The sequence below is a fragment of the Pezoporus flaviventris genome, unplaced genomic scaffold (genome assembly GCF_033815535.1).
Source record: "Pezoporus flaviventris isolate CSIRO_AGI_PZ_B2104156 unplaced genomic scaffold, CSIRO_AGI_Pfla_v1 ptg000025l, whole genome shotgun sequence".
Classification (NCBI taxonomy): Eukaryota; Metazoa; Chordata; class Aves; order Psittaciformes; family Psittacidae; genus Pezoporus; species Pezoporus flaviventris.
In genome coordinates this window covers 25,216,994-25,338,889 of record NW_026892573.1, presented here as the reverse complement: position 1 = coordinate 25,338,889, position 121,896 = coordinate 25,216,994, and the positions used below count along the sequence as shown (strand labels likewise).

Below are 121,896 nucleotides of genomic sequence, written 5' to 3'. Positions count from 1 at the left end.
CCAATGGATCAGAAGTTTTCCATCTTCCAAGTGGGACAAATGCTTCTCCTTTTTTTGAAGGGCAGGGAGGTGAATGGGATGAGAATTGTCTCTATTAAATTGTTAATTAAAATTGAATTAATTTGACATGAGTACCTTACCTGTTCCAATATTTTGTTTCAGTTTAGATTTCTTTTATATGAGCTTTGTCACTAAATGGTGAACACTATTAAAGTTAAACATTTCTTATTTGAAGAATACTGAAAGAGGAAAATTTTCACTATTTCTTAATAGAAATTGATGGCTTTGCATAAACCTCCACTTCTATAGAAATAGGGATTTCCAAAGAAAATTATTTAGATTAAATATTGTGACTGATCTAGATAATCACTGGCTTAAAGGTGAACACTGGTGGTTTGGAATGAGTAACTTTTGTGACCCGCTGAAATCAATGGGAATCTTCTTTCTGAAGATTGGATAAATCATTTTTGCTAAGTGTTATGTGTCAGATCATTTAAAAAAATCCCCAGAACAACTGGAAATAGGCTTCACTTCATCTTAGAGACCTACTGAAGGTTGCTGTATCCTGACATTGCCCAGCAGTGTAATGGGAACTGACGTAAATGATTGAACAACCCTCAGTGCATCCAAGGAGCATGTAGCTGCCTGATTCTTCTCTAGTTGTAGTTAAAGGAAGTTACTCCATTGCACTACAGCTGTGTGGTTGCATATGATTTGATCCTATAAAATTGTGGATTACCCTGGAGTGCTGCACTGAGCACAGTTTGAAGTCACTCATAGGGCACCAGAATACAATTGTGATTGACACTGGAGAAGCAGGTGGTAAGGATGCTCCTTTACCACAGCAGTTCACCTCTGAGTCTTGTTAGGACCAAATCTAAGTCTGCGTCATTGGGCATTGCCTGCCTAACAGTCATCTGAAATTTTCAATCACATACTTCATAAATTAAGACTCATTTCTCCCTGGAGAACAGACAAGAACCCCCATCCCCTCTCCAGGTGCCTACCTTAAGACACAAGCCATATTCTCTCAGCTCCCTGTGGATATTAATTATTCTGTGCAGAATAGAACAATGTCAGCAAAGGTGGTCAAGAGAGACATTCAGAGTGCTCTGTAACTTGGACATTATGGCACTTTCAGTAGAAAACAAGCTCAAACCCTTAAGGCAAAAGAAGCAACTGGGGCACTTGTGTCTTGGGCTGCATTCAATCTCAGATCCTTATCAGTGAGCTGTTAGATAAGACACTTATCAGAAGCATCCAGCAGGCCCAGCAGAGCTTAGCCATGAACATAAGCTAAGCAGCCTCCTAGCAGAACGCTAGGCACAGGACCACTGCTGACATTAACATGCTTTACTTTGGTGTTAATCATTATTTAGAAGTGATCACTGCAGTATCCTTTCTTTCCACGCAGAAGGAATGAGGGTGAAGCATCCTTAATACATGCTGTGCTTCAAGGGAAATGTGAAGGAGTAGCTCTTAGGCAAGCGTGCTGCTGGAAGTCTACATTGGCTCAATCACTGCAGCTCACAACTGTGAAATGGCCTGTTTTGTCGAGCTTGTCAGCAATGTGCATCCTTCAGTTGACAACACAGAAAGCTGTGGTTGGCTCACGCACAGCAATTTCCAGTTGGTGAGTTGGTTCAATGGATATGTTCACTTGGGGAAATGAAGTAGGAATATTCCCAGTATGAGCACGGCTACACTGCATGACTATCTCCCTCATCTGAAAGAGAGATGATGATTCCGTACAAGATGAGGTATGATTAGCAGGAGGGAAAAGAAAGAGAAACAATGTATGTTTTGGAGAGAATTCTTTCATTCATTTTTCCTTTATCTTTTTGTAGGAGATTTTATTTCCCTTATTGGTCACGTATCCCATTTGGAGCCAGTGGGAATCTGTACTTCCACCCTTTCCCACATACACTCCACAGCTATGGGTGCAACTTCACAGTCATGCATGGACTGTATTTCTTCTCCCAAGAGAAGAATTCACTGCTTTGTAAATATGGAATTAAAGGCTCAGGAATTAATGACTCTCTTTGACAGTGAAGGAATTGCAGCTGGCTGCAGTAAGGATGTAGGGTACGGAGGGCAAATGTAATCTCTAAAAGAGATTCAAAGGATCAGGAGTTATGGATCAGATAACCAGCAGTAAGCTTCACTCCATTGTATGGATTCTGGTACCTTCTGGAGCAAAGAGGGTTGTTTTTGAAGTTGGCTGATACAGCATTAATAAGAGCAATTCATGGTTCAGCACTGCTCTCCTAGGCAGTACTTCATCATGTTTTTGGTGCAGGGAAAGAAGGAGCTCTTGGCTTTGTGTAAAAATGTGTGGCTCACACAGGAGGAATTCCTCATGTTTTATGTAGTCATTTGCTGCTAGCTTTTTAGGGCACTGGCATTCAGTCTCCTTCATTACTGCTACGCTTGCCACAGGTCTAAGCACATAATAACAAGGCAGTACATGTTAGCAAAAGGATCAGAGTAGCCTCTTGCTATATAACTTGCTGCTAGAGCTGCTGCAAGAACCATTTTCTATTCCTGTTTCTGCTCAGAGCAGAATCTTTCCTGAAAACATTGAAATAAATGTTCCCAGTGCACACCATTTAGTGTTAAACTTTCCCATTTTAAGATGTTTTTTCTCTTTCCACTTTGTACAGAGTGTGTGTCATCGGTAGCCTTACAATCCTGCAATATTAATCAAACCATCCAAACCGTGGGCTTATTTTGTTTCGAGGATGGATACCAATCCTTAATTACTCCGGGCCTGTTTTAACTACCTCAGCACATCCTTATCTGTTTTGCTGCACTTCATTTCATATTACACATTTCCAGTTGGAGACTTGACAGGAGGCAGAAGCAATCAAACCATATTGTCTGGCATAACAGTGGGGAAACTGCCATGTCTCTCATGCAAAAGATTAATAATAGACTGTGTGCTGTCTTTGTAAAACAAAAACATGTCTCGCTTAAGCGGCTTAAAAGTTACATCCTGTGTGATGCTGTCAGTGTGGGGGCCCGATGTCAGACATCTAAAGGAGTTTTAATCTTTGAAGAAGCAGCTTTTTTTCCCCCTCTTGTAAATCATACCGTACGTTGCTGATGATGATCTCGGGCAAGATGCTTACATTAAACTGTTGCTGCAGACAGGAAGCAACAAACTGTTGCTGGGCAGACGAGCGTGGAAAGCCACAAATACCTTAGTGGAGAGGGAACAGCCTGCTATTGCCAGGCGAGGGAGCTGTTTAGGTGCAAGCTTGGATTTTAGATCCAGACATCATCTCTGGAATCTAAGGAGCCTGATAGCATTACTGCTGCCTTAAAATACGTGTGAGAGCCAGGCACTTAATTGCTAGGTCTGAAAACAGCCTGTAGAAACCTACACAGGTGCTCTCTCCCTCTTTGCTGTGTTTGATCTGAGGAGGCGGGGATAAGTCCGGAATTATTAACAGGAAAAAAACAGGAGGAGTAGCAAGATTTTAGATTGGGGTTTAAAATCCCTGTTGTCACAATTTCTGTGGAAGTCCAAGGGTACGTGGATGGTGGAAACCCCTTGCAACCTGCGGGACTGGACTAAATGATCTGTAAAGGTCCCTTCCAACCCAAACCATTCTGTGACTGGGCGTGTGTGATTTAAGAGGAGGCAACAGAAGTTTCGTAGTGAGTCTTCCTCACAGAGCTGTTAAGAAAGGTTTCAGAAATGCATGAAGTCATTCTAGGGATTGATTTTCAATCCAGGATTGTAACTACTCCATATTGCTGTTTCTGTGATCCATCTTGTCCTGAATACCTGAATTAAAGGTAATGCAGCACAGAAACACAGGATTTTATTAATGTCACCAGAGTACAGAGAGATGGCTGAACATAAAGAAACCTGCAGGTGGTGGGGAGGAGGTAAATGCAAAGTCCTGGTGATATGCTTGCAGGGAATGCATAATCTGCACTAGAAAATTCAGAGCCTGTCTGCTTGGCGTGGATCCTAGCTGTGTAGCAGTTTGTTTAGTGATGATGGAAAGCTCACTCTACATTAATTCCTAATGGATTATTGCAAAATGTCCCGTAATGATGACGTGCTTGAGCTGTTAATTGATTATGAAATGCCTTAAGAGCTTTATGAAAAGCATAAGATACAATTATTATTGGATCATGCCGCTCATTAACTTTAAAGAAAATAAATGTGCTGTAACTCCAACTGGCCCATAAATCTCTTTTGTTTGGAAATAGATTCATGTCACCCCCCTTTTTGCTGGTAATATCAATGTCTGCTGCTTGTTCGAATGGAAACACATTTAGGGAGATTAAGGGCCTGAACCAATGTGACTGAAGTCAACTGGAGCTGTTCCCATTGACTACAGGAGTGGGAGCACTTTTTTGGTCTGTCCACATGCAAAGGAAAGGAAGGTCTGTGGAAGAGCACAGCAGCCACAAGACTCTCTGAAGAGAGGGGACATGTGAGGATTCTTGTTTCTGAAGTGGGAGCATTACTTTATCCTGGAAGTGTTTCAGGCTCCTGGCCATCTTTTGTTGTCAATATAATTTTGGTTTTGAATTGTGAGGTATAGGAGATTTGGGCCATATTTGTGGAGGTAAAGCTGTGCACATTTCATTTAGATGCTACTACAATACTTGCACAAACTACTCTTACAGCACTTCACATTCTGTTTTGTAAGGATCTCATAAAGTAAATCCTGGGTGTAAGCTCAGCTTGACAGCATGCATTTTCCTCTGTTCCTGGAGTGTGCTTTTGAGAGCTGCAAATGCAAATAAGAGAGTGCAATTCTGAAGGAACCAGAAGTTTGTATCTCGGTTGAGGATGGGCCTGATCCTGCCATATCCCAGATTGACTTGTCACTTTATATTATGACAAGCCTCTGTTTGGAAGCAAGCTCAACAGGAGGCTGAGTGCTTTAAATGTGGGTGAATGTAACCCCCAGGTTAAGTTACTCATGCTGTGGATCTGGTGATACACCAACCCTGAATAGGAACACTGTCACCCTGTGACTCTGTGACCAGTGTCAGGGAGAAGGCAGAGAAGGACAGAAGATCCATATGTAAGTTATAGATTTTCCCTAAAGAGAACGTATTTCATTCTCAGTATCTCTGCTTTTAGCATCTATCCCCCTTTGTGTTTTACTAGTGCAGATAATTAAAAATAAAGGTGAATACACCTTAAATAATGAAACATCAGCCAGTGAAACAATTTACCTTCAGGGCTGTTTTGTAATACAGTCCAAGAACCAGGAAATCCATAGGTTTTCTAATTTATTGTACAGAAAGCTTGTTTTTACTGTTCACAAAGGCAAAGTTTCCCACACAAAAGCTGTTATACTTGCCAACATCTTTCACGCATTCAAGTGCTGCCATATGAGACAGAGAAAAATCCCACCTGATGATAAACTGTATTAGGGAGGCATCTCTGAGGCATCTCCATAGTTTCTAAAATGCTGCCTTTGATTTGGGGGATTAGTAGGGCTTTCTCAACCTCTCATTCTTATCTCTGCACATTTTTGGAAATGGACTACAATCTCCGGAGATCTGCTAACATCTGAATGGATTTAATTTTCTGGCTCAAAATAGGTCTTGCATAACTGGTTTTCTTATACAGTCAGCTTTGGAAGGTGTTGCATGTGAGTAACAATTTGGGAAGAAGTAAATGTTTTATTTCCTATTTAGATTTTCAGATTTTAAACATTCAAGTATTTTATATCTTCAGAAGCCTGTTAAATCCTATTGGAATATTAGTTCTAATTTCAGCAGACCAGATGCTGTATGAACTTCCATCTGTGTAGTGTCAGTGATATCACTGAACTGGCTTGTAAGTTTTGGTCTCTGACCCAGAAAGCAGTTTTTCAGTCAGCAGATCTGATATTATTTCATCTGGAATACTCAAGATTTAGTTACAGTTACCTTCTCACCTGATTTCAAGGAGTTTGAATTCTTAGGGTACTGTTCAGCCATGGGAAGGGAACTCTGGCTGGTGCATAAGGGCCACTCGGAGCAAGGAGTTACTGAGTGGGACTTCAACCTTGTTTTCAGTGGGGCTTATACAGAAAGCTTCATACTGATCCTCTGTGTAAGGCCAAATTTCATCACTAGTTCCCAGACTTGCAGTGAGTATATTATAACTGACAGTTAAGCATTTTTATAATGGATTCAACCCATGATAGTTGTATTTGTGTTTTCAAGTCATCCTGCTTCAGGAATAATGCTGTTACCACCACTTACCTGGGAATGAACATATACCTTGCAAAAGATTTTCTGGTTTTGCAGCAATAGTGTACACCCCCAATTTCTGCAGAGCACTCTGCCTTGAGAAGTCAGCAGAATCCTGCTCTGCTCCAGACCTCAAATGCTGACAGGGACCACCAGGACTTTGGAATAACTGTAAGTGGAAATTGAATTCTGGGTATTCATATGTAAATGGAAATAACTGATGTCCCATTGTGCTTTTGCTTTCAAAAAAAATGAGGAAAAAAAGAGAAGAAAACCCCCAAACATAATGAAGCATTTGCATATAAAAGGGCTTTTAACTCACATTCTTTGCTCATTGGTGATCTCTGGAAGCCCATTATTCTTTTCTGCTATAAAATTTTACACAGAAAAACATTCACATTTCTGGACAAGTTGGAGTTCATAAAAATAATTTATTCTCATTCATTTATTTCCATCGGATGCAGACCTTTCTAGACAGGGCAATTATTTCTAGACACCGGTGGGAGAACAATGTAAGCTTCTGTGGTGGTGTGGGGACTTCTTTACATTACCCTAACTAAAGGTTTAGAGATGCTATTTCAGTAGACAGTCTTATTGTAACAGCAAAGGAAATGAGGATGTCTTCAGTTTCTAATCCTGAGGGTGCAGCTTTGTGACTGGATAAGCAGGAGCAAACGGCTTATTCTTTTGAAGACTAATATTAGTCTTATTTTGTCTGCTGTAAATCTGGAGTAACTCCACAGATGCCAGTGGAGTTTCAATGCTAATCCGATGTTGTTTCCTCATCTGTAAAAGAAGTTAATGAGCTGCTTCTTTCTCGGGGGATCTGGCAAGGATATTTAGTTAATGTTTGACTTCACTCTGTAGAATGCTAATGTATTGTTATTGTTATTCTAAACTTCGTTCTGTGCGGGTGAAAGAAACAGTTAACACACAAGGTACTCATGCTTAACACACTCCGCCAAAGACACATCACGATATATTGGCTTTCATTATAACATCTCAAACAATTTTCCCATGACTGCTTTCATTAGGTAAGGAAGCCTGGTCTGTTCTATGAGGAAAGCAACCAGATGCACGTAAATAAATTAACACCAAAAGATTACAAAGTGTAAAATGCACATACGTCCTCCACTGTGCTGCTTGTTTATGGACAAGTCAAAAGGGAGCATTACAAATATAAAATGAATGGCTTCGATTCTGCCAAGTAATTTGTTGTTATATGTACCCTAAGAGAAAATAAAATACACACAGACAAAATGGTGGACAGATAAATAACTATTGGCAGAAGTGATGTGTGGCTTTCAAGCAATCCTTTTAACATTTTTCTGTCTCATTATTTCTGTATATAAATGAGAAACGTCTCTGTAAGAAGCAGCAAGGATAGCAGGGCAGGAAAACCTTAGTACATGTCTAAGCAAACAGGAATGTAACTGTTTAATCCTTAGTAACTCAGAACTAGCAATTTATGAAGTGATCATGGCATGGGACACTGTCACAAAGCAAGTAGAGACCAATAAAACTGCAATAACAATATTTCCACTCCTGTTCTGGGGCATATGGTGATAGTTCTCAGTGCATTTTTCCAAAATGGGTTCATTATTCCCATTTTGCAGCTGTTAAAATGATCCCACTAGGAAAAGTGCCTTCCCTAAACACATCAGCAGGTGACAAGGTAGAAGGAAGCCAGGCAGCTGAAAACAGGGGAGAAGAGGGTGACAGTGGGGCTGCTCCTTGCTCTTGCAATTGGAAAGAGAACCTTGGCCTACCAGCTCCCATCAGCCATCCACTGGCATTAGATGAAAGATAGAAAACCAAAGGATACCACATAAAATAGCTTCAGCGTATTAGAGAACCCTTCCTTGTGAAAGACTGCCTCATGTTTGGATCTTCCTTCTTTTCCCCAAATACCACTCTTCTCAACTGTGTGTCAACACATTTTGCACTGTGCCTCCAACTGACAACTTACCAGTTTGCTTTGTTATCCCTTCTGCTAGTGCTGCAGTGATGAGGAGGCCAAATGAAATCTTTCCTCTGTGTTGTTCTCCTTGCTGTAATCTTTCCAGGGGGTCAGCTATGTTCTCTTGGATTACATCTGTAGAGCACAGCTTTCCATTGTGGACCAGTTCGGGTTTGTGTAGCTTGCAAGGTCTAGTACATGGTTAAAGCTTCCTTCTGTCCTAGCCAGCATGACGGTGTTCCAGAGAAAAACATGTTAAACCAGCTCTGTATTAATCAAGAATGTTTTTACACTGAACTCTTGAGCTGGCAGTGTTGCTGGAGTAGCTTAGGCACCAGCTGCCAAGTATTTATATGGGATTTCCAGCTGGCTTGTTCAATTCATGCTATGATAGCTACATTGCTACTGGCTCCTCAGTCATCATGCTACTTACCTTGGTTTTATTAACATGATATAAGAATATGCTAGACTTATCTTTGTTGCCAAAACATTTGCAAGAAAAAACAAAGATATTACAACAATCATTGGAAATTACACACTGGGGAAACATTTTCATTCCAAAATAAGGCTTTTGTATATTCATGCGCTAAAAAGAAAAGAAGCAACAATACTTCCTAGGAAGTTTTGATTTAGGAAGGAAATCAATAAAGTAACTTTTTCTGTAGCCTCTGTAAATCAGCAGTAGCACTGGGTTGGCCAATTTGTCCTGAAACTGAGCTCATTAAATCTAATTGGACACGCTGTACAGCAAAGAATCATATGATAAACCTATGAATTTTATGTCCAATTAGAAAGACACACTGATTCCAGTGGTGGATGTCTGCCAAGATACATTTAACTGAAGTGTGCATGTGGGTTAGATTAATAGATTTTGAGACAGAATCAGCCCTGACAACAAGGAAGTCATCTATTATAGGCAACAACTCAAGATCACAGCAAAATTGCTTTTTAAAAGGAATCATAAACTCTGGAAAATGTTCATTAACACTTACTAGCTCTGATTTAAATACATGGCTTAGTAGAAGAGATGAGGATTTTCTTAATATTTTGTAACTTTACTGTAGTGAATCAAAATGAATGAGCACATGCCTTGCAAGTAGGAAATAAGGCTCATGGTGAAAAGCAAAGGGAAAATGCACACTTAAATGCTGAAAGGATGAGATCCAGAGTGCCTGTTTGTGCTCTTGCAGGCATCACAAAGCCTGGTCTCAACAAGGTGAATCAAAGAACTGAAACTACGTATGTAAGGTCCATGTTCTCAAAGGAAAGAATCAGACGCTTCCCAGGGTAGCCAAGAATGCCACACAAGGGCTTGGTGGCTGGGCAGTATGAAATCCTGAAGATAACATGTCTGAGCACTTCTCTTTTCCGGGACTTTAGAGCATCTGCCCACCCAGGATACATAGCACAGAGCCTTATCCCATCTGTAATGGCCTAATCGAACAGGGCTCATTCTTTCTAGAGGAATGTAATGGCTGAAGGACAAGCCTAACTTGGTGTCTCAACTCTCTCATTAGCTTTGAATGTTCATCTCATGATTACCTAATGTAAAATGTATTGATATTTCAGAGTACAGGCAAGAAGAATTCAATCTTTGCCTGACTTCCAGGTCCCTCCACCTTTCCTCCAGAGCCTGGCACTGCCCTGTCTGCTTTCCTTCCAGTCTCATTCCTGGGTGCACAGCAGCCCAGACAGCACAGGACGTGCCTCAGAGAGGCTTTCCTAGCCTTAGAGAGGACATATGCAGGCTAAGGATCAACCCCAAACTTCCACTGCTCTGGGTAACTGCTTTGACCACTAAGCAACAGCACTAAAGAAGCAACAGTAATAGCACTTTCAAATAGGGTAACTTGGCTGCCATGCTTTACACTGAAAAAAACACAGTCCTTGTATGATACAAGTTTATAGCTTACTTAGTCATTCCTGGTTGCATCATCCCAACTTCCTGTCTTTAGGCACTGAAGGAATGTCCCTAGAACTCCTTCTGGCTGCAAGGTACGGAATGCCTTAACAGCCCAGGATGTGTTTGCACACTCAGTGTTGGCTAAAAAGAAATAGTTTCTTGAGACCTTGGCACAGGGTAATGCTTGCATGGAGAATTAGATCTCCCAAACAGGATGGTCGATTGTTGAGATGGCAATGGAGTGACCATTGCAAGGAACAGCACCATAACTGGATCATGGAATCCAGCTTCTTAAACCACTGTTTTGCTCAATTCTCAGATAATTTAACTGGCCAGTGGTGCTCCAGCACATACATGATCCATTCCTATAGGGGATCTTAAACTCCATACAAAACATCTCCTAACTGTCGTAAGTATCACAAAGAACCTATGTGACTTGTTTTGTATATGTAAGAACAGTTTCTACTACCTGTGTACAAATGCCTATGTAAAGTTTGGTCAGTTCTGCAGCAAGAACCATGTAAGGGAGCCTCCTGACCACACTCTCCACTCAGAATGTCAGTCAACACATGTAGGCACATAAACTGATTTAGGGACAGCAGGAGCTGTCTGGGGAAATCTCTAGAAATGTCCAAAATACCTACTGGAGAGCTTCTGTGGAAGCCAGATTTTAACTGTGAAGGTTGCTAGAAGTCCAGTCAATCACCTTGGCTCAGGTGATTGTTTCAGTCCGTTGTTTCAGATCTGTCTAAATCATAGAGGCAGATGACTGGCTGGGGAGCTCCCAGGGATTTCACGATTGAAGAGCTCTAGGTGTGCATACAGGAACAGCCCTGATACCCAGCTATAGCGCAGTTGCAACTGAAGGTCACACCTGCATTTCATACTTGAAACTTCAGCTCCGTAGCTCTTGCCTCATTTCACTAGCCCAGTACCCAGGCTGTAAGGTCAGAAACACTTCAATATGCTGCTTCAAATGCCTCCCTTCTCTGGATCAGGATTTCTCAGAACAAAACCTCATATTAAGTGTTTAGTAAGGGAACCAGGGTATTAGAATAGAGATTAAAATACCGCATCTAATATGAAAGCTAGCAAACAAACAAGAAACATACGTTTTCAGTAAACCTAGAGACCTGTACAATTCCATCACTACAATATCCGAATGAGTCATTGCCTTTATACATGATTAGTATTATCATCAATTTATATTTGGGTAACTGAGGCTCAGGGTTTTTGAGGGTCTTCCACTAGCTCAGGCATTCTGCTCTTACTTGAGAATTTTTTCTACTACTGTTGCTTTTACAGATAAGAAAAGAATTTCAAACACACCAACCTTGTCTAATTCTCTCTCCTTTATTCTTCAACTACTTTTCATTCACACAGAATAAAATGTCACACTTAGCAGAGGACTGAGCAATAGACCTGAGCACTCTGGCAAGCACTGACTGGCCTTGCGTGCATAGAATTCAACCTTGGTCAGTCTTTTTCATCCCAACAATACCACTGTCTGGCAGTGATTCGTGCCTAGCTGTTCTCTGCCACCTGCAGTGGAATGAGATGCCTGACCAGCCATCCCAGCCTGCGCGAGAGGAAGCTAACAGATAATGTGCAGTAGAGCTTTATTTTGTCCCCAGTATGTGTTTACTCTGCATCACAGCAAAACCATTTGTCAAATATTAATTGAATTCTCCAACATTTGGCGTATTTGCATAACTATTATGAAATGGAGCATTATCTCCCTTGGTATTATACCCACTTCCCTTAGCTGGTGTCTGTTTGATCCATTAATCATGTTTCCTGTATCCTCCCACAGAAGCTTAATTGCTCACATCCTGTAGAACCCACTCACAAAGAAAGAAATTAGCTCTATGTAAATCTGAGGCTATTACCTTGCCTCTATAAATGTGAAACAATGAAATTATCCTCAACAAAGGACAGTGATAAAATTCCAGATGAGCACTGATCACCCAAGGAAGCAGATGGAGGCAATTTTATTAAGCCAGTGGGGAAAAAATATTTTTGCACTACCAAGGACGTTACTGGGGAAATGATGTCCATGTCTTCCTTCACAATGGCTGATGTCCCTTCTACTGACTTCAGTATTACTTTAATATCTGAAGCAAAGGGTCAGCTTTAACCCCCAGGTGTAAGTCCTTCTAGGAAGATGGGATCATCTGCCTCTTCCTCTGAAGTCATGCCTCACTATTCATTTCACCATAGAGAGAGTGAGCAGATGACTGTCAGGCTGGTCTCCAAGTGTCTGTTCTCTCTCATCACAAAAGAAAGTAGTAGTGTGTTTCGGGCATTCCCCTGTGCAGTTGATGTATTGGATGTACTTTGCGTACATTGGATGTTGACTTGTATTAAAAAAAAATGTAATTCCTGAATCTTATTCAGGTTTAGATTCTGAACCATTCAGTCCTGTCAACAATAGAACTCGAGCATGGGAAGCCATCAAGTCTAGAGGCTCAGGGATCCGCAGGATTAAAAAACGCTAACTAACTTCCTCTAGACTTTAGCAGCTTAGCAAGGCTTTTCAGGATCAGACTCTGGGACTTAGTTCCATTTATCAGATCAGTCACAAAGAGACTAAGCCAAGATCTCACACACAAAAATCTATGACCTTGCAAAAACCTGAAACTCAGACTGCAGTTTATCAAACTAGCACCAAGTCATTGATCACCTTCCCTTCCATTCTCTTCTCTCAGGCTTGACTCCAGTTTACCTCTTTCCTCATCACTGAAGACCCTTTGGTTTTTTCACCCCTTCTTGGTTTCTATAATATTTAGTAAAATTCTATCAGAACATGTCTCCATGTCTATATACAGACTGATTTCTGTTAAAAACGGTAAATTGGGAGCAGTAAGAACCAGTGTATCACTGCTCCATGTTCACTGCTTTCTTCTAAACACAGTTGTTCACTCTGGAGCTTTTCCAAGTTCCTCCTCTTGGTGCAAATTCATTCTCATTCCTTGTAAATTTTTCTTCACTATCCGTTCCTTTTGTAAGGGTCTCTTGGAAACATATTTCCTCCATAAAGCTTTTTAATGACTCCATCTATCTAATCGGTTTCTTTCTCCTAAAGAAAGCATCAAAGCTAATTTGTGGTAGAAGTGTAACGGGGTGTATCACAGGTCTGATCATACAGTCTGTTTGATTTACACTGTGGAGGTCTTGATCAAACCAGGATCCACTCTTTTTCCACTGGGGACATTTTGCTGGTATTTCATAAACAATATTCAGATATTATAACAGATATCCAAGGATAGTAACATGTGCTTTCCTGAAGGGAGACCTGCATTCTGGATCCTACCTTCTATGTCACCCACTGTCAAAGTCATCAGAGAGACAGCAGAAGCAGTAAGGAAGTACCTAGCACACATTTTTAGTTGCTTTATTTCAAGGCCAAGTTCAATGGGGCTTTGAGCAGCCTGGTCTTTTGGAGGGCTAGAATGAGATGATCTTTAAGGTCCCTTCCAACCCTAACCATTCTATGATTCTATGTATAAATAACTATTATGACATCAAAGGGATTCTGAGATTCTGTGATTGAATCGGTCATTCAGTTGGCAGGACCTGACTATTTACTTCTTTATGATTTCATCCAGAACCTTTAACCTCTTCTGTGGCAATTTGTAGACTTAAAGCCCTAAGCTATTCTTCAGGATGTTCCTACATTGATTTTATTGCTTAAAACACAACATTTGAATGTACATCTGAGGAAAACTGAAGCTTGTGAAAACCCCAGCACCTCCTGTATACAAAGTGATAAACACGAGCAATCAAGAGGAGGCAAACAATACAAAACAGGACAATTCAGAGGGGTGTAAAGGTAATGATTTTAAAACGGGGGAAAACCAATTGTTTTCTCACAGTTTCATTTGTACCTCATGCTGAAAATACGATGCTTACTACTAATGTAGGACTAAACTAAAAAGGCATTTTTAATCACATAAGGAGGTCTTTTTCTACACGGTGAAATATTAAGCCATTTGAGAGATCTTGCTGGAGAAGAATCTGTTATTGAAATACCAGAAAATCCACCAGAAAAGTCTGTTTTCTGCTTGAAACTACTTGCAATAAATCAAGTAATGTTCAGTATAGTTTCTGAAGTTGAATAAAAGTAGATATTAAAAGAAGAAATGAAGCAAGGTTAGCCAAAGGAGATATGGCACAGTAGCTCAGAGAAGCTGGCAAAGGTCAGCTGTAAATTCACTGGACTGAGCATAATTGGCCTATCTGTGCACAGAGTTACTGTGCATATTATAACAACTGGAGAAAGTTCTATGTATGGCTCCGAGGCTGAACAAGAATTCTAGTAAATGAATGTACACCCTTCAAGTTTGTGTTGTAAAATTGTGCATATGCTGGCATCAGTGGGAAAATAGGCAGAGTGGTTCAGAGGACATGCAGCACTACAGCTACACAGGGCTCCATTTGCTTGTAAAAGCCCAAACCCAGCTCAGTTCTGTTAGTTTTAAGCATTGGGAGTTCATTTGTTTGAGAGTTTGAGAGCCCATTTTAAAATCACCTTATGCAGCACCATGGTCTATGCATGAATAAGAAGTTGTTAAGCACTTGGTGCTGCTCAGTCCCAAGGCTGGTTGTTTTCCAGAGATCCAGGCCATTAAGCTGGGTTAAGGATGCTGAGTGGAGTCCCAGGGGCCTTCCTGACAGAAAACGGGCATTGCTTGAGGTTGCTTTTGGCTCCCTAATATCTTCTGGACCAATGCAATAAGAAAGCATGCGATTTTTTTCTGTAGGACACCACCATTTATATCTTAGACCAGATCTGAGTTTACAGCTATTTCTTTGTCTTTTCATGACAGTGATTTTCTATTTAATTTAACTACATGTAATTATCCTTTTACCAGCTCCTTACCTTTCATGCCTTCTATTTTATTTCATTTTTCTTGTTTAACTATAACATCTTTTTTTTCAAATAGAATCTGTACATTGAGAATTTTTTGTCCAGGCACAGCTGTGGATACAGTCGCTTTGGTACTGGAAGGCATAGATTTCTATTAAATGACACAGAGTATAATAACAAAGCTACCCTTCCACATCCGTCAAGAAAATTTATCTCCAAATCAGTCTCAGGCAGAGACTATTATAGGTTCTGCTCGCATGGGCTGACCATAGTAGATTAGTCAGTCTCAAAAATAAAGCTTAGCCCTTTTTCCTTGTTAGGAAACTCCATCCATGTTTGCAAAGCTTACACATAAAAACCGTGCTTAATGCAAACTATTTAACAAAAGCACTTTGCAGCTTTGAGACTGTATGAGCTGGAGGATTACAAACGTTTGTCAAACCACATCTTGTTAGTTCCCAGTGGTCATAATAATTAGATATCCGATGTCAGGTGCTGAAAGAGATAAAACAGCATGGGAGAAGTAATCACAGATCAAACCAAAATGAACCATAGGGAAAGATGTGATAATGTGGTGTGTGGCATAGAGCAATATACAAAATGCAGAGAAAGACCTGTTCAAACCGACAGCTAAGTTCTCATTTCATTCCAATACGTCAATGATCAGCAAGGAGACAAGAAACTGAAAACTGCATTACTGTCTGATGAGGTGTTAGAAGACTTGGGGCAGGAGTTTAGCATCTGAACATGACACTTTCTTTAAAGCTCTCCTTTCAGAGGTTTTCAAGGAGAATACTTAATTCACACAGGGTGCCAAGTCCTGCACAAGGGTGAGCTGTCAGGTGGTTGCACTGTTCCATTACTGGATCTCAGGAAACCTATAAAACCAATGCTTCCCTGCTGAAGATGCAGAAAAGCCTGCAAGGTCGTCCTTCCTTTGTGAGAGTGAGAGACATGAGTGAATTTCTAATGAAGAAAGAAGCAAGTGCTCCTGTGTGGCACGAAGAGGTACAGGTTGTATATGCTGGTCTACTCGACCTGCCTGTGAGACAAGGAGTCTTTTCTCTCAGGGCACACAAAGGCAACTCCAGTCTTGCTGATCTTACATTCAGACTAAACATTCCCACAAAGCACACCAAGGCAACCTGCCTGTGCCAACACTTCCTGCTAGTAGTTCATCAGGTGATGGAATAAACATCCTCTGTGGTAGCAGAGTATGGACAGTCCTACTCTGAAAAGCCATTTCCTGGGACAGCAGAAGGCTGGTACTGTGATTTTTGCACTGCAGTCCACCTCAGCAGCAGGTTTCACAGTTATGCAAGCCCTTAGCGACTTCAAACCCATGAAATGAAAATGTTTTCTTTTAAATCTAGGTTTTCACATAGATTCACACCGCAAGACATTTTTTTTATGTATGGCAAGTGTTCTGTTCCTGAAAAGAAATTCAGATTTCCTCCAGCTATCTTGGGAATTTGTAGATAACTCCTCCATGTATCATTCTGGTCCCCCAGGAGAAATGTGACTGGGAACTGAAGCACAGGGGAGCCATTATCTCCAGTTTTATATATTCTGGCTAGATGCACCGATACTGCAGCATTGCTATTCACCTTTTATCAAAGGAACACCATCTACTTCACAAGGGGAAAGAATTAATGTAGGCCTGTGGCACTGTAATTCAAACAGGTGTAGTAAAAAGTAAAAACATTCCAGTATTAAAATGACTGTTTACTAAACCCCCTTTTTCTTTCAGTATATGTAATTTAAGTGATAGCAGAAGTAATTCTGCAATACATTGACCAGTGAACACCCTTAAACAAAATTCTTACTCAGCAAATGTAGGTTTCATAACATCCCTTTTTTCAGTAGTATAATTGAGGAGCATATATTTGACCTCTTTCACATTTTATAAGTAGAGGATTCTAAAAATCTGTAATCTCAGTTACTCTCTTAATAGACTGTTAAGGTTTGTTTTTACCTGTTGACCTGCAGGATAAAGCTTTTTAGAAGAGATGTTTTTGTGGAGAGCACTGCCATAATGAAAATGCTGAAGGACAAAAAAATCCAATAAAGGGACTGGAAAACCTATTTGGAAGTGCAGTGCTCAAGTGTAATTTATGCAGTATGCATACCGTGAAACATCTGGGTGTCTTTAACGTACAATCCGGTATTAGCTTGGTACCAGCAAGTTGCAAGCACTTGACAGACAGGAGAAGTCTGTGAATAAGGCAGCAGTTTAGCATGAAAATGTGGAAGGCAGGGAAGAAGGCCCACTCAGCTGCTGTTGCCTCTTCTTCCTGCACTTACATCTTTTATTTGCAGTTCTGTGTTTTTTCAGCATATTTCATTATCATTTGGTTCATCCACATATACCCTATCACCAAGTCTTACCAAGTGATCACAGCTTTCCTGGTTTCCATCCCTTGGGGCACAACATAGTGGGTTATTACAGCAGTTAGCTCCTAGTATAAAGTTATTTTTTCCCTTTTCTAGAAGAAACTGCCTTAGAAAGTAGCTACACTTCGCCCTCTCATTTCTGCTTGAGACGACCGCTCATCTCTTTTGTACTTGACCCATTCTTGTTTCTTCCATTTTGCAGCAGCAAATGGGAACGTACTCAATGCAGAGAAACCATCTAGCAAGGCCTCTGTTGCTTCATCCATAAGTGCAGAATTGTTTCTCCCCACATGAACATAGCAAGTTTTTTTGCTCAGCATTATGTTCCTCGTGAATCCAAGATATACCATGACCCCACTTTCAAACCCCAGCTGCTGCAGGTCTGGCACGTGTAATAAGCAGTACTGTTAGAAAGAAAACTAAAACACAAGGGTAAAGCAAAGCAGCAGACTAGTATTGCTGCAGACATTAGTTAAAAAAAAAAAGAGGTTTATAGAAGAAAGATCAGCACTGGTTACAAGGTTGAGCCAGTAGCACAGACAACGCTCATTTACCTAAATTTACTCCTACTCACGGAGCGCATATAGAAGAGGTTAAATACGGAAGTTGCATTGAAGTACAACTCAGTGTTGGGCTTTATTCTGCTCCCTCACCACGTGCAGGTTAGCCCAGAGCCCTCCTACAGAAGCTTTGGCACTTAGAAACCCTGACTGAGGGCTGCGGATACGGTAGTGAGAAACTGACACCGATTTTCCCTTTTAAGCACATGTAGCAATTGCCTGATTAAGTGTGCAAAACATTAACCCCATTTAAGTTAGCCCTTCGAAAGGGGCTAAGACTGCGGATCACGCGAAGAGCGAGCTGCGTCCTTCCACGTCCACCCAGAGCCCCTTTTATACCCGCAGGCTTCCGCCCGCGGCGGCTTTCCCCAGTTCCCATTGGTCACTTACGGCATCTTTTCCCTGTTCCCATTGGTCACCAGAGGGCAGGGGTGGGGTTCGGCCCCCGTGGGAGGAGGAAGGTCGGCTCTTCCGCATGCGCGCTGGGGTTGGTGGTGGTGAGCGTCGAGGCTAACACTGCGCATGTGCAGAGGCTGATCCCGCCGTAGCTCTCGGTTTCCCGCTGCGCCCGCAGCCATTGGCTGCTGGCGGTGAGGTAGCGACAGGGGGCGGTGGTTGGTGGCGCCGTGAGGAGCGCGGGTAGGTGCGGGCTCCCCGCGGTGGGGTTGCTCTCTTGCTGTCCCTTCCCCCGGACCCGGGGCTGGGTGAGGCTGTACCTTCCCTTCCGTTCTCTCCGCATAGTCCCTCCTCAGCTCGGTTTGGTCCAGCGGCCGAGGCCCCGCGGCGGTTCCCAGAGATCGGGCCTCCAGGGCAGAGCTGCTGGGCGTGGGGACTCCGTTCCGGTCACTGCCCCTGAGGAGGGCGCCTCAGGGCGGGGCCTCGGCGAGGGGCTGCTTTTCATGGCTCTAGGAGCTGCTCTGGGTAGGAATGTGAGAGGCGTTAATGGTGCTCTCGGAACTTCTCTAGGTCCCAGGAAAGGCTGACTTAGTCTTACCCGTTGTGCTTTTACTGATGGCTTTGTGCTGCAACTGAATCTGGGCAAATGTTGGCTGCTTTACTGTGGCGTTTGCGTTATCTGCTTTTGGTTTATTTCTTTTTTAAGTGTTAGATCTAGACTTCGTATTGTTCATCCTCTAAATTTTTCCTTTCTTTATGGGAGGGGAGGAGGGAGGTAGTCATTTCCTCCTTAACTATGTGTATTGATAAACTTCTGGTTTTTACCTGATGAGTATGGGAAAGCCAGCAGGAAATATGATCTTCTATCCCTGTTTATCCTGTAATGAACTTGGGATTCATTGGTTTAATAACCCTCTACTAAAAGTATCTTGTGGATAATTAGAAGATGCTCCGAAGGCTGGAGCACTTCTGTGGAGACATGCTGAGAGCGTTGGGCTTGTTCAGCCTGGGGAAGAGAAGGCTCTGGGGAGACCTTAGAGCAGCTTCTAATACCTAAAGGGGCCACAAGATATCTGGAGAGGGGCTTTTTACAAGGACATGTAGTGACAGGACAAGGGCTTTAAACTGAAAGAGGGGAGATTTACATTAGGAAGAAACTCTTCCCTGTGCGCGTGGTGAGGCTCTGGCACGGGATGCCCAGAGAAGCTGTGGCTGCCCCATCCCTGGCAGTGTTCAAGGCCAGGTTGGACAGAGCTTGGAGGAACCTGCTCTAGTGGAAGGTGTCCTTGCACACGGCAGGGGGTTGGGACTGGATGAGCTTTAAAGTCTCTTCCAACCCAAACCAGTCGGTGATAATTATTTTGGTTTTACAGCTGACCTGATTTCTTTAGAATGTTTGTGAGATTTGTTTGTTTTAATTTATATACTGAAGAGAACTCTTTCAAAGTGTAACATGTGGTTAAATTCTTAGGGCTATGTGGATTTTTCATTTTTGTTCATAAGATTTTCATAACTGAACAGTGGCTTTTGAAAGTTTTGCTGCTTTGTTTTGGGAGAGTATTTTCAGGGATATGCATATTTAAACATCAAATAAATGCTTGAGGGAAGGGAGAAAATTTGGACTAGGCTGCTTATCAGGCTGAAAAAGTATTTTTTCTTTCTCCTTGAACCAGTACATCCTGGTTCCACAGCAAAATTTGCAGGGGAACAATGTTTGAAACGGCTGCTTAAGAAACCTTCAGTTATGGTTTTTAGTGTTCTAGTGAAATGCTTGGCATGCAGGCTGTTGGTGGAGTTTCACACCTTCAAGGTAGAAAACCTTGGACTGCAGTCAGAAACGTCAACAAACACAGTATCTTACAACTGCTATGAGAACATTTCACTATGAATCACCTATGTGCCCGCCTTGCTTTCATGTGCAGTAGCTTTTTGTTGGTTTTTTTTTTCTTGTTTTGTTTAATCTTCCCACGTGTTGGATGGTGTTCACTATTCACTTTGCAGTTTTACCTGTCAGGTCCACAGTGTAGAATGAGAATGTAAAGCTGTTGCAGTTTACTATATAGCATAATAATCAAAAGCAGTGAGTTTGTGACTGTGACAAAGATGGTGCCAATGTCATTGAGTACATTTGAAATAGACTTGAACAATTGTAGCTCATGCTCCTAAAGACTGTGATAGATTTGTAAGATGATGGCAATATTTGTTTGGATTTTTTTTTTACCTGGTTTACTTATCTAATTCATGTACAATTTCTGGTTTTTATGTTGTTCTCTCAGAAATTGATTATTCACGTTTCCAGAAATGAAGAGGAAAGTTGCAAAAGTTGGGCAATTGAGGCTTAGTCCTAATGAGGAAACCATGCTGCTGAAAGAAGAATATGAAAGGAGAAGAAAGCTGAGGCTGCAGCAGGTGTGTCTGTGGTTTTGCATGTTATTTTATTTAGTGATGTTACAAATAATTTAGGAAAATGAACTGAAAATTTTATTTCATGTAAGCTAAATCTCATGGTTGTAATATAGAATCATAGAATATGATTCTAGAATCATAGAATCATTTAGGTTGGAAAAAACCTTTAAGATCATGCAGTCCAACCGTTAACCCAGCACTGCCAAGTCCACCACTAAAGCATTTTCCTAAGTGCTACATCTATATGTCTTTTAAGTACCTCCAGGGATGGTAACACCACTGCTTCTCTGGGCAGCCTGTTCCAATGCTTGATAACCGTTTCAGTGAAGAAACTTTTCCTTACCTCCAATCTAAACCTCCTGTGGCACTGCCTGAGTCCATTGCTTCTTGTCCTATCACTTCTTACTTGGGCTAAGAGGCCAGCACCCACCTCACTACAATGTCCTTTCAGATAGTTGTAAGAGATCAGTAAAAGCTCCCCTGAGCCTCCTTTTCTCCACGCTGAACAACCTATGTTTCCTCAGCTGCTCCTCATCACCCTTGTGCTCCAGATCCTTCACCAGCTTTGTTGCCCTTCTCTGAACACACTCCAGCACCTCAGTGTGAGGTGCCCAGAAGTGAACACAGGATTAAAGGTGCAGCCTCACCAGTGCCCTGTACAGGGGGACAATCATTGCCCTGGCCCTCCTGGCTGCACTAGTGCTGATACTGGCCAGGATGCCATTGGCCTTCTTAGCTTCCTGGGCACACACCTGGCCAACATCCTCAAGAACTTTTCCTCTGTGACAGCTTTCCAGGCACTCTTCCACTAGTCCCACCCCCAATATTGTATATTAGATTTCCATTTAGTTTGTGAGTAACTTCCGTCTTTCTCATGTTTATTTACTACTAAGTGCATATTTTGCTCATGAAATGTCTGTTTGTTAGATTCGCTGGAACAAATGTTCCAGAATTTCTTCTTCCCTACTAGCTTCCCAGTATCCACCATTTTTATTTGGCTGTGAACATGCAGTTGTTTCTCTTCTGCTGGTGTGTCACTTGTGTGTCACCGCCTACAGTGTTCGAGGAGTTTTCACAGTGATCACACAGAAGCAATAAGACAACAGCTGCTAATATGGAACTTCAGAGCTTTCCTCCAGATGAACTGAATTGCTACAGTATGTCATAGCTCAAAATGTTTTAGGTATAGCTCCTTTTAGGATGTCTGAGCAGAGTACTTCTATGTTCTGAAGAACATACCTGTTCTTCAGGTATAGCTCCTTTTAGGATGTCTGAGCAGAGTACATCTATGTTCTGAAGAACATACCTGTTCTTCAGGTATAGCTCCTTTTAGGATGTCTGAGCAGAGTACTTCTATGTTCTGAAGAACATACCTGTTCTTCAGGTATAGCTCCTTTTAGGATGTCTGAGCAGAGTACTTCTATATTCTGAAGAACATACCTGTTCATCTCATCTTTCTACTGTTTCTGTGCTGCTGTTACACCACATGGCTATTTCTCCATTTCTCTTACTCTTTTCTTAGCCTTTGTCTGCTTTGTCCCACACAAGCTGTTCTGGTCTTTAATGTCCTCAAAAGATACATCTTAAAGATGTTTACTGTGTACTAGTCTTTCACCCCTCTTGGGCTTTTTTATATGTTGCATTGTAATAGAAGTCTTTAATAAATTATTGCATTGTGGCTTTGGGGAGAAGGATATTTCAAGCAGTTTTTGCATTTTATTTGCCAGTTGTATGTTGCCTTTGGACTTTGACAGAAACATTTAACTATGATTAAGTTTATTATTTAACATACAAAGTTTGGGAAAAGGTAACAGCAACTTTAAAGTATTTTCTGGACAGATGTCAATGGTATAGTAGATGAGATGGAAAGCTGAAAAGAGGGTAGAGTATGTTGTGGAAAGACTTGCAGTAAAAAGTAAGTTGCTGACAAAACATAAATGCTGTTTCTGCAGGTTAGAGAGCAACAGAAGTATATCGCCTTGCAGATAAGACAGAAGGTAAAGCAGAGGAGAGAAGAACAACTCCATCAATTAGAGGAGGCACTGAGAGCCGAGTGGCAGAAAGCGCAGGATGAAAAGATGAAAGCCTTAGAAGAATTTTATTTATCAAGCCTAAGGGCAATTGGTGAAGGTCACCGACAAGCCAAGGAAAATGTAAGTGAAACAGCTTAATAGTATTGTCAGAGAAATTCTGGATGCTCTAGAAATACCAGGTTTTTATATTCTTTATCTTGCAGCCCTAATACTCAAACCAGCAGCTTTGAAGAATGGAAGCTTCTTGGAAATGTTCATGTTCTTTTTTGCAGGTATCATTCCGCAAGACCAAGATTTAAATGGTCTGGCAGGCGCATTTGCTGAGGCTTTGGCTATGCAAACTCTTAGAGTTATTTGTGTTAGATTGTACACATATATGATAGTGTATATTTGTACTTGACTACATTGCACATGGTGAATTGTTGTCTCAAGTATGTCAGCCATACAATAACTCTTTTTCTTTACCATGTAACGGTATCTTTTCTGTGCTTAGGAAAATGCACTTTTTTTTTCTTCACTGCTCAAGTGACTTGGAAAGTCTTGGTAAGGGCTTCCGAGGCCTTTGCCTGTCAACTGGTTCACTTCTTAATTTTGCACCTATAACAAATTTACACTTCTTTAAAATCCTGTAACTTGTATAGGCTGTCTTTGAGAGCTCACTGAGGTTGTTAGGTAGAAATTTTCCACAGATCTGACACTGAGCCCGGTTTACAGAAATCAGTGCTACAGATTTCTTGCATGGATTTTGCAGGCTAGCTTACTTATGAAATTAATCAAGCTTTTAACCCAGCATTATACCTTTCCGTACTTCAGTGTCCCTAAATCATCTTTTGAAAACTCCTTTCTGATGCTAGGAGGGGTGAGTTTGTGGAAAACTGTGGTACCAGTGCCACAGAGAACTAATCATAAATGTTTCTGGTGAGACACAGTTGTTGTAGTTTATGACTGAAAGGTAGTAACATGTTTTCTCTTGTACAGCATTTGCTAAAATGGGTAAGTGTATTACCCTCTTCACCAGAGATGTAGAGAAAAGTTGAGGTTTCCACATTAATATTTGGTTACATTGGCTGAGGAATGTGGTAAATTTGCTGCTGTTGGTGGTAGAAAAGAGAATAAAGAGAGAAGAGAAGGAAAAGCTATTATTTAGGGTATTTTTGCTGTAATACTGTAGAAAGTGATTTTGAGCTTGTGATTCTTACAGCAGAACTTAATTTGAAATATCACACTGATAGTTTGAGGAGTAAAACCCTGTATTAAGTGCTTGTGATATTTTATTGTTAAGGAACCTGACTTAGAAGCTCTGGCAAAACAAGCAGAGGAAAGGAGACAACGAGCAGAGAAGAGGCACAGGAAAGCCTTGAAAGAGCAGAAATACCAAAAAGAAAACTTACTTCGTGAGCAAGCCCGGTATGCAATAACTCCCTGGTTTCATTAAGCACAGAGCGCATTTTACAGTGTCCCGAGGTGAAAGGCAGAAGTGCTTCTTGCGTTGAGCTTTTTGAATCTTGAAATTGTATGGGTTAGAGAATTAATGCTGGTGGCTAAAGCTCGTGGATTTTGGTAAGAACTAGTTTTAAGAACAAACTGGCCTTGCAGGCTCTCAAGAAGCGGGGGCCTTTCATTTTTCTGTTGCTGTTTTCAGTCGGGGTTGTTGACTGACAGCTATTCAGTGACATACAAAATGCAATATTCTCAGGCCAGTGCCTGATGGAGAGTTACCTGCCTGCAAAAAGGACTTAGTGCATTTGTCGTGGTCTTCCTTCTTAGCATGTTTGGTGGTTTTGGGAGGGTTAGGGTCTTTTAGTTTGCTTGGGTTTAAACAGACTGCACCAAACTTGGGCTAGCATGGAAAATGAACTGTGTAGTCTTGGGGACAGTTGCGCTTGAGTAAGAGCTGAGACCTATTGATTAAACACTTAATTTTGTCCACACTTGAGTAATTAAAAGTATTTGAAGTGCTGCAGTGCTTACCAAAAACCACAGTGAAAGGCAGGGATTTATCTTTGTGCTTTAGAAGCTTGTGTGTATTAATATTTTTGCATTGCTGCAACAGATAGTTTTCCAGTGCTGCCTGTCAGCGCAAGTTCTGTTGACTTTCCAGTGTGCTTGCCCTTTCCTATCTCCCAAGCATTCAATTCAAGTACAGCTGAATCTGTTTATTTTTAGGTTTGCCTTTTATTTTGCACAGTCATTTTTTGCACAGTTATTTGCTGTCATTGTTTCTTGAATTATTTTCCTTCTTTCTTCTCGCTCTTTCTTTTTGGGTGGGGATGTGTGCTCTGATTTTTTCCTCCCCAAGACGAACAAATGCACGTAAACATGCTCTGGAAGTAGAAAGACAAAGAGCAGCCAAAATTGCAAGCTTGCCACCTCCTCCACGACATCCTCTTGAGGTATGTATCCATGATTCCATAGTGATCGCAATTTCAGGATACCATAGAATGTAATGATTATTTATTGCTTCGATATCCAGAATTGCTGTTTGCATACATATGAGAGTGGTTCAGCAAAACCCAAGAAAATTACTGGCTTATGTGTTAGTAGACCTCTTACTACCAAGCTTTGGTATTGGTTTAGTTCTGTTCTCTTGTTGTGTGTGGATTTTTATCTCTTGTCATCTGAGATCCTATTTTTGTGGTTAATACATCATTTAAACTTTATCATGATTTCATTTTTATTTAATAGCCACAGTAGTGCTAAACTCTACAGTGATCTTTCTCAGCATGGACACACCACCTCAACATTCTAGATGATGTAACAGATAAAAAGACACAGTACTATATCATACTTGTAATCTAATAACCTCAGTAATGCATCTCTCTTTCCATTTTAAAATGTAGAATTTCCCTCTCGGTCTATTTTTTGACCAGGGCAAGCAAGAAGACTTTGTTCAGGTTTCTACAGGTTCTGGTGCATTTGTGATTGTGTTAAGATGACAGGTCTGGGTCAATACCTGGCTAGTTTGGGTCAGGTGTCCTGTCTCTGCTTCCTCCCAGCTTCTTGTGCCTCTCCTTGCTGTCAGAGCATGAGACTGAAAAGTCCTTGATTGGGGTAAACATTACTTTGCAACAACTAAAAGTTTGGTGTGTTATCAGCGTTGTTGTCAGACTATAGTCAAAACCAGCACTGCACCAGCTACTAAGAAGGAGAAAAATGACTGTTGCAGCTGAACCCAGGACAAAGTATTGCACAATCATAACTTCCTTTCCTGAAACTCTACAATGTGATGCATTTCCACCCGTGAACACGTTGTTTACTCACCTTTTCAGTAAACATGATTTTAGCTGGTTTTAAGAGAGTTTGCAAACAGCTGAATTTTCTACAGTACCTGGGCTTGCTTTTAATGAATTCATGTTTCGATAATGGCAAATCGAATCAACAATTCTGCAGACATGTTGGATTTATGTTGAGGAAAGATTGCATTGTTTAAACGTAGCACAGCATGTTAATGTGATTCATGTAAAGACTAGCTGAATTGGAGCCTTTTTCCTAGTTTTTGTATCTATAAGGATTTTAATCCTTTTGTCAGAGGCATATGTTGCTGGAAGGGCACAGGGTGAAGAATAGTTATTTTCTTGGAAGTGTAACTGGGTGTCATGTACTGCATGGGGTAAATGGGAAGTAATAGATGATTAGAGCTGTGGCTTATTCCCAGTTCTGTATAGAGAGAGAAAACAAAAGATGTTAACTGTCAATTTTAAGGGGGAGGGTGGGAAATCTGGGGCTTTGTCTTGCAAATGTATGACTCAAAAGGCACTGAATTTGAATTGCTTAACTTTAAATCCTGTGAATTACAGCAAATTACAAGGTCATCTGCATAAGCATGCTTATTTTCTTGAATCAATTTACATAAAGAGGTTATTAAACATAGAGCATCAGATTATGATTATAACTGTTGCAATAACAATTGAATAAAATTTCATAAAATGGAGCTTAGACAGTGTGGTTACTTACGACACAAGGAACATTTTCTTAATATACTGCAATTACTGTTACTTTGCAAAAGAAGCTTTTTTCCTCTAGATATCTTGCCATAACTTTAATTCTCACAAGAACAGCTTTTAGGAATTGAGGCCTTATTTAGTTAGCCCAACTGTTAAGTTACTTAATTGAAGTTAAACTGTAAACACCAATTTCTTGACAAGTGTCACAGACTCTTTATGAACTTCTTTTTTTTTTTTTTTATGGAAGTATATGAAGTATGGATGACTTTTTAACTGCAGTGTTCCACCGTGAGGTGTCATTATGTTACAAGTATAATTTTTTCAGCCTCCAGTGTAATTCTTGCATCTTCCCATTCTTGAATAGAATTCTGGAGATGCGATTGTAGTTCTTAATTACTGATTTGTTAGTTTCAGGTTTTATTTAATAGTTCCGAAGGCTGAGGTTTAATTACGTGTTCAGAAAATAACACAGTATAGGTCAAGCAGCTGGTGATGTGGCTAATGAGGTTTAGCCAGGGGACTTGTCTGTTTTAAGAGCTGTAATCGGTATCTACAAGCATTTATGTTAATTTTGATCTGTTAAATTACTATGATATATTAATTAAGAAAGTTAGCAATTTTTAAAATAGCATTTTGTACAAATGAAAGCCTTGATGGTTTGCTTTTATTTGTACATATCTTTTTTCTTTCCTACTAGAATTGCATGCATTTGCTTAAGAACCATAAAATCAGCTACTGATGTTCTGTTGGTAAGGCTGAAACTTAGTTGCTTGTTAGAGAATTCTTTTAAAGACTTGACTCTACAGTCTTTCTAAAATAACAGGATAATGCTGAAATTTGGAATGCCTCATCTTGCATAGAAAGAAGTTTTAGATTCCTGAGACTTAATGCTGCTCTTTGTATGTGTACATTTGTTTACAGTCATGTTGGCTTCAAGCCCCTGAGGCTACGAAGCTTTCTGGTTTAGTTGATGCAATAATGCTTTTTAAGGAAAAAGTCTAGGGAAGAGGAAGCTGAGAGAAAATAAATCGAGGAGATGTTAGAAGCACAAAGGGAGCTCCTACAGAATACTGCTTCCTAACCTAGCTACCTTACCAGAGAACTTCAGACTGAGCCAAAGAAGAGGGAAGGTCTGGTTGCTCAGTATTCAAACTCTTTAGCACAAGAGTTGGAATGTGATAGTGTACACAAAACTTTAAAAAGCAAACAAACAAACCCAAAACAAATTAAACCTTGTATTGTCTGAATGGATACTTTTCAGTGAAATTATGGAAAATGCTCTTTTCTCTGGTTAAACAATAAATTGGACAGAATAGTTCTGAGTTTTGTAAAGAAAGTCAGTATTTGAGAAGTGTTATTTTGCTGTTAGATATAATCATATTGTGGGTCTGTGGTTGCCCTGCTTTGAGGTGAGTGTGACAGCTGTTGTAAGTGGGCTTTATATTAGTGCATCAAACGCAAGTGCTTTTAAAGTAAGGTAATGATTTTGAAACATTAAGGTAGAGCTCTTGAATGTCAGTTTTTGTGAAGGAGCTTGCATTAGGCAGTTAGATGCTCTCAGTTATTAAGCCCTCTGGATCTGTCTTGTGCTGATGTCTTTTATTAGTTATTAAATGTATGTAAGGATTTAAACAGATATTTTCAGAAGAGAATTCAGGAAAGAATTTGGAGGGGTGGCTTTCTTTTAATACTGATTTAAGGCTACAGATCATTTATGTTCTGTTCAGTTGCTTTGCTAGTGATACTGTTCTCTGATACAGCTGTACTTGTACTTTTGTTCCTAGAATTTTGAAGTGAAAAAAGCTCCTGCAGTGAAGCCCTACAGTGCTGACAACTTTTCTGTTACACGTTACCATATTTCTGAACCTTATGTGGACAGAGAAGTGGATGGAGAGCAGGTGATTAACTCCAAGTGTTTGTGATACATACTTCCATAGATCTTTCTTGATGTTGCACGCAGTGTCTGGATATCAGCAACTCAGTCTTCTAGATCAGGTTGAAAAATATGAACTTGTATAAAGCAACCATGTCAAAACTTACTGATCAGAATCTGAGATGGGGAAACCTTGTAAGACCTTTCGTGTGCTCAGTCACTTGTGGGATCACACGTGACAGTCCCACATGAACAGACCTCTAAGGAGGTGAGTTCACCAGACTGGCATGACATTGGACACCCAAATCTGCTTTGTGGCTTATGCTAAATTAATAGTTACAGTAGCCCTGCTTTTTCTCTCTTTTTAGCTATGTACTCCCAGTTTTACATTGTATTTGTGTTCATCTTGTTCATGCAGTCAATGGTTTTGACTTCCAAACTGGCAGAAGTCTAACTGGGGAAGAAGAACGATGCCAAATGGGAAAGTTTGCTGAAGCTTACAATAGACTCAAACAAAGGCCAAAGATCAGAAGAAGGGGAGGAGCTGGAAAAGCAAGAGATGGAGCAAGAGCTTAGCTTTTAGAAGTGATTTTTTAATTAAGGCAATATTATTCAGAAGTGAATGAAACAACAGTTTGGCTTATTGTTAGTGTGAGACCACAGTCTGAGTGCCTGTTCTGGATCAGCACTCTCAATAAATTTGGTTTTGTGAGTATTTTCTGAAGTGCATTCATACAGTTTTAGGTTTTCCTAATGTTTGAAGGACTAGACACAGTAAGAAGAGACACTGTAGTTTGCTCAGCTCTGTCATGGAAGAAATCTAAAATGTTAAATTTTGTGGTCGTATTTATGTGCAATGACTTTTTTTCTTTCTTAAGTAAATTGTCATGTGTTGGTAAGGTTTTTCTTATTTAAAACACTTCAGATGTTTCTGGTTTCTCAGAAGGGAATATAAATGCTTCTGGATTCCTGCTTCCTCCTCACCTTGTTTAAAACAAATCCATGAGGATAGAAGTAGTCAATCTGTATGAACCATTTTATTGATTTTTACCTTGTAATGTAGGAAAAATAGCTACTCTGTTATAACAGATCATACAGATGATTGTCCCTAGTACAGCTTGAAAATAGAGCACTTGACACTTACACTTGTGTAAATACACGCATTTTTTCCGAAGGCTAGAAGCTAGTTTGGTCCTGCTTGCAACCAAGAACTATAAATCTTCCAGGGTGTTCATACGGCACTCTGTGTCTCTTTTAAAAGTGCTTTTGCTGCAGGATTATTCCCTTATTTATTGTTACATATGCTTTAAAACTATTAGAAAGAACTTAATGCACTAAACTATTGATTGACTGCCAGCCAGATGCTCGGTCAGCTGCTGAAGAAGAAGGAAAGCGTTTAGAGGAACTGCATAGGGAGACAGAAAGGGAGAGAAGAGAGCAGCTCGAAAAGGCACATGTCCGAGGGAGTCACGCCTTGAAGAAGGTCCATTTGGCTCAGGTAGGTGAAGTAGTTGTGCATGTTTTTAATGTCAGAATGACCAGTGTTAAGTAAACTGTACGTAGGTGATAAGCAGAGGAGTTACAATTACAAGAGGCAAATTGATGGGCTAAATGGAGTTTTCAGAATGTGTTAAAAACACCATCAAACTCTGGCTATCTGGAAAGAGGCAGAATGAAAGAACATGCTTTAATTATTGTTAACTTCATGTCTGACAGCCCTTAGCCAGTTGGTAATAATCAAGTTAAACCTTTTTTAATAGGTGATGAGGTCTACTTTTCCACATAAGCTTTAGCTGGAGTTGGTTATTCTGTGCTTTTTGGGGAAAAAAATTAGTTTGTTATTAAGAAGGCAACAGTTTGGTTTTAGTTTTGGAAAGCTTTTCCAAGTTTTACTTAGATTGATGTTCTGTTAGTGTAGAAGTCTGGAATTACTGAAATTCTTTCCTGTAAGAAATAAAAACTGAACTGCTGAGAAAGGTCTTTGTACTCAGAGGTATGCTTTGAAATTTGTTGTTTTGTTGTGTTACCTTCACAAGTATTTTTGGAGGCTAGAGATAGCTAAAGCTTACTGCTTTTTACTTGATGTGTGTGTTTAAAGGTCAGATACAGCCTTCGTCTGAGGAAGTACCTTCTCCCTAGAATAAAGATAATTTTAAATTAAGGATTAAACTAACTTCATAGTAGCCAAGCAGAAGTGTTTTATCAGTCCTGGCATATGGTTGTCTGAATGTGAACACTAAAAGTTTGTTATCCTTTTTATTTGTAGGACAGGGAAAGGCTACTGAAAGAACTTGAGCAAATGCAGAACATGGATAGGATGCGCAGAAGACGGATTGTAGCGCAAATGCCACCTCAGCTTTTTGTGCCTCCATACAAACGTATGGAAATAAAAGAAGAATGGCAGAGAGAGTTGGAGTTTGCATTTGAAGATATGTGTAGTGAAGACAGGAGTAAGTAATCTGTTGGAGGCTGCTGAATCCAGTAGCCCAGTGAAGGAGAGGCTGCTGTGGCTGCCAGTTCCCAGGCTGGCTGGTTCCCAGCTGGTAGCAAGGCTGTGTGTGTATTCACAGTAGGCACACACACAAACAGGCTTTCAGTATGCATACACCAGCTGGCCACACAAGCCCTTATTTACCCATGTGCATGCATGCGTACAAAATAGAGGACTTCTCGCCCTGGAAAACAGCTAGAAATGGGTTTAATGAGAAGATGGTACAGACTTCCAGGCACAGTGCAGGGACATACACGTGTACTGACCAGGCCCTTTTATTCCCATATTCTGATATTTTTCCTCACACTTGTTCCTCCCCAAACTAACTTAATCCTTTCCCTGCCTTTGGTTCCTCCCCTAAATATTTATAATAAGCATATAAGCTCAAGATGATCTTCCCATGTGTCCCACACCCCTTATAGGCAGTAACCCCCTCAGGTCATGGGAGAGCTCCTGTTGACTAATCTTTTAGGATTTCACACCCAGACCATGCTGCAATAGCCCTGTGAGCAGCCAGGACAGAGTGTATCTTTACCCTGACACAGCTATTGGGGTCCTCCTGTGTGTAATTGTTCCTGTGTACTGCTTTCTGTGTAAAGATGATCCTTTTATCACAAACACCTTTAATTTGAAAGGCATAGCGTATTCTGGTGGACAAGCGTGTAGAGTTTGTGAATTAATGGATAACCAACGATCTAAACAGTCTTGAATTTTCTATTTTGGAAAAAAAAAAGGTAATTGAGTTAAATCTGTTGCAAAAGAAGCTAATTGTTATTTGAACTTCTAGGGATTTGCAGTGTTGCTGGCATTTTATTCCAGTTGGTTGTTTTATGTTGTGATCTTTTCATTAGAAATGAAAGAAGACCTCATTTTGCAGTTTGAACCACAACCTCTGCCAGCTCCTGATAGATCTCAAGATAATGACCTTGATATCTCTTTGGAGCAAGAATCAGCTTGTGGCATTCAACCAGAATCTGCCTGTAACACTCAGCCAGAAGAGGAGGTCCCCATCGAATCAGAAGGTAAACCCTTTAACTTCAGATTTAACTTAAACTTTTGGTTTTATAGTAGAAGAGAGGATACTTAGTTTTAATGTATCAAATAAATTAACGGTAGTATTAACTAAAATGTCTGTAGTATATTCCTTGAAGGTTGTGAAGTATTTTAGTATTCAGTGGTTTATGATGTTTATCACAGATGCTTTCATGATTATGAGTTTAAAAATTGACTTGTTTTTCTAATATTCTTCAGTTTATTGGTATACTGAGAATAACTTTTAATTGTAAGAACTGCATTGTTAGCCAGAATTATTCCTGTATAATTAGTGTAAATCATTGGATGATGCTGGTATGGGAACTTCAACAATTTTCATTTTGTTTTGAAATATTTCAAAGTTAAAGCTTGGCTTTGTATGCAAGTCAGCTTATTGTATGTCTTTTATGTCCAGGTTTGTGATTGAATTGATCCATGTTGTGAGTAGGCTGCAGCGGGTATATGTGTGCATGAACTCTTGTGGCATGTACAGGGTAACATGATACGAACACAAAATGCGTTGGTGAACTTTGCGTTTTGGCCAAGTGTTTCTACCACATACCTTTGGTGGCACAGGCCATTTCTTCGTGTTGCATTGTGCCAATACAAAGGAGAGGGCAGCAACATCTAGGTGGAGGGTGGCAGGGGAATGGTACTACTTATTTCTGCAACAGTATGTTTAGTAGTCTGTCTGTGGAGCACTATAACTAGCTTAGCCCTCCTTTTATGTTGTGCAGAGACAAAGTACTGCTTCTCTCTTGCAGGTAAGAGAAAATGCTGTTAAACTTTTGAACTTCATAATATGAAGCTATTTGTCCAACTGTGCAAGCAATTAAAAACAACAAAAGAGGATTTTTTTTTTGTTTTTATGATGTAAAGATACGTATTACCCAAAACTCTCAACAGCATATATTCTTTATAGATCATGAAGAAGCAAAAACTCGCCAACTTCAGTCAAAACTTGCCTTAAAGAAACTGCTGAAGAAGATTAGAAGCCAAAAAGAAGAGTGGACATCAAAAAGTGAAAAAGATACTCAGAGTGAAGTTGAGACTATTGAATCAGGCACAATTGCTAGTGAAGAGAGACCAGTGTGTGATTCAGAACTGAACTATGAGCAACAGAAAAACATAGTTTGTGAAGCCAGAGGTATGTAATACATACTTGCAGCAAAATTTGTATAGGAGCAAAAAGACTTGGAAGATTGCAATTACAGTTAAATAACATGTATTTTAGACTCTGTGAAAACGTTGGATAAGACAGTTGCAGCTGAAAATTCAGTTCTAATCCATCCTCAAGAGCAAGCAGCTAAAATCAGAATGCAAGAGAGACAAAAGTGGGTAAGTGCGTGTATACTCACTCCTATCTCAGTTATGGTGTAAAAATAGTGATTTCCAAAAGTCTAAAAATGCTTCAGGCTGTACAGCAGCTATGGACGCTTTTCACATGCTTGTGGCACTTAAAACTTGCTGTAACATTTTCTGTACTTATCTTCTGTGTATTAGCTATTTTTAAATGACAGCTGGAATTTGCAGAGGAAAGAAACAGTTTCTTACTATCTGACAAGTGCTATAGGCAAGGGATGCCACACTGATTAAATTTGAATCCCAATTTTTAGTTAATATCTTTGCTTTTGGGAGAATGTAGTCAATAGTACACAACTCCAAAAACTTTATGAACACTGTGTGATAGCATAAGAAGGTCTGTGGGATTCTGCATGGAGTGACAGGAGAAATTTACAAACCTTGAGTATTTTGTGTGGTTTACTGTTGGGGTTTTCAAGGTGTTTTTTGTTTCTGTGTTTTCCTAGTTAATTATAAGAAACCAGGAATCATGTGTCTGTGGGAATGCCTCATCTATCGAGAAAATAACTTTGTGTGTTATTTTATTATATATATATATATGTCATTTCAGTATGTCTTTCATGATACTTACAGGTTTTGCTGTCTCCTTAGAGACCTAAGGGCTCTGCTGTGGTGGTTTCTCAATTGACAAAAGAAAAGGAAAGTTGAATTCAGGTCTTGGTGCAGCCTCAAAGTGTAGAGTTTAAGTTCAGATATTCAGGAAATACAAATTTGACAAAGTAGTATTTTTTTAGGGGGGGGAAAGAAAGGCAGGTGATCCTCTGTGAAAGTGTGGTTATTTTCTTTCACATTTTTCCCACTTCGCACCTGCTCAGGGTTATGTATTGCTGTGCTCACATTAACTGTTCTCAGCTCTGGCTTTTTCTCTAGTTGCTCTTCCTGAGATCCCCATGCAGGCTGGCTCATTAAAGGCTGTTGTCCACTTCATCTTTGCCATACTTGGATATTTTTCCTTGTTTCCATTCTCAAAGTACATATGCTGTTGCAACACATGGGTCTAAGTGATTTGTAGCTGATAGGTACATGGGAAGAGAATAAAAATAAACAAACCACTTCAGAGGTTTATGGAGTGCTCTGAAAGTGGTTCTACATTAGCTATTTCAGGAGTTTTGGAAGGTTTGAATTAACATTTAAATGTGGTGAACTCTTGATGAAAAGCTCTATAAAATGCAAAGTAGGTTTCGAATTCACTGTAAGAAAAAGGCTTCTTTTGCAGTCTCTGGAAAATTATAATGTACCTTGAATAGTTAGATTCTGATCTTATCCATTCTGTTAATTTGAGAACAGATAATAGTGCGAAGGTAAATGGATTCAGGGACTATTAGAAATGTCTAGCCAGTAAAACAAAATTATTCTGGTAAACTTTGGAACTACTTTTAAAGGCCTCTGACAATTCTGAAATGCCTTTCGCAAGCAAGAGGGTTTCTGCTGTAATTGGAACAAAGTTTTGTGTATGGTGTTTGTATGTGAGCGGTCTTTTATTTCATTGTCATTCCATTCTGCAGATTGACCCTCATTTTTCTTCTCAATAGAATGAGCAAATAGAGAAACAGAAACAGGAACAGCTGGCCTTGCTTCAACAAATTGAAGAAGAGAGAGCACGTTTGGAGGCCGATCTCCTTAAGATCCAAATACAAAGCTGTTTGGAGACAGCTAAGAAAAAAAAAGACGAGGAAGAGCAAGGTCAGCTGGTACAAAGCCATAGTGTTCCTTCTCCAGAGCAGCAGAACAAAGTGGAACATGAGGTGAAGAATTGTAGAAAATTGTGTGTAGCTTTTTAATTATCCTTATTATAAAAATCAAGAGCCATTTGCTGGCTTTAAATCACAGCAATCAGGAAAAACAGTTTTTATTTCTTAGGCTATGAATCAGAAGTTCATACATAAAAAAAAGCTTCTACAGCAAACAAAAGGAAGCTATATTTCACATGGTATCACTGGACTTCCAATATTGGATTGTCTTTGCATAGTCCCAAAGGCAGCATGTCTGTTTAAAATACCTGTTAGTAAAATGTGTTTAGAGTCATATAATATTAATGCGTGTGCATGTATTCTTTTCCAAGAAGGAAAAAAACAATGGGGGCATGGGGAGAATGACAGAAAGACCTCACCTCTGTGGTTTTGTCTGTCTAAATCTCAAGCAGCTACTTAAAGGAGATGAATTTATGGAGGATGTTTAGGGAAAGTAATCATTTTTAAAAATCTTGAATCATATGCACAACCTCTACTCATCTGAGGATCTGACTGCCTTGAAAATGCAGCTCTGTTGGATCATTGCTCCGAGTTTACTACTGGGTACATTTACATCTTTGAGCTAAGCTGCTGTAAGCACCATTGACTTTGATGGTGCACGCTACACTTGCCAAGAGAGACTGTAGCTGAAGGCCATCTGTTCCAGAAACTGCTTTAGCCTCATTGCCTCAGGCTGAAAGCTCACAGACATCAAAGGGCTGTACAGTGACTTCTGTAAACTTAGGAGAAAGAACATACAGCTGAAGGTTGTTGCTTTAATAGTTTTCTGTGAGTTATTTGTATAAGTGCAATTAAAATTGTTTTATTTTGATTAGGCTGGAAACAGTACAATGTCAGAACCCAGGAGTCCTGGAGAAGACAGCCATTTACAGATGATCCATAATTACCAACAACGCCTTCTACAGCAGAATAGGTACATTTCTTTAGGAAATGGAAGTCTGAGTTGCCCGTTTCAAAATAATCTGAATTGCTTTGATTATTGAAATTGCTGTTTATCTTTACACCACTTTAGAAAGATTTGTGGTTTTGTTCTGTTCAGGCTGCACAGACAGACCATTGAAGAAGGTAGAAAGCATCTACAGGAGTATCAGAATAAACTAAAACAAAAACACTTGTCTGCTGCAGCACTTCCAAGCTCTGTGGACACAAAATCAATTCATTTAAAGCCTGTCCTAGAAGCACGTCTGCAGAGGCAAGGAGTACAACCCACACAGTGCCAGTCACCTGAACAGGTTCATGCACAAGAGCATGCACGGTTGCTACCTGCGTTTTCAGGACCATTGTGTATGTCAGAAAACTCATCTTCACAGCAACATGAAGAGCAAATGCATAACATTTGTCCTGGCAGACACATGCAGTTTTCAGAAGCATTGAAATTGAAGCATGGAGAGTTTCACTTGCCGTGTGGCCATCCTTCACAGGAAGGAGTGGGAATGCTGGAAACCTCCAGCTGTCATGTCAGAGAACCACCTTGGTTCCCGTCACCATCTGGGGTAGTCATGAAGGATGTTGCTGCAGTGAGAACACAACCGGAAGCACGAGTACAACATGTTAGATTCATGTTGCCTGCAGAAGACTCCTCTGAACCTTCAGAAGTGGTGCGCTCCAGAGAATCATCTCACCAGCAAACAGAGACAAAAGCTAGAGAAGAGTCTCATGTAATTCAGGCAGCCCCAGTTGATTCTTTGGCATATCAGCAGGGATATGCAGAGAGCACCATCAGAACAAGCCTTGAAGAACCCCTCAGTCTTTCTGAACCCGTGACTTTATCTCATGAGAAACCTAAAGCCCAGGGTGTTGGGGAATTCTTGGTATCAAAAACGGGAGATGAATCTTTGTTAAATTATTGTGGTATCCTGAATTTAAGGGACAGAGTCTTGGCCTCATCAGAAAGCATCCAAGCTCAGCAGAAGTATTTGAAAGAATTGCAAGAACAGCTAGATGCGCAAAGAGAAGCTCTTCTTTCTAGACAGAAAATACAAGAACAACTTCTTTTACAGAAGCAAGATAAACTGAAGGAACAGATGCAGAGACAGCAAGAGGCTTTGAAAGAATTACTGAACAAGCAGGTGAGCTTTATGAATGTTTTGCATGGTGAATCATCCAGTAGGTGATCAAACTTGTGAATGCTACCAATTAGCAAAGTACCCCATGGAGTGTTGACAGTTTTAGGTGATTTACCATAATGAAAATTTTAATTAGGACTTGCAGTTTGCAATCAGCAGTTCTCTTCTGCGAGCCCCAAGAGCGCCATTCTGTTCAGTCTAACAGAAAGAGTATGAACTATGCTTGGTCTCTGAATATAATGCCCCTTGAAATGGCTGTGTTGTCAGAAGTGTCTGCAGGTAGAGTTTTCTTCAGCTCTTGTATTAAAAATACTTAATAATAACTCAAAGGATACCAGAAATGTTTTGAATAGATCCTTTTTAAAGTTTCTCTTTTTATGTGTACCTGTTAGGAACATGGTTTGGCAGCTGCACTCCTGACTTTGTAATCTTGCTTGTTTCTGGGCAACAGAAATAAAATCCAAGTATATTTTTAGTTCTAGAGAAGCTTCTTTTGCTCCCTTCCTGTTTTAATTCTGGGCTGGGTTTGGTTTTTTTTTTGGGGGGGGGGAGGGGGTTTAAACAGAAGCCATCTTAGGAAAATAGCTGCTGCCCAGAGTCCCTGTCCGTTGCTTTTACAGCCTCCACGCAGCTAAAATTCCTGAATTCGGGAGCTGAAAAACTAAAAGCAAATTTTTCAGGAATATTTCTTCCTAAAAATGCAAAATATTCAACTCTAATCTAACAGAGACCTTGACAATGTACAGAATTATGTTTTAGCAGATGAGGTTTGTAGAGCTAAATAAAGTACCTGGATGTCCAAATGTTTGTGTAAGCTAAGCAAGTCCATCCAGTGTCTTACTTGAAGTACTTTCTCAAAGTGCTCAGTATTGTCCTTCATGGAATGCAGACACAAGAAAATGCTGGCTTCATAAATAAGTATAAATATGGTCTTATATACAGTTGCTTCCCATTCCTGCCTTTCTAAGGTGAGGCATAGCCATGCAAGTGAAGAAATGACAGAGGCACAAAAACCTGACTGGATTGATAGGACTGACTTTTTCCAAGTCTTGGAAAGCTACCAGCAAGAGAGTTGTGGCAGGAGTAAATTTCATGGAAGTGAAATGATTTCACAGTACATGGGTCCAGCTGAGCGGACTGGTAAGGCTGAATAGTATTTCTCATTATAATATTTCTCATTTTGCAGTTGAGATGGAGTTCTCTGCCATCTCCCCAAGTTAATTTGAGATCTGTGCATTATTGCAACTTACAAAACTTTGTTTTACAGAACAGACTGAGAAAGTTCTATTTAAAGAACAGAAATGGAGATCTTCCAAACCACCCGTGGCAAAAGTCAAGTTAGGTCTTGGTTTGGAACCACATGAACTTAGTATTATACCAGAAGTAGACACACCGAAGAGCTGCAGCATTTCTTTTGCAGGTAAAACATATATATGGATATAAAAATATATGATAAATGCTGCTGTTCCTGAGAAATAAAGCATGGAGGCTGTTTTCTGAGGAGTAATTGAGATGATCGATTATGAAATAATAGCTGGTACTGTTGCCTTGTTTTAAGGTACAAGTTTTATAGTAACAAAGTGAATTATAGCTGAGAAGAGCTCATCCTATTAATGTCTGGCTAGAGAAACATAAAACAAAATTTTGCCAAGAACAGGAAATTCAATGTAATTCCATGATTGAAGTTTCCTCTTTATTTCTCTGTTGTGCAAGGTGTGTTAATAGACAACTGTACAATAATTGGGCAGAGAACCATCAGAGTTGATGGCCCCCACCACAAGGTTTAGCTTTTGAGCATACTATGGAAAGTGAGTGTGAAATCTTTTGAAGGAGTTAGTATCAAGTTTCTACAGAAATTTTTAGACCAACTTTTTTAGTTTTTTTTTTTTTTCCATTCCAGACCATAAACCACTCTTTGTAAAAGTTTTGGGGAGGAACTACACAATGCAATTGTTGTTTTGTAAGTCCGTGTGCAACGCTTCCTAATTCTCTGTAAGGCACGTTAATTAAATAGCTACAATAAACTGATGCTTTCTAAATGTAAGCATTTGAATTTAAGTCTCTTCATAGCTAAAATTTAATGCATATTTTACAGAAGTTTTAATATTGTGCCAGTGTTTTGAAAAGGGCAAAGCAGAGCAATGCAAGTAATTATAGGCCTGTCAGGCTGCCATTCATCTGGAGTAAAATAATGGAACAGCTGATACGGGGGCTTTTTTAATTAAAGCAAAGTAATTAATGCTGGTCAGCATCACTTTCTACACATTAATTCTTGTTGGAGCAATTTGGTATCTTGATTAGACAAGTTTTGTTGGTGAACGTTTTGATTGAAGAATATTCTCAAAAGCACTTGGCTTAGTGTTACATTAATTAAAAAAAAGGATTAAAATCAAAATACATCCCCAAAAAGTTTTGTGACATACATCCAGTGGAGTTCTAGAAGGAATACTCATTTTCTGGATAATCCCGTGATGATCCACAGGTGATTTATTCTTATGGAAGGTATTAGAAGTTGAACTGGAGTTTTTTATTGGATTGAGTGGCAAAAAAGCCATTGTGTGGGGCAGGTTGGGGAGAAATCATGAAGCCAGAGCAGAGGAGTTCTATTGCCTCTGGATTTGGGAAAAACACTCAAAGTTTTGGTGGGTTTGCAATGTGGAAAAATCAGTTTGAATATTTTCTTAATGGAATATTGTAGTTGAGCTAGGAATTATTTTTGGGAAGTCTGTGACCTGTGTAATTTTTCAACCTGTATAATCCATAGGCTGTAATGCAGAGGTTTCTACTAACCTGGTACGGCTGTTAAAATGGAGCATGGTACAGATTCAGCAGGTTATTTCTGTAGGATAGGCTGTTCATCTTAATATTCCTCACGCAATGCAAATCACTGCATTTCTATACCTAAACTGATTACAAATGTTTTAAATTCAGATAAAACAGATTCTGTTGGTGGAGAATCTTCTCTCATTTCGACCACTGGGGAGTTTTCATATGTGAAACATTACAGTCACAAAGAAGGCAGGAAGTTACCTTCGAGCATAACAAACTCTGAGGAACAAATCTCCAGTGGAAGTCCAAGGCCCAGTAGATTATTACAAGAGGTGCTGCTGGTGACTGCTGAAAGTTCACACGATTCAGGTGAGGAAATCCTGTTTCTTCAAGGACTTTTGTGAATGCCATTCAGCACTGCTAATTTTATTGCGGTTTATTTGTAGCATATGACTTGTTAAAGAACATGTACTGCTATTTAAATACTATTCCAATTTTAAATACAAAAAAGGGTGGTTTAAGCATGGATGTAATAAGCACGTGTCTCAGAATGATTGAGTTCTTATCCTTTTTTTGTGACCCATTACTATTCTAGTAACAAAAGTCCATGCAGCAGTAAGCTTTATTGCTAGTCAGCAGTTTCTAATCCAAGGCATGTGCTTTGTAGAACTGTCAGTTAATAAACTTCTTTTGTATTACCTGGCTGCTCTGCCCTTAACCAGCAGAATCCCATGCATGCATGGGGAGCAAACTGCTGTGGAAAGCCACATGTGCGTCTTCCTCCCGAAGGTCATACTTTTTTGAGGACAGGCTGTGTCCATATGGGACAAAGTTAGTCTGATTCTGTAAATTAAGTTGTTTTGGTTATCGAAAGAAAAAAGATGGTTTTATTATTAAGTGGTTTGTGAATGTTTCAGGTTCTAGAAGAAGAAAACTAACCTTAACCCTCTCAAATTTAGAGGCAGGCATGTCTGAACATAAAATGGGCTGCTGCTGGTTAGGGAAGGATGAAGCCCTATGCTCAGCATTGAGTGGTTACCAGTGCTAAAGCGGTGCTGCAGCTCAGTGCCACCAGTGAGGCCACCATTCTGGCTGATCTCTCCCATGCCATGTCGCTGATGCGTGAAAAGATGAGATGGGAACTTTGGACACTTGGTATTTATTCCTTCCAATGCAGTTTGGTTAAAACGGGCTACTAGAGTGCAAACTGTTAATATGGAATTGCAGAATAACCCTACAGATGAGAGAGGCAGTTTGATGGCATAAACCTGATTCCCTTAGAAAGTCAGCCTGAAAACAGTGACAAGATTTGAGATATACATCTCTTCCACGCTTCTCCTTCATTACATACTAGCAGGCTTGTCTCTCTTTATTCATATTTAATGGTGCTGTTGAGCCATGTTCCAGATGTGATTATCTCCACGTATTGCTGCCCTATACAGATGTTATTCCAAGCCTCATTGTTTTTTGTGATCCAACCTAACCCAAGATTTCAGTTCATTTTTAGTAATCCCCAATATTTGTCCATAGTTCACTGTTTTGACAGACTGTTTTACCCATCACCAAATGTGCAAACTACATCTTTTTGTTTGCCTACACGGTTGGATTTGGACTAATCCCTGTTTTTGTTGTCTTCACTGAGTGGTTTGTTCAGTCTCTTCAAATTGCACCCTAAAATAATTGCTGCTATTTTATTGCAGTTCCTGTTGGGAAATGTGTTCTGGCTATTACAGGCTCAATTCTTAAATACAAATCCTTTGTCACAGTATGGTGGCCAGGAGGTTAAAACATGAAAGTCCCATGTGGATGTCAGGAAGCTGGGAGGAACAAGAGCCTTGCACTGTTATTTTGGAGGGAGAAGATTGACAAACCCTCCTTTATGAATCACTAAATACAGCTTTTAAGGATAGTAATGTAATAAAGTCATGAGATATGAGCATGTTGTGTTTTTAATTAAATAGTTTGGTTTAGAGCGTGCAGTTGCTACTGTTCATCCGTTATATTAACATCATGTGAACAATGCAGGTTATTACAGTATAGTAATGAAACATTCGTAGCGTGGCTCTCCATAGAATTTATATACAGGAGAGGTCTGAATCTCATCTCATATGTATCCTAAATTACAACCTGTCATGCTGATACCCTTTAGAAAAGAATATAATTTCTTTCAGAAATATATCTAGTCTTGATGGAAAGGTATCGGGAAATGGGGGATTCATTGGAAGCCTGTTCCAGCATTTAAATTTATTATCAAACTATAAAAGAAATGTCTGACAGCCATTTCTAGCTGCTGCTTCTTGTTATTACTTTGAGTTTAGAAATCTTTTGTACTGTGTGGCTTTTCTCCTATGGAGATATTTAAATACCAGGTGGGGATATGATTGCAATTTTCATGCTGATTCAAGGAATTTTCTTCAAGACCTTGCTCATTTTCAGGGTCCTCTGTCTCCTGTATCCTGTTCCAAAGAGGAGGAGCAGACCTGCCGTGTATAATAGGCTCAGTAACGACTGCTGCATCCAGTCGGGAGCTTGTTGCTACCTGGTTCTACTCAAAGCTTAAGAGTTCTTTCCTGTGCAACTGAAGATTATAGTCTTAGTCTTAGAAATCTAAGAGCACAGTCTAAGCATTGTGTGCTTTTAGATTTATAATTCTATCTATGCTGGCACAGTGTTCAACAGCTACAGCTTTGCAGAAGGTTGGGATGTTTTTTAATGCCGCAGTGCTACTGTGTTTCTTTACCATTCATCCACTCTCCGTATAATTTGCAAATTCTATTGCCAACAGCTCTGTTTGGTTGCTGCCCAGAAATTGTAAGGATCAAGCCTGCTAGAGCATTTTAGAACAGTTGGGGGGGGGAAGGAAGAAGCTGTTTGAGGATTTCTTCACCCTTAGTTTTCAGATCAGTCAGTAGCATTCAATGTTATAACATAGTAAATGAGTTAAGAATAAGTTAACTTCTCTTTTAATCCAAATATATTTTAGATATATTTCCTTTCATGTCTTGTACTTTCTCCTAGAAGTCTACTAGATGATAATGGCTATAGGAAACCTTAGATTTCCCCCTCTCACCTATCCCAAATGAGTTTCAAAATGTTTCATATTTACTGAGATATGTAAGTATCGCATCATGTAGATACTACTGGTGTTGTCTCAGAGGAAAATTCTCCCTCCTTTTTGTGTATAGTAGGAAAAATGGAACAACTAGATTTTTCAGCTATTGCATTTTTCTTGTGCTGATATGGTGCTTCCTTTGCACAAGAGATACTGATCTTGCACATAAAAGTAAGAGCATCATGGCAAATGCGATTCAGATCCGTGGTATTAGTCATAGGGTCATAGAATGGTTTGGGTTGGAAAGGACGTTAAAGCTCATCCAGTTCCAACCCTTGCCATGGGCAGCAACACCTTCCACTAGACCAGGTTGCTCCAAGCCCTGTCTGACCTGGCCTTGAACACTGGCCACCCTATAGTTCATTGTTTCTGATGTGCTTAGAATGTCTACTTTTCTTTGTAATCACTGTAATTGTAAAGGGCAGAAGATTCCCCCCCCAGCCCAGTTAAATAATTGCAGTAACACTAGCAAAGCTGTGTTTTATACTGCAAAGCTGAAGCAGGAGTTTCTGGCCCTTCCTGCGTGCTCTGCAGTGAGCATTCATGCTTGTTATAAATTTTAGGAAGCCTGCTCAAGGAGAACCACTGGTTGCCAGTTAAATTGGTGTTACAGTGGAGCAGGAAGTATGTTGTGAGAAGAAAGTGGTAAGGATGAGCAAAATCAGTGCTGATAGTGAGGACAGCGGCAGTAGAGTATTGCTGCCATCTGGTGCTCAAATGAAAATTGCCAACTATGAACTCTAAAGTTAATTTCTGTTCCTTATTGCTTCTATTACATTTGTGTTCAGATCAGTCCCAGGATTCTCAAGTGGCTCAAGATTCACCAGTTCTTGCTGCTGAAGTTGGAGAGGGAGCTACAGCACAATCTGGACCATCGTTCAGACTTGATAATATGGTCAGTCATATCAAAATAATCGTATAATATAACTTGCTCCCTACTTTGTGATAAAATCTATGTCTCATATTGGGGAGATAAGACTGGGTACAGTATTCTAGAGGCAGCCAGAATGACAAAACACCAAGTGGAAAGGTGTAATCACTGCATTGGATCTACCACCCACTGTATTCCTGTTCCTACAGCACAGGATGCTGTTACCCTCTTTGCTGCCAGGGCACACCAGGGGCTTATGCTCAGCTTGCTGTCTGCCAAGACTCCTGGGTCCTGTTTCAAGGGCTGGTCCCCAGGCAGGCCCAAGCTTGGCTTGGTGTGTGTGGTTCTTTCTTCCTAGATGCTGGACTTTGCATTGCTCTCACTGGGTTTCAAAACATTCTTGCAGCGCCAGGCTCATGAAGTCCTCCTAGATGTCATCCCTGCCAGTTAGCATGCCAGATGGTTCTCCCAGCTTAGTGTTATCTGCAAACCTGATAAAACCATGGTGTCCTTCTCTGGGTCATGCTGTCCTCTTGGTCATGTCCAAAGGTGTCAAAGAGGACAGGTCTTAGGACAGAGCCCTGTCGTACTGTTCCCCACCTCCAGGTGGAGTGTAATGCTTTAATCACCATCCTCTGAGCCTGACCCTCCATCCATCCAGGCTGTGACATCCAAACTGTGATAAAAGAATGTTGTGAGAGACAGTGTCAAAAGCCTTGCCAAAATCGATGCCAGTGATACCCCCTGCTCTTCCTTCACCAAAGATCCCACTGTTTTGTCAGGAGATAAAAATAGTATTAAAAAATGCTATGTATATATGAAATTACTTTTAAATGTACATGGTTTATATGTGTGTGGTAAACATATAAGGTGGTATATAATGAAATTGTAGGGGAAGGGTTTCTTAAATTTTTGTCTTGTGTTTTCTCAGTGCACATTTTAGTTAAGAGTTTCGAAGAATTATTCACATCTAACCCTCATTCTCTGTTCTGTGACTTTGTAGAGCTTACCTCAAAATTAAAGAAGAGAATGTTCTAGGATATTTTGTATATTTTAGTTTACTTTCTTAAATTATATTTTTAAGTCAATCTCCTGCATGTAGAAGGCTCAGTATTGCAAGTACATGTAAAGCTCTTGAGTTTTTCCATGTATTGCGTATGTGTCCCTCTGAGATCTACAATCCGACTGAAGTAGGTCTGTGATGAGAAATAGCCAAATCTGACCACCAGAAGATAAAAAAGTCTTCAGGTGTCATGATTTGTATGTAGCTCTGAGAGGCTTTATAACCTTGTGTGTGTGTGTGTGTGTGTGTGTGTGTGTGCAAATGAGTGTGTTGAAGGGAAGGGACTGTTGGGGAGTGATGTGTCTGTGACATGGGGTGTGAATGGTTTGTACTGAGCTATGATGAACCTGTATTTGCCTGACTGTGCAGAACATGAGGGCTTCTACACTTGAACTGAGCTCAGGATAAAATACCTGGTTTAAAAGCTTTAATTATGGACTTCTGAACTCATGGTAATAGGTGTGTTTATTCATCCTAGGAAGCACTTTCTAAAGTAGGATCCACAGACTTGGGTTCAGAGGCATTAATGCAAGAAATACCCTGTGACTTATCGTCAACTATTTCCACCGGAAGCTTTCTGACTAGTGAAGTGTTGGATGTAAACCCTGTTGACTCTGGTAAGCGTTTGGCTTTTGTTCTTCTAAAAGGAAATGTAAGTGTTGTCTTTATTTTACAGCAGAATGGCTCTAACTCACTGGGTAGAAGTTCTTCTGAAATAAACTGATACGGAGCTTCACTTAAGAATGATTAATACTTCTCACAGTTGAGTGTAACTAGAAGGCTCCATTATGTGCTCATGATTTTTTCACTTTTATAATAACCTTACTACATCTGCTCTGGCAAAGGATATTTGGGATTTCATGAAGCAACTGTAACACCAGCAGGTTTCAAGTGGCAAGGTATTAAAACAACCTGATCCCCAAATGATACACTGATGAAAGTTTTCTAATCAGTATGTCAGTGGTACAGAGCTGTGAGTGTTGTCTTGCTGTGAAGAGCATTGTTCCAATATCTGCTTGTCACAGTAGGAGTTCTTCATAACTTATCTGTGAAAATGTTATTTGAATGCCATATTAACTTGTAATAGTTTTCTGGGAAATATGTGTGCACATCCTCCTTGCAGTCTGCCTCTTCATCTTGTTAGTCATAACATTAAAAACAACTCCTTTATAATACATACATAGTTGCTCCTCTATTCCATGTTTATACATCAAAGACTACATTTTTTACAGCCTGAGATTTCAGCAGCTCATCTTAACCCTAATGTTCTAAACTGGCATTATTTTGAGTATTAAACTTCATAACTCAGGTAACAAATCTGGGCTTTATTGACATAAGGGTAAAGCAAATCCTGAGATCATTTGCTTGTAGACTTTTTTTCTGTTGTTGTTTAGTTTTGGAAGAAAAATACCAACAGTTTCATACTCAGTTGCGTGAATGAGTTTTTCAAGTCTGGCTATGTCTGCACCCTGCACTCAGTGCTTAGCAGTGACCTTTCCTAAGAGCTTTGAGCAATTCTTCTGTAAGCACAGAGGCAAAGAGGGGTGGGTGCACTAACCAGAAACACCATTTTGATTGCCTTGATTCCCTCCTGTTTCTTGTGTTGGTATTAGGCAGTTTCTGTTTAAGCATGTATAAAATGGCTACATGATGCCATAATGATGGTCAAGATCACATTATATATCATCATATCTATATGCAGTAGGAGGTAAGAATATGCTAGTTAGCATGAAACTTCTGTATTAATTCTTTTCTGATTTTTCTGTTTCAGTACTTCGTAAGTCTACATAGCCTAAAAGTGCTAAGCTGGGCTGACTACTACCTAACTAGATAGTGTCAACTTAAATTTCTGGAAATCTGTGGTAAGGTTTATGGCAGCATTGACAGGAGACAGTTAAACAAAACCCCAGAGCTCCTTAGGGAGCTTCTTTCAGTATTTCAGGATAGGAGTATTTCAGGATATTAAGCAATGCCATTTCAGATGACTTCATATAAGTGGTTTGTATGCAAACCATGAACATCTAGCTTACTGTTTCAGGATTGTCTTCTGATAGTACAGAAGATGGGGTTTTGAGAGAAACAGCAAGGTGCCCTTGGAAGCCCTCACTGCCTTTTACCTTGAGGCACAGGCAAGAGAATTTGTCTGGGGCATCTGAAACTCAGCTGCCTGAAGGAGAGATGTACCCTTACAGAGAAAATCAGATCTTGGAGAAATCTACTGGAGACTTGAGCTCCTACTTAGAGGACAATACACGTTTCCAAGGTATTCACCATTTTAAAACATCTTTGTGCTGTGCTCTCCTCATACAGTAGTTCACTCAATGTTATATGTTAGTCTGTAGCATTTATACTCAACATATTTTAAATTCAGCAAGGATTCTACATGCGACACCTTTGCTGCTTCCATGTTCTTTGTGCTTTGCTTTATGTCCACATAGTGTAATAGTGGAGCAAAAAAATAAAGGTAAAGGGTAGTCTGGTCAAGTGTCTGATCATAGTTTAGTTTTATGCAGCTTCCTGCTACCATGGCCAGGCTGTTTGTTATCTCTGTCAATCCTGTCACTTGTTTATGCACAACTTTTCCTCTCAGGAAGGTAGAGACAATAATATCTAACACTTTATTATTCATGTAGGGTCACAGAATTGATGAAACTGATTATCAGACAGGTGGGAGTTCTGTGCTCTCTAGAACAATGTGGTGTTTCATGAAAATAAGAACATCTTTCTTGGTTATCATGAAGTTAATGCTAGTATTTGAATGAACTGCTTCCTCCTGGAACATTTGAATACCTAGAATCATAAAATTATAGATTAATCTAGACCAGCAAGGACTTCTGGTTACATGGTCCAAGTTCTTCCGGCTCACAGCAGAGCAAGCTGAGACCAGGTTGCTTAAGGCCTTGCCCAGGTGAGTCTGGGTATCTCTGAGGGCAGAGATTCTGCACATCCTGGGCAATACTTTAACAACTTTCTTCTCTCCCTCCCCTCTCTTCCCTCTCCTCCAGCCAGAATTTCCTGTGTTCCATTTTACGTCCATTTTCTCTCTTTCTTTCACTGAGTATCTTCAAGAGCCTGACTGCATCTTCTCTATACTGTAGAAGACAACAGAAATTTCTCTGCCCTTTCCCCCACACCCCAGATCCTTTTCTTAAGATGGAACAAACTCAATCTTTCAGTTTCTCTTTGCACATTATTTGCTTCATCCTTCCTTTCTTGAATCGTCCTTGTGGCTCCTCACTGGACTTGCTCCTCTGTCACTGTGGGTTTTGTACTGGGAAGCCTATAGTGTTTCTGCAGTCTCACAAGTGCTTAACAGAAAGCTTACAGGCTTCAGCTTTTCATTTAAAAACAAATTGCATCAGTGTAGCACTTTTCTGCTGCTTTTATACCTGTGTTGTATCAGGGTGAAAGAATTGAGTGCTGTAAAGATTTATTTTTTCTGCAAGCTCATTTGTATACTTGCAGAACTGTATCTGCTTTACTTACTGCATATAGAAGCAAGGTGTGATGTGTCCATGGGCTTTTTATGAGAGGGGTGTTGGGGTACTGGGGTGTGTTTGTTTTTATAGCAATGTCTTTTTTTTACAGCTCTAACAGCTGAACTCGATTTTGCTGAAATGGAGAGACCTCTTCCAAACTTCCATCACCAGTTCTTTCAGCCTCTGGAACCAAGTCTTGACTTTGATACTTCATCATCCTGTTCTCAACACAGAATTTCACAAGACAGTAGAGAATTTAGCAAGGTACTACAGAAAATCTCTGGAGGAAATACTTGAGCTTAAGATTTCTGTAGGATTTTAAATCTATAATGCCTGTACTGTTTTCTCTTTAGAAGAAATGCAAAAATGATTTTTGGTACATGTAGAACTGAAAGCGTTTTTGATGGTTATAGCAGATAAGTGATCCAAAAAATCAACTACTGTTAGCTTTTCATCTTTCATATTTCTGAGAAACTGAATCTTTAATCAAGATCATTTTTGTCTTCCTGCCACTAGACTTCAAAATTTTCAACTCAAAGTAAAGATGCTTCTACATCTCTGGAAGTGGGAAACTCCAATTTGACTATACAAAGAAGCAGTCTGCCTTCTAGTCTGGCAACAAACAGGCCAAACAATGGTACACCAGAAGAGCAGTCTGTTGAAGGAAACCTTACTCCAGGTATGTGCAGCACAGTCGGATCAGTGCTTTCAGAACCAGCCTGTTGCCAGTATGTAGATACCAGGTTTGCTGTGTTGAAACTGGGAAGGAACTCTTCACTTGTCTGTCAGTCCTGCCTTGAAATGTCTTAACTGTGCTGCTGCTCTCACACACAGTCTTCTCCACTACCTTTAATGGGCAGAACTCCTAACTCTTGAGAAGTTTTGTTTCCTCAATAGTTGTGACTTTAATACAAAAGCAGACCTGCATATTCAAGTCACTGTAATGTGTATTGTGTTACTTATTACTTGTGCAGTAATTATGACGTTAGTGAAGAAATATCAACTCTGGCTGAAACTGTCAGTTCAGGTACTTTTCCAAATATTTATTCATGGATATCCATCACTGTTCAAGTTTGAGGAAATTAAGGAAGTTCCAAAAATTGATTAAAATTTTGAGGAATATGTGTTAAAATCTCTCACCTGACTCATTTGTCTTTGATCCATTGCATCCTTCAAGAAACCACTGCGTTTCCTTCTCCACTCTTAAATCACACAGGCAGTCATTATGTACTGCACACTGTGGTACGTGGTCTGATTATGCAGTGGCTTTATCTACAAAATAAAAGGGAAAAGAGAGGAAGGAAATAACTTTTAGATTACAGTGTAGTAATTAATTTAGTAGATTAAAAGTTTGTGATTCTACAGCAGCATTAAATTAACTGCAGCTCATAACAGCAAAAATACTTTTTCATGTTGAATTCAAGTTAAGTTTATGTATCCTAAAGAACCAATCTAAAATTCCAAATGCAGCTAGCAGTGATCTTAATATTTTTGAAGCTCTTTTCAGAACAAAACATTCAAAACTTCAAAACATTCTATTTCTAAATTGCTTATACGAACAATCTTTGTGCTTTAAATTTAACTGCACTATCTCCCCATCCCTTAAGTGGTTTTATAATCCCAAACCAATTATTGTTGTGCTTTAAAACCGGGTGGAAAATAACATAGGCAACAGGCTAAGCAAGTCAAAACTGTTTTGGGTTGTCAGTTCAAGGTAGGTTGATACCTAAGTCCATCATTGGGAGAATTGTCTCTTGATGGCTGATGTTACAGTGTAATTCCTCACTTGCTGTGAACAGCTGTTATCAGGGGACAATATTCTTTATGCAGTTAGAACTAGATATTTTGAAGGTGTCAAAGAACACACAAAAAAACATACTTAAAGGAAATTGTTAAAGATTCATGTGGTATATTCCTGTGTGTGTAAAAAGCCTGTTGCTAGGATGGTGCTGGAGTATGTGCAACCAATGTGATCAAACTTGGGTCAGAAATGAATACGTGTAAAGAAGTTCTTGATTGTGAGGGTGCTGAGGCACTGGCACAGGTTGCCCAGAGAAGCTGTGGCTGCCCCAGCCCTGGCAGTGTTCAAGGCCAGGTTGGATAGGGCTTGGAATAACCTGCTCTAGTGGAAGGTGTCCCTGCCTGTGGCAGGGAGTTGGAACTGGAGGAACTTACGGTCCTTTCCAACCCAAACCATTCTGTGATTCTATGAAACAGTCCTGTTGTTTGTTTGGCACATGTTGTACTGCTGAAATGCCTCCATGGTAACAAAAAATGCTGATACCTGGTCTTCCTCTTTTCAGGCCTCTGCTGGAAGAGAAATAGTATCTCAGTTTGTATGCACAGATCCTAAGGGAGAGGTAATTTAGGGTACAGTGTTGTAACTTGTAGGAACATCAGTCATTGTTACAATTTAGATGTTTTCTTCTACTCTGAAGAGTTTCTGCCCAATTAAAGGTGTTTTGGTTTGTTTTCCTCCTGTTTTAGACTCTGTTGGAGGCAGAAAAAGACTCAAAGGACTTCCATTTACAGACAGTAAATTGTAAAATCCATTGACTTTCAATGTAGTTATGTCAGCATCATCCCAAAGTCTGTTCCTAAAAACAGAATCGTAGATTCATGGAATGGTTTGGGTTGGAAGGGACCTTAAAGCTCCTCCAGTTCCAACCCCTGCCACGGGAAGGGACACCTTCCACTAGCCCAGGTTGCTCCAAGCCCCGTCCAACCTGGCCTTGAACACTGTCAGGGGATGTGGCAGCCAGAGCTTCTCTGGGCAACCTGTGCCAGCGCCTCAGCACTCCCATGAGGAAGAAATTCTTCCCTGTATCTTAAACATATTCTAAGAAGCAGCAGAAGGTGTTGTTTCTTGAAGTTGCTTTGTGTACAGTGAAGAAACCGTTTTATGTAATGTTAACAGTGTTAACAAGTTTGAGGAAACATAAGTAGACTGGTTTTAAACAAAATGTTTCTTCTTATTTGGCATACTTTTTATTATACATTACTGAAAAACCATACTAGGGAGGGACTTTTTGAAGTGGAAATTCTGTTGTGTTGGCCAGAATTTTGACTGTTGATAATTTTTGTAACAGGATCTGAGGAATCTTTTCACCCATTGCCATTAGAATCTACTCTGAGCGGTCACTGTCGGAACACCAATCAGCTAGGGGACGTTAGTGCTGTGTTACAGGGGTGTTCTGACCAAACCCCTGGAATGAGAAAGCAGGGCAATGAGAAGTGTATTTCACCTGCCAGAGAATACAAAGAGCTGGCAAGAAATATGGAATCTATTGATCTGCAGTGTTCAATGGAGGATCTGCAAAATGAAAGCCTGAATCCACTGGAAGAGCAAGAATTTTATCCTCTAAATACCACACCAGGTACAGTGGATGACACTTCCCCTCAGCACTTGCTAAAAGAGACCATGTCTTCTGAAAAATCACCTGTGGAGATACTGGAGAAGAAGTTTGTTAAGCTTCCTGAAAGATCAGTTCATTTACATGAAGCAAATAAAGCTGTGGAGCTGGATTCTCAGTGCAATAGACATACAAAAGAGCCAGATCAAAGCTTTCCAGATGAACAAAAATCTTTCAGGATTCCCAGAGAAACCAACTTGGAAGACTCAGACCTCCGTTTCCAGGCTGTTGTACAACAGAGTGGTTCTGTCCTAGAAAGACATGAGAAACACTCTCGTCCTGTGCCCAGAAGCTCATGCTCTATTCCAGTCTGGGTGAGTAGAACAGATTTCCAAAAGCAGTCATTTGTGCAGGCTTCATTGTTAGCTTTTTTTCCTCTGTGTGTTGTTGCACCAAGTTATTTTAGACCTTTAATATCTGAAAGCTTGGCAAATGTGGATTTGATGGTTCTAGTTTAAGACCCATGTGTTTCCTGGACTTCTGTCCTACTACTGCTTTCAGATCATGGCACTGAAATAATCAGTACCTAAAATGAGCTGCAGATCTCATGATTGTTGTGGAAGCTATATCTCCATTGCATCTCCCTCTCCCAGCACCAGTTGGTACCGCATATGTATCTGCATTGCATGGCACAGGTACCTCACTGAGCAGCCCCTACACCCATTTAGAAGCCTGAAGGAGGTAAATAATCAAAGCATAAGCAAACAGCTTTGATGTAGCTTTAAAAGAAGATAAAAAGTTTGCCCTAGAGCTGAGTAGTTTAAACTGAAAGTGAGTGGAGGAGAGGGGGAGATTTTCTTGTTCTTTGGGTTATTTGTTCAGGCTTTTTTAACACTGGTCTATAACATACTTTGCATTGGACTTAGTTTCCAGGGTTTGCACATGTCAAAACCTCAGGCAAACTGCTCTCTGCATTTCACTTCCTGCTTGGGGGCAGATTTTCTTCATTCTGTACATCGAATGAGCCTCCTCTTTCTGACAAGATAACAGCTGTTGCTGGGAATAGTGATTTTATGTCCTTTTTTGTTACACTGATGTCTTGTGTAATTTGTTTTCTAGGAGACAGAGTCAGGGTGTGGTATTATGGAAGAGCCTGAGCTCACTCTGATAAGCTCAAACGACATCAGTATTGCAGAATCAGACATTGAACACAGTAACCAAGGGAAGATTAAGGAGGATAAAATAAGCAGCCCAGCTGCTGTGGATCAGTCTGAATTTCATGCTTTTACTGAGGTGAGTCTTTATTATCTAACGTAATTATGATTTTAACTTAGGCTTAATCCTAATAAGGAGAGGCCCCACTGTAGCAGTTAATCCACTGTTGCAAAGCAATGTTAGGGTTATCTGTGCTTAGTAATTGCTTGGATCATCTTTGTTCGATGCTGTTTTCCACACAGATCTAATAGATCTTGAATTTGGGCTATTCCTTAAAATCACTACCTTGTCATATCGGTGCAGTTAGTTTGGGAAGACTTCTGCTGAGAAATAGAACTGTCTTGCTGGCAAGACTAACTTGTATCCCATTAGTTGAAGACTTGAATTGATAGGAGAGGGTGGGACAAAGCTACAAACTAAACAGGGAAAAAAAGGACAAATCCCTTCCCTTGTGGATGGAGCTAACCAGGCCCACACAGCAGTTTGAGGTCTATGGGGAAAGTATGGTCAGCTCATCGTCCTGCCATGCTTCATGTGCCTATGGCATGCTTGTGCTTATGTAAAGCAAAGGCAGTGAATTGTAGTGGTACTGGTTTGTAATGGCTTGGGTGGCACAGCAGTAACATAGACCCAAGTGATCTCTGTTAGATAAAACCATGATCCAGTTGTGTGAGGCATCTAGAACAGATCCTAAAAGTGCTCAAGGATGGGTCTGTAAAGTAACCAAAGTGTGGACAAAGTACACAAAAGGTGTAACAAAGTAACAAAGTGGAGGTGGGTGGCTGGAGGCTGTATTTGGGCAGTAGGTGTCACCTTCAGCTGCGAATGGGGTAAAGGGACAGAGCAGTGAGAGTAGTGGGGAGAACCAGAGGGAAGAAAACCACATCCATTGGGATGGAGTTACACAGCCCTGTGTTAAGAACCAGCGGGTGAGATCTGGTGGGCAAAGGATCTTTAATGGATTATTCTAAGTTTTAAAATGTTTTCTAGAAAGTAGCTTTTGAATGCTTACCACCAGGATCCCTTTCTGGTGTTCTTGTATCTGCTATCAAGGCAAAAGAGTACATCTTGTATCTGCATTGGGTCTATGTTACTGGTACAGCACTGCCACTTCACTCAAATTTGTTGCGTATTTTAAGCACTTCCATCACCGATTCCTTCTGAAACAGGAGAGAGAATTTCTGCCACTAGTTCCAGATGCAGATTATTCGGTGTTTGCAAGGCCTGACAGTTCTTCCAAAGCTCGGAGTCCCAATGACTGTCACCTCCCATCACCTCAGACTGCAGGTAAGTGTCAGTCGTAGAATCACAGACTGGTTTGAGTTGGAAGGGACCTTAAGATGATCCAGTTCCAGCCCCCCTGCCATGGGCAAGGACACCTCCCACAAGAGCAGGTTGCTCCAAGCTCCGTCCAACCTGGCCTTGAACACTGCCAGGGCTGGAGCAGCCACAGCTTCTCTGGGCACCCTGTGCCAGCGCCTCAGCACCCTCACAGGAGAGAATTTCTTCTTCATATCTAATCTCAATCTCCCCTCTTTCAGTTTAAAGCTATTTCCCCTTATCCTGTCACTACATGTCTTTGTAAAAAGTCCATCTCCAGATTTCTTGCAGTCTCCTTTAGGCACTGCTCAAAGTCTCCCCAGTGCCTTCTCTTCTCCAGGCTGAACAAGCCCAACTCTCTCAGCATGTCTCCACAGGAGAGGTGCTCCAGCCCTCAGAGCATTATCATAGTTTCCTCTGGACTCTTGAGCAGGTCCACATCCTTCTTGTGCTGGGGGCTCCAGAGCTGAACACAATATAGTGAAGTATATTCAGTGTACTGAATACATACTTCACTGTACTTCACTATACTGAAGTTGAGATAGAGAAGGTCTTTATAGTATTAAAATCATTAATTATATACACCTGTCCCTTAAAAAATGTAAAGCATCTTTTACTTAGGCATGTGCCTCTTGCTGCTCAGGCTTGAGCTGTAGTACATTTTCCCCAGGTTTAACATGTGTCTTATACCTACAATATGTCGGGGGGGGGTGTGTTACAACTACTTAATTTTGAAAAATTATGTTGTGTGTTATCATTACTATCATATTTTGTTACTTGGTTTTTATTTCCTTCTAGGCCCAAGCTCTGTAGCCAAAGAATGTGTTTTTAACTATTCTGACAGTGTGGGACATCAGTAAAACACTGAAGCATGTTTTGTCAAGGATGAGCAACAGTAACATGAAAGTCAGGAATTGGCAGAACTTAACTGTGTCAAGGACTTCTTAGGTCCTTGATTATGTTTTGAGGCATCAAGATGCTTTTATTTGTCACAGTTGTCTTGGCAGAACCACTTAGTTATTAGATTCCATAGGCCTGAACTGCTGCTCATCACTCGTAATGTCACTCTCAACAGTGTGATTTACCAAAATAGTCACGTTCAGCATTTTAGGAGAAATACATTGACTTGCACAAGTGGCTAGAGGTGATACTGACTTGCTAGAGGTGATGCTGCTCATGGCTACAAGTGAGGAATGTTCAGCCTGTTCACTTTCTCTCACAGTGATGGTGTTGGAGTTTGCGGCTGCACCCGGAAGCTTGCAAGAATCTTTCTTAAAACAGAAGCAGAACTTCATCCAGAAATCCCTGAAAAGAGTAGAAGGAATAAAAACTAAAGAGAGAGCAAATGAGAAACCAGAAGCCAGGCGGTCTCACAGAGGAAAGTCTGAGAAGTTAAGCAGGCAAAAAGAGTCTTCTCCTATCTCTGGTAGGTTTATCTGGGGCCAAACACATCATTGGATATCCTTTCAGGTGCTGTTTTGCGTCCAAGAGCAAAATTTCACACTTGTTGCATCTTTACTTACTACTGCAGACTAGGCTATTCTTTGTCTTCTCAGGGATGTGGGCAACTTTTTCCCCACTGCCTGGCCACTTCCTCAGTGTCACAGAGGCCCTTATGGGTCTTCATCCTGTTTTTACCTTCTGCCCACATGTTTGTACTCGTGTTTCTGCAAATCACAGTTGTTTATCAAAGAGCAACCATGTTAAGGGAACTGATGGGCAGCAAAGCTGGTGAAGGGGCTGGAGCACAGGTCTGCTGAAGAATGGCTGATGGAATTGGGAAGGTTTTGTCTGGAGAAAAGGAAGCTCAGGGGCGACCTTATCCTCCTCTACCTGAAAGGAGGATGGAGCAAGGTTTGGGTGCCAGTCTCTTCTCCCAGGTAACAAATGATGGGACAAGAGGTAATGCCTCAAGTTGCACCAGGGGAGGTTTAGATTGGAGATCAGGAAAAATTTCTTCACAAAAAGTGTTGTCAAGCATTAGAACAGGCTGCCCAGGGAAGTGGTGGGGTCACCATCCCTGGAAATGTTCAAAATCCATGTATGTGAGGTCCTTGGTGACATGTGGTGGTGATCCTGGAAGTCCTGGGGTAATGGCTGGTCTTGATCTTGAAGGTCTTCTCCAACTTAGTTGATTCTGTGATGCATCTGTGAAAATGGGGAGCTGGAAGGCAGCTGGTAGGAAGCACAGCTGGCTTGAAGTGCAGGCCGCAGCCTCATGAGGGAGACTGCAAGGCTTTAACACAAGACATCCCCTCCATCAGGTCCATCCTGCATTCTGCTGGCTTATCTTTGTAATGTCCTTTAAAACCCTTGGAAAACCTCTCACCTTTTGCATTAGCTGGACTAAAGGTGTAAATTTAAGATTTGTCTTTCTTGTTAGGAAAAAAAGGTGCAGTTGCCAGTCAGTTGAAGAAAGTAGGAGAAGTGTCTTCTCCAGGGGACAGGAATTCTGGAGAAACCGGAATGCGTCAGCGTACTTCAAGGTATGAACACAAGTGGAAGAAGCGTGGATTAAAACCCAGCAGTTCATCTGTATGTTGTGAAGGTGACCACTCAGAGCAGTTTGTGATCTCCCAGTGCTGTGTAACACAGAACTGAGAGAAAGGCTGAGTGTGTTTTCCTGCTGGGAAACCCTCTCGCAGTGCTGGCTGTAAGAAACCTGCTTCCTCTTCCTGCTGAGGCAGCTCATGTAGAACTAGATTAAAGCTGAAGCCAAGGTCACAATTGCACCTTGGCACTAAGGGCAATGTGCAGCAACTGCATCCCTGAACTGGGGGTTAGAAGTAGCCAAAAAGGAATTTGATGTGACTCTGGATTATGGGAGAGTGAAGTCAGAATTTCTTAATTTCTAGCAACTGAGACAGTATAAACCTTTAAAAGTGTTCGCTTACTGCAGCTTTGCCACTTGCTTCTGACAAACCAATTTTTCCCCTACTGTTTGTGCAGACTTTATAATCAACTTGCAGAAGTAAAAATGAGAAAGGAAGAAAAAACAAGGCAAGAAACTTATGCTAAGAACAGAGAAAAGGCTAAAGAGTTTCAAAAGGTAATACAGTTTATACAACATTGTCCTACCTGGTCCATTCTCATTTCACCAGGCTTCTACTCAGAGTAATCTGACATAGGTGTGGTGCGAGTACAGCTGAAACAGTGACTGTCAAACCAGTCTGGCTTTTAAGGGATATCCCAGTTCAGGATTTCCCTGCCAGCACTGTGACGGCCTCAGGTTGGTTTTCTGGTGACTTGAGGTGGAGCAAAAATAGGCTGTTAGGGCTTTCAGCAGCTAGAAGGGCCACTTGGCAGAAGAGCGGGAGGTTATTAGTCTAAATGTGACTGAATGTCCATTATAAGGCAGTTTTGGGAGGGTGGGGGCTGGCTGCTTTGGCTATTCCAGATAGCCGGAGATTGTGCCTAGCTGAGCACACCTGAGCTAAAGGGTGTAGGATCCCCTCTGGGTTTGCCTGTAGCTGCTCTACAACAGGGGCTGAACCAGAGGCCTCAAGCTGTTGGTTCTCTGTCCCCTTGCTAAGCCTCACACAGCTGGAAGTGCTTTATAGTCCTGCCAGGCTGAAGCTGCTCCTGAGGCTCCAGGCACACATCCTGCGTCTAGCACTGACCACCTCAACTTCTCTGTAGTTGAGTGCTGCCCTTGCATTGTTTTACAAATCCTGTCATTAACAGGAAAAAAGAGCAATAAGCACACATTCCCCTGGACCTGTAGAAGTTTTGGAGCAGTAGCTGGACTCACTGCTCTGCCGTTACTGATGTCCAGGTTACATGTTTTAGTCCTGTCACTCAAGCTACACTACACTAGTATGATGTTTTTTATTTGCAGAAGATGCTGGAAAAACTACGAGCCAAGAAAACTGGGAAAGCACCATGACTGGCTGAACACTTAACAAGACTGTCCTGGTACAGGCCAGGAGCCTACAAAGTACCGCACTTACATTAAGTTCATTGTGGAGCCATGAGGAATCCTCAGCTTTAAGCTGTAGGAAGACTGTGAGCAAACTCACTTTTCCCAAGATCCCTACAGCAGCAGACTGACTGTTGCTGTAATCGTGCTTTGTCTCGGACTGACACTGAAAAGCCTTTCTGGATGGGCATCTGTATTTTAAAGACAGATCGTCCTAACTCCTGTAATACACATGTATAAAGCGTTTTCTAATAAAGCTTTTTAAGATGACACCTCCAGATGAAAGACATTTCCTCTGTGAAGTTTAACATTCATCTGTTCTCTGCACTATGTGATTTAAGATGAGGACATGGGAGCTCATGCAGTCAAGAGGTGTATCTAAATCACATGGAGGGAAGAAAATAAATCCTTTACCCTGTTACTCCTTCCAAATTCCATCTTTCTACCCACATTTGCCAAGCTCCTGATTCAAAGCCAAGGAATTACATCATGAGGACAAATGCAAAGCTTAGCTCCTGCTATGTGGTCATGAGCAGGTGGAAGAGCAGGGCCACTTCACTGCATATTTAAGATACAGAACAGTTTGAGCTTACTTTTGATAAGCCATTGACTACACTTCAGGCTTGTTTTCACTGAGCTTTTCAGTCCCTGGTACAGTTGCTTGTACTGCAGTTGCTGAAGCTATTTCAGAGCAAAGCCAAAACCAGCTTGTCATTCTATGGGGAGGAGAGATGGAGGCTTCTTGCAACAGAACAATCAGCAGAACAATTAATGGTCTCTCCTTTGGCTGTAGTGGCTCTGCAAGGGCTCCTCAGGCTTTCATGCAGAAATACTCCTGCTGCAGCCTCAGGGGAAGAGGTGTAGCCTACACTTTGCCAGGGCAGCAGCTGCCATGATTTATTCACACACACAGACATGTGCTTACACCAAAGCAACAGGAACTAATCCCAGGCTGCAGCTCTGACATTGATTTTATTTAAACATTCTGATATTCTGCACATTCTCTCCTGAAGTTCAGGACAGGGAACTGAGAGAAAACAGCTGATAAAGCTTTTACTACTCAAATTAAAACTTGATCTATACTCTTGAGTCTTCTGCAACAGCAAGCTGGCAGCTTCACATCCTCCCACAAGGGCACTGCAGGCAAGTTGTGACAGAGGGTAAGGACAAAGGCTCCTGTGCTTCTGAACCAGTTTCCAAACACTGCACACTACTTCAGTGTCCAAAGCAGTGAGGGGAGTTAGGCTGAGTGATTAATAATAAATTACTGCAAGAAACACTCTGGATAAGGTTGTTTTTAGAAGAGCCATTCAGTTCTTTGCAGCAACAGCACCAGGACCTGAGAGAGGAAAAGCATCTGTTAGCACTTTTAGCTCATTGAGTCCAAGCTTTAACCCAGCACTGCTAAATCCACCACTAAACCATGCCCCTATACACATCTACACATCTTTTGAATACCTCACCAGGGATGGTGGCTCCAGAACTGCCCTGGGCAGCCTGTTCCAATGCCTGACAACCTTTTTGGGGAAGGAATTTTTTCTAGTATCTAAATCTAAACCTCCCCTGGCACAACTTGAGGCTATTTCCTCCCCTTCTATCCCTTCATACTTGGGAGAAAAGACCAGCACCCAAATGCCTCCATCCTCCTTTCAGGTAGTTGTAGAGAGCAATAAAATCTCCCCTGAGCCTCCTTATCTCCAGGCTGAACAACCACAATTCCCTCAGCTGTTCCCCATAAGCCTGTGCTCCAGACCCTTCCCCAGCTTCACTGTCCTTCCATGGACACGTAAGCAGCAATGAAGTTACAAGACAGCCTGTGCCACAATTGGATCAACGTGTTCTTCAGTTTTCCATGCTGTGGAAGTCAGCTGGTTTCAGCATTAAACTGATCAGCCTCTTCCTACATCAACATCTCAAAAACCCTGAGGGCAGTGGATAAACATCCTTTTCTAGTCCAAAAGGCCCAACTACATCAGGTTTATCTCCTCATAAATAGACCATAGCACACAACACGTGTCCACGGCATCCTGCAGAGGATTTCAATGTGCGGTCACCGCGTTAAGAGCTGCTGGTTTCTCAGCCATGCAAACCCTCTTTGAAGTGACCTCAAGTTTCTCTGTAGCACCAGCCATTCTGCTAAGCACTCACCTTCAGACTCACTTTGATGGCAACTCTCGGTTTCTCAGGCCTCCCACATGCAGACACTATGGGTCAAGGAGTCAGATTTGGTTAGAGAAGAGTTCACAAACTGTGTGTAAATTGCAGAGAAGCTTTTTTGCCCCTGTGTGCACAACAATCCTCTCAACAGCAGCTTCTGGAACCCAAGTTACAACCTTTCTAACTAGAGCTTTTACTACTCTGTAGCTTCAGTGTTGGAGGTGCCCAAGGATACGGCCACACACATGCACCTCAGCCAGAACTTGTTTTTAGCAGCAGAGGGGAGCAGCACGTCTATGACTGACAGAAAAGCTTTATTCCCAGCAGACTTAGTGCCACATGATGTGGCAGTTCAGGAGTCTGATGGCTTTGCTTTATGGTCATGTCCACAGCTCACCAGAAACAGCAACATCCCAGGCAGCCTTGGTAATGACCAGATCCTCTCCTCACTGCTGTTAGGTTGGTGATAACCTAAATCTGGAGCTTACATCAATACTCAAGTTGCCCATCCCTTCTTATTAGGGCAAATCAGTCCTGCCAATATATAAGCCAAGCTGTGTACCAACAAGCCTAAAAATCACAGGATGGTTTGGGTTGGAAGCGACATTAAAGCTCATCTAGTTCCAACCCCCTGCCACAGGCAGGGAACCTTCCACTAGACCAGGTTACCCCAAGCCCCATCCAACCTTTTAAAAACTCCATGTCCAGAGGAACTCCTCACAACCAGCAGCAGTCTACTTCAGAAACCAGCACAAACTGCTGCACAACAGTGACATCCATTTAAAGTATACAGGCACACGCAGTGACTTGCAGATAAGCAGCCTGCTCAATACTGCCAGAATCTGGGCTGACAACTGCCCAGTTCTCTCTACAAGACAACCACTTCCACACTTCTCAAGAACAGTTTACTGAGGCTTCCATGTTCCAGAGTCACACAAGTTAACATACAAACTATGAAGTAGCATGAAAGCATCTCAATTGACCAGCATCTTGGTGCTTACCTGTCACACAGGTTATCTTCTGCAGCTCATCCCTTCAACACAGCAACACCCACTTTACTCTGTATCCTAAAGCACCTGTTAGAAAGAACAGACAGAATGCACTTGCCGAGTTCCAGAGACAGGTATCCAGTTCTTATACTGAACATGCAACTAGAAAGTGAGTACACTCAAATCCCAGAGCAGGGCAAAAACTGTATGAGCAATAATACCAGGTTTAACAAACACAGCACAATGAAAACCAACGATGCCAACACTGACCTCCTGTAGCACTGATCTTTGAACACCCCAGCAGAGAATGCTGCTGGGTGCAGATACCATTCAGTGCAACACCCACAGTGCTTTTTCATCCACAACTGCTCGTTTAACAGTAAAGCTTGTATGCACCAGTTAGTGTCTACTGATGCAGTTGCCATGCAACCCTGAGGGAAAACACACTGTGGATTTCACCTAACGGAAACAGCAGCTTCAGAATTCTTCCACATTTTTGGCATGGAATTTATTACAATCCTTACTGTGAAGGATTTATACTTCTTTCAAAGTACTTTGCTTGGTTTCCTTTAAACACTGCACTCTACAGACCAGAAGCCAGAAATTTTAACTGCATATAGTAAACTGGCTGAGCTGCTCAGAAATTTAACTCTTTAAACCCCAAACTTTACCCAAGTATTTGCTGCTCAGTATAAAACTATCATATATAGTGATATCTCGGAGATATGGTTTGGCGGTGGTCTTGGTAGTCCTGGGGTAATGGTTGGACTTGATCTTAGAATCGTAGAATCACAGAATAATTAGGGTTGGAAAGGACCTTAAGATCATCTAGTTCCAACCCCCCTGCCATGGGCAGGGACACCTTACGCTAAATCATATCACCCAAGGCCTCGTCCAACCTGGTCTTGGACACTGCCAGGGATGGAGCATTCACAACCTCCCTGGGCAACCCATTCCAGTGCCTCACCACCCTAACAGGAAACAATTTCCTCCTTATATCCAATCTAAACTTCCCTTGTTTAAGTTTTAACCCATTACCCCTTGTCCTATCACTACAGTCCCTAATGAAGAGTCCCTCCCTAGCATCCCTATAGGCCCCCTTCAGATACTGGAAGGCTGCTATGAGGTCTCCACGCAACCTTCTCTTCTCCAGGCTCAACAGCCCCAACTTTCTCAGCCTATCTTCATACAGGAGGTGCTCCAGTCCCCTGATCATCCTTGTGGCCTCCTCTGGACTTGTTCCAACAGTTCCATGTCCTTTTTATGTTGAGGACACCAGAACTGCACACAATACTCCAGGTGAGGTCTCAGGAGAGCAGAGTAGAGGGGCAGGATCACCTCCTTCGACCTGCTGGTCACGCTCCTTTTGATGCGGCCCAGGATACGGTTGGCTTTCTGGGCTGTGAGCACACACTGCCAGCTCATGTTCATTTTCTCATCAACCAACACCCCCAAGCCCTTCTCCTTGGGCTGCTCTGAATCTCTTCTCTGCCCAACCTGTAGCTGTGCCTGGGATTGCTCCGACCCAGGTGTAGGACCTTGCACTTGGCATGGTTAAACTTCATGAGGTTGGCATCAGCCCACCTCACAAGCGTGTTAAGGTCCCTCTGGATGGCATTCCTTCCCTCCAGCATATCAACCGAACCAAGGTCTTTCCCAACCAAGTTGATTCTGTGATTCTAAATGCAGGAGAACACACCATGTTTGTAAGTTACCTGAAGCTCAGGGAGATGCCATAATGCTGCCTCTTTATCTACAGCCACCAAAACAATTCTCATGCTTTCATAACGTAAGGAGGAATAAGCCATCCAGAAAACTCAAACCACAAGAAGTGTTAGCGATCAGGTACCCGCACAGAAATCCCATGCAATTCATGTTAGTTACACCTCAACTCCCAAAACACACCATCTCTTGACTCTTACCAAGCTTTTCCACTTGAATCATCTTTGCTATTTGTACCAAAACACAAGCCAGTACCTAAAGGAGAACATGATGTGTTATTACAGCTCCCTGGATGCTACATTAACATCTGTCTTGCAGTTTTATCCCACAGAACTAACAGGTAGTTCAATGGGTAAAGCGAAACCACAAGTTTATTCTGTGAGGCATTTCCAACGACACGAACCTACAGAAGAGATCCTATCGGGATAGACCTCAGCACTTCTGGTACTCTGAACTAAAGCAACAGGTAAAAATCAAGCAGACTGAAACTGTCATCTCATACAGAACCTATTGTCTTTTTAACTTGTTTCGAGACACTTGGGGGAAGAAAGAGGGTAAGTGATACTTCATCTTCCCCCTTTGTTAGTGTAACTCCTTCATAGCATTAAAAGTTAATGTTACCTGAAAGGCAAAGAGAATGAACTACAAAAGTGTATACAAACAGAATCCTCTAACTTCCCTGCTAAACATAACTTGCTTGTAGAAATGAAGCTATCAGTGCAAGACGTCAAGCTGATCAGCTCCTTTTTGACTGAGACATTTGTACAAATGGTTTTGGACAAAGTCAAAACCAGTTCTAAACAGAGTACATTCTACATCACAACACCGTAACACAGTGTAGAAACAAGTCCCTGAAACCCCCCCAAAAGTCACACAGACTTCCCACCACTGAAAACCAGAGCCCTTTCACCATTAAGGAATACTCAGAACCCCATGTCATACTAACCAGCTCCAGAAGAGCCTTCAGATTGCCATGAAATGACATCCGGCGTTTCTTCTGTTATCTTCTCTAATCACATACCACCTGTAAAGGCAGGATCGGGTCACAAACTGACATAGTGTGCACGCAAACCAGCAGAACCTAGAGCAGGGCTTGGTACTCAAGTGGTTCTAACCATCACAAGCACTCCTGATAGCCTATGTGGAATCACGCTTAACGTCTGAATATTCTCCTAATTTCACCTGACAGCTCCTCTTCAATTCTGTTTATTTTAAATAAAGACACATAGTCACCACCTTTGCTTATACAAAACGCTGCATGTTAAATACAAGATGCCCAGAATAAGTGCTATAAAAAGGACGCTCGTGTGGTGGGTTTGTTCAGAAAGGCCATTCTCACTCACTCTTTTCAGAGCAGTTGAACATCTTGCCAATCATCACAACAAGCTTTCTCACAGCATTCTCAAGTTTAGGGGGAGAGAAGCTCTGATGTTTTCTAAAGCAACACAGCATCTTCTCAGTTAAGAAGAAAACAGCAAGTTTACAGGCTCACCAAGATATAGCCAGCTAACCTGCAACAGGCAAGGGTTAAAAAGCAATCTGCACACCAGCTTACCAAGATGCTGCTTCAGACCGGACTACCAGGTGGACTCCCTAAAAAGTAAGTTGTTGCATCTGAGTAACAGTTTGAAGTTTAAGTCTTAATAAGTTACTAAAATACTGAATGAAGAGTATCTATCATAGAATCACAGAATGGTTTGGGTGGGAAAGGACCTTAAGATGGTCAAGTTCCAATCCTCTGCCATGGCCAGGGACGCCTCACCCTAAACCATGTTGCTCAAGGCTCTGTCCAGCCTGGCCTTGAACACTGCCAGGGATGGAGCATTCACCACTTCTCTGGGCTGCCTGTTCCAGTGCCTCACCACCCTCACAGTAAAGAGCTTCTTCCTAATATCTAACCTGAACTTTCCCCCAGTATGAAGCAGACAGACTGTGGTCCAGTTATGCTATCCGAACGCTAATGCCAAAGTGGGTTTTTTGAAATCAGAGCCATGGCCCAGGCTATCACACCACTGCCAACAGCACCTATCCACTATGTGAGAAACCGTAGTGCTATGGCACAGAGGTACAGCTAAGAGAGATACCTGACAAAGCAAACTCCTATGACATCACATTTTAAAGCTTACAAATATGCTCTAATAATCCATCTACAAGAATGCAGTGCTGCAAGTGTTCTTCCCCCACCTGCTAATTCTACTTCCTCTAGTAGGCAGGATGCAGAATCTAAACAAGCTCATCCTTGGGATTCTGCAGTAGCTGCATTTTCAGCTAAACTGCATAGCTGTCCCACTAAGTGAACCTGTTACAGGTCTCATTGTCACCACTGCAATTAACTATACAGTGAGGAAAGCACAACCTGTTCCTTTTCTAGCCACGTTTTTCAATTCAGACACACAAGTGAGTTGTGTCTATTTGTTGACTAACGTGGCATAACAACTCTTCACAATGGCTGCCGAACAGCTTCTAGTTTGGAAGCCCAGCCAGTTAACTTCAGCAGAAACATGTCACTTATCTGCCATCTGGTGCCTGGATTTGTGTTTCAAAAATCAAATCCCGCTTCCTTGTAAAAAGGCAAGCAAAACTTAAGACTTGAGCTTTTATGATCCTCATCCAACTACCTCCCCACCTAGAAAAAAACAACTATTTCCTCAATACTTACCCTCAAGTAGATGCTTTCCATTGTGTTCTAGACATCACAGGAATGCCCTTTTAAGAAGAAATATTTTCAAGTAATATCATTATAGCTCCTCAATATTGCATTTTACAAGCTTTCCAATAAGAAACTTTTAATGTACTTGTTTCAACAGAAATACCAAGTTTAACCAGCACATAAGCATGGAAACCAACGATGCCAGCTGCTGAAATACTGTAGCACTGCTTTTTGAACACCCCACCAGGAAAACACTGCTGGGTGCAGATACCATCCAGTGCATAAGTTAGTCTGGTTACTTGCTGTAGAAATAGTACTTGCCTGAAGAAATCTGATACCCTTAAGCTGAAGTTCAGCAGAAACACAAAACTTACCTCTTTCACCAATGTGCTCCACAGGAGTCCACTCAAGTAACAGAGTTGTACATCAGAAACCAGCTAACAGCCATAAGAACTGAAGCACTCAAAAGATGCTGTGCTCAATCTGCAGAGCCTGGAAAGAAATAGATGTAATTGCACTACACTTCTGCAGATCTGTGACACAGAACCCATGCCCTAGGTTCATCAGTATTTGAAAGAATTTCTGTTTGAACACATGCAAATACTGTCCCTTCATATACGTAACACAACCAATATGTTCATCAGCTGTGGGTTGCAAAAGAAGGTTTTTTTCTAAGCACTAGGTTCCAGGTTTTTGTCTACAGCAACAGACAAAAACTGAACACGTGCTGGAACAGACTGAATGCAGCAGCTTTTAGTTTTCCACTGCTTTTGAAACTACATTTGAAGCTATGTCTCAGTTTCCTATACAGTGACCATTAGGAACTGTCACCTTTCACTATCATCTCTTCTATTTTGAGACACAGGTGCACTCTGGACCAAAGGAATTGTGGCAAGGAGTTCAGTATCAGATACTCCGCTGTAAGAACGACTTACGCTGTGTCAAGCTGGTGTATTATCTAGTCTGGCACCCACACTACAGCATCAGCCAAAGAAGAGACTATGCTCTTGTCAGGTTTCACTCCTTGCCCGGCTTTAGCTCAAGGATTCTCATGTTACAGATGTTTTCCTGTCCTGTAATCTTACACAGCATTTTCTTGCATGCCACTTCCTAGGCTGTCGTGGAGCCACACAGACTTTGTAACATCCTACAGGAAGATGTTTTAGACATTTAGACAGCTTTAACGAGACGTAAGTGGAAGACTAAGAGCTTCTCTCTGCTGTCCCCATTAACCAGTTAACAGCTTACCTTTTACATCAGGAAAACCAAGTGGCATTTCCTCCTCCAAAAGCACCATAAACTGGAATAAAGAAGAGCAAAGGAATTCAAACTATCAGATATGGTCAAGCAACTGAGATTCCTAAAGCCAAAGGCTATGTTTCAGCAAGCAATGTAACAGTTGTGACAAGCCTGATTTTCATGTGATTTATCCAGTTCTAATCAGAATTGAAATTTAGTTCATTTCTGAGTCACTCAGCAGTTGAACAGAAAAATTCATCACACGAACTGCAGAATGAGCAGGACCCCACATAACACCTTGCTACACCTTACCCTGCAAGAACCCCACTCCTAGATCCAGGATGAGTCTTTCAAGCCATAGAGTATCTCTCAGGTAGATCCCTAAAAGAGTTACATTTAGCCATTAATTTTGGACCAGTATTAAATGTCATCTTCCAACAACTGAAGAGTAGTTTTTACAGTCTTACTCCCTTGAGCTACCAAGCTGCAACTGGAAAACTCCAAACCTTCTTTACAAAGATTTGGGACCCTAACAGAAGCACACAGGGAATGCAACTTGACCTGCTCTAATAATCACACTGAGCACCTACTGTAAAATTCCTCCCACTGTCAACTGTGTTTTGAAGGAAATTAAACAAGCAGATATTAAATCTTTTCCTGACAACATCCCTGTTTGGCAGACTGTTTTTAACTGCTAAACAGCTCTGCTGCTGACAATGATTTGTTATTAAGAGTGACACATATCAGCTTTGCTTTTTAAATCTTGCCGATTCACAAGTAAACTTCTTAGACACTTTTTTATTGACACTGCTACAAAGACAGCCTTGTCATCAAGTCAGCCATCTTCAGACATTACTAAACGTTCACTAGTCACATTCCCAACTGCCTAAAACGCCCCTGGGAGAATATCTGCAACTGGGGCCATGCTTGTTAAATTTCCATCTTGTGCTTAGTCATGTACACATCAGAATTCATTCAGGACAGAGGAGGGCGAGGGAAAAATCTTGCAATCCAAGATACCTGTAGCAGCACAGTGTATTTTAAGGTAACTTCTAATTCCAGATTACTGGATTAGATTCAGGAGCACAGAAATTTTCTGAGAAGTTATTCACATGGAACAGACAACCTCAATCACACAAGTCCATTTCATCATCATCTGAATGCATCAACCATATTCTCCAAGAAGCTTTTGTCCCAGTTGACTAACCACTTTGCACTTTTACTGTTGGCACTTGATCTGCTTAAAGTTTCATCTTCAACCTTGACTTAGCTCTTGAAGTATTTCACAGCATATCCTGCATTTCCTCAAGACAGAGAAAATGTCAGCTATGAAAGGGTCCAAACTGTCCCTTGTAACTCCAGTAGATGTACATGTAAACACAGAACCATAGAACCAACTAGGCTGGAAAAGACTAAGACCATCAAGTCCAACCACTACTCCAGCACTGCCAAGACCACCACCAAACCATGTCACTGAAAGCTTCATCTACATGATTTCTGAATATACTTTTCTACACTGTGCTGCTGCTGTGTACAGTATCTGGACCTTCTTTTCACAGAATCATAGAATGGTTTGGACTGGTCTGGTCCTGTGAATCACTGGTTAACAGAAGCTGAGCTGCAGGAGCATTTCAGCAAGATCACCAGCCACTGAGTCATGGATATTATACACTTGACACAGGACAGCACAGAAGACACTTATAACCTGGCTTTTGCTAAGCTTTTATTTGTTTTGTAACTGTCTCAGACACAAGCCCAATATACTCACCTTAAACTGCATGTGACAACATTGAGTGACCACTGCCATCTCATTTGCCTGTTCACCAACGTAAACCCACAGAAGCCCAAAGTTCTCAGGTGCCGTCATATTCCTCCTCTACTTCAACCACTTAATTTTGCACATTTCTTTTCTGGCTTTGATTTTTTCTTACTGGGGATTTTGCTGCTTAGAATAAAAGAGCTGTTCTCCTAGAAACATAAGACAAAGGGATACACAAGACTAGTTCTGAGATACTTAAAAGATAATATTTTGGTAGTAACTTTGCAAACTTTTAAGAACTCTTCAGAGAATTCTGGATCTCCTAAACATTCCAGCATTATTTCAAAGAGGAGAGAGTGTGGGCTCTCAAAGCAACTTCCTTACGGATTAACAAATCCAAGATTCACAGGTTTCCCACAGTTAACTCTGGATCCAAGATCAAGATTTAAGTACTCAAAGCATCATCTACTAATTCTTTAACCTCTGAAGAAAAACATTAGGCAGTTTCTGAAATGAAAGAATATTTACTCACCACTATTCTGACATCATGGTCTTCTTGATTATCAGAATTCAAGCTGTCATCATTATCACTGAAATAAAAATTCAAATCAAGCTCTGGACTTTTACAGTTAGCTCTGGACTAAAAAAAACTGTCAACTATTTTCCTACTACAACCCCTCTATTAAGAGAAACCTCCTAATGTGTATGGCAATGCTACAGCTTATCGATGTACAATACTACTACTTCTACATAAGACTGCTTTCAAATGATGGTTTCTACAGCAGAATTGCAGCCTCACAAACAGCACTGGCAGGACAGCAGCAGAATAAAGATTCAGTGACAGACATGAACAGTAGTATAGAGATATTTAGGACTGCACAGGCAAACAGACTAGGATGTCAACAAGCCAGAAAACAAGCAAAATACAACCAGGAAAACAAGGGGATGGTACTCAGCTAACAACATTACACAGCTTTCTTAATGATACTGTTATGATATTTCTTAACAGTATCTCCATACTGCCATGAAACAAGATTAAATTCCACTATCATGCACAAGTTTCTCCCAACATTGAGATAAAATCATTTTGCACAATGGCTTCAACAAGTGGCACAGGAAGGACTGGTTCACTAGTACTCATCTCATGTAAAGAGTTCAGCGTCCAGATGAGCTCATTTGCATTTATTCTACAGAACTTTGCTACTTCTGGAGGTTGTACTGAGGTGGGAGGTGGTCTTTTCTCACAACAGCAGTAGAACAAAAGGAAACTACCTCAAGCTGCACCAGGGGAGGTTTAGATAGGATATTAGGAAATATTTCTTCATCAAAAGGGTGATCAGGCATTTGAAGAGGCTGCCCATCATCCCCAAAATATTAAAAAAACACATAGATGAGGCCCTCAGTGACACGGTTTAGCAGTGGTCTTGGCAGTGATGGGGTAATGGCTGGACTTCATGATTTTAAAGGTCTTTTCCAACCTAGTTGATTCCATGATAAAGGACAGGATAGTAGGAACTGAATTTGATATACCTATAACTGTCCCAACATCATATGCTACTGCAAGCAACTGTACTACCTCCTGAATTCCTCAACTGTGCTAAGTAGTTGGTTGTAATGGCTTGCCTAGGACAGAGCTAGCTTCAGGATGCTGTTCTTGAGATAACACAACTAAAAGCAGAACTGATGTCCTCCCCACACCACTGAACAGGGGGTAGACCAAGAGCAAGGGGGGGCTGGGCTGGAGTGTCATGCACCTATATTAAAGTATAAAACCCCAGAAGTCTTATACCACCTAAAAATATAAAGCTAAACTTACTTTGTCTCCTGAATAGGGGAAATTGGGCCTTCGTCATCCAAGTATTTGTGTTTTCGTTCCATCATACATTCTCTTTCCAAGTCTTCACTAGCCTGAAGATCTTTTAAAGCTTTTTTAAGATGTTCTTCATATTTAAGCATTTCAATGTACCGGAAATATCCCTTTAGAGCTGCTTGCTGAAGAAAAAAAAGTAGCAAACACATCAGGCGAGATATTACCTGGTCTAGTGGAAGGTGTCCCTGCTCATGGCAGGGGGTTGGAACTACATGAACTTAAGGTCCTTTCCAACCCAAACCGGTCTATGTCTGACTGCCAATTTAACCTTGCTATTTTTAGAGTAAAGAAATAAATAATACATCTATCCCCCAAAATAAGAGGACTCACCTCATAGCCAAGAACCATCTTCAGGGGAGTATGTTTCTTCCCATAATATTTTTTAAAAAAAGGGAACTGAGCACCTCTGTGTAGAAGCCTTCTCCTTCGCTCCTCAGGGGAGGCAGTCAGTGCTGGCCTCCCCACAGGCATCTGTGTGCTCACATATTTTGACTTCTTCCTCTTCTTCTCTGGGCCACACATGTATTTTTGGCGTGCAGCAGTCTTAAACTTTTTCCGCCGGAAGTGATAGTCAAAAATGGCTTTCAAATCGTATTTTGACTTGTGCCTCTTTGGAATTTCTGATGGTTTTGGTGGACTTGGAGGGGACAGAGAAGAATCTGAGGAGTTTTCATTGTCAGGCACTCCTGTAACAGCTTCAGCTTGTTGCCCTGAAGACTCAGATTTCCTTTTTTGCTTTGCAGGGGCAGTGGAACATTTGGGATGGTACCCACTGCCACCAGCAACAGAGACGTCACTGAGAACAAGAAAAAATACTTAGTTTCAATACAATATAAACTTTTGTGATATATGACACAGGTTCTTCACATGAAAAATTCTAGAGATAAAAACTCACATTTCTGAATCACTGCTGTCCAGCAAAACCTCAGGTGAAGCAGCTGACGATTTACATATGTTAAGCTCATCTGAAGATTCATCAGAAGCAGCATTCCTTTGCCTTGAACACTCCATCTGTGTATTTGTTTCCCATGCATGTATTTTATGAGGTTTTACCTGCCGACTGCTGATTAGCTCTTGGTCATCAGGGCAATCAGTGCTAGAAGCCTGGGATCCATCTGTATCAGTCATGTTTCTGTTTGCCCTAAAAAACAATTCAAGACATTAAAGAGCAGCATTCCCACAACATTCTCCTGGAGAAACTGGCTGCCTACAGCTTGGATGGGTGCATTCTTACCTGGTTAAAAAACCTGGCTGGATGGCTGAGCCCATAGAGTGGTGGTGAACAAGAGTTAAACCCAGCTGGCAGCAGGTGACAGGGCTGCTCCCCAGGGCTCAGTTCCAGGGCCAGTTCTGTTTAATATCTTTATCAATTATTTGGATAAGGGGATTTAGTGCACCCTCAGTAAGTCAGCAGGCAACACCAAGTTGGGTGGGAGTGCTGATTCACTGGAGGGTAGGAAGGCTCTGCAGAGGGATCTGTAAAGGCTGGATCAATGGGCCAAGGCCAACAGTATAAAGTTTAACAAGGCTCACTGCTGGGTCCTGCACTTGGGCCTCAGCAATCCATGCAATGCTACAGTGGCTGAAAGGCTGCTTGGTAGAAAAGGACCTGGGATGTTTTCAACAGCAGCTGAACATGAGCCAGCTTGTGCCCAGGTGGCCAAAACGGTCGAAAGCATCCTGGCCTGTATCAGATGGTGGCCAACAGGGCCCAGGGCAAGGACTGTCCCCTTCTACTCAGCACTGGTGAGGCCGCACCTAGAATGTTCAGTTCTGGGCCCCTCATCACAAGATACCCAGTTGCTAGAGCAAGTCCCATGAAGGGCATCAAAAGTGCTGAAGGGCAGAGCACAAGTCCTGTGAGGAATGGCTGAAGGAACTGGGGTTGTTTAGCCTGAAGAAAAGAAAGCTCTGGGGAGCTCCTATTGCTCCCTTCAGCTATCTGAAAGCAGGTTGTAGCAAGGCGCGGGACAGTCTCTTCTGCCAAACAAGTGATAGGACAAGAGGCAATGCCTCGAGTTGCACCAGGGGAGGTTAAGTTTGGATACTGGGAAAAATCCACTGGCACAGGCTGCCCAAGGAACTGATGTATTCACCACCACGGAAGTAGTCAAGACATGTAGGTGGGGCATTTAAGGCCATGGTTCAGTGGCGCACTTCGTAGCGCTGTTTGTGCATGGCAGTAGTTAACAAGACCTTAAAGGTCTTTTCCTAGCTAAACAGACTGCAGACAGCACTGGTTCACCCAAAGCCTGACAAACCCAACACCGAGCAATGTAACAGCCTAACATCAAAGCAGGTACATGAGCAGCAACAGCACTCTAGCTACGCAGACTGCGGCTGGTACTTACAGTCAGCAGCTCAGTATCATCCACCACCTTTATTACAGCTCTGTTCTTAACATCTAGCACCATACAGTCCCTTCGTAAAGAAGCACAACATATAACTGCCTATTTTAAACGTCTCTCAAAAGAGCAACGATCACTTCTCCAGCACCTCAGGCTAACAAACCGCTCCCTTTCCCCCACCCCGCACACCGCGACTGCCCTCAGCACTCTGAGGCCGCCACCACGGCAGGCATTCTGTTCACGAGCACCCGCCGGGTTACCACAGGGCACGGACATCCGCACCCCTCACCGACGGCCGCTACACTGCCCACTCCCGGGGGTACCCCAACCGCGGAAGGCCGCACCCGGCCCGGCCCCGCAAACGAAGCAGTCGGCGAGGGTGCACGACTCAATAGCATCGCTGCCACTCTTCGCCTTCACCCACAGCACCCGTTCCCGTCGCCCCAGCGCCGCGGATGGCGGCGGATGATGAGCAACCCCCCCGCTTCCCCCTCTCACCTCACGTCTCGCCGCCACAGAGAGCGCGAAATGGCCGCGCGAGAGCTTAAATAGCGCCGGGCTCTCGCGAGAGCCGCGCGGGCTGGCGGGAGGAAGGGGATGGAGTGAGGTTGCCGCCATGTTGGGGGTGGCGGGTGGGGCGGTCCCCGCTCGGGGCGGGCAGAGGCACGGAGCAGCTGTGGCGGCGGGGCAGGTACGTGCGGCCGGGTGCGGGGCTGGGGATCCTCGGGCATTGCTTTTGCAGGCTCGAGCGGTGTGGGGCGGCTCTGGCCATCTCCCCCTTCAGCCGCTCCCCGCCTGGCCCAGGGGGGTCCCGGCTTTCCTTCAGTTCCCGCCCTCCCCGCTCAGTGCGGGACCGCTGCACGGGTCCGCTTCTCCTTACTGCTGCGTTCCCTCGCTCCAGCGCTCCGTGCTTGCCCCTGGCTGCCCTGGCGCCCTCCCCAGGGACCCCGGTCTCGCCTGTTCTTGCCCTTTCCCGGATCCCAGCCTCTTGAGCTGATGCCCCGGCTGTCCTGCCGCGAGCGGGATCTCCTCCCGTCGCTCCAGCTGAGGAACGCAACCTCCGCGGCTGCATCTGTGCGTGTTTTGCTCTTGGTGGCATCGCTAATTCTGTCTTCTCTCACTGACTGTCATTTTGCAGTTTTCCTCTCCTCGTTGTTTCCCTTCCCATTTTGACTCATCTCCAGTTTGAACATAACTCTTCCTTTCTGCCTTCTACCCTCCAAACTAGTTTTAATACAGGTTTTCATACCCTTTCCCGCCTTAGTATCATGGTTCCCGTTTCATCTGCACTCTCCCTGCCCTTGATTACTCTTTGATGTCTTCTTCCGTCCTCAAAAAGACAGACTTTTGAAGCCTTTTTAGATGCTTTTCCTCTCCATTCTTGTTGCGCCATCCCAGATCTAATAATCTTACTGTCCCTTTACTATTTGTGCTGTGTCTTTGAAAGCCTTCTGTAGTAATTCAGTGTCACTCCACCCCTCCAAGGTGGATCCTAACTGTTGTCTCCTTTCAGGTTATCTGTCTCCCACACCACACAAACTCCCTTGTGAATACTTGCTTGGGTGGATGCACTTCTATTCTGTGTCCTTCCCCGTAAGGACTAATGTCTAGCAGTCAGATCAGGTTTATTATGGTACTTCAAGCTTTTCCCACAGGCTTTCCCTCCTTTCTTGATTGTGGTGAACTGACTACTGTCCTTTAAACAGCAGGTGATGGTCTAGGTGTTGTATCTGAGCCTACCTATGTGAACTGTGTCCAGGTCTTGCCTCTGCCTTTTGTACCACAGCAGTTCTAGCCTGTTTTCTTAGTCTGAGACTTTTTCAACCAGTTACCTTGTCACCTCCTTTCTCTGACTAACTGCTCTCTTTCTTGTGTTCTTGAGTGCACACTGCAAGTCTTGCAGTAGGGTTCGCTCCACCTGATGGTAGGCTTCTACCAGAGGCACCAATCCAGCCTGTTACATTCTCCTCCACAGCCAGAGAAGGGTGGTACCGGTGGAGATGGATAAGACCAACTAAGATGAGAATTACTATACACAGGTAGTTGTGTTTCTCCCTTTATCTGCTGCTTGCTACAGCAGTAACTGGGGTGGCTGAACTTAGCGTTTAAAGACTTAATGTAAGTGACTGCTCTGATCTCCCACCTCTATTTCTTTTTTTTTCAGCAGGTTTTTTTTTTTCCCTTATGCAGACTTGAGAGGCCAGTGGTGTAAGGAAAGTTACGATTTTTGACAGTCATAACATAGAAGCATAAAATAGTTAGGGTTGGAAAGGACCTCAAGATCATCTAGTTCCAACCCCCCCTGCCATGGGGAGGGACACCTCACACTAAACCATGTCACCCAAGGCTCTGTCCAACATAGCCTTGAACACCACCAGGGATGGAGCATTCACAACTTCTTTGGGCAACCTGTTCCCATGCCTCAGCACCCTCACAGTAAAGAACTTCTTCCTTATACCTCACCTAAGTAGGACTTCTTTTAAAATAGAAGCTAAAAGTACACAGGAACATCCTTCTCTATCACAGCCCTTTCTAAGAAAATCTCTGTCAGGTCTGGGATTGTAATTGAGGTTTTGGCTTTTTCCTCCAGGGCCTGAAGTCTGGATAAGTGGGACTCATTTTATTTTTATGTTGTGTGCAGCAAGCGTATGGCTAAGGAGTTAATGATTGCTGTGGCTGGGTTATAGGTAGTGTATAATCAGCTGTTCTGCCCTAAGCTAGTGGTTGGCCCTACTAGCTGACTTTGCTGCTCCAAGGCTGACTGTAATATAGTTCATTTGTAAAGAGGTTCCTAAAGTTATATTCAAACAAAACTTTTCGTTGCAGGCTCTGTAGCTGATACTGCAGGTCTTGCTGCTGTTGTTTTCTATTTTGCTACTAGCCTGTTCCCTTCTGAAGGGGGAACCACATGGCTAGAATCAATTGGGGATGATGGCAGAGTTAAGGTTGAAAGTTCACTATAGCCAGTGCTGGAAAAGTAAACATTAACTTAGGGAAGACCTGAGGAGGCAGCCACTGTGCTCAAAGAAGCCCAGTTTTCTTTCAAAACCAACCTGGCTCTCTGCTTGCAAAAGACACAGATGAATCTGACCTGTCTTCGTGAACTGGATTCAACATAAGGTGTGTTTTGCCTACACCCACTTGTAAGCTTGAGGGCTAGCATGTGTAATGCTCTGAGACAGCTATAGAGCTGACAGACACCTCTTCTTCCAAAGCATGTAAGAAAATTAACATTAATATTGAAGCTGTTAGTCTTTGCTTTGATGGCAGAACTGCAATTCTACTGTTGTCTATTCTTGTGTGAAATTGAAAAGTATAACATTGAAAACAGCCTGTTTTAATCTTTAAACTATTATCCTTGTTGCAGATCAGCCTCTCCTGCAGGGTGGTAGATTGTAATTACTTTTCTGAAGAAATCAGCACCCATTAGGAAATGGCCAAAGTCGAAAGGTTTGCTTTTCATGTTCCAAGTCTGGAGGAGCTTGCGGGGGGTAAGTCATGCAGCGTGTAACTTTTAACAGCATTTAAGGTACTCTTCAAACTTAATCTTAAAGCTCTTATCACCTCTTAAAGCTCTTAAAACCTCTCCACAGCGTGCAGGACATGCAGAATATTCCTGCTCTTACATACTGAGATGTAAAAAGCACTATGTTTGTATATGCTATTATTTCCTTAAAGCAAACATTGACTCTTCCCCGAGCCCCAAATGATATTCAAGCACACAAACAGCCTTTCAAACCCCTTAAAACTGTCCATGTATTTGCAGATTTGGGAAAGTTTAACAGTTACAGATTGAACTCCTTTACTCGTATGGGATCATCTGCCCTCCTCTACCCTTCTGTATTTCTTTTTCAGGACTACCCAAAATGCAGCTGATGATGCAGTATAGCACAGCAGGTCCTCTTGCTTGAACCTAGTTCACTCCTCTCTTGTAGATTGCCTTAGAACCGGGCTGCAGGAAACATTTTGTTCAGTTTTTCTTTCCAAAACCACCTCAAAATGTGCTCAGAATAACAGAATGGTTGAGGTTGGAAGGGATCTCTGGAGGTGACTTGGTCCAACATACCTGCTCATGAACTTCTTTCCTTGCCCTAGTTATAAAGGCATTGTCCCTCTAGAAGTCTGTCTCCTGCAGCAGATGTACAAAAGGATTTGTTTCTATCAGGATTGGTCCTCAAGTTCAGTGTGCCACTCTCCCAGCTCCGTGTCAGGTTGACATTTCCATGCTTTGAGGAAGTGTGGTCCCAGCAGTACCCTGTGTGGTTCTCAGTGCTTTTCTCACCCAGCAGCAATCAGGCTGGGCCAATAAGCCAAGGTTGCTATAGACCTGTTGGGTCTGCAGAGAACAGCAGGTACTTGCAGTAGAACAGCTTAAAACAGTAGTAGGAAAAAATGAGTTACCAAGTAGAATTTTCCTTTTTCTCCCTGAGTTTGTCCTGAGACCTCCTGTAAGCTGTGACTTTTGTTGCTGTCCAGCTCTTGAGGAGCATTTGAGGAGTGACTGCCCTTTTATTGTCCTTTTCCAATTGCCATAAGGTTGTGAAGTGTATTTGAGAGACCTGTCAAGTACCTTCTACTGACCCTTGTGGTCAACAGCTTGGTAAATCTGCTCCCAAGAGGTAAAGTATGGCTGAAATCCTGATTAGAGAAAACAAAATCACAGGAGAGTCCTGAGTAAATAAGGAACTGCCTGATTTGAGACAACAGACTGGATTTTCTGTTCAAGACATCTGTCAAAGCAGACCCCCAGGCATGAAAGAACTCAGACCTTTTGACATGTTATTTGAAGCAGTGGATGTGAAGGCATTTACACACTCAGTTAAGGTTTGGAAGTTGTTTCCAAAGAGTGCACTTGTGTAAGTCAGAATCCTCCTTGTTGCTTGAGTGACTTTGCAGGTTCTGAGCCTAAAAACATTGATATGAAACAAAACCAAAAGTTCGGATTTGAAGCTGTTCATTATCATCAGCACCATTCGTTATCTGTCTTAACCAGACAGTGGCACTTGCCAGAAAAATCTCCACGTGAATGTAAATGTGACAGACCCATGACAGCAGAAGTTTCCAGAGAGCAGAGACAGCCTGAGATTATAATCAAGCTATTGCAAACAGTCTAGTTAGTATATTTAAAGAACTGATTGTCACTTCAGCTAAAACTTACTGCCTCCTTTGCTCTTTCATGATATTTGACTGTGGTTACAACTGTTTGCTCCTGTGAAGCAAACCCACTGTTGAGTGTGGTTTAAATTTACCCATGTTACTTCACATTGTGTTGTTCCTAGTGCTACTGGGAGTAGTCAGTTATTGTATTTCAATTAAAAGGTCTTTAAAGTTCATAAAATGAATTAGTGTGGTAGCTACACAATTACCTTTACAAGCTTTTGTTCTTCTCTGAAGCTTTGATTCAGGCAACAAGTGCCTACGGACAGTAACACTTAATGGAGTTACTTACGGTCAGTATAAGTCCTTTAATGTATCTTGCTGAAATAATCCCTAAACAGGTGTATTTATTATTGTTTGCAACTTGTCAAACTCTTGGTAATTTTTCATTGTCAATAACTTTGCCATTATTCTTTATTATAGTTTTGCAGAAAGGGCTCAAAGAAAACTTTGCTGATGCTCAAGTGTCTGTTGTAGACTGCCCTGATCTGACTCAGGAACCCTTCAATTTTCCTGCCAAAGGTAACCACGCATTCCTGTCTTCCACAAAGACTTCTCCAGTTCTTTCTACGTGATCCTACTTGGTTTTGATCTTCTAAAGATTTTGGGAGAGCTTAAATTGTTTTTCAGATAAAGAGTATGCATGAGAGGAGGGCTACATTTTATTTCTGGATTTGATTCCTAGTTGATGTATGAACAAGGACAAGTCACTACCAAGTACTTGTTGTAATTTTCTTAACCTGTGATTGCAATGCTCACTGATTTCATAAGCTTTATTTAATGCACTGAAAAGGTTTTGAAATTAAGTTGTTATCCTTCAGATGGAGAAATTCCTTAGGCCCATGCCAATCACTGTCTGAATCTAAGGAGTTACACTTCCATGCATTTTTAAATTCTTGTCATTCTTGTATGCCAATGAAGTAAAACCATCTTATTCTGAGTGGCATTCATCTTCTCTGACATTAGCTGCTCGGAAGACAGACATGTCAGCTGTGCTACTCATCTGAGTTCCCTCTGTCATCAATGTATTGAAAGAAACACCTCCAGAAGGTGATTCATCACTTCTTAAAATGCATCCAAATAAGTCCAAATAATGTCCAAGAGCTGGACATCCAGCTTTGCTGGAATTTTGCAAGTGGAGTGTTAGTGGGGGTATCCGTTGTGTGGTGAGGGCGTCTTAATGGAGAACTGATGAATGGCAGTTGTTGCCCCCTGTAATAATGTTTTTGTGCTTCACAGAACATTAATTTAATAACAGGTGTTAAATTGAATCCTACTGTGAAGCATTTTATGACTTAATGTCATAGACTCCTAGAATCCTAGAATAGTTAGGGTTGGAAAAGACCTTAAGATCATCAAGTTCCAACCCCTTTGCAGGGCATCTCACACTAAACCATGTCACCCAAGGCTCTGTCCAACCCGGCCTTAGTGTAACACTTTATGTAAGCAAGCTATGGAAATAGTGTTCTCAAAGGGGTTTAGAAGCTTGAGGAAGCAGTTCTTTGGTGGGTTAGACTGCATGCTCATTTAAAATTATTAGGGAAAGTATTTTTACCAAGCTAACTAGCTGTATCTTTCCAGGAATCTGCGGAAAACCTAGGATAGCAGATGTGGGAGGTGTTCCTTACCTCATACCTGTTGCACGGAAAGAAAAAGTGAGTTTTTCCTGTGGCTGTGGGGTTTACTACATTTGTCAAAAGAAAAGCAATATTTTGTAGAAATATAAACAAAACTAAGGACTAATGAATATGATAAGACTTACTTTCAATGGTTTATGAGATTGATTCTGATGTGTGTTAAACATAGACTCTGTCACGAAATCTTACACATTGTAGCAAAAATAGCAAAAATGGTTGGTGGTTCATCTTCTCCTGCCCTCAAATACAAGACAGTTTTGGAAACATACCACCTGTGGTAGCAGCCATGGAAGGAACTACTAAACAAGAGGCTTGTCTGCATGTTTATATGTGGTTTGCTGCATGGCTGTGATCTCAAGTCACGGCCAAGATTCCCTCTAAAACCTGGCTGGTTTTGCATTTTCAGGCCAACACTGTATTTGCATTACTGTCCTTTTCTAAGAATATCATGCCTCCTTTCTGAGACCTCACCCCATCTCTCTCTGTATGATATTCCCTTCCATTTGACTTGTTTTACACAAATACAAATTCCAATAAAAACAATAATTCAGGTTTTGGGTGGAATGGCAGGGGAACATACAGGCAGACTCCACCTTTCAGAAAACAAATGGACATGTACCTGATTTGTTACTATCAAATGTTGTGCTGTTCAGAAACTGTGTTCAACCTAATTATCAAAAATACTAATGAGGGCCTTGTGAATTAAATGCATCCAGAGGTTACAGTGAACAGAATGGCAATTCCTAATCGGAACACCACACCAAAATCAAAGGAGTGTTTCTCTTTTGCAGGTTTATGATCTAAATACAGTTGCAAAGGACATAGAGCTTCCTGGAGCTTTCATTCTTGGAGCTGGAGCTGTTTCATTTAAGGTTCTTGGAGTAAATGCTGAGGTCAGTAAATGAGTGTGATAGTTCTCAATGAATTCATGGAAGTATCATAATAGTAAAATACCATGATGGGTATTTCCCATTTACAACAAAACATTTAATAAACACCATTCATGCCAAAAGCACATAAAACACATCAGCAAGAATTCAAACGAAGGCCACCTGATGAGGTGCACACTATTGAGATAATAAAGCTTAATCTTTAGCTTGTAATTCCCCAGGAAGTATGGGATTCATAGAGTCATAGAATAGTTAGGGTTGGAAAGGACCTTAAGATCATCTAATTCCAATCCCGCTGCCGTGGGCAGGGACACCTCACAGTAAACTATATCACCCAAGGCTCTGTCCAACTTGGCCTTGAACACTGCCAGGGATGGAGCATTCACAGCTTCCCTGCGCAGCCCATTCCAGTGCCTCACCACCCTCACAGTAAAGAACTTCTTCCTTATATCCAATCTAAACTTCCCCTTTTTAAGTTTTAACCCATTACCCCTTGTCCTATCACTACAGTCCCTAATGAAGAGTCCCTCCCCAGCATCCCTATAGGCCCCCTTCAGATACTGGAAGGCTGCTAGGAGGTCTCCACGCAGCCTTCTCTTCTCCAGGCTCAACAGCCCCAACTTTCTCAGCCTATTGTCATTTTACTGTGAAGAGTGGAAGAAATGTGATTTTTTGAAACTGACCTGACCAGAGGATTTAAAAACAAGATTTAGAAATGCTTTGTCAAAGTTGCTGGTAAATGCCTTTGAAATAATCCCTGGTTTTTGCCCTCTTGGGTGGCTTTGTTCTACCTTGTAAATTTTAAAGATGCCACAAACAAAATGGTCACCTGCAGGAGAGGTGGGAGACAAAAACACCTGCTGTCAGAGTCTTTCCAAACGTAAACCTCTGGTCTTGCCATCTCCTCATGATATATTTATTGGTGGATGGGATAATCCATGTCAGCATTAAATTCGGGCCATTATAATAGTGGTTGTTACTGTACACTGAGAAAGTACTACACAGAATTCCAATACTTGCATGCAGGCCTCACATCTCAATCATTAGACTTTTTCTTTTCTTTACCAGTACCATTAATCTTCACATGACATTAAATTTAGCTGTACAGAAAAGGTAAGACTGTTTTCTGGAGTTTTCAATTATATTGTAATATTAGTGCAGTTTTCTTACCAGTACAGACCTCATTCTCTCAGATCTAGGTGACGAATGATATTATTACTTGGGATCATGGTCCAAAGCTTAAATTCCATTTATGTGAGTTCTGTTCATTTGTCTGACTCTTTACATCTTCTTACTGACTTACACTTACGTGGTCTTTTTTTTTTCAGCTTATCCCTATTGTTCAAACTAAGAGTGAAAAAAACCCTGCTGTAAATGGGAGCTATGTTGCTCAGATAAATCCTGCAGATAAAGGCTGCCTGCTTGAGAAGTACAGCAGTAAATACACTGACTGTGAGTTTGGGCTCTTGGCCAACCTTTATGCCAGTGAAGGCCAATCTGGTAAGGTGTGTACTTGGATCAAAGGTGACTTTGCTTGTGGAGTTTTGTGGCTGAAGGGAAACTTACAATTCAGTGTTCTCCCATTGGTTGTCTGTGATAATAATAAAGTAGTAATTTTGTAAAATGAATATCCAAATATAAGGAACTGATGTCAGTGAACAAGAGGAAGAATTGGTGGAGACAGAGAGGAGTTTGGATTTTTTATCAGTATTGGTTTACTGAGCTCTTCCATCATAAATCATCCATCCAAATCCAGTCCAATGTAGCAGTGATTTACAGTAACGGTTGTACAATGCACTTGTGTAAATCAGCTCTGGGCAGTTGTCTGATTTTTTGGAGAAGTGCTTCCCTGAACACAGCTAGTGCAAAGAGGTATGGGCAGAGTCAGAAACCTGACAGCTGTATGGAAACTGAGCAGTGTTCTCTGTTCCCAAAAGTTTCTTTATAACTCTTGAGAACAGAGTGGAAGCTAGCTGGTGGACAGAAAGGGGTTGCTTATATCATTGTCTCATGTAAGGGTGCTGGGCAGTAAGTCATTTACTCAAACACAGGCAAAGCCAGCATTAAACAAACAGACAGTCAAGAAGGAGAGTTGGTCAGGTGCTGGAATGATGCAAGTAGAGCAGCACTTGCAGGGAAACACATTCTCAACAATTCCTCTTGGTTTATAAGCTTGGAACAGCTTCAGAGCAGCTTTCACAGACCTTTGCAGACTGTTGCAGCCTGAGACAGCAGTGACAAATTAACTTTATTTTCCAGGTCATTGAAGTGAAAGCCAATGGAAGAACTGGGGAACTGAACTTTGTGTCTTGTCTGAGACAAATTTTAGAGAAACAGTATGGAGAAAAGCCAGTTGGGATGGGTGGTACATTTATCATTCAGAAGGGGAAAGCCAAGATTCACATTATGGTATGTTGTTCTCAATTCAGATAACTATCCATCAGAAAACAGATGTGTAAATCAGGGTATAACATCTTAGTGCCTTGACTTTTTTTTTTCTATTTTTAAATGGATATATAAACTGTTAGGATAAGCAGTGCATTAAAGTAAGGAGTTGATGTTGCAAAAGTATTACTCAGCCATCATCTTTGCTTTTGAAATCTGTAGGCACCTAAAGAACTGCAGAACTACTGTAAAATTAAATACATGAAACTGTACTTATAAGAAGCAATAGACTTTTTTTTACCAAGTAACCAAGCTTCTAAAATGTACCAGGAGGAGAATCCTCACTTCAGTAGTTATCCTGTGCAATGAAAGAAGCAATATTCTGATCAGTTCTGTTTCTAGCAGAAACATGGTATTGGCCACTGCTAGGCTGCTTTTAGTCAAGAATCAGGGACTGTAGCAATAGGACAAGGGGTAAATGAGTTTAAACTTAGACAGGGGGAGTGTTAGATATAAGGAAGAAGTTCTTTACTGTGAGGGTGATGAGGCAGTGGAACAGGTTGCCCAAAGAAGTGATAAATGCTCCATCCCTGGTGGTGTTCAAGGCCAGGTTGGACAGAGCCTTGGGTGACATGGTCTAGTGTGAGGTGTCCCTGCCCATGGCAGGGGGGTTGGAACTACATGATCTTAAGGTCCTTTCCAACCCAAACCATTCTATGATTATATAAGAACAAATGCGAGTAGAATTGTGGAGAGGGGAAAAGTGAGGTAAATTTGTTAGAAAAAAGGTATCTTGAGACAAGTGTCTTCCTTTCACTTACAAAGCTTTTATTTTGCTGTAGCCTCCAGAATTTTCTGCCTGTCCTCTGAATACCGATGAAGATGTGAACAACTGGCTCAAATTCTTTGAAATGAAGGCTCCACTGATTTGTCAGCCAGTAATAGTTTCCAGAGATCCAGTGAGTCTTTCTCATTTCTGAGTGTAAATTGAGACTTGTAATGAATTTTGTCTTGGATGTGATTTTCCTTTTAAGAACAGGAGTGTGTATATATTGCATACATATTGTATATATACATTGTATATATTGTATATACCACCACTCCTAGGGGTGGTGTAATGAAATACAAGCCTATCATTTCTATCACTGGACAGAGCCATGAAAATGGAATAGAGGGCTGGAGCACTTCTGTGAAGACAGGCTGAGAGATTTGGGGTTGTTCAGCCTGGAGAAGAGAAGGCTCTGGGGAGACCTTAGAGCAGTCTTCCAATATGTAAAGTGAACCTATGAGAAAGCTGGAGAGCAGTATTTTACACAGGCAGGTTGGGGATAGGGCAAAGGGGAATGGCTTTAAACTGAAAGAGGGTAGATTTAGATTAGACATTCGGAAGAAATTTTTCCCTGTGGGGGTGCTTAGGTGCTGGCACAGGCTGCCCAGAGAAACCTTGGCTGCCCCATCCCTGGCAGTGTTCAAAGCCAGACTGGACTGGGCTTGGAGGAACCTGATGTAGTGGAAGGTGTTCCTGCCTGTGGCAGGGGGTTGCAACTGGATGAGCTTTAAGGTCCCTTCCAACCCAAACCAGTCTGTGATGAAAAAAGTAAATTTCAGCAAGATTGACACCAAAATTTGGGGGCTTTCGGGGTTTCTAAACTCTCTGATGTCCTATGGTAAGGCTTTGTACAGCGCCTCTTCTTTTGTCTCATTAGTTTCACAAGCATCTTGCAAATTTTCAGTGCTTAATAATTGGAGCAGGCTCTGAGAGCTGTGGAAATCTGCACCTAGGAGAGGCTACCCCAGGACTTTTGAATACTGTTCACATGGATATGTGTTCACGGGCCTTTCTATGGTGACAGGGCTTTGACCTGCGTGTGGAGCACACCCACTGCTTCAGCCACCACGGGGAAGGAGGGCACTACCATCAGGACACCAGCCCCGACTGTGTGCAGTACCTGGGGTACTTCCTGCCCGCCGAGCTGCTCTTCCGCATCGACAGGCCCCAGGAGACCCACCTCATCGGGAGAGACTGAAGCTGTGGTGACAGCTGAACCTTTCTACAGTACAAATGCTGATTTTTTTAAACGCTTTTAATTATGTACAATTATCAGAGTCAAGAATAAATACGGCAGCAGTAAAGAGATGGCTTCCTCATTTTGTGAAAGTGAGAAATCTGGAGTGTATCTGTCATTGCACTTATGACTGTTACGGCTCCAAGAAGGATGCAGACCCGTTAAGAGTGGGTCTGGAGCAGGGAGGGAAGGCGGCCGCTCTTGTAGCGCTCCACGTTAATGACTCCCGCAGAGCAGCTCAGCTCCGCCGGTGCCGATAGCTACCGTCGGCCCCGTCTTCTCCCGAGCGCCCTCCGGAAACAGCCGAACCCGCCCGGCGCTGGCCGCGTCCCTTCCCGAGCGCCGTCCGGAAACAGCCGAACCCGCCCGGCGCTGGCCGCGTCCCTTCCCGAGCGCCGTCCGGAAACAGCCGAGCCCGCCCGGCGCTGGCCCCGCCCTTTCATCGGCCCGCCCCCCCGCGGCACCCGTAGTCGGCGCGAGGGTCGCGCCTGCCCCGCGGTCGGAGGTCGCAGCAAGATGGCGGGCGTGCCGGCCGTGCGCATCAGCATCGAGTCGGCGTGCGAGAAGCAGGTGCAGGAGGTGGGGCTGGATGGCAGCGAGACCTACCTGCAGCCGCTCTCCATGTCCCAGAACCTGGCGCGCCTGGCGCAGCGCATCGACTTCAGCCAGGGCTCTGGCTCCGAGGAGGACGAGCCGGGTTCGGCTGGCCGCGCCTGGGCCGAGCCCGGCGAGGCGGAGGATGAGGAAGGTGAGGGGCTGCGGGCCTAAGGCTCCCAGTCAGTCGGCCTGCGGCCGGAGCTCTCCCGCCGGGCTGTGGCTGATGCTTGGCCTGCAGCCCACTGGTGCCTGGGCCTGGCGTCTTCCCGTGGGTGCCCGCGATTGGCGGTGGATCACGATATTCGTGATCGAGTCCCAGCAAATCACTGTAGTAGAGTGGAAAAAGGTAGATGCGGGTATAGTGCTGATAAGTTGTATTTCATGTCTTTATGATCTCTCTCTGGTGTAAGGACAAGCCTTCCACTGTATGTTTTTAAAGTCTTTTGTTTCCTTTTTTTCTGTTCTGCTTTCAGGGTTGGTAAAGTTTCAGCCATCCCTCTGGCCCTGGGATTCGGTGAGGAACAACTTGAGAAGCGCCTTGACTGAGATGTGTGTGCTGTATGATGTTCTAAGCATTGTGAAGGATAAAAAATTCATGACTTTAGATCCAGTTGTGCAAGATCCCCTTCCTCCAAAACAGGTATGCTGTACCTAGTTATATAGCTTGTGTGGCTTGATACTAAGGTTTTATTTCAGAGGGTATTTTTTTGTGTATGATGAATGTGCGGTTTAGTCAAGTGTTCCCTGTGTTGTGCTGGCACAGTGCTGGATGGGTGAGGGTGAGGCTGATTTCAAAGGCATCCAAATGTGATTTATGGGTGTATAATGCGGGTGTGAAAGTAATCCTAAATAAGTTACTGAACATCCAGCAAAAAAAGTTATTAGTCACAGGATCATAGAATGGTTTGTATTGGAAAGGACCTTAAAGAGCATCCAGTTCCAGCCATCTGCCATGGGCAGGGATGCCTCACACTAGACCATGTCACGCAAGACTGTGTCCAGCCTGGCTCTGAACACTGCCAGGGATGGATCATCCACAGCTTCTCTGGGCAACCTGTTCCCATGCCTCACCACCCTCATAGTAAAGAATTCCTTCCTTATGTCTAACCGAAGCCTCCCTTGTTGAAGTTTGAACTCATTACCCCTTGTCCTATTACCATAGCTCTTGGGGGAGAGTCCCTCTCTGGTATTCTTGTAGGCCCCCTTCAGATTCTGGAAGGCTGCTAAGACGTCTGTGTCAGTGAGCTTTCACTAGCAATAGTTTTTGAGACTTGAGGTGCGAGTGGCTTATTCTCTCTTTTTTCTGTGACTAGAATCCTCAGTTTCTACAGTTGATTTCAAAAAAGAAGTCCTTAGCTGGAGCAGCTCAAATCCTGTTGAAAGGCGCAGAAAGATTATCCAAATCAGTAGCAGAGAACCAGGAAAATAAGCGACAAAGAGACTTCAACTCTGAACTGCTGAGACTGAGACAACACTGGAAGCTGAGGAAAGTAGGAGACAAAATTCTTGGTGATCTGAGCTACAGAAGTGCAGGTAAACAAGCAGAACAAGCAGAGCGTCTTTTGTTTTTTTCTAGAATGGCTATTTATACTTCTGTGTGTTTTTTTTAACTGGAAAACCAGATAGAATAGCTCTAATAATAACATAATTTAAGGCAAGTTTATTCTAATCATGAGACAAGATTGTAAGAGGAGGGAACTTGTTTTATTATCAGGAAAAATCTTGTGCCATCCTTCAGCCAGAAAGTGATTTCAAAGGCTGTGTAGGTTTCTACTACAGATTGCTTTGCAGAAACAATTCTGTACCAACAATATAGTTGATCAGTTGACAGGTAGACCTTGTAATCTTTGGCTTTTATCTACATTTGGCCTGTAAAGCACTTAAAAAAAAATGAGGAGTGTGTTGCATTTTCCTGTGAACAAAGATCATAGAATATGTCAAGTTGGAAGGGACTCATCATCACATTTTAGGTAGTCCTGCTGGGACTACCTACATCTAAACCATGTGACTAAAGAGTGTCACTGAAGGTAGTAACTTAAATCTGCCCTCTTTCATTTTAAAACCATTCCCCCTTATCCTGTCCGTTTGGCCCTTGTTAAAAGTCCGGCTTTCTTGTAGTCCTTTTAGGCACTGGGAGATGCGCTAAGGTCTCCCCAGAGCCTTCTCTTCTCAAGGCTGAACAAGCCCGGCTCTCTGAGCCTGTCTCCTTAGCAGAGCGGCTCCAGCCTTTTGAGCATCTTTGAAGCAAGTCCAGAGGAGGCCACAACAGGTCCACATCCTTCTTATTTTGGGGGCCCAAGAGGACAGAGGACTGCAGGAGGGGTTTCATGAACTGACTAGAGGGGTAGAATCACCTCCCTGGACCTGCTGGTCGTGATGCAGCCCACCATGTGATTGTCTTTCTTGACTGCAAGCGCACACTGCCGTCTCATGTTGAGCTTCTTGTCGGCCAACACCCCCAAGTCCTTCTCCTCAGGGCTGCTCTCAATCTGTTCTCTGCCCAGCCTGTATTTGTATTTGGGATTGCCTGGACCCAGGTGAAGTACCTTGCACTTGGCTTGGTTGAACTTCATGGGGTTGGCATCTGCCTACCTAACAAGCATGTCAAGGTCCCTCTGGATGGCATTCCTTCCCTCCAGCGTATCAACCGAACCACACAGCTTGGTGTCATAGGCGGACTTGCTGAGGGTGCATCAATCCCACTGTCCATGTCACCAACAAAGATGTTAAACAGCACTGGTCCCAATAACAAAGCCATACAGAATGCCACATGTCACTGGTCTCCACTTGGACATCAAGCCATTGACCATAACTCCTTCAGTGTGACCATCCAGCTAATTCTTTATCCACCAAGTGCTCCATCCATTGAATCCATGTCTCTGAAGCACAACTATGGAGTTTTGGAGACTTAGAAAATACATAGTCTTCCAAAACAGATGTATGAGCTTCATGTTTTCAGAAGATGCTTTATACAGAGTGTGTATGTTCTTGTCTTTCTTTCTTAGGTTCCCTTTTCCTTCATCATGGCACATTTGAGGTGATAAAGAACACTGACATTGACCTGGATAAAAAGATACCTGAGGATTACTGTCCTTTGGATGTTCAAATTCCAAGTGATTTAGAGGGATCAGCCTATATCAAGGTTTGCCAGAGAGACTTTAATAATGTAGTTTGGGTTTTGTTTTGGTATTTGTGTGCTTGCAACAAAGAACAAACATCAAATAACGTTCTCTCTTTCATCCAGGTTTCTATTCAGAAACAAGCTCCAGACATTGGTGACCTTGGGACAGTTAACCTCTTTAAGAGACCCATGCTAAAACCAAAACCAGGTATAACTAGCTGTATGTTTTTTGAACATGTTCTCAAGAAATGGGTTTGTGTACAGTGTTTATTTGAAAATCTTAGCATATAGTTGAAACAAAATTACTAGGATTGTGTTGTAAGTATTCTGGAGCACCTTTTGTTAGGTATCGGGAAAAATTTCTTTACTGTGAGAGTGACAGAGCACTGGAACAGGTTGCCCAGGGAGGTTGTGGAGTCTCCTACATTGGAGATATTCAAGACCCGCCTGGACAAGTTCCTGTGTGATGTACTCTAGGTTACCCTGCTCTTGCAGGGGATTTGGACTAGATGATCTTTTGAGGTCCCTTCCAACCCTTGGGATTCTGTGATTCTGTGATTGGAAGTTAGCATGAAACCAAAAGCAAACTGAGGTATTGTGTTTCATCCAGTTACATCCCATTACTTCAACAAACTGAATGTCTGATTGTTCACTCGTAACTTTGGCCAAAATGTGGAATTTGTTTCTGTGCCTCATTTGTTTTCTCTGGATCTGAAACTGCTGGCATTATGTGCACTCGTTACCAATAGCTCACCTGGCAGGTGAGGATTGAGTCATTTGCTATGTACCCTTATTGAAAGCTGTACTTTTTTGGGATTAAAATTTCATCCTTTACTCTTCAGGATTAAAGGAACTGACAGGGGTTTATTTCACAATGGTCTGTGACACAGAGACTTGTGCTGTCTTGACCATAGACAGGATGCTGTACTATACAGATATTTCATATGGTATTGAGGGTACAGCATAGAGCTTATGTGCTTACCCAGACCAGAATCTTCCAAGAATTTGGGCCCTATAACTCCTGTGAAGGCACATACATGCCCTTACCATTATTTGGTGGTTCACTTTAGAGTGAATTTAATAAAGCTAGAAGTATCATTGAAAGTAAATTACAACTTAAGCAGAGCTCACAAAAGGTCTGGAAATGTCATGGACAGTTCCAGTTGGGAGCTGCAATTCACAGTATACATATATGTAAGGTAACACTAATGCATTTTTCTGCTCCATTTGGACAGAAGCTACTGACTACTGTACCTTAGCAATTACTCATAACTACTGAAGTGTCTGGTATCTGAACAAAAAGGTAGCTTTTTCTTACCCTTTCCTTGTATGAACATTGGTTTATATTTTTCAGGCTCTCCCCACTGGCAGACAAAGTTGGAGGCTGCACAGAATGTTCTTTTATGTAAAGAAATCTTTGCCCAGCTCTCACGAGAAGCTGTTCAAATTAAATCCCAGATTCCTCACATTGTTGTGAAAAATCAGATCATCTCCCAGCCTTTCCCAGGTAGGAAACTTTGTAAGACTTCTTAACCTGTTATTAGCTTAAACATGAACTGAAATTCTGATTGGTGAGACCTTTTTAAATGCTCTGCTCTTAACGACAACAAAAAAAGGAACCTTGTTTTTTCAAAGGTTTTGAAAAATCAGAATTTCCCAGAATGGGAATTTTGGTTGCTAGTTGTAGAAGTATCCAATTAATGCACTTTGGTTTCTAATTTACTCACATTTTATTGTGTGGAGTTTGGATTGTTTTACTTTGTGCTTGGTTTTTGTCAGTAGCACTTAAAAGCTGTCAACTGTATTACAGGGAGAGGGTGAGCAGGTGGCTGTGTGGTGCTGGACTTAAACCACAACATGTGTGCACATTACAGTTTGGAGCTGTGGATAAATCAGTGCTGCTGGATTGGGTGCAGGTGGAATTTAAGACTTGAATTAATGGGTCTTGAAAAGAAGAGAGGCCAATACTTTTCAGTGAGGATAATTTAAATAGCATGAAGGTGGCTCAGAGTTGGCTGGTGAATCCTCTGTTCTTACAAGGGGTACACAGCTGATGATATCATGTGAAGAATATGTTTCTGGATTGCTTCAGATTTATAGGATGGTAAATCATTCCTTCTTTGGGGAAGGAATAGGGTCCTGAAGACTCTTCTTTTTGTTTGGGGTCGAGTCATAGAAAATGATGTGAAACCTACCTAGTAGTGAGTAGCTGGCCTGTCAACACTTCAGTCAGTGGCGAGTCTTACCTGCCTTTGTTGCTGTGCTCTCCAACATCATTCTTTGATTTTCTGATTATGGTGAGTACTGGTTGTAGAAATATTGATTATAATACATGAAGAAAAGCAGTTCTCAGTAGCCACTGTGGAAATTGTCTGTGTCCTGATATGTTTTGTGTTTTTTAATCTGCTTTGTACAGGTTTACAGTTGTCTATTTCTCTGTGTCACTCTTCCAATGACAAAAAGTCACAAAAGTCTGTTTCCGAGAAACAGAATCCTGATGATCATCTTTATGTTCTGGAACATAATTTGCATCAGCTTATCAGAGAGGTAATGCATTTATGGTCAAGTACTGAAGATGTTTTGGGCTTTTGGAGTCTTCTACATGGCATGCAGCCCTGTTATAACAACAGGGTGCCACTAGAGGCCAGTCGCTTTCTATCCATTGGTGTGAGGCACCATTCTGTTCAGTTCTAGTGTGTAGAGGTAGTTAGGGAGTTCCAGTTAATGCTTTCATGGAATGCCGGTTCCTTACTTAACCTCAGGCCTGGTGTTCCATTCAGAAAAGCTGTGCAAGGTTTTACCAGTACAGCTCATCAGTTTCCCTTTTTCCTTTGTGTCTAATTGGTGCTTGTCAGGTACTTTAAGTGAGCATCAAGGAAGAACAATCGATGACCATAATAACTTTGCTTCTTTTGAGGTCCGCTTTTTTGCTTCAGTGTCTTAGATTCAGAAGGATGTGGGGTAGGAAGCTGAGCTTTCGTCTATTCAGGAAAGGAGCATAATCTTAGATGCAGTTGTGAAACCATGTTCCAGAGAGTGTTCATCTCCTTAGAGGCACAAGTCATGCAGTCATGTGGACTAGTCTAGTGTTCCAAGCACTGAACTGGGTTTCCTGAGCCCAGCGCCCAGCTCTGTGAGTTTCCTTTCTTAACTTGGAACCAGATGTTAATTTTTTTGTACCCCTTTTTATTTCTAAAATAGTTCCTTTATTTTTTGTTTGACCATCCTGTCTGTCTCCAGAGATGTGTATGAGGCAGACTTACTAGTAGGAGCTACTGCCATACTACCAAACCTTTGTTAGCTAGCACATGTTTTTAAACATCACTTCCCATAAGGTTTGAAAGGGATGCATAGACAGGGGAGGCAAAGTATGAGTGGAAAGCTGCTTTAAAGTGCTGTCAAATTTATAAAGTAAAAATGTTGCACTTTTGGAAAGTATGTATATGTAAAACACCTGACGTGAAGCAGCATATTATAGTATATATATTCTTGCAGATGCATCATTTGGGCACTTCCTTTCATAACTTTGTTTGTTGCAGTGTCACAAGCAAACCCTGAGCTCAACAGTGATGCCACATCCAGCTAGTGCACCTTTTGGCCATAAGAGAATGAGACTTGCAGGACCCCAGGCTTTTGATAAAAATGATATCAGTTCTTTACAGTCAAATGAAGGCCTTCTGGAAAAGATAATAAAGCAGGCAAAGCACATCTTTCTGAGACGCAGGTAGGTCACAAGCTGTTCTTGTTGCAATTAAATGTACCATTATGTAGAATACAATTGATTTTTTTTTCAGTGTTCTTAGAACTAGGAGCTACTTCCTTCACTGTTAAAATAGTCTATTTTTAAGTACTAGGAACCAATAACACATCAGGAAATACGAGCAATAAGCAGTTGGCTAGTAAAAAAGAAAAGGAATGGGGTTTCTTAGAGATCTCTGTGACAGCTCTCACAGCTGCTGATAATTGTCCCTACTTTTCTGAAGCTGCATAAATCTTTTTTAGTATTCTTTCCTGTGCAGTAGCTCATTCTAAGTAATACCACTTCAGTACTGCTGCTGAGTGCATGTGACATGTACCAAGTAAACAGGTGCTCCATTAGCACCAAAGTGGTGCTGAAGTAGAACTTTGTTTCACACAGTTTATTAAATTTCCTTTTTTATCTTTCTGGTGTGCCACCAAAAGAAAACCTAACAAACTTATAACCTCCTCACTTCCTTTAATCCAGATAAGAGCTCAAGCTGTCTAGATAACTGTACATGATTATGTCTTTATCTTCTAGAACTGCTCGAACCATAGACAGTCTGGCCAGCCGTATTGAGGATCCCCAGATTCAGGCCCACTGGTCCAATATAAATGATGTTTATGAATCCAGTGTTAAAGTTCTTATAACTTCTCAAGGATATGAACAAATATGCAAGTATGTATGAAAGTGCCTGTGCCTTTCTAGTTGTAGAAGCATGCAGCAGTGTCAGAGCGTGTTCAAGTTGGGTTTTACAGCTTTAGGTTCTCTTCAGGCAGACAACTAGGAACCCCTTATTTCTGTGTGAGTGTTTGGTTTTGAGTTGTGGGGGAACAGCCACCCTAAGAGAATCTTCACCCAGTTTAAACTTTAAGGAAGAAACTGAAGTTCTTAACCAGCACATTTCCCTTTCAATGTGGGAATTGAAGGTGAAACTGGCTGTTTAAGGGAGGGTGGGTTGCTTTGTATAGAGATAGATGAATATAAGGTATCTTTGTATGTGCTGGATTCTGAACTTCCAGTCTGGTCATGGACAGCTAGTCAGTGCTCAGTCCTAGCTCTGTTGCATAGCTACTGAAATGTGGAACTTATGTAATTCATCCCCTTAGTTACACACTGTGTCTTCAAAATAAGAGATTTCATATGCCAGAAATGAATGCATGCTGACCAGCAGTGAATGATCCAGTGTCTTCACAGTGGATGACCCAGCTGTTCTTATTACATTTTCTACTTTGAGCTTTTCTACTTTGACCCAGCTGTTTTTTCTACTTTTCTACAGCCCTCTCTGGCTGTGTACACACTGTGGAGCAGACTGTGGTCATTGGTGCGATTTGCAGTCTTAACTTCCAGAGTACCTGTTCTGCCCAAGTGTTGGCTGTAGGTTAGAACAAGCCCCAAGTACACACCATTTTCCTCTGCTCCCCTGCAAGAAAACTCGAGCACAGTGCCATGCAGGAGCTGTGAGGCCCCTCAGGAGGTTCCTTGACCTAAGCAAGCAGTGGACCATATGTGGGAACAGACCACAGAAGATGTTCCCTGCAGTAGAGGGAGCTATTATGAGGGGTGAAACTGAAATATTTAGAGTTGCAGCCTTATTCCATAGGCTTTGCACTATGCTCATCTTAGAGTTGTCTGGAGGAGTTCTGTGCTCTTAGTTTCCTGTTTTCTTAAGGAAATGTAATGCATTTTGAACAAATGTGCATCTTGTCTTCAAAGATCCATTCAACTACAGCTGAACATTGGAGTTGAACAAATCAGAGTTGTGCATAGAGATGGAAGAGTTATTACATTATCCCATCAAGAGCAGGAATTGCAGGATTTCCTTTTATCTCAGGTAGATTCATATACATTCTTCTTCCTTTCTTGTAATGTTTGGGAAACAGAAGAAGTTAGAATCTTACCTTTATCTGTGTAGAAAAACTTTATTTAAAGATAGTGAAAATAGGAAGGTAGGTGACTGAATTTTTCAGTATGTTTGTGTAGTGTCTTTAGCAACTGAAACTAAAATACAATGCCAGGTTTTACTAAGGTCAGTAGTAATAATAATTTTTCTCCTCCCATTTGAAATACATTTTTTTATGCTATTCATCATGAGAACACTTAAGATTTTTGCTTACTTCAGGACAAGTCAGTGAGAGTCATAGCAGACAATAAGGTACTCAATATATGAAACTTACTGCAACCAAGACCTGTCTAGAGATCTTAATGAGCCCACAATTACTGTGGTTTCAGCATTGTCTTGTTAATGTTCACTTTGCATCAGCCATTACTAAATCAGCTGATATTTGAATGAATATGAATGTTTTCTTAATTGCTTAGAGCAAGCTGCTGGTTTTAGTTAGAAGTGACTGTGTCCCTACTATGCATTATAAATAGTCAAAGTACAGGTCTTTAATAACAGTGGTTGACCTGTTGCAGTTAGTGAAACTCCGCGACACAGAAAACAAGTTGAAACAGATTCTGCTGAAGGCACCTTTTTGGTGAAGTGTTTTCAGACTTGTTCACAGAGAACTGCTGAACAGTGCTAGCTATTTCTTTGTTACAAGTGTGAAGTCACGATACAGAAAAATGTTAGCATTTAAACTTCTAAGCTGTTAAAGCTCAATACTTGCACTTGAGCATTAGTGGGAATAATCAGGCACCTGAGAACCACAACTTTTCTTTCCCAGAGTGTGCTGTGAGAATAATATCACAGATTTTATATATTTTTCCAGCAGAAGTCTCATTTCCATTCAAAGAAAGAATTATTTCCAAGCCCTGTTTGTATCACTTGAATTAGTTCTTGAGACCTAAATAAAGGCTTTTGTAACTTGAAAGCAATACTTAAATAAATTGCAGAAGCCCATATAGCTGTGAAAGATTTATCTAACTGCATAGTGTGCTTAATACAGTGGTCTTCTCTGTGTGCAGAAGAAAAGAAGTTGGGTAAAACCAGGAATCAATTATTTCTGTGGCGTGCAAATACTGACCAGAAGATGAACCTCTTGTTACCTTTCAGATGTCACAGCACCAAGTCCATGCAGTTCAGCAACTTGCGAAAGTTATGGGATGGCATGTGCTGAGTTTCAGTAATCATGTTGGTCTGGGACCGGTGGAGAGCATTGGCAATGCATCAGCAATAACTGTAGCATCACCAAATGGAGACTATGCCATTTCAGGTAGTGTCTTCTCTTGTGAATGTATGGAAAATCTTAACATTAAGTGAATTCTACAGGGTTTGTATGTCTCTTTCTGGGAGAGTCTCTTGAATTTCATTGAATAATGTAAATTTATAGCAAAATATTCTAGAAGCAATCTCTTTTGTGTATGCAGTTGACACCTAAATAGTATCAATACTTTGCTCAGTAAGCCATGTAATATAAACCTGATTTAGTTTACAAAGGCTTGAAACTATTTCTTAGAATTAGCATTGAAAAGCCAGATTACAGAAACCATTAAGATCCTGAGAGAAGGGAACAAGGCAAACAACACCATCACAGCTGTGGACTTAATGAAAACAAATGTTGGTCTCTTCAGGGATCTTCTTGGAAGAATCCTATGGAATACCATCCTATGGGGTGGAGGGAAAAGGGGTGTGAGAGAGTTGTTTCTTTTTTTTTTCCTAAGTATCACATCTTTCAGGTTCAAGAATGGCCATTTCTTTGTGCAGAAAGTTGTGCAAAGGTGACCAAAGATCTGTGTGTATGAACAGGGAGCTCATAACTAAACTCATGACATAAAAAGGAAGCTGCAAGTGATTATAGGCAGGACCAGTTACTCTGGAAGATAGACTATCCAAACATGCATTGATGTGGATAGGAAGGCTAAAGCCCATCTGGAGTTGAATCTGGTGGGGAATGTATAGGGCAACAAGAACTTCAACAGGTAGGTCAGCAGCAAAAGGAAGACTAGGGGAAATATGGGCCTGCTGGTAAATGGGGAGGGGACCTGGTGGCACAGGACATGGAGAAGGCCAAGGTACACAATGTCTTCTTTGCTTTCATCTTAAGACTGGACTTCAGGCATCCCAGGTCCCTGAGACCCATAGGAAATTTTGGAGCAAAGAGGGCATACACAAGTTCATGGGACCAGGTGGGATGTATCCATGAGTGCTGAGGGAGGCGACTTATATCACTGTAAGGCTGTTCTTGATGACCTTTGAAAGGTCATTGTGATCAGAAATGATTCCCAAGGACTGGAAGAAGGTAGATGTCACATCCTGTATTTAAGAAGGAGAATCTGGGGAACTAGTCTGGTCAGCCTCACTGCAATTACTAGGGAGATGTGGCAAAAGCCAGCCCCATGAGCAGTTTACAAACTGTTAAGGAAAAGGTGATGATAATGATGGGGAGTAATCACCATTGATTTATGAAGGAGAAATTATGTTCAATCGGCCTGATTGTCATCTCTTTGTGGAAGGTTGGCTTGGTAAGTGAGGGAAGAGCTAACTGTTATATCCCCAACTGCTTATGTAAAATACAAACACAGACACGCACCACCACCCAACATCACAGCACAAAAACCTGTCCAAGCCAAGTCTTGTGGAATTTTGTGATTAAAAGTAACACCTATCCTGAGTGACTCCATCGCTCTCCATCTGATGTAAATCCACTAGAAATATCTTTTTGGTCACGGTTTTCAGCAGAATGGTGGGAATACATCCAAGGTAAGATTTGGCCGAGAAGCCCTTTGCCCTTCCTAGCATCATTAGGGAAAAATAAATGCGTTTGTAAGCTGTATGTGTATGGGGGTTATGTCAGATGTTTCTCTGGTGTGCTCTGACCAGAACATGCAGTGCTAAAGCAACAAAATCAGAGAGAAATGGGAGACCAGAAGGAGAAAATTCAAAGAGAAAACATTAATAATAATTAAAAGGTAATTTCCCTTGTTTGCTTTCAGCATGTTTGGAATTGAGTAGGAGTAATGTATAGCATACATGAGGAAGGATGTTTAATATGAGGAATTCTTACAGTATAAAAGTGCTCACACAATCTCTGTTCATTACAGTGCGTAATGGCCCAGAAAGTGGCAGCAAAGTTATGGTTCAGTTTCCACGGAGTCAGTGCAAGGATCTTCCCAAAGGCGATGTGCTGCAGGACAACAAGTGGAATCATCTTCGAGGGCCCTTCAAGGAAGTACAGTGGAATAAAATGGAAGGGCGGAACTTTGTCTATAAAATGGAACTCCTGATGGCTGCCCTAACTCCGTGTTAATAATCCATCTGCCTCTCCCTGCGGCTTGGAATCATCACTGAGCTGCATACAATCACTGCTGAGCAGCAAAGGGAAATGGGAGCTATAACACAATGCAAGAAAGCAAAGCCAAATGTATTTCCTGTACAAATATGTTCATTGTACTGTTTCTAATAAAACTTTTTTCAATAACATCTAAAATAAACTTCTGGGAAGGTTCGTTTCAGCTCTTTCTTTGCAGATTGCTGTCTAAAGTAGCAGAGCTGAGTCACTGATGTATTTTTCTTTTATTAAATCAGTTCAGTAGTTCTTTGCTATATGAAAGGTGTCTGCTCAGAGTCATTCCCTTCCCTCTCATGCTCCTACTTTTCTCAGCAGATCTTTTTGTAAGTATTACTGAGAGATGAAAATTACTAGAATGGAATTGTGCTATTGTGAAGCCTTAATGGCTGGGACCACAAGGAATGGCTGTCTTGGGGGAAGCTAACGGACTCGTTTGATGAGAAGTGGGACAGCAGAGGAGAAGCAGAGCTCTCTTGTCAAAAATTAAGGCTAAAGAAAGCTGGGTGACATTCTTGAGCTGGAGTTTGAACATGGATGTGGCTTCTGGGTGATCCATTTCTTTTTTGAGAGATACATTTGATGGCAATTCTTGAGAGCGCTACGAAGTCACAGCTTTTGGCAAACATCTTTCTGATGGCTACAGGTGAGCCTGTGCGGTTGCTGGTTACTTTGTTTCTGTTTTCTGTCCTTGTTTTTTGCAGGTATGTAGAAGGAAGGGTCTTACTCTGCTTGCAAGACTCTGACAATTGGAGTTTGGGTATGACATTTCTAAATTCATGTCCGGATAGCAGCAGGTAACTCACGCAGTACCCCTTGCATCCCCACAGATTGGTTTGTTTGCTTGTTTGGGTTTTTTTCCTGCACTGTCGTTTATCATCTGGGGAAACAACAATATCCTGAAGATCAGCTCTTGAGTTCTTTGAAAATAAAAGTAGTCGCATTTTTGTCTCTTGGTTGTGCTTGTAGCCTTCTTGAAGCTTCTAGTAAGGTATTGCACAAAGCTTTTGTTTGATGATTAATTGCTAAAGATCTTTTCAAAACCTGTCTGTATGAACTGGTTCAGATTTATGTCCATATTATGTGTTACAAAGTATGAGCAAATATGTATACAAGAGAACATTTCACACATAGAATGCTTGCATTGAACATCATACTTTGTGACAGTTGTTATTTTGCTGTATTCTTGAGCAATAAAGAGTAGTAGTAGGAAATAATGTATTAAGCAACTGCTTGTGGCAAGCTGCTGCTCAGTGTCTATCCAAAGCAACTGTTGTACTACTGTTGGTGTTTGCCACTGTGGAGCATCAGTTCCTTGAATATTTCAGTTCCTTGAAGTACCTGCTTCTGTGTGGCTGAGCTATGAGAGAGAAAGGGTTTTCCTTTCAGGTTTCAGTGAGTTTCTCACGATATCTTATAGAAAATGAAAAAGTGCTGGTTGAAAATACTGTTTATTGTCTTGAAAGATGGGTGAATCACACACAACCCCTGTGATGCCAGATCTTGTATTGCTTGACTAGCCTATGATTACAGGTGGAGAGGGGGTTCTTTGATGAACAGTTCAGCCATCAGCTTGATGCATCTGTTCATGCATCTGATTATAAGAGGCTCTTTGGACTTGACAACACAACAAATCTTCTCTTACTAATAATTAGAAGATGAGTGTATGAAACTTAAGTGTATGAAACTTAAATGTGTCTTTGCACTTCACTGTTCTTAACCTAGTTGACAGGTCTGCATATAGTGATAGCCTTCTCTTCAAACAAGCTCTTCATTACCAAGCAATAGGATCGCTTTGGGGCTATTAGGATCTCGCACTTGCAGGATTTGCCTCCTGAAAGGAAGCAATGGATGCAAGAGGACTTGTGTTGCAGAAGTGCAAGCACTGAACATTAACAGTGAAGACATTTGTCAGGGTTTCCAGGCCTAGATGAAAAATGAATAAAGAATTATTAGGGGGACTTGGAGAGTCTGTCTTTTAGTGTTGAGTACACAGGGATTCCAAGTTTCAGAATGAAAAATGGACTGATTAGGCTTCTAACAGAGTCCTGTAATGCTTGGTAGTGCATCTTCGAACATGAAATGAAGACATTAGTGGATGATTAAGACCTTTGAAATTGATTGCCAAAGCAATCTTGTGAATTTTGACATCTCTTTAATTAACATTTAAAAACAAAATGCCTTAATCCCTTTGATCATTTGGAATGCTCTAAATATTAAGTTTGCTGCTGTTCTGCATGTTACAAGTGAAGTAAGAATAGCTATTAGTTTCTAAACTTCCATTTTAACAGCTCGCCGTAAGACTTTCAATACTTCAGGTACCTCCAGTGTAGCAAGAAACTGCTGCAGACAGCTTAGCCTCGTGGTCTGTATATTAAATATTACTGAGATTAATAATGCGTACGGACAAACATCAGTTTCAGAAAATGGGAGTATTTTATAAGTGATCCTACCTACATAGTGAGCCTGCTAAGTTCTGGGTAAAATGTGTGGGTGAGGAATTGTCTATAGGCAAGCAGTACACAGGCTAACTGTACTGTATGTCCTCACTGAATATTACTTAGATGCCTGTTGTTCATCTAGGATATTGCTACCTAAAATTGAGGTTGGCACCAGTGTCAGTAGCCAAGGATGGGCACCAGAAGTTGTATCCTTAGCTAAGCTAGGAGAGGGAGAACAGCGGTGCTAGTGGGAAACCTCTCGCTGCTCTTACAGTGCATCTTCAATTGAAGATTTTTATATGGTCATTTCCTACTTTGATCCCAGCTTTCAAATTTTGGAGTTTGAAAGTGATCTCTCCAATTCCAGCCATGCATTCCAATGGTCATTCATGTCTGTATACGTTTCCTGACTTTGCCTTTGGCAATTACACTATTCAAGTCAGAATTAGCAGACAGTAATGGTGTTATATGTAAGCTGTACTTGACATGCTTTCTAAATAAGTGTAGCAGAGCACCTGCTATATCCTCACCTTAATGAATAACTTCATATTCAAGTGCTAACAGTGATGTAAAAAAGTCTAGATAAACAGAAAAAATACTAATGTTTTCCATATGCTATATGGATACCTCACAAGTAGTTCAAGCTTAGTGATTGAAACAGACGTAGTTGCAACTTCTTTTGTGTTGTCAAAGCTTAGTTCAAAGATACAGAAGATCAGGAGCACATACTTAAAGTGAGGAATTAGAGCAAGCTGCTACTTTGTCAAGCTGCGCTGTAGCAAGGATTTTTATTTCTGTTCTTTGATTTCCCACCTTTTGTGACCTGCTCTCAAACAGGAAGGATGCAGGAAGCAGCAACCAGCTGAATCTGGTACCTGAATTTATGAGTTGGTGGGAGGCCCTTTGTACTGCAAAAGACTGGTTAATCCAGGGATGACTTTTTCAAGGTACTGTGTACAGGCTGCTTTGGAAAAAGCCTGTTTGGTGCCTTCCTCCATCATTATGCACTTGGTGAGAAATTCTCTGGCTTTCCATATCTGACCCTTAGTACCTCTGCATTATAGTCCCTGCCTAGAGGGGAAGCTCTGTCAGCCTGCCCTGTGAAAGGTTTGCAGACAAGTGAGCTGAAGCATTAAGAGGCAGTAGCAGCAGTTTGGCTCAAGAAGCCATTGGCAATCAGACTAGTCCGTGGTCTCTTATGTTTTTGAGGTTTATTTCACACTGCAAAATAGTTCTCATTACAAAAGCAAACCAGGATAATTTGGAGCTCGGCCAGGTCAGTGCTTTCTCGCTCACAAAACCAAACGTTATTCCAGCCAGCAGATCTGCAGGTGGAGAATGTAAGTGCAATATGCAGATTCAAGAAGACATTAGTTCAATCACTTCATGTTTTCTTACAACGTAGGAAAGCAAAGGCAGCTTCTCAACAAGAGCAACTTCAGAACTCTATTTGTAAATAGCAAATCTCTAAGTAATGCTGTATCATTTTTTCTTCCCAGATAAGAGTATTTGACAGTAGGTTTGCAAAGGACTTGACATCTTTCACAATGAAACTGTTTTGTGTTTTGCCCCCCCTCGTGTGTGATGTCTCAGTATTTCATCTGACACCTCTAATCACTATAGGCAGTGTCCTCTTCAGTGCCTGTGCGTGGCTGCTTGTTTAACAACCTCCTATAGTCGTGTCATGAAACGTGTGTTAATATCCTGGAGCAGTGCAAACACTGGGAAACGTAAGTGGGGAACTTTGACCAGCTCGGCGTTGTTTCAAAGGCAGTTTTGTCTCATGAAGGCTTGGAGTTTGTGTTCATTCAGGAAATTCCATATGCCCCAAACTAGCAGCAGAGGCGCAATAAACAGGATTCAGTCCTTGCAATTAATTTTTTAATATGATACTGTAATTAGACGTTAAATTTATTATGTTGAGGGATGCTAATGGCTGCTCTGTCTGTAATAGGAGACTTGCTGTAGCCAAAATACAGGAGTCTTTCAAGACCATGATCATTTCCTTTCTGGGTTGCTCTTGGAGGCTTAGTTGGTTGGTTTTAAGAGTGGTAGAGGCTGTAGATTTTATTAATGAGCCACAAAAATGTGTTCGTGCTCAGCATGAAAGCATACTCTTCCTTCCTTTGACCTTGGTTAGCAGAGCTGAAAACCTAACAGGTCAAAACAGCTCCATCAGACACTGCTGGTTTAAAGTCTAATGAGTTTGCAAGTCAGGATGTTTCTACAGCAGCCACAAGCATGTTACCTTTAAGGTTTCTTCTCCCTTTCTTTGCCAGTGCTTTTTCCTGAGGTAGAATTGTTATTTTTGCTATGAGACAGTCCTTGGCTAACACTCAGTGGTTTCCAATTCAATCTCTTCAGTTGTACTTGCTGCAAAGAAAAGGGTATTATTATTGATTGGCAAATGCATTGGAAGGCCAGCGTTCCAAAATTAACAACGCTGTGTTAATAGCTGAGACATTTTGAACTTTTTAATATTAGCTCAAGCTTACTCATCTGCAATTAGGTTTTAAATATACCATTTCAAAGCATTTAAGTGCACAAAGAGTCCCTCACAATCTTGAAGTGACACTGGTTTCTTCTGATACAAGACTAAAGGCACTATGAAAAGTCCTTATACCTCTCTTCATGACTTCTGAAAGGAGGGCTCTGATAAGGTGAAACTGAGGCAGACGATGGATCCCTGCTTCAGATTGTGTTCTGGGAGATGACAGAGCAAGTCGCCAGAGCTGTGGCTTTCCTGAACTCTGCCAGATAACTGTGTTTGATTGGGCTCTGTAGGAAGATTGGCTTTAGCTGGAGGAAGAGGCTTTATCCAAACAAGAGCTGGTGTATTCTGGCACGACAGCAAAATTTTCAGTAGCTACAGAAGGGTGTGTGCACTGTGAACACAGCAGCAGCCCTTACATCTGTGCGTGAGCAGCAGAAAGGAAGAGGCAGCTCGAGTCGAATTCATCTCTTCTCGTACTAGGCTTTGCAGAGTTGACACAAAGTCATGAGGCTTAAGACTCTTGAGTATCTGCATTGGTCTTATAAAATACTGATGCTTAGGCTGCTTGTTGTAACCTAACAGCACTTACAGAAGAAATACAGACCTTTTACCTATAGGGCAAGAAACCACTAATGGATCTGCACTTATAAAGAAGGGAGGTGAATGCCTGAAATGTTTTGAAGTGGTAAAAGAAACCCCCTGTCCCAAAGATGTGCCCAAAGCTTGAGCCCAGGCCGGTAGCTTGGCACCTGGTCTTGCTGCCTGGGCCAAATATCCCTGCTTGTGGCTTGGAAATGTCTTCCTAATATGTGAATCTTCCTTTCTGTGCAACCCTGGAGTTCCCTTGATCTGCTTTTTATGATGGGTGTCTTTAGTGCGCGTAAAGAGTCTGGGTTTGATGTTAGTCAGTGTTCACTGGAGTCCACAACTGGACCAAATACGAGGACAGATGAAAGGGGTGGTTTGGGAGGAGAGGGATGGGTGCAGCCTCCATGAAGTGAGGTGAGGCCACTCCGAATGGCTTAGGAGATACCCTTCAGTGCAGACCCTGAGAGCACTACTGATGCTCTTGACTTTGTCTTCTCTCCTCTGATGGGGGGTTATTGCAGCTCTGGCCTTTTCTCCCTAGATTTTGCAGTTAGCAATGTTGGGAAGTGTTTTATAGTTTCTGATGTAAAACATATAAGGTGGGTATCCAGTGGATTGTTATGCAACTAAATACCTATTATTCAGTCACTTCAGCTAGCAAAGAATTGAGCAGGGTAACTGAGCTGAGCCCTTCCAGGCTTGTTTCTCAGTGTCCCTGCTTAGCACCTTTATGGCTCAAATCACAAGTGAACTTTAGGGTCAAAATTCAGACTTCAAAGCCCTATACCTTGACTGCATTCTTAGAGAGATACCTGTTAGTTTGTGTGTCATCTTCTTCTGAAATAGATGCAGGGATTTATTACACAGCCACATGAAGCAGACCAAAATGGCAGATACAGCAGCAAGAAATGCAAAGAGAACTGCTACAAAATGTAAATCTTCATAGATAATCTCTGCAGGGAGGAGAGAAAAAAGTCATATTATTAAATTGATTATGAGCAGATTCATGTTTAAACACTGGGTAAAGCCAAGAACTCCCATCTAGTTTGTACCGTAAACGTTGACGATGATGGTGCCGTAGGTGTTGGTTCCGTGCTCCTCTGTTACAGTGATAAAATAGTAGCCAGCATCTCTCATGCCCACATTCAGGAGCTGTATAGAGCCGTTTTCAAAAGTGGTCACTCTGTCCTTGTAGGCTGTGGATATGTTGACGTAATTCCCACTTTTCCACTCAACGATTTTGGTGGTGCCCCAGGTTGACACGTGCTTCCACTCAATGGTGGCAACACCTCTGCAAGAGTATTCAACTGAGAGGAGGATGTTCTGTGCTACTGTTGCATTGATGTTGGGTTGTGGGACAACTAACGATACCCCTCCAGGAGCTGAAAGAGAAAAGAGGGTGATGGGTGTGGAGATGATGCTGCACCAACCGTCCAGTGCAGGATGGGGCCTACCTATCTTGGTGACTGTTTTAAGAGAGGATGGATTATAGAATCATAGAATCATAGAACAGTTAGGGTTGGAAAGGACCTTTAGATCATCAAGTTCCAACACCCCTGCCATGGGCAGGGACACCTCACACTAAACCATATCACCCAAGGCCTCGTCCAACCTGGCCTTGAACACCGCCAGGGATGGAGCATTCACAACCTCCCTGGGCAACCCATTCCAGTGCCTCACCACCCTAACAGGAAAGAACTTCTTCCTTATATCTAATCTAAACTTCCCCTGTTTAAGTTTTAACCTGTTACCCCTTGTCCTATCACTACAGTCCCTAATGAAGAGTCCCTCCCCAGCATCCCTATAGGCCCCCTTCAGATACTGGAAGGCTTCTATGAGGTCTCCACGCAGCCTTCTCTTCTCCAGGCTGAACAGCCCCAACCTTTACATACCTCCTTTCTGCTGATCATAAAAGGAAGAGACACACTTAAATTAAAGACTACAGATTTTAATCAGTGATAATAATGAGAAACTTTTCCATTATATAGGACAGGTAATTGCATGTATTCCAGTGTTTGGATACCCAAGCAGAGACAGTTTGGAAGAATCTTTTGGGGTAAGGGAACATAACATTGAAAATTGAGCAATGCTTTTGTATTTATCAGTAACTGGCTTTCCTTTAAAATCCTGCATTTAAGTGTGAAGTTTAACCACCAGCTTTCATAAAGGCAGCCAGTTACACGCCATTGCAGATGAACCACATGAAATCAAAGGTACGCATTCCATGTGAAGTCAGGGGCTTCATGTTCCGGATGATTTCCAGACAGAAATTCACTTAAAAGAATATTTAAGTCTCCTCTAGTTCCTACTGATGTGATTCTGGAACCTTTCATAACACTGTGAGACTCAACTGGCCATCTAGATTAATGCGTAACTGTAATAACTTCTGCTTGTGTGGAGGTATTTCTCCATGAAACTCAGTATCAACACCAAACATTTGAGTTCCAATTGGCACTAATATATATATATTTAAATAAATAGTGGCTTGTTTGAGACACTTGGCTAGAGACTGAAATCCTGTTATCTACACGCAGAAATCAAACCAGACAGAAGGCGAATAAATCACAGAGCAAGCCTCAGTGCTGAATGCCTTTCCCTGGGTTGTCTTGGAGCAGCTCACTCACTCTCCTCTTGTGCTGTGGGGACTGCCTGATGGCAAGAGCAGAATGGGGAAAGTAATGCAAATGTCTAGGACCCAGTGGAGAGGGAGGATAAGACCCTCAGTTGTGCTGAAGGGACCCCTGGGGATGGTTCTGGAGGTTCTGCAGAGTCTTCAGGGAAAACAATGGTTAAAAAAAAGCAAGGAAAGAAGAATCTCAAATGGGAATAAATTGTCTTTAAAAATCTTACCCCAAAATAAGCCACCCCCCTCTCTCCCCCCACCATGGCCAAAACCCCAAAGCAACCACAAGTGGGGAGAGATGGATGCATGAACTAGAAGCTAACTTCACTCTTTTGGGGATCTGTAGCAGAATTCAGAAACTCTACTGGTCGAGGTGAGGCAGGGAAGCTGGAGAAGCCAGTTTGATTCCCAGGTCCTCACCGATAGGACCAGCCTAAAGCTATAGCCACTCTTATTTTTGTAACTGGGGACTTAGGCTCTTTCCAAGATAACACCCCTGGGATTTGCCCTTCATGGACATCTTGTGTGCATGCTGCCAAGGCCTCTTGCAGGGACGTGACGCTTTCCAGGAAGCCCAGAGCATCCTCAGCTAAGCTGCAGCTCAGCCTGTGTGCAGGAGAGACTCACCAGAGCCCTGACAAAGGGCTTGTGCCAGCCGCAGAAACAGAACAGATGGGAACTTCTGGTAATCACTGCAAACTGTTCCAATTGTTTTCTGCTCCATGTGTTTGTTTGGAGGCCTTTTGCACTGTTTCTGACCAGCCAGGAGCTGAGTGTCTCATCACAGTGGCTCTTTTATGTTTTGATAAAGGCACGGATTTGTTCTGGATAGGTGATTGCAAGGTAAAGGCAAAAAAAAAAGACACAAATAGAAATCCTTCCATCCCTGTCCAGCGCACGAAGCCAAACAAGGCAGTGCAATATCTAACCATGCAAAAATGGTTTTAATACACAGTCTGCCCAGATCACCTGAACCGGTCTGATCCAAACCGAGCTGCGCAGCCTGGAGAGCAAACATCCCCCCGGCAGCGCCCTGGCTTGCACAACCAGCCCCTTCTCAGCCGGTAAAACACGCACCGAGGAGAAGCGGTGAGTTTGGAGTTGCTGCACACTGCTCCTGCGCTCCAGAGCATCGGCCTGGCCCAGAGCCGGAGCGGGAAGAGCGGAAAAAGTGGGAAGAGTGGGAAGCGCGGCTCCGTGTGCCTGCCGGGAGCGGGTGGGGAGGGCCGGCCCCTTTGTGCAGGAGCCCGCGCATTGGGGGACAGCGCTAAAACCGAGCTCTGCTCCTCCACCTTTTGGTGTCCTGCTTCTGTGTCACCTTGATGATGAAGAGGACGCGGTGTCAAACCAGACCCACCGGTGGCACTGCCCACCCTGGTCCTCCCACGAACCTCGCTGGGAGCTGCCCCGGCCACGCTCGGCCCGCGGGGGTGCAGGGTTGAAATCCACCTCCCTGCCGCCTTTCCAGAGCCAACCGAAGCCCTTCGGGCTGGTCAATCGGGACGCGCTGCCTCCTCCATTCCTTATCCCCTCCGCTCTTGGAAAAGCGGGGAAGGGTGGCGGCTGCTCGGGATCTCGCCCCGCTTCCCGGCTCCGGACTGGCACCGCTTCCTCCGAGCGGGACGAGCTTTCCCCGACCACTTCCAGCATGAGGAGAGCAGCGCTGCCAGCCTGACACCCGTACCTCGTCCCCATCCCCTTTCCCAGCAGATATTCCCAGGCACTCCCGGTCGGGTTAGGAAGAGCCCCCTCTGGGCTCTGCACCGCCCGCGCCAGCGCTGAGGCCGAGCCGACGGTAGTGCGGAGAGGAGGAGGAAGAGGAGGAGGAGGAGGGAAGAGCCGGAGGGGGGGGGGGGGGGGGGGGAAGCGGAGGGGAGAAGGGACGGAGGCGGACACTTACTCTGCAGAGCCCACCCGGCCGCCAGGCAGAGGGTGACGGTCCCCACGACGATGCCCCGTCCCCGGCAGCCCTGGAGCGGTCTCATCAGACAGAAGCCGGTGCCCCAAGGGTTGCATTTAAGCGGCTGGGCCGGCCAGAGCGGCCCGACCCCGGGGGCTGCCCGCCCCAGGCCTCTTCCTCGCTCCCTTCCCTCCTCTTCCTCCCGCTCCTGCTCCCGGCTCCCCCCCGGCTCCTGCCGCACCGGCTCGGGCTCTCCCACGCCTCACACCCCGCGATCCTCCGATACGGATTGAAGATGCAATTGGCTGAGGAAGGGAAAGCGCTGCCCGGCCGCCTGCCATCGCCCAGCCAGGAAATGAGCGGTGATGGGCGGCCGCGGGGGACGAGCCCAGCGCTGGGGCACTCTGCCGAGGATGCCCTTTTGTGTGTGACTGCCAAGGAAACACGCACCCGCGAGGGAAATGTCCCTCCAGGGTGTTAGAAATGACTTCATTGCCCCGGGGAGACTGGTGCTGCTGCGGGCAAGGCGGCGGCTCTGGGCAGCAGCTCTGTGGCTTCAGGGGCCATCCCTCATGGAAACGAGCCTGGTCCTCATCCCACCATACCCAGCACAAGCGCTGGGTGCTCCTCTCTCCCTTCAATCGTCTTCCGGAGAAGGTGCCCAGAAAGGCCTGTCCTGATTTCAGGAAGGCACAGGACAGCATGAGTGAGGGGGAAATGTGATTAGAAAACATGTGAGTGCCCCGATCCTGAGCATCCATCCTCGTGTCAGGGGCGAATGCTGTTGCCCAGAAGCCATATGAACCCCAGGAGAGCCACCCCCATGACTGGGAGAGAGCTACACACCAGGGTAGCCCTTCTGCAGATCTTCCATGCTCTTCTTCCTCCCATTTCCCCCCCCTCAAGTTCTCTTTAGTAGAGTATGGGTAAAGGAGACACCTTGGTGCACTGGTCAGTACGGGCTGCTCCAGGTGGGTGAGAGGAGAGGGCAATGACCCATGCAAGGAGGGATGGATGGGGTCTGCCAGAGCCCCATCTCCCACTGCCCTGTATGGGCTGGTGCAGGTTTCCCTTTGTGCTGCCTGTCTGTGAGGATGACGGGGGGGTCCCACTGGGGTTCTGGGTGGCTGAAGCATGGCCCTGGGCAGGGGACTCAGCAGAAGAGAGGCTTAACACAGGGGCTTTAGAAGCGCGACACCATCATGTGCAGCCAGGTCAAAGCCTCTGCTTGACATTAGAGTTTCTTATGTTCTTAGAGGGGACTTCTAGGCCTTGGGTCAGGCCTTGGCAAGAGAGGGTGAGGTCTGCTTGTACTCCAGGGGCCATCTTTTATTAGGATGCAATAAAATCTCCAGCTTCTCTGACATATGGTGCATCTCTTGAAGCTTCAGCAATGGGAATCAGAGGCAGAGACAGCAGGAGAGCCTGCAGAGGCCACCTATGAAATGCTTCCCCTCCACTCCATCTATCTGAGCTGCTCCTGTGCTTTGCCAAATCCCCTCTGCTGTATCAGGCCAACACTGTGCCTGGGTGTCCCTTAGAATCATAGAATAGTTAGGGTTGGAAAGGACCTTAAGATCATCTAATTCCAATCCCCCTGCCATGGGCAGGGACACCTCATAGTAAACCATATCACCCAAGGCTCTGTCCAACCTGGTCTTGAACACTGCCAGGGATGGAGCATTCACAACTTCCCTGGGCAACCCATTCCAGTGCCTCACAGTAAAGAACTTCTTTCTTATATCCAAACTGAACTTCCCCTGTTTAAGTTTTAACCCATTGCCCCTTGTCCTATCACTACAGCCCCTAATGAAGAGTCCCTCCCCACATCCCTATAGGCCCCCTTCAGATACTGGAAGGCTGCTATGAGGTCTCCACGCAGCCTTCTCTTCTCCAGGCTGAACAGCCCCAACTTTCTCAGCCTATCTTCATACAGGAGGTGCTCCAGTCCCCTGATCATCCTCGTGGCCCTTCTCTGGACTTGTTCCCACAGTTCCATGTCCTTTTTATGTTGAGGACACCAGAACTGCACACAATACTCCAGGTGAGGTCTCAGGAGAGCAGAGTAGAGGGGCAGGATCACCTCCTTCGACCTGCTGGTCATGCTCCTTTTGATGCAGCCCAGGATACGGTTGGCTTTCTGGGCTGCGAGCGCACACTGAAGCCGGCTCATGTTCATTTTCTCATCAACCAACACCCCCAAGTCCTTCTCCGCAGGGCTGCTCTGAATCTCTTCTCTAAAGAGAACATTCTTAAGAATGTTCTTAAGAAAAAGTAGTGGGGCCCTTTCCCTGGGAGAGATCTCCACTGGGAAAGTTTCTTCCTGATCCCATCACTTCATGGCAGTTTTATTCCTCAAAGCATTAAAGGTGTTACTGTGCTGTGACTTTATGTTATTTCCCTTTTAAATTTCTGTTAACTTCTATTAGGATCATTTTTGAGCTCTTGGCCCAGTGATCTGTTTTGGCAGCACAACATAGGGGGTATATGTTCTCATAAAATGAATAGAGCTTTGAGTGATTTCGAATACATCACACTGGTTGCACTGATTTAATCCACTCTATTGGAAAGACAGAAGTTTGCCATGAAATTGAAATCCAAGTCTGGAGCTCTTCACAAATACTGACTGTTTTGCCTTTGCAGTATAGGTCAAATGATCAGTCCTGGAATAAGAAATGAGTGTTTGTTTTCAGCATCAATAATTAACAGGAAAGAACTTTCAGATTCCTTCTCTTTAAAGGGAAGATTGTAAAATGTCCAGAGGATTGTTTTATTTTATAGGTACACTGCACCTCAAGAGATAGTGACACAAATGACAAAATTCCCAGTATTAGGAAAGCATTTAATCAGAGTTTTATTAACCCTATTTATCTGAGAGGAGCTGGTTCTTGTCTCCCTGACAGCCCAACGCAAGCAAAGCTTTCTCCTCTTGTGCTGCAAACATCCCTCTAAAAGGGAGGATGTGTCTCTGGAGCAGGAACACTCTGGGGTATGAAATGGACATCACTGGGTGAGTGCTTTGGGCTGGGTGAGAGCCCCTTGGCAGGCAGTGGAGCAGCAGAGGGGATTTTAGGGGCAGGCTCCTTGCTATCAGCCTGCAGAGGAGCGTGGCTGTGGTGAGCAGCACCAAAGGGGACAGTGTCGAGGACCATGGGGTGCACCCCCACCAACATGTGGCTGCAGAGTAGATCACTTTACACACAGTACTGATGATAGCTCTATTATTGACTAGCAGCTAGTCCACTCAAATCTAACCATGATGTTTGGCCTCTCTGTGTACCCCCAGCACCTGCCTGCCTCCCAGCACCCCGCATGCAGTGGGGGATGAGCTTCCGCAGGTGTCTCCTGCTGTTGAGATGGGGTTTGAAGAGGATGCTGCTGATGGTGGATCCTAAGCTGTGGCACTTGGTGTGAGGCCTTAGCAGCACAGTTGTTTCTGCCAGGTGGGAGCGAAGGGGCTCTTCTGCAGGGATGCTGATGTGGAAGCTAACTCGGGGTAACTTAACAGGAAAGCCAGACTGGAGTGTTAACTCTGAGATTCCTTACCTTGGTGTATTTGTGATTTATGTTCCTAACAAAGCTTGTTATTGAAATCCTGTCTGACCACATTCAGATGAAGCCAATGATAACACAGCTCAGGGTTACAGACATTTCATCCATTACTGCTGCTTCCTGGTTTTAGTTTTCTCTCCTTGTCAAACAGCAGCTCTAGGAAACAAGAGCTTATCCAGCAATGTAGTGCAGGCTGTACAGAATCAGTTGTTCCTTGCTTAATTACAAAGTGTCCTTAGAGTAGCAGAGTCTGGGAACGATTTACAAGCTTTGTAAAAGGTTCAGTTCACCATCCTTAGACTGCTATAGACATCTGCAGGTTTTTATTGCTGCCTTCTCAGTATATTAAGTTTCCCTTCCCCTTCCCTTTGCTTATTTCTATTATTTTCTTTTCTTTCTCTCCCTTCTCTTTGCTGCCTGAGAGGCTCTCAAGTTTGTCTGGAAGGCTTGATTTCTCTTCGTGGTGTCATTAATAATGGAACAAAACCACATTAACAATTGCAACAACAGCCAGATAGGAGCCAGAAAGCTCCTTTTGCTCTCTAATATGCTGCATGCGTACTCTGAGATGCTTTGCATAGAGGGCTTGCTTTTTTTCCCCCCTTGCCCTTTTCGTTTGATGTCTTTTTGGACTCAGCAAGATTCTTGACCTTGTCTTTCATTGAAGAAGAGATGAAAAACACCAGAGTTAAAAATTCACAGAGATTCCAGACCTCCAATAGACCTTTAAAGGTAATTTCATCCTGTGAGAAACCATGGGAGTCTGCTCAGCAAAGGAACATTAACAGGGACTGGAGGTACTTGCATCTGCAGGCTCAGAGGGCTGTGGGGGCTGCTTACCACAACTTTGAGATGCTTCTGGTCGATGCAGTGAGCTGGCAAACAGCTGGCAGAGAGCAGGAGAGGGCTGCGGGCAACTGAAATGTGCACAGGGACTGAAGAAAACAGGTAACATCCTGCTGGACCTTGCTCTTTCACATGAGGTTGGTGGTCCAGGCTTACCTTATGTGGTCTTCTGGAAGTGAAAAGAGCATTCACTTGGGGGCTTCAGTATAAAAACATTCCTTCCATCCAAGTCTTTTGCAGCACCTGAAATAGAACCTGGCCAAGCCCGCACTTCGTCAGTGGTTTCTTTTTGCCCTTTATTTCTTTTTGTCAGAGGCACAGTGCAAAAATCCCTTCTCTTATTCCAAATCAATCAATCTGAGGAGAGTAAGAAGAGAGACCATGGCTTGTCTGGGTCTGTCAGCATTCCTATCTAGACTGCCTGAGTCTGGTTTTGGTCTGTGGGTTTGGGGGTTAGGATGAAGTGATGATGCAGAAATGTGTATCTGAAGATGCAGAGATGCTCAGTAGAAGGGAGACATTTGGGAGCATCTTTTATCAAGTACTGAGTGTCTTGTGGGTGAATGCAATCACCTGGCTGTCCCCACTCAGTGTCAGAAATGACACAGGCTTTTGCTACATGGCATTAAAACTCTTCCAAGATGTTTCATCCTCCTTCTGTATTTACAGAGGGTGCAATACACCTGTTTTCTTCCAATGGGAAAGAAAGCACAAAGTTGTTTCTTTCTAGGGAACTTGTGGCAAAGCAGAGCAAAAGAATTCCTTGTGTTTTTAAGTCTCTGAGTTGGTCTTTATCCCTTCCAGGTGGAGCGACAAGATCACAGAGCACAGTGACAGTGGCTGCAGGCTTGCACTGTGGTAGCAGGACACTTCATATGACCATTACAAGTCATTGAGCTCTTGATTAGTATTTGTCTCGCTCTTCCTCCCTTTTTGTCCAGTTCATCATACTCAATGCACCTGCCTGCAGATGATGCCCTTGGACTATGTGTTGCAGCAAAAACAACAGCAAAATAATAACACACTTCTGATTAAATCAAACCATTCGTGTTCCAGTCGCACCAGGACCCAGGAGGTTTATAACCCTTCACCTCACATCAGTGTCCAAAGTCATTGTCTAGAAAAGGGCTTGGTTAGTGTTACACCATACAAAGAAAATATAAGAGCTTTTATCACATGTAAAGATCATCTGACAGCTTTCCAAGGTACACTAATCCTGCTTTGCTGACCCATGGTACATTTCACTGTTGATCATAGCAGTGTGAATAATTTCAATTGCATAATTCAGCAATCGACACATCTATCCACCCTGTGCAGAATGAAAACAATCTCAGAAAGGGGCAAATACAAAGGGACCCCGGTGTCTTCCCTTTTTTCCCACGAGTTTCGGTTCTATCCTCTCCATTACCACAATTGCACAAGCTTTTGCCATCTCAAATGTTGGGATGCCCCAGACACTGCAGCCTGTCTCCCTTCTCCAGTGCAGTCACTGTCCTAAGATGGAGGAGTAGTGGTATGTTAGTGATATTTAAGGTGAGAGCTTAAATAGAATTAAGCATGAGTAATAATTAAGCAAAGCAATAATTACACATGATTAAGCTGGTCTAGCTGAAATGGACCATTTAAATATCTACACTTTAGTCTCAACAGCTCTTTTTATGTGGATCACCTGCGCAGCTCTCTGTTTCATTTGGTGTAAATTTGGTACAAATAACTTAACTCTGGCCTGCCCTGTCAGCACAGCCGTGTCCTCACATGGTCTACCTGAGCTGCTGAATCCAGAACCCTCTTTTGCTACCATGGATTTAGGCTTACCCTGGGTTTGCAGAAGTGCTGAGCAGGGGCTGCCCACAGGGTCTCTTCCCAGAGCCAGGCTGGGTGCTCCTTGCTGCGGGCAGCATCACTGCCCCTATTGGATCCCATGTATGGACACGGTGCCTGCAGGGCAGCTGGAATACACAGCACTGAAGTAAATCAAGTCGAGCCCATCCAGCCCTGCGGAATGACTGCTGAGGCATGTCAGGAGTGTTGCCTTTCAAGTAACAACCGTGTTTGAGCAATGGTGGAGTAATTATGGTGTCTCCCATGGAAACGACTACGGGTAACTCAGGGCACTCACAGCTCAGACCCTTGTGCGTGAACCATGGATGGTTTCCACCTGGAGCAACACAGACGTCACAACATTAACTGCAGCCTTGGCCCCACTCCCCACCTTCCCCTTTGTGTGCAAAGGACTTAGGGAGAGCTCCAAACATATCAGAGGTGGAAACCTCATCTATTTTTGCCTGCAACTTGCAGTAGTGCAGTGGGGGTAAGTGGCTGGTGGAGGAGGTCCTTCGGCACCATCGCTGACAGAAGACCTCCCAACAACCTTAACAGAAACATGATGACCCGAGACAGGCTGTGGGTGCCTTGCCAGGACCAAGACCACTTTGGGAGGTGTATATCGGACTGACAGGTGACAGACAATAGCTCTTGGTGACAGTCTGCATCTCCTGGTGAGGACATTCCTGGTGATGCAGGGAGAGCCCCGTGCAGGTCCCATGGAGAGGTGTGCTCCAAAAGGGAAGCACTGTTTGTGTTACCCGGGGCTGCACTTAGGTGGTGCTAGAGAGTAAGTATCTGAAACCTCTGCAGCTCGGGTGTCTGAACGGGGGGACTTGGGTTACATTTGTCCCTAGAACGCCTTGTGAAGAATGGCGATTGGGCGGACTCAACGCCGCGCAATAAGGCACATCTCACAGGACATGCCAAGCCTGCGACGTGTGAGCAAAAGGAATCTTAAATTGTCTTAGCATTTTAGCACTTTCTCAAAACTCGATTGGAAGAACAGGAGGCGCTCCAGTTTTATCCAGGGACAGGCTCCTTGCCTGACATTCCTGCCAGAGAGGTATTTAGAGCGATGCAGTCCAAATAATGATCTGCTTAAAACAGAGGAAAACTTCCACTTCCACTGTAGCATTCTCAGCGATGAAGGATTCACCTCAGTCCTTGACAAATTGTGCTGACCTTTAATGGACCTTACACTCAAAATGCTGAGCCTCATTTGCAGCCTGAGTTTGTCTAGTTTTAACTTTAACTTAAACCACAACACTGCTGGATACTGTCATAAGCCCAGCCTGTGAGAGAAAGGAGACATTACCCCAACAGCAGGAACATGCTCAGGGCATGATTCATCTCATCTAAATTTCAACTCTATAATGCATAACATCACTCTGGGCTTCCTTTCAGGACAGCACAGCCAACAGTTGTTTTTAGTCTGTGATTCACCTGCTCTGTCTATAGAGATCTGTGTTAGATTGTCCATTAGCCCGTAAAGAAGTGCATCTCATTTGGCCAGCTGAGCACACACTGTGGACTGCTCCTCATTGTCTACCCGGACACTGATAAGTGCAGTTCAATAGCGTGATGACAAAAATCAGCCTCAGTAGAGATTCAGATACTGGTTGATAATTTCCAGCTTGTAATTACATTTCAGGACCTGTCAGTAAGCCAGCTGTTAATACACCTAATGCACATGCATTGATTCTGTATGGCTCTTGTTTCTTAATCAGATTCCTGTCTGATACATCTCAGATCTCCACAGGAGATGAAGTCTAAAAATGTCAAGGAAAACCAAGACAATGGAAGCTTCAGGGTATCTCAGTGACCCTGCCAGCCCAGGAGACAGTAAAGTGCTGCCCAGATGCTGGTGTTTGCTGCTTTAAGTCTGTTACTGCGAATATTTCATCCTCTCACTTCAGTCCCAGGTCCAGGGCCATTGACTGTCCACTGCAGGAATGCCAGTGCATTCCTTGAATCTTCAAAAGCAAAACTCAGGTGCTATTCTGGAGATGGCTCACTCCAGATCAGTCCAGAGGACTGAGTTTGGACTAGATTTAGCTCAGCTGGACTTCTGCTATAATGGACAATTTTCTGCCACACAGACCACGGTATGGCAATAAAAAAAAAAGGCTAAGTTTTTATGGTAACTTAAAAATGAAAATTGCTTGTTATTACCAATGGCTGAGGTGAAAACATGTCTGAAAGGAGCCCCAGTCCAGCCTGCCAAAGGGATGCTGCTGCTGAAGGTGTTTATCCTCTAGATCATACTGTGAGAGTGTCATTGTATTCCTTCAGGGTCACAAAGTCACACAGTGGCTGAGGTGGAAAGGCACCTCTGGAAACTGTTCAGTCCAAACTCCTGCTCACAACAGGGTCAGTAAAAGTAGGTTGCTCTGACCTGTGTCCAGCTGGCTTTGAATACCCTAAGGATGGCAACTGCACAACCTCTGGATGACCTGTTTCAGTGCATGACCACACTTACAGTGAAAAGGACTTTTCTTATGGATTATCCTATGTTTCAGTTTCTGCCCATCACTTCTTGTCCTCTCACTGGGTACCATTGAGAAGAGTCAGGGTTTGTCTTCCCCCCACCTTTCAAGTTCCAACCCTAACCACTCTATGACTGATAAGATCCACCCGAGCCTTTTCTTCTTCAGGCTGGACAGTCCCAGCTCCCTCAGACTCTCACTATATGACAGATGCTCCAAACCCTTAATAATCTTTGTGGTTCTTCACTGGACTCTTTCTAACCAAGGCTAAGCAGTTGGTAAGGGTCACCTCCCTCACTCTGCTGGCCATGTTCTGCCAGTTGCAGCCCAGGAGGCTGCTGGTGTTATTTCTCACAGGGACACATTACTGGCTCAGCCTCCAGCTTTCAGCCTCCTTTGCTGAGCTTCATGAGGCTCCTGTCAGCCCATTTTCCCAGCCTATCCAGGTTCCTGTGGATGGCAGCACATCCATCCACTATCAGACACTTCTTGTTTTGTATTATCTACAAACTCACTGAGTGTGTTGTGCCCCAACACCGAAGCCATTAGTGAAGATGTGAAACACTAGCGGTCAAACCCTGGGGTACACCACTAGTGATCGGCATCCACCTGGACCTTGGGCTGTGTATCACATCCCCCTGAGCCTGCAGTTCAGTCCCTTTTCAGTCCATTTCACTGTCCACTTGCACTTCGTCAGTTTGCTATGAGGATTTTGTTAGGGGCAGTGTCAAAAGCCTTGTAAAGTAAAGGCAAACAACCTCCACCTGGACAGTGCTGTGAATTAAACTGACCAGGAAAACTGCCCTTCAGCTATGAGCAGAAGTTCTCAACTCACGCAAAAAGAGTGTTATGTATAATAAAGCATTCTTCCAAAGATCTCAAAGTCCTTCCTGGAGTCAACTAAGATGTCCCTCTTTGAGGTAATGGGAAAAGGAAGCATGAGTGCATCAGATGAGTTGCCTAAGGTAGATTTGCAGAGTCTAACTTGTGCAGCACGGGTCAGGTACGATAGCTGGTGGAGAGAAACTGAGGAAGGGAGGAGGAAAATGGACATCTCTGCCAAGGCAGATCATATATAACATCAAGAGACCTGGCAAAAGATTAAACAAACCAACAAACACAAAACCAAAACAATCAAAACCCACAAAACAACCATTTGGCCAAAGAACTGAAACCAAACACCGTCTGTTCTTGAGGTTTAATGGTGAAGACAGATATTTCCCAGCAAACTTAAGGAAAAGTCTAGCTATACCTCATTTGTGATGTTCATGCTTTTGTGTCTGATAATGGAAGCGTTACTCCAGTTCACTTTATTATCCTTCTTTGGATTATTACGGTCAACTCAAACTCCAGCCACAGAAATGATCCTGACCCCTAGCTGCGGTGCCATGCAGCAGCCTTCCCACCCCTGGAGTGGATGGATTGCCTCAAAGATTTAAGGATCAGCAAAGCAAGCTGGCTTTTTTCCTGGATTTGCAAATGTCCTGCTCTGAGGGATTAATGCCATTCAATTATTCCCTTGCAATAGGAGCACAAAAGTCAGTGGAAAGTTATCAGAAGACAAAAGGCTCTGCTAACTGGGCTGATGCATTCTCCAGCAGAGGTGGTAGTAAAGTCTGAGAACTGCAAGGGAAGATTGGTGTGCAGCATGTGGGGTAAAGCCAGAGAACATGGAACTTGCATGGAAACAATGAAAGGATCATCCTGGCCCCATGCAGCCCATAGCTCATGTGGAAATATTTCCTGACAGTGCTAGAAATGTCTGGCAAACCTGCAAGTGTTTCTTTGCTTTCCTGCTGGTCTCCAGGTGTTATTCCAGTGAGGACACACTTAGGAAATCCTAAAAATGAGCATAAGTGGAAAGGGAAGAGACGCAGATTTCTCTTCAAGTTATTAGGTTCCTATTGTTTCTCATCTGTGTAAAGCAGGCACCTGAAGATGCTGAGAACTCGCTGCAAACCAAATGCTTCCCAAATTGCAGGCTTTTCTTTTGTTTGTAATTACACATGACAGATAGGGTGTTATTAACCTCAAAAATGCCAGAAACAGGTAGCAGCTGTCTCGGCTGAGAAAAAGTTAATGACAACTGGAACTGTACAGAGGCATTGCCATGGATACAGGAAAGGGGCAAAGGAGGTAAATCCACAAGTATGGAGGTAAACTGGGGCCCTCCAGTGAATGAATTCTTTATGAAGAGGGGGCAAGGAAAAGAAAGGAATACTGAACTAGAAGCAGTAACCTGTAAGAGGAATGATTTTGTGGGAGCTGTGTCATTCTTCCCCATGCTGGCAACACCTCAAGGACTTTGGGTGTGCTGGACTGGAACAACGAGGCATTTTGTCATTAAGTATAGGCTAGAATTGCTTTTATATTTATTTTACTTGCAGCTAATTGCTTTCAAAACTTTGTCTGACCTTGATGAATGTTTTCTTTTTAAGCTTGCTGGGGGATGTTCTGAGGAGGGAGTCATATAAGGATGGAAAATGGTAAACGTTCAGGAGAGTTACAGTAATTGTGTCTTTGCCATTTTCATCTCTCCAAGCAAAGCAGAACGTGTGTTAGTGGCATGAAATGCAGAGAAGCTTTGTAAGGGCAAGTGTCTCTGCTGAGTATGCCAGATACCCATTGGAACACTAAAACTTTCCTATTTGAAGTCACAGGCAATTTTCTGTGGTGATACTTGGTGGTGACACGATGGTGGTGGTGACGCTCTTTATCAGGGTCCTACCCCAGAGCTCTGTCTTAGGAAGGTGTGGATCTATTGCCTGCCAGGCCAAGTGTGTGAGCATGGAAGGGTTTTAATGTCAAACTTTGTGAGTCTTCAGGGAAACAGCATGGTGTTGTGGGGTAAAGTTGTCTTCAGATGTTATTTGCTTTTCAGAGCTGCTGGGTGGGATGGTCAGTGAGTGGAATGGTCAATGAGTGGGATGGTCAATGAGTGGGATGCTGACCTTGACATGAGGACATCGGAGTTTCACTCTCATCTGGGCCATGCAGCACGTCTGTGCTCTTGTGCAAGTGCAGTATGTCAGCTTTAGTCTGGTCCTCACAGAGGGCCCTCCAGGTCCTCAAACTAGGTCATCTCTAAATCTTGCAGGGGCGTATGCTTTTGGTGCTACAGTAATGACAGCTTTTGTGTCTCCCTTAGTTAAGCACGACCTCACATGCTCCCACTGAAATCACTGGGGTGTGAAAGGCTTGAGTGGGTGACTGCCCAGGGCCACAGTTAATGGTAATGCTTTTAATTTTCAAAACATTTTTCTTCCCTTTTCTAGACACGTTATAATTAGCATTTCATAACAGGCTCTACAGATACAGGAAAGAATTTCTGGTCTCGGCTTAGCAAAGCATATCAACAGGGCTGCTGTGCATAGGAAGTTAAGTGTACCCAGGCGTTTACTAACACTAGGGCAAAGCATAAAGTTGTGTGATGTTTTCCTGATGAGGATCAGAATGTCCACTTTGCTGAGGATGGGTACTTTAAAGAAGGTGGATGATCCCTTTGGGTAGCAGAGTCATCAAAGCCATATCTAGAGCTTAGGGCTGCCTTGGTACAGTTCAGAGTGACAATGTGGCTCCTCGCTGAGCTTGCTGGGGCCATGCATGGTGGCACCAGCGAAGTTTCCCACCTTGTGCATACGCAGTGGGTGTTCAGCAGGTGCTGGATCAATTCACCAAGCAGCAGATTGTTTTCACTCTCAGCAGCTCAGTTGGCTGTTAGGGTTGCTCTGCTGTGGGGTATTTTGAAGATGTCAGCAATTATCCTCCCTCCAACAGTGCCAGCTATTTCCATGCACAGCAACTTCCACAACCACTTTGTAAAGGTTTTGTGGCGAGGGGCTGCCCAGAGCACAGTTCCTGCTGTTTGGGTAGATTGTAACTGACCCCTGGTGAGCCAATGTTTAAAACAGCAGCCACTCATGAGCCATCACTGCATATGGGAGCACCTCCTGTATGAAGACAGGCTGAGAAAGTTGGGGCTGTTCAGCCTGGAGAAGAGAAGGCTGCGTGGAGACCTCATAGCAGCCTTCCAGTGTCTAAAGGGCAGCCTATAGGGATGCTGGGCAGAGACTCTTCATTAGGGACTGTAGTGACAGGACAAGGGGTAATGGGTTAAAACTTACACAGGGAAGTTTAGATTGGATATAAGGAAGAAGTTCTTTACTGTGAGGGTGGTGAGGCACTGGAATGGGTTGCCCAGGGAAGCTGTGAATGCTCCATCCCTGGAGGAGGATGGAGGTAAGGTTGGACAGAGCCTTGGGTGACATGGTTTAGTGTGAGGTGTCCCTGCCCATGGCAGGGGAGTCAGAACTGGATGACCTTAAGGTCCTTTCCAACCCTAACTATTCTATGATTCTATGATTCTATCTTCATTCTGAATCCTTGTTTCAGCTCCCATCTTAACAACCCATCCCACTATAGGATGGTCTTGGTCCATCAGACTTCAGGCTAGAGGCCAAACTCACTAGTTAGCTGGGTTGCTTTTCTTCTGACCCATTGAGGATACCTTATCAGGGGCTTTTCTGTACAGACCTGGTGGCTTCCATCTTCTGGGATCTTGCCCTCAGGATTTCGTGTCCCTGCAGCAAGGTCAGGATCAGTTTCCAGCACCTTTCTGTCATCACAGTCCTCTGAGTTCTCACACCCCAGTCTGTCTATGTGTCCTGCGCCATCCCACAGCTGTGCTTGGGTAACACCTTCACACAAGTGATTTAGCCAGGTGTTTTAGAGGAGACTCATTCAGGAGTCTCTCTGGCACCTCCGTTTTTGCAACCGGTTGAGTTTTTAAGGATACTGGCTATGTAAATCTTTCTTATCCAGTAATTAAGGGCTGTTGCTTCATCTTGCTCATCTACTTTCACCCTACCAAGTCATATGAGAGGGGATGTCCTCTCCTCAGCCACGTGGCAGCACACTGGCTGTGTGACCTGAGACCGTGGCTGGGGAGAGGTGTTCACAAAAGCTTTTGTGCTATCAAGGAAAGCTTTGTAAAGCATACAAGGAATGGTGCAGAACTGATATTACTGCTGGACTGCTGTGGTGGTTGCATTGCATTCTGTAATCTGTGTTTTTATAGGTCTCATGCACTCCCCAGGGATAATTATGCTAAAACTCTAGCTGCTGTAATGGGAACAGGTTTGCTCAACTGTTTTTTAATCAAGAATGCCCAATCTATTAAACATTAATTTGTCTCTATTGTGGTCAGAAAAGTATGTGACTTGAG

The 121,896-nt window shown here is 42.6% G+C and overlaps 5 protein-coding genes, 2 long non-coding RNA genes and 9 other non-coding genes across 22 annotated transcripts; 4 read left to right on the top strand and 12 right to left on the bottom strand.

Moving 5' to 3' along the window:
* Positions 1 to 6,633: 6,633 nt before the first annotated feature.
* Positions 6,634 to 8,750, bottom strand: LOC133271776 (uncharacterized). Its single transcript, XR_009744251.1, has 2 exons — positions 8,186 to 8,750; positions 6,634 to 7,002 (listed from the first exon to the last, which is right to left on the bottom strand). It is a non-coding gene; the product is annotated as an uncharacterized LOC133271776 (long non-coding RNA).
* Positions 8,751 to 20,570: 11,820 nt separating this feature from the next.
* On the top strand, positions 20,571 to 58,445 carry CEP295 (centrosomal protein 295). Of its 3 annotated transcripts, none has more exons than XM_061457914.1 (28): positions 20,571 to 20,708; positions 22,658 to 22,858; positions 24,021 to 24,145; positions 25,038 to 25,131; positions 28,467 to 28,580; positions 29,913 to 30,053; positions 30,822 to 31,005; positions 31,898 to 32,068; positions 33,001 to 33,225; positions 33,313 to 33,416; positions 34,973 to 35,185; positions 36,007 to 36,104; positions 36,231 to 37,260; positions 38,226 to 38,397; positions 38,525 to 38,677; positions 40,189 to 40,395; positions 43,927 to 44,033; positions 45,551 to 45,689; positions 47,111 to 47,335; positions 48,661 to 48,815; positions 49,068 to 49,230; positions 51,641 to 52,278; positions 53,024 to 53,197; positions 54,289 to 54,406; positions 55,662 to 55,865; positions 56,823 to 56,925; positions 57,389 to 57,488; positions 58,278 to 58,445. In XM_061457914.1, exons 1-28 carry the CDS (start codon positions 20,601 to 20,603, stop codon positions 58,323 to 58,325), a joined length of 5,514 nt encoding a protein of 1,837 aa, XP_061313898.1. In that variant the 5' UTR covers positions 20,571 to 20,600; the 3' UTR covers positions 58,326 to 58,445. The 3 variants fall into 3 exon arrangements, with proteins under 3 accessions (XP_061313898.1, XP_061313897.1, XP_061313896.1); XM_061457913.1 differs by having other exon boundaries at positions 36,204 to 37,260; positions 40,198 to 40,395; XM_061457912.1 differs by having other exon boundaries at positions 36,204 to 37,260.
* Positions 45,203 to 45,285, top strand: LOC133271797 (small nucleolar RNA U2-19). Its single transcript, XR_009744267.1, has one exon. It is a non-coding gene; the product is annotated as a small nucleolar RNA U2-19 (small nucleolar RNA).
* LOC133271635 (uncharacterized) lies at positions 47,329 to 50,147 on the bottom strand. The gene is made up of 3 exons (XR_009744206.1): positions 49,692 to 50,147; positions 48,559 to 48,769; positions 47,329 to 47,862 (listed from the first exon to the last, which is right to left on the bottom strand). It is a non-coding gene; the product is annotated as an uncharacterized LOC133271635 (long non-coding RNA).
* A 1,577-nt stretch (positions 58,446 to 60,022) lies between the features above and the next one.
* On the bottom strand, positions 60,023 to 73,248 carry TAF1D (TATA-box binding protein associated factor, RNA polymerase I subunit D). 3 transcript variants are annotated; one of them, XM_061457889.1, is made up of 14 exons: positions 73,096 to 73,248; positions 71,640 to 71,885; positions 71,075 to 71,540; positions 70,691 to 70,866; positions 69,407 to 69,464; positions 68,884 to 69,083; positions 67,428 to 67,496; positions 67,125 to 67,176; positions 65,886 to 66,368; positions 64,782 to 64,819; positions 64,173 to 64,250; positions 63,427 to 63,481; positions 61,517 to 61,591; positions 60,023 to 60,562 (listed from the first exon to the last, which is right to left on the bottom strand). In XM_061457889.1, the coding sequence occupies exons 2-6, from the start codon at positions 71,870 to 71,872 to the stop codon at positions 68,997 to 68,999; spliced, it is 1,020 nt and encodes a 339-aa protein (XP_061313873.1). In that variant the 5' UTR covers positions 71,873 to 71,885; positions 73,096 to 73,248; the 3' UTR covers positions 60,023 to 60,562; positions 61,517 to 61,591; positions 63,427 to 63,481; positions 64,173 to 64,250; positions 64,782 to 64,819; positions 65,886 to 66,368; positions 67,125 to 67,176; positions 67,428 to 67,496; positions 68,884 to 68,996. The 3 variants fall into 3 exon arrangements, with proteins under 3 accessions (XP_061313873.1, XP_061313872.1, XP_061313874.1); XM_061457888.1 differs by lacking the exon at positions 67,428 to 67,496 and having other exon boundaries at positions 60,024 to 60,562; XM_061457890.1 differs by lacking the exons at positions 63,427 to 63,481; positions 67,428 to 67,496 and having other exon boundaries at positions 60,024 to 60,562.
* Positions 60,336 to 60,465, bottom strand: LOC133271793 (small nucleolar RNA SNORA25). The gene has a single exon (XR_009744263.1). It is a non-coding gene; the product is annotated as a small nucleolar RNA SNORA25 (small nucleolar RNA).
* LOC133271792 (small nucleolar RNA SNORA8) lies at positions 61,706 to 61,842 on the bottom strand. Its single transcript, XR_009744262.1, has one exon. It is a non-coding gene; the product is annotated as a small nucleolar RNA SNORA8 (small nucleolar RNA).
* On the bottom strand, positions 63,532 to 63,663 carry LOC133271795 (small nucleolar RNA SNORA18). Its single transcript, XR_009744265.1, has one exon. It is a non-coding gene; the product is annotated as a small nucleolar RNA SNORA18 (small nucleolar RNA).
* On the bottom strand, positions 64,541 to 64,613 carry LOC133271790 (small nucleolar RNA Z40). Its single transcript, XR_009744260.1, has one exon. It is a non-coding gene; the product is annotated as a small nucleolar RNA Z40 (small nucleolar RNA).
* Positions 65,524 to 65,656, bottom strand: LOC133271794 (small nucleolar RNA SNORA1). The gene has a single exon (XR_009744264.1). It is a non-coding gene; the product is annotated as a small nucleolar RNA SNORA1 (small nucleolar RNA).
* Positions 66,020 to 66,158, bottom strand: LOC133271791 (small nucleolar RNA SNORA8). The gene has a single exon (XR_009744261.1). It is a non-coding gene; the product is annotated as a small nucleolar RNA SNORA8 (small nucleolar RNA).
* Positions 66,479 to 66,605, bottom strand: LOC133271798 (small nucleolar RNA SNORA40). The gene has a single exon (XR_009744268.1). It is a non-coding gene; the product is annotated as a small nucleolar RNA SNORA40 (small nucleolar RNA).
* LOC133271800 (small nucleolar RNA SNORD5) lies at positions 67,312 to 67,383 on the bottom strand. Its single transcript, XR_009744269.1, has one exon. It is a non-coding gene; the product is annotated as a small nucleolar RNA SNORD5 (small nucleolar RNA).
* A 480-nt stretch (positions 73,249 to 73,728) lies between the features above and the next one.
* On the top strand, positions 73,729 to 85,294 carry CUNH11orf54 (chromosome unknown C11orf54 homolog). 3 transcript variants are annotated; one of them, XM_061457915.1, is made up of 10 exons: positions 73,729 to 73,783; positions 74,606 to 74,685; positions 76,460 to 76,583; positions 78,673 to 78,771; positions 79,831 to 79,904; positions 80,678 to 80,779; positions 82,105 to 82,281; positions 83,036 to 83,185; positions 84,004 to 84,120; positions 85,015 to 85,294. In XM_061457915.1, exons 3-10 carry the CDS (start codon positions 76,526 to 76,528, stop codon positions 85,186 to 85,188), a joined length of 951 nt encoding a protein of 316 aa, XP_061313899.1. In that variant the 5' UTR covers positions 73,729 to 73,783; positions 74,606 to 74,685; positions 76,460 to 76,525; the 3' UTR covers positions 85,189 to 85,294. The 3 variants fall into 3 exon arrangements, with proteins under 3 accessions (XP_061313899.1, XP_061313902.1, XP_061313901.1); XM_061457917.1 differs by lacking the exon at positions 73,729 to 73,783 and adding an exon at positions 74,036 to 74,166; XM_061457918.1 differs by lacking the exon at positions 74,606 to 74,685 and having other exon boundaries at positions 73,759 to 73,783.
* Positions 85,295 to 85,565: 271 nt separating this feature from the next.
* Positions 85,566 to 98,075, top strand: MED17 (mediator complex subunit 17). Its single transcript, XM_061457887.1, has 12 exons — positions 85,566 to 85,975; positions 86,298 to 86,464; positions 87,138 to 87,357; positions 88,830 to 88,966; positions 89,069 to 89,153; positions 90,300 to 90,452; positions 91,362 to 91,492; positions 92,485 to 92,669; positions 93,225 to 93,362; positions 94,401 to 94,518; positions 95,683 to 95,842; positions 97,671 to 98,075. Exons 1-12 carry the CDS (start codon positions 85,744 to 85,746, stop codon positions 97,874 to 97,876), a joined length of 1,932 nt encoding a protein of 643 aa, XP_061313871.1. The 5' UTR covers positions 85,566 to 85,743; the 3' UTR covers positions 97,877 to 98,075.
* A 3,466-nt stretch (positions 98,076 to 101,541) lies between these two features.
* Positions 101,542 to 108,303, bottom strand: VSTM5 (V-set and transmembrane domain containing 5). The gene is made up of 4 exons (XM_061457885.1): positions 107,962 to 108,303; positions 104,491 to 104,820; positions 104,251 to 104,391; positions 101,542 to 102,729 (listed from the first exon to the last, which is right to left on the bottom strand). The coding sequence occupies exons 1-4, from the start codon at positions 108,044 to 108,046 to the stop codon at positions 102,686 to 102,688; spliced, it is 600 nt and encodes a 199-aa protein (XP_061313869.1). The 5' UTR covers positions 108,047 to 108,303; the 3' UTR covers positions 101,542 to 102,685.
* Between the last annotated feature and the right edge of the window lie 13,593 nt (positions 108,304 to 121,896).

Bases quoted from the DNA above. Each gene is read 5' to 3' on its own strand.
- VSTM5 (XM_061457885.1), bottom strand. From the start codon at position 108,046: ATGAGACCGCTCCAGGGCTGCCGGGGACGGGGCATCGTCGTGGGGACC. The intron at 104,392-104,490 runs GTACAAACTAGA...TCCTCCCTGCAG, and splicing joins CATCATCGTCAACGTTTACG to AGATTATCTATGAAGATTTA. The intron at 102,730-104,250 runs GTATCTCTCTAA...TTTTCTTTGCAG, and splicing joins GATGACACACAAACTAACAG to CAAGTACAACTGAAGAGATT.
- MED17 (XM_061457887.1), top strand. From the start codon at position 85,744: ATGGCGGGCGTGCCGGCCGTGCGCATCAGCATCGAGTCGGCGTGCGAG. The intron at 91,493-92,484 runs GTAATGCATTTA...TGTTTGTTGCAG, and splicing joins TGCATCAGCTTATCAGAGAG to TGTCACAAGCAAACCCTGAG. The intron at 95,843-97,670 runs GTAGTGTCTTCT...TGTTCATTACAG, and splicing joins TGGAGACTATGCCATTTCAG to TGCGTAATGGCCCAGAAAGT.
- CUNH11orf54 (XM_061457915.1), top strand. From the start codon at position 76,526: ATGGCCAAAGTCGAAAGGTTTGCTTTTCATGTTCCAAGTCTGGAGGAG. The intron at 82,282-83,035 runs GTGTGTACTTGG...TTTATTTTCCAG, and splicing joins GTGAAGGCCAATCTGGTAAG to GTCATTGAAGTGAAAGCCAA. The intron at 83,186-84,003 runs GTATGTTGTTCT...ATTTTGCTGTAG, and splicing joins AAGCCAAGATTCACATTATG to CCTCCAGAATTTTCTGCCTG.
- CEP295 (XM_061457912.1), top strand. From the start codon at position 20,601: ATGAAGAGGAAAGTTGCAAAAGTTGGGCAATTGAGGCTTAGTCCTAAT. The intron at 25,132-28,466 runs GTATGTATCCAT...TTTTGTTCCTAG, and splicing joins CTCCACGACATCCTCTTGAG to AATTTTGAAGTGAAAAAAGC. The intron at 55,866-56,822 runs GTAGGTTTATCT...CTTTCTTGTTAG, and splicing joins AGAGTCTTCTCCTATCTCTG to GAAAAAAAGGTGCAGTTGCC.
- TAF1D (XM_061457889.1), bottom strand. From the start codon at position 71,872: ATGACTGATACAGATGGATCCCAGGCTTCTAGCACTGATTGCCCTGAT. The intron at 71,541-71,639 runs GTGAGTTTTTAT...TCTTGTTCTCAG, and splicing joins GACAGCAGTGATTCAGAAAT to TGACGTCTCTGTTGCTGGTG. The intron at 69,084-69,406 runs GTGAGTAAATAT...TTATGTTTCTAG, and splicing joins ACCATGATGTCAGAATAGTG to GAGAACAGCTCTTTTATTCT.